The sequence below is a fragment of the Nuphar pumila genome, chromosome 14 (assembly GCF_984573655.1).
Source record: "Nuphar pumila chromosome 14, dmNupPumi1.hap1.1, whole genome shotgun sequence".
NCBI classification, from domain to species: Eukaryota; Viridiplantae; Streptophyta; class Magnoliopsida; order Nymphaeales; family Nymphaeaceae; genus Nuphar; species Nuphar pumila.
The window spans coordinates 76,921,945-77,051,073 of record NC_143262.1 but is presented as its reverse complement, the minus strand read 5'-3'; the positions used below and the strand labels follow the sequence as shown (position 1 = coordinate 77,051,073).

General features: G+C 37.9%; 1 protein-coding gene across 2 annotated transcripts; it reads right to left on the bottom strand.

Annotated features, from left to right (window-relative positions):
* Positions 1-60,191: 60,191 nt before the first annotated feature.
* On the bottom strand, positions 60,192-98,666 carry LOC149817019 (PH, RCC1 and FYVE domains-containing protein 1-like). Of its 2 annotated transcripts, XM_089988166.1 has the most exons (9): positions 98,029-98,666; positions 95,070-95,156; positions 93,628-93,717; positions 90,199-90,285; positions 89,980-90,099; positions 66,544-68,610; positions 66,315-66,461; positions 60,810-61,327; positions 60,192-60,632 (listed from the first exon to the last, which is right to left on the bottom strand). In XM_089988166.1, exons 1-9 carry the CDS (start codon positions 98,074-98,076, stop codon positions 60,503-60,505), a joined length of 3,294 nt encoding a protein of 1,097 aa, XP_089844292.1. In that variant the 5' UTR covers positions 98,077-98,666; the 3' UTR covers positions 60,192-60,502. The 2 variants fall into 2 exon arrangements, with proteins under 2 accessions (XP_089844292.1, XP_089844293.1); XM_089988167.1 differs by lacking the exon at positions 93,628-93,717 and having other exon boundaries at positions 98,029-98,208.
* Positions 98,667-129,129: the final 30,463 nt, after the last annotated feature.

Below are 129,129 nucleotides of genomic sequence, written 5' to 3'. Positions count from 1 at the left end.
GGTCGATCCCTAGCCTTGGTCGTGTGGCCACTATCGCACAGACAAACAAAAACAAAAAAAAAGAATTTTTTTTTATTATTGTATGGCGGCCTCTGCCGTGGTGTATGTTGTTTGCTGATGATATTGTTTTGATTGATGAGTCTAGAGCTGGGGTTAATGCTAAGTTAGAATTATGGCGACAGACATTGGAAGCAAGAGGTTTTAAGTTGAGTAAGAGTAAGACAAAATATATGGAATGTCAGTTTAGTAAGCAACAAAGTAGTGATGGGAGTGTAGTGAAGCTTGGTGAGCAAGAAATACTGGTGGATGATTGTTTCAAATATTTGGGATCTATCATTCAAAAGTATGGAGAAATTGATGAAGATGTAAATCATAGGATAAAAGTTGGGTAGATGAAATAGAAAAGTGCAACTAGAGTGTTGTGCGATCGTAGAATGCCATTGCGGTTGAAGGGAAAGTTTTATAGGACGACTATTAGGCCTGCTTTACTATATGGTACAGAATGTTGGGCTACCAAGAGACATCATATTAAAAAAATGAATGTAGCTGAGATGCGTATGCTTAGATGGATGTGTGGAAATACAATAAAAGATAAGATTCAGAACGAGGAGATACGTAAGAAGGTAGGCATTGCACCCATTGAAAATAAGATGAGATAGAATCGTTTACGGTGGTTTGGACATATTCGGCGAAGGCCTAATGATGCTCCAGTTAGAAGGATGGAAAATGGAAAAATATATTAGTTAAAAGAGGTCAAGGTAGAAAAGGATATGAATGCTTTGAACCTCACCGAGGACATGGCATTGGATAAAAATGATTGGAGGAGAAGGATTCATGTGGAAGACCTAGAATGATTTTCTCTTTTGGTTCATATCGCCGACCCCAATTGTTTTGGGATGAAGGCGTTGTTGTTGTTGTTATTGTTGTTGTTGTTGTTGTTGTTGTTGTTGTTGTTGTTGTTGTATTAGGGGTGGCAATTTCTGACACAACCCGCCTCTTAGGCGGGTTCAGGTTGGCTTAAGAGGCGGGTTCGGGTTGGGCTTAAGCCAACCCGTTTAATAAACGGGTCGACCCGCGTAACCCGTTTATTAAACAGGTCGGGTTCGGGTTGGGGGTATGCCAACCCGCCAACCCGGCTGACCCGTTTAATAAACGGGTTAGGCGGGTGGGTCAACCCGCCAACCCGTCTGCGCGACCCGTCAACCCGCCAACCCGACCCGCCAACTCGTCTGCCTGACCTGTCAACCCGACCCGTCAACCCGTCAACCCGACCCGCCAACCTGCCTACCTGCCAACCCGATCCGTCAACCCGACCCGCAAACCTGACCCGCGAACCTGAAAACCCGTTTACCCGACCCAACCCATTTATTAAATGGGTTGGCGGGTCGTGTCGGGTTACCCGTTTATTAAACGGGTCGGGTTCGTGTTTGCCACAGCCGACCCGTTTAATAAACGGGTCGGGTTCGGGTTGAGGTATGCTGACACGCCAACCCGCCAACCCGACCCGATTGCCACCCCTAGCGGTCCCGCCGCGTGCGTTCACCATGAACGCACATGGTCCCAACCACATGCATACGAGGGACACATCCGCAAACAAAACAACATAAAAAAATTTGTTGCTTTGATACCAATGAAGGATAAAATAAATAAATACCTCTTTATAGCAGAAGCGAAAAAACGATCGTCGATGTTTGTCTTGCTCAATGGATGCGTGCCCTCACTCAGAGAAAACGGCGAATCCATGAATCCAAGTGCCTCACGATGCACTGTCACCACGAAGATGACCACATCGTCTTCTTCTTCTTCTTCAAAATGTGCACTCAATGTGCACAAGATCTCTCTCTTTTTCTCTCTCTCTGTATGTTTCAGAGTGCAGAGATTCAGACTTTCTGTTCTCCCTCTACCTCACGCAAATGAGGAATCAAAAAAATTAGGAGATGGGCGGTTTCCAAACCGCCCCCTCATCAAAAGGTGGTCCGGGTCCAGATCTCGCCCATCATGGGCGGACCCGGTACCCAACCCAACACAATCCAAGATAAAGAAACGTCAAAGTATAAATACTAATATATTGGAGGACAAAATGAACCCACAGACATTTTAACAAAAAAAAAAATAAAAGATATAGACAAAGTTACAAAGGAAAAACCATGACACCACTGTCTTAGGATAAGGACCAGAATACATATCCATAGATTCTTTCTTGCGCTCTGGATCGAGGCTGAACCCAGGAACAATTTATTAAGGACCAAAACTAAGTCATCCATCTAAAGCATTCAGAAAGAAGCTGACCTGTACGTCACACCAAGTAGAGCACAATGTATTGCACCAACAGTTGCGGTAGCATGAATCATTGCAGCAGCAGGAGCAGACTTGGCAGCACTGGTCAGAGCTGATCCAGCACTCGCACCACGCTGGTATGACTTCAAGGGATTTCCAACTAATGCAGAAGCAGTCTTCCCAAAGCCATGAGCAAGGGTTTTGTATGCCTGCCAACAATTTGTAGAAGAATGAAAACTATCACTTAGCTCAAGCTGAACTCAAGTCAGAATGACAAGTTATTGGACGGACCACATTGGCTTAAAGCAACGAGGGATATACAAATAACGTACATAAATTTCTTGCAGAAAAAGAGACTTTCAATTAATCATGGCTGACTGAAAACAAAAAAGAGAATGATTACTTGCTGTACTCCCTCTTGTGCATTATTTGGCTGATTCACTGGCACAGCAGCATCTCCTCTATCTCTAGACGCCAAATGTAATCAAGGTGGAGTATTTTGAATACACTCTGTTTGAAGAAGCACGTCATGGGCTCCTCCTGCCAAGTGTACACCTAGAGCAACAGCTTCAAGTGATATACTCCTAAGAAATGCAATTGCACCTAGAGATTTGGAAAAAAAATAGCCTATCAGCAACCTAAACAAACACCTAGACGCTTTAAAATCAAAACAAGGCAGTGGAGCCAGCATGGGAAGAAAAACATAATCGCTGTATCAGTCATGGATCTCACTGAAGGCAAAAGGGAAATTTCTAATTCAGCAGGGGTTACAAACCATACTCACCAGTATCATTCTCAACGATTTCTCGGCTAGGGTTTTTCTCAAGTATTTTTACCAAAAAAGTAGTTTCCTCAGCAAAGTTAAAAAATAATAATAATAAAAATACAAAAAATAAAGAATCTCTCTCCCTCTCTTTCTCTTTTATTTGCTAAATGCCCTCATACCTTTTTTGAAAAAGACCAAACTTTAAACAATTCTGAAAATGTGCAGTATGCCCCTATTAAAAAAATAGCCTCTATCAAGAACCGCGTTACTCGATTGGGGGCTTTTTCTAAATCCACCCTAAATAGACATCATTGTCCTAGATTTTTGGACAATGATCAATTTACAATAAATAATAAGTTATTTTAGTACACTTTTTTAATCCTTTATTTTGATTATTTGTTAAAATAAAAAAAATCAACCCAACAAAAATCATAATTCCCACAGCTTTCATCAATTTGATTTGGTTTTTGAACCAAACTAAGTGAAATTGTGTGGGGGTGGGTCATTTTCTTTTTTAGAAAAATTATGGATATCTTCTTGAATTTTTATCTCTTCGAAAAATGTTTTCTTGGAAGTGCACAATGAACAAAATGGTGGTAGCATTTTGTCTATAAATATTGTTAATATCATGATTAAAAAGTTATACTTACTCTGTATTTATTTTCTCGCAATTTTTTAAAAATATTTTTAACATTTTAATTGGCTGGCAGGAAAAAACAATTAAAATTTTTAAAATATCACTAAGATTGGTGACTATGGTACAAACATAACAGTGACGATGCTGATTTACTGTAATAAAATGAAGCACCTTACAAAGAAGAAACCAAGAATGCCCTCTATGGAAGATCCTAACAAGTGCACCATAGTCATCACAACAATGGATTTCCACAAGTAGCAAGTGAAGATGAAACTTATTACACTAGGGTAAGGGATCATTTGAATGAAAATTGACGGCGTACGTACACTAGAAAAGTTAGGCCACAGGTTGCAGATCAGTACGATCAAAAGTTGGAACTGTTTGGTTTATGAATCATGCATTGATGACCAAAGTGCAGAACCCAATAATCATGAAAATGTAACTTGAAATTGCATCAAGGAAATGATAAATCAGGTTCAATAAGATACAACACCTTGATCTCACAAGGTAATTGAAAAAACGGCCCAGGGGATAACTCACACATCCAAACAGCATAGAAAAACCAAGAAAAGACACCAACCGAAAGGTTTGACTCAAACAAGCTTGTGATGCCAATGACCCAGATAGGTCGAGGTTCAAGTTGAACATGAACTAAGGGCATGCACCAGGCTCACCTGGGTACGGGTCTGGGTACAGAGGGTACAACACGAAAATTGCAAAAAATGTGGGTATGGGGACACGGCTATATATATATATATATATATATATATATATATATATATATATATATATATATATATATATATATATATATATACACGAAAATGTGTAGGTGCATGATCACTTTCGAACATGACAAGAACGAACTTTCGCGGAGCGTCTATCGCGCATCCATCATGCAAGGTTCTGCCAAACAACACCTTTAGCAGTGATTTTTGCCGCCGCTAAAGATCACCATTGAGACTTTTAGCAGCGAATTTTGTCGCCGCTAAAAGTCTTAGCGCGGAAGTTCGTTTTGGTCATGTTCGAAAGTGATCATGCACCTACCCACTACTATATACATATCACATAAATACAAAATAAATTCAAAACAAACTGAATATAATGGAAATATATATGCTATATCTAAAATATATATTATATACTGAAATTATAAAGTCATAAACTGAAAATGGATAGGACATAAAATGGCATGTTTGGTACCCGCCGCCGTGTTGACATGGGTAAGCAGACCGAAATGGCATGTCCCGGTACCATAGGCACCAGGTGAAAGAGGTGTAATCTAGGGAAACTTCAAACACACATTTACAGGCTAGAAGGAACTTTCCTTGCTTTATTTTAAACAGCACCTTTTCAAAATCAAACGGAAACTTCACAGAAAGAAACTACATGTGGATGACATGAAGCATTTTACATATGTTGAAACCTAAAAATATAGTCAGAGTCGGAGGAACTTCAAATTGCACAGACCGATCTCATGTGATAAGCCTTTAAGGCGCTGTTGTTTAATCCGTCATCAACTTGATATTATTTTCTGTCATGGTAACTATGAGTTTCCAACACTCAAAAGGTCAATCAAGAATTATGAAGAAATGCACATCTTTCAATCAGTATTTGGAACCCAATAGACTAAAGGCAAAAGATGGAAGATAAATATCCTTATCTGGAGCAGGCAAGCTTTCTGACTATCAGATTGCCACAATATATATCAATAGAATATGCCTGTTGAGTTTCACCTCTTTGTAGACCCTTAAGGAGCCTATGGTTCTTCTTGTAGTTCTCAACTGGCAAGGAAATCAGCTTAGCAGCCCCAGAGCTGACAGAACACAAGGACCGAAGTGGAACCAGCCCTTTAAGTAACTCACGGACCTGTGCAGCAAAGTATTTGTCCGCATAAGAGGAAGCAATAACGACAACAAACATACAAAAGAACAAAAATTCCATCTTTCATATTTTCTGGAATCATTGAAGCTAACAAACCTGGTTATGGGAAATATCTTCCAACCATTCCTCAATTATTGTTTCAAAAACACCGTTCTACCCATAAACCCCAGCAACATGGACATGTTTGAGCTGTAACTCAATTCCCTGGACAAAAACTTCAGTACCAAAAGTCAAACACCAAGGTTAGATAGCAACTGAAAATATTCTGACAAATATCTTGGTCGTGGAATAGGCATCCTCAAGCTTCAGATAAAGCAAACACAAAACATTTTACAAATGTCCTTGTTTTTATGGTCAAACAACTTATACACTGATACCAACCTTTCTTAAGTAGGGTAAATGGAGAGGAAAAGGTGGGAAAGTGAGGGTGAACGGTGGAAATCCCAAATACTAGAGTGATTAGCTAGTGTATGAACCAATCTCTAGCTACTTGCCTAACTAAAGCCAATTCTATCTCCAAAGATTAGAGAGAGGCCAAAGAGAGTCCAAGAGTCTTATTAGATTGAACAAATAGATGATACAAATGAGTGTTCATGGGCCTATTTATAGGCTCCATCAATGTTGTAAGTATTGTGTACAATACATATCGTTATTATGGAAAATAACGATATGATACACACTCGTATCATGATACGAGTGTGCATTGTATATACCGTACGATACAACCATGTATCGTACTGTATCATATGATATAGAGTGTATCATATGATACACCTTCTGTCACGGGCCTATTTCCTTCAATGGGCTAGCGCGGCGCGACGGTCCTTCCTTACCGCCGCAAGCCTACTCGTCAGCTCGCTTGCCGGTCGCGGAAGCTTATGATCAGAGTGCAAGAGAGCAAGAGAGAATAGAGGGAGAGAAGTTGCAATCACAAGAAGCAATCACAACGAGGGTGAACAAAAGAAAGCTCAACGCATTTAATTCATTCACAATTTTGCCCGCAGGCTATTACAGTTCAAGTATACGGGCTGCCCCTTCGGGGTATTGATTCACCTGAACCGGGCAGCTTACATCAGACTCAACAAAAGCAAAACAGACTCTAAGCGCAATTGTACACTGTAAGTCGCAAGGGAACATGCTCCCCCCTTCAAATCATGCGTCGTCCTCGGCGCCATCTGTTTCGTGGTAAGCCCTGACTTCAGCCGGGTAGCGGCTATTCATTCGAAATGCAGTCTCCCACGTTGGTTCCGCTGTTTCCTCCCACTGCACCAAGTATTTCTTCGCTTGCCCCAAGTAGTTGACCTTGTGGCGAAGGATCTGGCTGAGGTGCTTCTCGGCCCGTTGTGCTGCCGGGGCCCTCTGCATGATGGGAGCGCGTTGCGGCACATTGCGTTCCGGGTCTCCATCGTCTGGATGGAACTGCTTGAGGTTGCACACGTGGAACACCGGGTGCACTTGTATGCCAGCTTGCCCACCTTCTTTGTGATGGTGAAGGGTCCCTCATACTTTCTGAGTAGTCTGCGGTGCCGCCCGCGGAAGATGCATGTGCGACCAGGATATAGCTTCACCAACATTTGGTCCCCAACTTGGAACCCTGCGGGCCGACGGTGTTTGTCCGCCCACTTCTTCATTCTCTTCGCCGCTTTGTGTAAGAATGCCTTCGCCAACTCATTCTGCTCGTGTCAATCGCGAACAAACTGATAGGCGAAGGATGGCCTTCCCTTTTCTTGTGCGGCAAGAGTGTGCGGGGTCAGTGGCTGCTGCCCCGTGGCTATCTCAAACGGGCTGTGGCCTGAAGATTCGCTCTTCTGCAGATTATAACAAAACTGTGCCACATCAAGGAGCTTCACCCAATTTTTCTGATTGGCACTAACAAAGTGCCTAAGGTACTGCTCTAGTATCCCGTTGATGCGCTCTGTCTGCCCATCTGTCTGCGGATGGAAGCTTGTTGAAAACAGCAAATCAGAGCCAAGTAGCCGAAATACTTCACGTCAGAACTTGCTCGTGAAGCGAGCATCGCGATCGCTCACAATGCTCTTTGGTATGCCCCAGTGCTTCACCACATGCTTTACGAACAACTCTGCAGTCTTCTCTGCAGGGCACTCCTTTGAAGCTGAGATGAAGGTGGCATACTTTGAGAAACGATCCACCACGACCAAAATAGAACTGAGGCCCTCTACCTTTGGCAGACTAACAATAAAGTCCATAGAGATGCTTTTCCAAGGACGTTCTGGAATTGGTAGAGGCTCAAGGAGACCGGCAGCCTTCTGGTTTGTCCCCTTATCTTGCTGACAGATGAGGCATGTCCGCACATACCCCTCAACATCATCTCTCATCTGCGGCCAATAGTAGCCGCGCTCAAGGAGTGCTAAGGTCCGCTCCTGGCCAGGATGGCCGGCCCATAGTGTATCATGGCACTCCTTGAGTAGCTCTCGGCGAAGGCTTCCCCACCGTGGTACAAAGATGCGTCCCCCTTTTGTTACGAGGAGGCCGTCCTGTAGCCAAAATCGCCGAGTCTTCCCTGCCTGCGCCAGAGAAACAAGGTGTTGTGCGGTTGGATCCTGCTGTGTACCCTCGCGGATGCGGCTCAGCAATGCACCCTCCAAATGCACTTCAGAAGGCTCTGCGCGCGCAGCAGCTAATTCAGCCCTACGGCTCAGAGCATCCGCCACAACATTGGTTTTTCCAACCTTGTACTCTAAGGCAAAGTCGAACTCAGCCAAAAACATCTGCCATTGAGCTTGCTTGGGCGTCAACTTCTTTTGCGTCTGAAAATAGCTCGTGGCCACATTGTCCGTCTTGACGACGAACTCGACACCCAAAAGGTAGTGCCGCCAGGTCCTGAGGCAATACACAATGGCGGTCATCTCACGTTCGTGCACTGTGTAACGCCTCTCTGCATCCTTCAGCTTGCGACTCTCATATGCGATCGGATGACAATCTTGCATAATAACTCCGCCAATGGCAAAGTCTGAGGCATTCGTGTGGACTTCGAAGGGTCTCGAATGATCAGGCAGTCGCAGCACTGGCTCTCTCACTAAGGCTTTCTTCAAGCCCTCGAAGGCATCTTGGCACGCTCCTGTCCAGAGCCATACCCGATTCTTCTTCAACAAATCTGTGAGGGGCGCAACAATGAGGGAATAACCTTTGATGAAACGCCGATAATAATTTGCCAAGCCGAGGAATGACCGCAATTCTGGCACTTTGCTTGGCGGAACCCATTCCTGGATGGCCCTTATCTTCTGCCCATCCATACGCAGCACACCACGCCCCACAACGTGGCCAAGGAAGCTGATCTCATCTTGCCCGAAGAGACACTTCTCTCGTTTAACACAGAGGTCATTCTCCTTCAGCACCTGAAATACTGTTCGCAAGTGCCCGACATGTTCCTCCATGTTACTGCTGTAGATCACGATATCATCCAGATAGACTACCACAAACTTATCTAAGTAAGGGTAGAAGATCTGGTTCATTAAAGTCGTGAACGTGGCTGGAGCATTTGTCAACCCGAATGGCATTACTAGAAATTCGTAAGCACCATAGCGGGTGACACAAGTTGTTTTCGGCTCATCCCCTTCGGCAATCCTCACCTGCCAGTAACCCGATCGCAGATCTAGCTTGGAAAAGATACGGGCACTGCCTAGCTGATCGAACAAGTCTGCTATCAATGGCAATGGGTACTTGTTCTTCACCGTGACCTTGTTCAAGGCCCGGTAATCCACACATAACCGTTTAGAGCCATCATGTTTCATCTGAAAAAGGACCGGGGCACCAAATGGAGCTTTTGATGGACGAACAATGCCTGCGTGCAACATCTCGTCTAGCTGCCTGTGCAGCTCCTTCAACTCTGCTGGCCCCATACGGTATGGAACCATTGCGGGAGGCTTTGCTCCCGGGGTCAACTCAATCTTGTGGTCGACCTCGCGTCTTGGCGGAAGACGCTTTGGCAATTCCGGAGGCATCACCCCCTGAAACTCCTCCAATAGAGGGGCTAGGGTCGGCGGCACTACTGCTTCTACCTTCCCTTCATCTGCACGCACTGCAACTAAGAATGTCTGCTCCCCATGCTTGACACCCTTCTTCAGTTGCATTGTTGATAACACTGAAGACTTGCTTTTCTGCGTAAGGCACTGCACTGTGTGGGACAAGTCTGATCCCATGATCGTCAACGTGTTAAACTTTGGCAGCATCATCACATTCTGGCTTTGCAGAAACTCCATACCCAGAATCACCTTGAAATCGTCCAGGGGCACCACAGAGAAGTTGGCTTTGCCGACCCAACTCCCCACTTGAGTAACCACATCTCTTGCTTCACCAAGAATGGGCTTGGCCTCAGAGTTTACTGTTTTGATAGTCCTCTGCTTTGGCCCAGTTTTCAAGCCCAACCGCTCTGCCTCTTCCCGCGAGACAAAGTTGTGTGTGGCCCCAGAGTCTACCATTGCCGAAGTAGACTTTTCATTCATAATGACTTCTACGTACATAAGTTCCTTACTAACCTGCATGTTCTTAGCTGCGCAACTTCTAGCTGCGTTAATCGATCGCATGGCGCCCATCCTCGGTTGCATGGTCTCAGTGTCACTGCCTTCAGTATCGCTGCATTCTTCCTGTGCAGCATTGGCTTGCCCGTCGTCCTTTACAAGGCGCTTTGGGCATTGCCGGGCGATATGTCTATCACCACAGAACCAACATGTCACAACTGCACCCTTGTTGCTGTTGTTATGCTTTGTGTAGTTCTGTTTCTTTTCGGATTGATGGCGTGTCGACGCCTCACCTTTATCGTTGCGCTGCTCATCCTTCTTGCCTCCGTGGTCAGGCTTCTTCCCAACTTTGGTTGATGGGGTGAAAGGCTTGCGCTGAGTGTCAACTAAGCGCTCAGCCGCCACATATGCATCTTCCAAAATACGTGGGTTACTCCTTTCCACTTCAGATTGTGCCCATGGTTGAAGTCCCACAATGAACCAGTTGAGCATGTCGTCTTCTGGCATGTTAGGTATCTCCAGCATAAGCTTCTGGAACGTTCTGACATAGTCTTGCAACGAACCAGTATGTTTGAGCTCACGAACCATCCGGTAAGCCTGTCTCTGCGCATTTCTTGGCATGAAGTAGTTGCGCAACTCTACTTTGAAGTCATCAAAGGTGTCTATCACACATTGACCCCTCTCCATGTCATTGCGTTTCCGCCTCCACCAAGCGATAGCATCACCATCAAGTAAGGCCGCTGCAGCCTTGATCCTCAGATCTTCGAGGGTCACATTCTGGATATCCAAGTAGTCTTCTACTTGGAACAAGAAGTTCTCAATGGCCTTGCTGTCGCGAGAACCATTGAATTTTGCGGGTCTAGGTACATCAATCCTTGATGGTCTCTCACCATTTCCGCCATTCAGGGTCACCGTCCGCTGCAACGTATGGTTCCTCAACTCAAGATCGGTCATTGTAGTCGTCAACGAAGTGACCTGCCCCATTAGTAAGTTCACCTGCTCTTGCAGGCTCGTCACCACATCATTCAATCCATTGAATGATTCACATGCGCGTGAAATCGCTTCATCATGCGAAGTCACATCTTCCACCAGCTTGTTAACAGTTGCAGCCAACTCTTCTTGGCCCCGAGGTGAACCCATCTCCTCAGCTCCGGCAACTGCCTTGCCCTTGGTGTTGCGCAAGTGTTGATAAGGCGCCACGATGTCTTGCTCACAAATCGCAGCCTGTCGGCGTGTCTGTCGACACCGACTCCGGAGTCCCTTCCCCAGCACGAGAACGGGCTCTGGTACCACTTGTCACGGGCCTATTTCCTTCAATGGGCCAGCGCGGCGCGACGGTCCTTCCTTACCGCCGCAAGCCTACTCGTCAGCTCGCTTGCCGGTCACGGAAGCTTATGATCAGAGTGCAAGAGAGCAAGAGAGAATAGAGGGAGAGAAGTTGCAATCACAAGAAGCAATCACAACGAGGGTGAACAAAAGAAAGCTCAACGCATTTAATTCATTCACAATTTTGCCCGCAGGCTATTACAGTTCAAGTATACGGGCTGCCCCTTTGGGGTATTGATTCACCTGAACCGGACAGCTTACATCAGACTCAACAAAAGCAAAACAGACTCTAAGCGCAACTGTACACTGTAAGTCGCAAGGGAACACCTTCAATGCACTTTAAAAAAGGCTGAATCATAAACTTTTTTATTTTAAATATTTCTTGAGGGCTGACTCTGTCATTTGTGTAGAAGTCATTAGAGGGGTATTCACACACCCTAGGAGTCGTGAGTGTGAGTTGGGAGCCAATCCTTATACAAGGGAGAGGACTTTTACAGTTTGCTCAAATAATAGTGCATTTTCACCCAATTTTCACTCAAGAAAGTGAGATAAGGTAAAAAACTCTTCGTTCTTTGTTTCTTTTATGTATGATTGAAGTTGAAGGAGGGTAAGCTCCTTTTTTTATGTTTTTAGAGGATATTACTTTGCTTTTAGTTTTTTTTACCCTTAATTTCATTTTTTGTGCCTTTAGAACTCAAAAGTTGTCCCTAAGTATATTATTGAGCATTGTTTTACATATTTGTAGTGATTAGATTTATATTTATGTTCTAAGAGGTTGATGGAAGATGGAGGTCTTGGAGCAAAGGATCATGCATTGAAATATTGTACACCAGTTGACTTGGATATGTATTTGAATGGAATAGTTAAGTATAATTTTCGTGGTTTTGTAATGCATATGGAGGATTGTATAGATTCAAATGTCATTTTGTAGAGCATATCAACTTCACCATGAAATTATGTGCACATCAGATTCCTACTAATATTCGTGTTGAGCTTCTTACTAGTCTTATAGAAGATAATAAAAGAAAGGCATGAGTAGGTGCAACATTTGATGGAGAAAAAATGTCAGAGGTTGTCTCTGATTTAGAAGATGAAGATAATCCATCATCATCTCAAGTCACTAAACGATGCAAGAAACAAAGGAAATCATTAAGCTAAAGTTTGATACTAAAGATGATTTTTATTATATATTTTCTAACTCTAACTTGCATACCTTTCTCCTTAGCGTGACATTCTATAACTAAAAAATGTAATTTTAACTTTTGTTGAAAACTTTTTGGCTTTTGAATGTATCATTATTTTGTCTTAACTGATTGTACTTGTGGTGATTAGATGTGTGACTGCACAACCAAATGCACAATTGTTTAATGTTTAAAAACATTATGTTTAGTTAATTTACATAAAAAATTTGTGTTCTTTCATTATATGTTTTTTTTTTGTTTTTTAGATTTTTAAAGAATTTTTAGTGAAATTTACATTTTTTTATGATATGATATGATACGATATAATACATATCTTTGGGCCCGATCAATACGGGTTATTAAACAATACAATACAATACAAAACAATCTTGGGCTCCATAGCTCACATAACATAAAGAACTCAAATCTTGTCTTTAAGAGACTTGATTTTTTTTTCAGATTCTACATTAGATCTCCAAATACACAATTTATAAATCATGTTACACAATTGTGAATCCAACTCACATATTGTAGATTTGATTGATGAGAATTTCCAACTCACCATTTTGCCAGATAAATTGTAAGGAAGAATACTTAGAAGAAGTTTTTGCCAAGAAATTCGACCGTGATTTCTTTATGATTCTGGAATTAATTTTTCCCAAACTCTACTAGTGTCAACCACCTCAGTCACCTCCAATGAGATGTCAAGTAAATCTCGACAAAAATTCAAGCCAATTTGAACAATCCACAGAGTCAAAATTAACTATGAACATAATGCAGTTTGTAACAGTTACTGAAAATAGACTTCTGAAAAATGATTAGATCTCTCAATCCAGAATTCCAATGACAGTGTTTGAAAATAAACATGTAGATATACTTGGCAGCCAAATTTCACACACAAACTCCACATCAACTGGTCAGAAAGTTACACAAAGTTGCACTCAAAACAGAGACTGATATACAATTTTTTGTTGTTGTAATGGGATAAGCAATTTGAAGCTTTTCTGAAGTGAAACTTTAAATTTTCATTTTGGTGATTTTTTCAAGGTCTTGGCTAGGTTCTAGGATTTTTGTACAGATTTTTACTGAGGTTTAAGTAGGAGAAAATAGCTATACTACAGATTATTATTTATGAACTATGTACAAAATTCTCAGTTACCTAAAATAGGGTCTAACAATTTAGTTATATCTCATGATTGGGAAATCAATGGGGATGGGGTTTATGAGGTTGGAAACTAGACACATAAGGCTAAATTTATGTAAATTTTTAAGGTTTTCCATGGCACGAATTAGGAGTTCACAAGGTTGAAAGCTCAGGTTTTTTAGGATTGAGTTTAGCTGATCAGAGCATCTTTCACAGGACAGGTATCAGAAAAAATAATGTTTCTACAGCTTCACAATTTTAATTCATTTCAAATAAAATTCTATCACCTTCTATACAAATGCAGCAATCAACAGAGAATTTTACTGCATTGATTTCTCCTTCAAATTGATTTTTAAAACCAAAATTGTTTGTCAAGCAGAGTACCAGAAATTTTGAATTTGAACTTAGCCCAACTTGAAGGAGCTTTTGGCACTCATCTGATGTTTGATTTGAGCAAAAAAAAAATAAATCTAAATTCAATCACATAATCTGTAGAATCTATCTTCCAAATCTCAGCTCAAAGGAGATAACCAATTCCCAGTAAGACAATCTTTCAGACGTGTTTTTCTGTAATTTTCTGCTGTAAACAGAACTAATAACTCGCTTTCCAGTCACTTTCCTACCAGATTCCAGTGATGGATGGACAGAATTTTGGTGTCACAAACTACCAGAGATGAGATCTAATAGATCTACAATACAAAAGCTCGATCCAACGTTATAGAGGCAAGAAATCACTTCGATTTACTCAGATCAATCAATGGAATCAAGAATCTCACCAAAAAATTCTAGATATGGTCTAAATTCACTTCTACAACTTCAATTCTCCACCCAATTTGTTTCAAATCACCAGATCTAAAATTCACTTCAGTTCAGTCAAATTTCAACTTCTACATACTTCTCATTGGTTAAATAAATTATCAAACACCAAATTCAACGTGAATTTCATAAAAAATAAAGGATTTTTATCCGATCTTTACTTCTAACCAATGAATCTCTTCGAATTTTGTCTAATATGATCCTTATAGCTTTGATTTCTTTGAATTTTGATGGATCTGAACCAGATCTTGAATGCAACTGTTGAATTGAAGATTAAGCTAGCCGATCAAGAGGTTGATCTTGCTGAAATCAATGTCGGAGGGAAGAAACTCCTTGAGTGCCATCTAGATCTTCTTGTTCACCAATTTTTTGGAAAAAATTTATTGACGATGAATCTGATTTGCTCTAATATCAAACCTTCCTTAGGTAGGGAAAATGGAGAGGAAGAGGTGGGAAAGTGAGGGTGAAGGGTGGAAATCCAAAACACTAGGACGACTAGCTAGGATATGAGTTGATCTTTAACTATTTGTCTAACTAGAGCCAATCTTATCTCTAAAGACTAGAGAGAGGCCATAGAGACTCAAGAGTCTTCTTAAATTCAACAAATGGATGATACAAATGAGTATTCATGGGTCTATTTATAGTCTCCATAGCTCACATACAATGACAATTATGGCCTTCCCTACTTAGGCTAATATCTCCCATGTACATATGACCCAGTCCCATTACAAGTAGTTGACCCAATCCCAATACAAAGCCTAATCAACCCCCATTGAGCATAGGTGAGTCAAACTAGCACAGTACAATCCTCCTTCACATTAGCCATCCTCCACGGGCCTGGTAATATACACATGTGACCAACCCAAGTCCTACATCTTGCAAGCTGAATCGCATGATCGTAGATAAAACCAAAGTTGCCAGTCAGGGAAGTGGGAGCAGAAAGTGATGCGGGAAGCGAAAGCGAGGCACTTCCAAAATTTTAGGAAGCAAGAAGCACAGGACGACTTAGAAGTGAACCAAAAATTGTCTCGAAAGTGACCTAGGAAGCAAACCGGAAGCGAGGAAGAAGCAAGAAAAGAGAAAAAAGTAAGAAAAATAAAAAAAAATAAAAAAATAAGGGGAAGTGAGCTTTCCTTAAATGGGAAGCGTGCTTCCCCAAAATTGGGAAGTGTGCTTCCCTGCATGTTTTGGAAACACCACATTTCACGCTTCCAAAATGCGCTTCCCCATATTGTATGGCACTTTCGGTAACTCTGGATAAAACCAACTCACAAGTTGAATGTAATATTAGAGGTGAAGTTTTATTTTGTACTTGTATTTTTGTGCAACTTTTCTTGATTCTCTTCCTATTTTCAACACCAAATCACCATCATATTGCTCAACCTATACAACCAATACGTGCACCAAAGCTACTATGCTAGACATGATCCAACAAAGACTACCGAACAAGCACAAAAGGAAACTTAATTGTATATTAGTGGGATGCTTATCAAGGTTAATCTTTCTTATCTATCATAGATTCAAAAAAAATGTAACAAATAACTACCATTTTAATTTGTTGTCATTTCATTCTCTTTTTCCTAGTAAAAGGTGAAAATGTATTAAGAATTGGCTACTAAAGAAGAATACATCATGTAATATCGTGTGTTTTTACACTTAGTTAAATTTGAGATCTTTGAAAATTTGGCTAAGTATAGAAGAAAAATTGGTAGATTCTCGATTTTAGGCCAATGCTTTGGAATCTGGGTTTGGCCCAGGTCTCATTGTCAAGGCCTAAATGAGCCACTTAAAATGTGAGAAAGAGTTTTATTTTTTACTTTTAAATTCAAGCAAAATTTGGGTTATTTTTGGATAAATTTCAAAAGTGAAATTTGAGTTATATATCATTGGATGCGTCTAAAAATTCTGAGTGTAACGATATTTTGTTTTTCTTGATTTAAACTACGGTTGGCCCAAAAATCACATTTTTAAAAAAATGAGCAGTTTGTTAGTTCAGATCCAGATTTGGATCTGATGGATTTGACCCAAATTAATATAGATCCGGACTCTATTCAAGACCCATATTAATCTAGATTTGATTCAGCCCAAGACCCATTTAGATTTTTGAGATGGATTTCGATCTTGGATACAGATCTAAATCTATGCCCAACAATTTTTCCAACTTTAAATTCATTAAAAACCTTTAAATTGGAGTTAATTAATGTTTAGAAGCCTCATAAGTTAATTTAGTAATTTTTAGAAGCTTCTAGAAATTTATTTATTATTTGATATTTAATAATTAATTAATTAATTTAATTCCAAAAATTTAATTTGATAGTCGTTTAGGACTCTTACTAGAGCCCTTAAAGACACCTAGAAGCATCTAAGAAGGTTTTAGAAAGCCTATTAAAATGAAACTTTGAAAAAGTCAACTTGGACAATTTTAAAATTTTCGAAACTCTAAAGTGGGAAGAGAGCCCATAGGGGGCTGCACTCTTTTCTCCAGTCCATCTAGAAGGGGCTGGAGAAGAGGGGGGGGGGGGGGGGGGTCACCTCCCTATAGCTCTATATATAGATCAAAAAAGGAAAGAAAGAGAAGGAAAAAGAGAGAAAAGGAAAGGAAAAGAGAGGAAGAGGAAGAAGAAGGGAGCGTCTTCTCCAATCATCCATCGTTTTCACCATTATTTTCTTGTTTCTTTTCTATCTTTGTGTAAGGTACAGGTCTTTCTCTTCAATCGAATGAGAAAAAGAGCATGGATTTATATTCTATGCAATATTTTAGCAAAAATCTTTAGAAAAAGACTAAATTTGAATATTTATTCTATTATGGGTTTGATGTTTCTTATTTTTGAACTTTATATTGGGATATATATATATATTGTGGATCCCTAAATTGGGACAGATTTGCCATGTTTATAACATGCGCAAATCTGATCCAGGTTTAGTGCATGTATAATTTTGGTAACAGGGGTATAATAATAAGTATTTACATATATTCTTGTAATTTGATTTGTTGAAAGATGCATGCCTAATATGAAAAAACTATAAAATCGTGTGTGCTTGTTGTGAATCATGCATAACTGAATAGATATATGCATAATCATGCATACTTGATATATGAATTTGTACAAGCAAGCAAAATTGAGTGAAATCATGTATTTATATGCGTACTTGAGCAATGAAATTCTGTATATAGGCCAGCTTAAGTTTAAACATATATATGCATGCATCATTGAATCTAAATATATGTGTTTTTGCATGTTATATACATATATATTTTGTTTATTTTCCTTTAAAAAAAAAGAAACAAATTTTTTGTGGTTTGGGGTTGGCTAGCAGCCAGCCGAGTGGCACTCGGCTGACTGCCAGGTGGTACACAAGCCCAATCTGGGCTGTGTGGTACCCTGCCAGGTCCAATTGAGCTAAGCCTCAGCCGACTGGGTCGGCTGGGTGCTGGACTATTTTTATACAAAAAGAAAAAAATATAATGTATACATATAATTTTTGAGGGTCTGCCGTCTGGCCCAGACCTGGCCAAACCCGGCCGCATGCTGGCAGCCATGACATGCCTAGCTGAACCGATTTCAACTGGTCTGTCGAGCCTGTCGGACATATCCGAGTGGGTTCGGCTGGTAGGTTTTGTTTTACAAAAAAAAGATATTGTTTTTTTTTTCAGTTGGGTTGACTGTCAGCCTAGCTGAAATACATTTTTGGTTGGCCTGACAGGCCCGGTTGGCTTGTGGGGGGGGGGGGGGGGCACCAGACCAGCCTATTATGTTGGCTGGGTTGGAGTCGAGCCCCAGTCGGTTGGGTGCGGCTGGCTATTTCTTAATATATATAAATATATATATTGTGCAAGTTTAAAGGCCCAGATTTGTCCATGTGCATTGCTTGATAAGTTTATGCATATGTGAAGATTAATTTAGCATGTGGAACTTTAAGTCATGCTTGCAAATTTGTAGATTTGCTATTGGTATTAGATGTGTCTTTATGCATGCAAAAGAATGATATTTCTTACATGCTTAAGCTTGTTATGTCATGTATGTTTATGGTGTTAATGCATAGTTGTTTCCTATGCATGTGTATATATGAAATTGATACATTTTTGCATATAACAGTGGCATGAGTGTTTACATGTTTAATTGAATTGGTTTATGAATAGAAGTATGCATTTAGCATGATTATGTGAACGCATGCACTGGAATATTGAATACATACTTATGGGTATTGTTGTTTCATGTGTTGTAAACACCCCAAATTTTCACTCACCTCCCTGACATCTCCACCAATCATCACATTTTGGTTCTCCGAGATCACCGAAGGGCAAAATGGTCATTTCTGAGATTGGACCTTGCAGAAAGTCCAAAATTTCATTCCCGAGTCTCAAAATTTCTCTATTTAAGCTCAGAAATATCTTCAAACTTCAAATTTTCAAAAACCTATTCTTGACAAGAAGTTAGAATTTCCAATTCTTGATTCAGAGTGGCATTTCATGAGACATGTCTTTGCATATCATCGCATGAGCATTTCATATCATTTCACTGCACAGCATGCCATTGCGAGATCCAGAATTCCTGATTTTCAAAATTATCAATCCAGATTCGAGTTTTAAATATTTTAAAATTGATTTCAAATCCCTGGGTTTTTCAAAATAGTCAGTTTCCCTCGTCTTAACCCACAGGACTCCGAATTACAAAAGTTTTCTCAGAAAACGATCTGGATAGCTTTGATATTGATTTTCAAATGTCGTCAGTTGAAAAGAAGGGGGCACAACTTTAAATGTAGAAGATTTTATTTCAAACTTTTGCAAAAAGACTTTAAATTTCTTTACAAAATCTCTGTATTTTTTTAAACATTTCGCCCTGAAGGACCATCTTCTATCTAAGTTTTTGAAATCAAGCCAAATCTTACTTCGTATTTTCTAATTAGCCTATTATAAAAATCCCAAAAAGAATTTATTTATTTTGATTTTGCTTTTTATTTTAAATGATGAGATGACGTGGGACCCACCCTGAAGTGGTGTCACACTCAAATTCCCAGGTATGTCTCTTGTTTCAATTTTGATTTTGAGCGAGGCCCACCCTGAGGTGGCATAAATTTATAAACCCTTCTCTCTAATTTTCAGTCTTTATTTATTTTTACAAAATAACCAGTGGTCCCACGCATAGGTGGCGCCCCACTAGAGCTTTCTGTAAAGAAAATAAAATTTATTTTTATTTCAAAAAGTTTTCAAATCCGGTTGAGGTGGCACCACCTTAAAAATATATATATATATATATATTTTATCTGTTATACTTTCATTTTATCTTTTTTTAACACATAGCTCCCAAATGGCGCCACCATAAAACCCTAAAAGATCACTTTACCTAAGCTTTAGGTAAATAAACCCAAAATTTCTGCAGGCAAAGAAGTCGTTCCCCTCTGAAAACGGCAAGCTTTTACAAGTTTACAGATTTCAGTTTTTTAGATTTCAAACGATTTCAAAAATTTGTTACAAAACTTCAAAATCTCTGATTTTTCTGAAAGGCCTCCTCTGAAGTCTTTAAAAAGCCCCTCTTTAGTCGCAGAAGGGTGGCTATTTTCCCCAGCTCTGAAACCCCCTTTCCCTCTCAATCTCTCTTCCCCTTTTATTTTCCCTCTTTCCCCTTCCTAGAGCAGGATTCTCCCTTTTCCCCTCGCAGTCTCCTATATCCCATCCTCCTTAAACCAAAGAATCAGGCGACATCTCCTATCTCTCGAATTCCCTTGTTTCCTCCAGGGTTTTGGAGACGTTCTTTGCAAAAAAAAAAAACCCTCTCAGACAATCTGAGGATCCGCTACCTTCATTCCCTTTGCAAACTCCTGCCTTTAACAAATATCAATGGAGCAATTCAAGAAGGGTGATCCGATCAGCGAAGAGTACCAAGGAGACGTTATCCTCTTTGCAATCCAGTCCAGAAATTGAGCTTTCCCACTTTCCAGTCACTCACTTCCAAGGATCAACATTCAGGAGGCGTTCAGTTCGAGGGATCAGTGAGAAATCGTCTTACATTTGCATCATGCTCACATCATATATACTGCAGATCCATTGCATTTGATGATGTGGTTTGCATACCTGTTTATCCAAGTGCATCGAGAGTCGATAATGCCTCGCAATGGCATTATCGATTCGTTTGAACATCATATTTTGACCAAATCATCATTTCCCCTAAGATTCTACCGGATTTACTCCAGCATCATAAAATTTCTGGAGTAACATTTCCACTTCAACTCACTGTTTTTCATGTTCATGTCCAGGTTATCTCACATTGTGTATCATTGATTGCATCTTTGTTTAAGAAAATCATTTTACAAATGCAGTAAACCAAACTTCATGTATGGTAGCCTATTCATTTTCGTGTGTCTGTCCTCATTTCCTTATGCGTTCTACCTAATATTAATTCCAATTTTTTTGTGTATCATGGGTCTCCATACATTCATATGGTTTTGACGATAGTGTCTGCATATCATATCATGGGTTAAATGAGGTCTAGTAGGACTCATCGTACAGTAAAGGGTGTCATTAACAAAGACACTACATTTAAATTCATTACCCTTTCTCACTCTGTTGCATCGTTTTTTTTTTTTTTATGCTTCATCACCTCATGATTTCGTATATTTTCTGTGCTTTCAAGTTCTATGTTACATATTAACATAGTTCATACTTCATGTTTCATGAGTAGTCAAGTGTAAGAGATCTTAGTGATCTGTTTTGGGCCTCAGTGATTATTCCTATCTTTAATACCAATTTGAAATATTAAGTGTTATTCTGAAACTCCAGATGACAATGAGTCATTGTAAAGGTCTGGGAGGACACCATTACTCCCATTTGATTCCAGCAATATCATATCTTACCTTTCTGCATTCTGTAAACTTTATACCATGAAAGCTATTTTATGTGATGAGCTTGATAACCTGTCTCAGTTCATGTAGTAGTTATATCCATATAGAGCATATTGATAACCTCTCTGTAATCCTCCATTTTGTTTTATAATGAAGTACCATGCTAGACATTCAATGTCCTGTTGTTATAGCCAGACTTTTGCTTTCAGCTATTTTTTTTAGTGAGTATACAATGATCATTAGAGGGAAAATCAGTATCCCCTCATTAGTTGTGAATCTATCAGGTAGGTTTTTGGTATCATTATGATATTGTTGGTATAAGCATAATGATATGTTTGTTGATGATGAGACCATTGAAACCATTTGAGGGCAGTGGCAGAGTTATGCTTTTAATCTATTAAGTTGTTGTAAATTATAAGACTGCTATATACATTGGCTGGCTGCCATTAAAAAAAATAGTTTATGGATTTATTGTGGCGATTTAAGGTGCGTTTAAAGTTGTATGACGATTTGGGTTTTTAGAATTCACTGGTGTTAAGGGTGGTTGGTCTTGCGTTATTAGGTGATGGCACATCTGATTCCCTTGATATTGTTTTCTTAGAGTTTATTAGTGCTGAAAGTAGTTGATCTTGAACTGGTTGGTGATGGTACATCTGATAATCCTGTAAAATCTATGCCTAGTCATGAAATTCCTCATTTATTTTGTAACGCATATTCCATCGTAAGCTAACCTCCTGTGTGTTTTCTGAATAACTCATTCCAGTTGCTGAATCAGGGATGTCCATCTAGTGCTTGACTGGATACAGGGTGTTTTATTACAGTGATTTCACTAAGTTACAACAAAAAGAAAAAAAAAAGAATGTGTATTGCTGTCAAATTCACAATACTTAAATGTCTGTACCTGTAGTTTACGCTTTTCGGAGGCATTTCTTAATGAGCTTGCTGTATCTTTTCTGCTTCAATATCTTTTGATCTGCAAATTTACATATCATAATCTCCTTGGTAAGTTTTGTTATTTAGGATGATATTATATTTGCATCTGATGAAACCATACGGCTGATGGTGATAATCATTGTCTGTGTGAAAAGTTTTGTTTGGCGAGTGAATGGTAAAATGATATAGTCATATTGTTGCCACATATGAGCAGTAATATCGACTTTTGGTATTCAGATTTCATGGTTGCTGAATTCTAATGTGTATCAGCTGTTAGCTGGTTTGTATGTAAATCCTTTTCAGCATAAGTTTGTTATATTTTATCACAGGTATCGATTTTATTCATTATAAGTAATCCCCATATATCATTGTGACCCCGTAACAGCCACATCTTTGTTTCTGCACCTTTGTACATTGGTAGTCTACCTTAAGGTTTCCCACCATCCCTTTGTATTCATAATAGTGATGGTTAACCACAGCCTCTCCTTTCCTTTGTACATCTTGCCTGTAACTTACCTACCCAAGGCTGTCAGTATTTGAATGTCTGCCATTTAGAATCCAATTGAAATAGTGTTAGATGTGAGGTTCTAACTTACTGACATAGAGGTCATTTTCTATTTGTTTGATTTATTATGACTGGTAACTGTAAATTAGTTAAGTAGTCAAGTAATTCATATCTGAGCATCATTCATTATCGTCCATATGATTCCTCAGATTCATCTAGGTTATCTCTGTATATAAACCGGGTTGTAATCATGTATATACTAACTGTAGCAATATATATGTTCAAGCTATGTATGCTCCCCTTCAATTGGATATACATATACTTAGATGAACTCATGTATAACCTATTAGGGATTCTCTCATAAAGGTTAAGCTTTTATATTTAGTTAATTTCATACCCATTTTCCTTTTTTTTTAGTTTTGCATATGCATATCTACATGCATTTTCTCATTAAAAATAGATAGGGCATTTTTTTATGGAACATCTATGTTGCCTTCGATAAATGTATATACATTTAAATAGTCATATTCTCATGCATTTAGAAATAATGCAAATTTTCGTTTAATTCAAGTATCGCATCTAGTCATTTCTATAAGCATCCCAGTAGTACCTATGACATCATATTTTCATTAAATGGTACATTTATATTGTAGTTCAGGTATAGTCATTCACACATTGTCATCAACATGAGAATCCCTTCTCTGTATATTGTAGTTCTTGTCTCAAATCTCACTTGCAGGAAAATTTGGAAGATGTGACTTCTTTGGACTTTAGACATTTTTTTTTTTTTGCTTTATGTCAGAGATGTAATAATCAAATTTGGAATAATATTTACTTTTACTGCTTAGATTAGGATGCATATCATATAGTTTGAATTTCTGCAATATCATGATTATGTGAGTCATGTATTTTATTTTGGAAATCACTTTGGATGTACACAAATGGCACGTGCACCAACTCTTAGGGAGTTGATGAACTCGGTGGAGTACATATTTACGGCCCTAGTTGGAATATGGACGAGACCCAGATTCAACATCTTTCTACTAGTCACACTGAGCCTACACCCTTAGGCTATCTTCTGAAATTTCACTGCACATCTTCAATTTTACAAAATATTTTAGAATTAGCTAAGTAAATTACTAGCACATTTACAGCCATAGTCAGAATATATGATAATTCTACCTCAGTTTAATTCTATATTGCATATTTTTCCTAAAAAGAGGTTTTCATAAAAGGACATTCATTCATTCAGGATAGTTTGCATGATGAAATCATCGGCATTTCTCAAACTTTTTCTCAAGAAAAGTTCATTCCATGGAAATCGATTCCTCAAGAAACTCTAAAAATTTTCAAAGTTGGATTTCCCAAATTAAGTTTTCCACGATTTTCCCTGGAAAATATTCTTTTCTTAAGATTCATTTTCAAAAGGAGTCTTTCATCATTCTCAAGAATCAAAATTGATTTTCAAATATTTCAAGGCTAAGATTCTCAGGATTTCAATTTCCTGAGTTTTGATTTTCCTTCTCCAAAGAGTTTTCCAATAAATTTAAATCATTTTCCAAAGATAATTTTCAAAGTCAGAGTTTTCCTGACAAATATTTTCCCTTTCAAACGTTTATCTTTTCTCAAGAATTCTTTCTATTTTCCTAGGATTTTCATCCATTCATGATTTTCCCAAATATTTATAAACTTTTTTTACATTTAAAATCCTTTTATCGAAGTTTTCCTGAAAAATTGATTTCCATCTTTTGCCTTAGAAATATTTCCAACTCCAAAGCATTTTCTAAGCATGCTTCACATTTTCCAACTTGCATTTTACAAAATTTCATAGCACATGTCTGAATTCTCTATGCATTTAGGATAGAACACGATTTTGATAATTTAGCTAAGTCAAGCGCACATTTGATCTTTGGTTTGATTACCCCTATTAAAGGCGGCAGAAACGGTCGAACCTCGTACCGACAGGTCGAGCCCCATCCCATGGATTTTCCTGCTAAAAAAACGGAGGCAAGTATTTCAAAACAATTTTCAAACTCTGGTCAAGTTTGACTCGCAAGAAGGTTTCCCCTCTCTCCCGCAGGGAAGGGAAAAATTTTGCGATGATAACATGTGCATCTTTAAAAACTTGCCTATATGAAAGTGCATTGAGAAGCATTCGAAAGTAATGCATAGTGGCATGTTATTCATGATTTTTGCTTATCAATGCATCAATGATCAAAATGGATTATCATGGGCTGGATGAGTATTGAACATATGTTACCCTTTTTAATTGTTCTATGCATTGCAAAAGTCAAATGTGATATTATTGTTTTAATTGCACTATTCTATTTTTCCACGGGCTGTGGTCTGGTGAAGAGCTTTGCATGTGAATATGCGAGCTTGTGTTATTAATTTTGCATGTGAATTACAACTTAAAGAGATAAATTAATAACAAGATAAAAAAATTAAAAGAACAGTGCAATCTATGTTTCCTTGATGTCCCTTCTATAGTATAGAAATCTTGGACATTGAGGTTTTGGAGAACTGTGAGGATACTAAAACTCTGTGTGCATTATTGTTACCCCTGAACCCGATATTGAGGTTCTTTTCTTGGCCACGATTTTAAGAAAAATTCGCCGCTCTACCTAGAGGTGGTCTGTATACACAACTATTATTTTGGTATACCAAGAAAGTGGCACTTGTGGATTTAGATGTCCCTGGTGTCCTAACATTAAATTTTGATGTCTAATGTTTCAAAGAATATTTCGGCTGAGGATTATGTTTAAAACTCAGTAATAAAATATAACTTGTGTGCTAAGTTACCTTGAGAACCTTACTTGACCTTAGAAATTTTTACCCGTTTGAAGTATCTGCGGGCAACAATAATTAGAAAGAGAAACTTAAATTGTGTGCATCTAATAGGGACATGCATATGAAAAAAAAATGGTAAAAGATAATAATGTATTCATGCATATGCATAGAAATCATGCATATTCCTGCTATTAATTAGATCATGCATATTTATTTGTTTCCTTAATTATGATATATTGGTGAATGCATGATGTTTGTTCTCTAATGCATGTTAAATGTCTTTATTACTTAAATTATGGTCTTTGTTGTTTATTAAATTGTCTTTCTTAATAATTGTGCTCTAATGCATAAATAGTTAATTGAGTTATGAATTTGTTATAATTGCATCCTTATAAAATATTGCATGAATCTTATATATGTTCATTTTACTTATTTGTTTCATTAGAAGGATTCGTACACAAAATTTTTTGGATTCTAACACCCCTACTTTTGTATTTTTTGCAGCCTTAGAGACCCAGTGAGGCAACTTGCTTTTGAGAGGAGCTACGAGGGGACCACACGATTGCTTGGCAGATACCTTTGGACAATGAGGCCCTTCTTTTTGCTTTATTTACATTTCATTTGCTTATGTTTCAGACTCTATGCATTTTAATAAATAAAGTTTGTGCTTGGTTTGGATGATGGGTATAAGATCCCTTGTGGTAGTTGTTGTGTTTGAATTATAAAGGCCTCAGGTTTGTGGGATTGTTTCTGCACTTGTTTAAAAAAAATGCCACTTTTTCACGGGTATGAGTTGGGGTCGTTATAGGTTTGGTATTAGAGCCCACTATAAAATCTTATATTTTACCATCTTGTTGTACCAAAAATTTTATCTTTTGGTAATTGAGCCTTGTCTATGAATGTGAGCAAGTTGTGCCTCGTGCTCCATAGCAGTCTCCTTCACTAGTAAGGCTATGAGGTACTTTTGCGAAAGTATGTAAATTTCTTATATATTCATGGTTTAATTCTTAATTTTTGCAATATGAATTAAGAAGTTTTGATGTGCTTGTATAGTAGTACTTATTGTAAATATTCGAGATCAATCCTAAGAGGGTAGGATTGATCAGGGTATAACCTTGTAAAATTTTCATGTTTTAGATATATCGATACAAGAACGCTTCGACTTTCACTGGTGCTCCTGTGGATTGGTAGGAGCAGAGGGCTTTCATGATGATGCCCTCCACACACTGACAGAGACCATGACGGTGCAGGTGATGCAAGCGACGCAAGCAGCTACTTGTGTCCTTTCGGTCGAGGTTGCTCTGAACCCTGACACAGTTACTTACGAGAGGTTTCTAAAGTTGGATCCGCAAACTTTTGTAGGAAAGGTTGACCCAAAGGCAGCTGAGAGCTGAGTCAAGGAGACTGAGTGGGCATTCGATGTCCTACCTATCCTCGAGGATAGGAAGACCGCTTTTGGTATGTACTATCTAAAGGATGATGCCAAAAAGTGGTGGGACACCCTGCAAAGGGTGAAGTACGATGGAGTGGACATGGTATCCTGAGAGGTTTTTAGGGAAGAGTTTTAGGACACATACTTTTTCTCCTACACACGAGAAATGATGCAACATAGGTTTCTTGAGCTGACTCAGGGAGGTATGAGTTTGGTGGACTATACCACCAAATTCAGGAGCCTAGAGCGGTATTGCCCGAACCTTTTTAAGGATGACAAGGCGAGGGCGAGCAAATACGTTCATGGGTTGAACGAAGAGTGGGAGCGGTTTAGGGATGGGTCACAACAGAAAGGCGGCAATGGAGGTAGTTTTGTGGGCAGAATGAGGAAGAACCCACCTGCGGACCCCAGTAGAAAGCCCAGCAAGATCAACCACAGCAGAGGTAGCAACAACAGGGGAAGACCCTACTTGTGTGCGGACGGTGCAACAAGAGCCATCCTCTTGGTTTTTGTTTGATGTTCAAGGGAGTCTGCTACATGTGCCAGCAGTCTTGGCACGTTGCGACTTACTATCCGAACAAGCCGACGACTCAGGGAGGACAACAGCAGTAGGCACCGCAGCAGCAACAACATACGCCTCAACAGCAGTAGGGTCAGCATAAGACCAATGGGCGAGTTTACGTTGCTACAACAGCCATGTAGGGTGATCAGACTAACCTGATTGAAGGTATCTTTTTAGTCGTTGATCATTTTGCACATGTGATGTTTGATTCGGGTGCGACCCACAGTTTTATTTTTGCTTTGTTTGAGAATTTACTTGATTTGGTTCCTTCTAGCCATGAGAAAGCTCTCGATATGATATCACCTATGGGTGCATCCTCATCTTGCGGGAAGTATTTTCCTGCCCTTTGGGTGGTAAGTGAAAGGCATGAGTTTTTTGTCGACCTGGTCATACTAGATATGACTTTGTACGATGTCATTCTGAGTATGGGCTGATTGTCTAGACATAATGCTACTCTCCAGTGTCGGGGCAAGAAGGTCCTTTTGGAGCATTCTGATTTGTTTGTATTGTTATTTCATCTGATTAGACCAACGAGTGAGGTGAAGATAGTCTCAGCCTTGAAAATCACCAAGTACCACAAGTAGGGTTGTATGATGTTCTTGGTCAGTGTGTCCGCGCAGGACAGTCAGACTACACCCTTGGAGCAACTAGACGTTGTTCACAAATTTTCAAATGTCTTTCCCAGGGACTTGTCGTGATTGTCGCTGCATAGAGAGATCGAGTTCTTAATCGAGTTAGTGTCATGTACGACACTTGTTTCTCTAGCACGATATCGCATGGCACCTGCAGAGTTAGTGGAGCTGAAGAAGCAGTTGTACGGGCTGTGGTCCCGTGAAGAGCTTCACATGTTGACTTGCGAACCTGTGTTATTAATTCTGCATCTTGAATTGTAAATTAAAGAAGATGAATTAATAACAAGATAAAAGAAAAGAAAAGAGCAGTATAATCTATGTTTCCTCGATGTCCCTTCTATAGTATAGAAATTCTGGACATTGCGGTTTTGGTGAACCGTGAGGATACTAAGACTCTGTGTGTGTTGTTGTGCCCCTGAAACTGATATGGAGGTTCCTCTCCCGGCCATGATTTTAGGGAGATTCTGTCACTTTGCTTTGAGGTGGTGTGTAGACACAACTGTTGTTTTGGTATACCAAGAAAAGTGGCATTAGTGGATGTTGATTTTCATAATGTCCCGACATTAGATGTTGATTTCTAATATTCTGATGGCTATTGCTAATTCCTAATATCGATCAAGGGTTGTGTGAAACCCAATAATAAAATACAAATTATGTGTTACGTTACAACTAGAGACCCACTTGACCTCGAGAAAATTTACCCATTTTGAGTATCCACGGGCAACAGTAATAAAAAAAGGAACTAAAGTTTGTGTGCATTTAATAGAGACATGCATATAAAAGAAAACTCTGATAAAAGATAATTATTTATTCATGCATGTGCACTGAAATCATACATATTCTTGTTATGCATTAGATCATGCATATTTACTTGTTCCTTTATTTTTTATGTATTGGGGCTTAGCGCCCACTACAGTTGTAAGTTTAAATGTTTATTTACTTATAATTATTTCTTACTGGGTTGTAGACTCACCCCCTTATTTAATTACAATTGTAGGTTTCAGGCCCACTAGCACAGACAGGACTTGATTGACTACTTCTTCGACAGAGCACTTGGTAGTTTTTACTTTATTATCATTGAACATTTATTAATTGTTATCTTCTTTTGTTATGAATGATGAACAATGTAAAGAAAGTGAGTTATTGGAAGATAATGAAAAAAAATTTAGTCATGTTTTCTCTGTGTGAACTTTGTACACTTTCCCTCTGAAAAGTAATATCAACTGAACTCGGATTCCCGAGGTCCTAGATCGGGCGTTATAGAAAGTTTTTTTATAGTATAAAGTTTGCAGAAAAATGAGTTTAGATGAAGGAAATATGCCCTTGAAAAGATTACTTTTTTTGAAATTTTCTAGAATGGAAAACACCACTAACGATTAATGGTAGATTTAAAAAGGATGCAATGGATTTTTTTTAGAAAAAATGACAACATGCCAAAAACACTAGAATAAAATACCTTCCTAATAAATCAAATTTTGCTGGAATATGATTTCAGATCAAGAAGATATGCCTCCTGGAACCAAAACTATCCAGATGACACCTGAGAATTTGTCACCAAACCTCTTTTATTTGGCTACTATTTTTAGGAAAGCAGGGACTTTTTTGGAAGCTTTCCAAATGACATATATACGACACGTTAGAAATGGACATAGGATGAGGGAGAAAATGCAGAAAGTGCAGGACACAATCTGGTAAATTTGGGAACCTGAGTTCCCAGATTTTAAAGTTTAACTGGGGATTCTGACCCATTGGAGGGGTTTTTTGATCCTCCAAAAAAAGAAGCAAAAAAGAGAAAAGCCCTAAGGTTCCAACACAACAAAAATCACTAGATTTTGTTGTCAGATTGCTTAGATATGAACAAAATAAGAAAGGCAGTATAAAATAGAGTTACTTAATACTCATAGATCCAACTTTTCAAAGTTTAATTAAACATGTCGAGTCTAACTGGGCATGCCAAAAAATTTGTAGGTAGTATTTAAAAATATAAACAAGATTTTAAAAATAAGAGACTTAAAAAATATGTAGGTATTCGACTGCAAGTTGACTGCATTTTAATTCCAAATGGCAAGGGATCAACTCCAACAAGATCTCTGTTGTGTTACTTCTTTGCATATCCAGGGGCTTCACACCTCTTTTTAGACTCTTGAAATAGAAAATCACGAAAACATTCTCAGAGACTCGGGGCCTTTATAGTTATAATACATCCACAACCACAAGGGATCTTATACCCATCTTCCAAAACAAACCAACTTTATTAACTTAATTCAAATAGTCTAAAAGCATGTGCAAGACAATATAAATAAGGCAAAACATAAAGCCACGTTGTCCCAAAAAAAGTCGGTCAAGTAGTCGTACAACCCTCGTAGCTCCTCACAAAAGCAAGTCCCTTCACTGGACCTCAGAGACTGTAAAAACACAAAAGTAGGGGTGTCAGAATCCAAAGATCCTGCGTACAGGTCCCTCTAATGAAATAAATAAGCAAAAAGAACATAAATAAGAATGATGCAACAACATGTTTATGTTCAAACATGCACCCATTTAGAATCCTAGTTTTACATTTTACACCAACTAATGGAATATAAAATGTTTAGTGGATAGATGTTCAAATAGATTTTTACAATGATTAATGAATAAATCAACCTATCTTTGGATAATTTCTGGTAGAACACTACAACTTCACATCTTGGTTGACGACATTTTGGTCCTTTTGAATTGTTGTTAGCGTCCCCATGAACTATCATTAGAAACCTCGATGTTGGTGACTATGTGTCATCAACGGCCGAAAGTTTTCAGTGATAGTCCAATTGTAACGACCCCAACTGACCCTTGAAAAAATTGTAGATTTAAAAAAAAAATTTATGAAAAACCTCCCAAAGACTCAGGGTATATCACAAATTTAATATATTCATCCATAAATCATTCCATGCATAAAACCAATTGAAGATAACAAATTTAACTTCATATAATTAAATAAAAATATCAGAAGTCCAAAATTAAAATCGACTCAATCACATCTCGCACACAAGTTATAACCCAAGCGACCAAGTCACAATCCTCGAGTCCTCCAGCCAGTTAGTCCTATGCATCATTGAGCCCCTGTGCCTAAAAAACGATTTTAGAAAATGGGTAAGAACCAAAGTCTTCATACAAATTCCTCTAAAAAACCAGCTGTAAAGGAAATAACATAAATGAACTCATGCATAAATTTAAGAGAAAATCATAAGCAATAATATACCAAAAAGTAACTTACCATTCAAGCATTCAACAATATCACGTCAAATCAAATATTCAGAAATGTATTCAACTAATATTGAATAGTAAAAGATGCATGATTCAATGCACATGCATGAATAACTTATTATGTTATTTATCAAAATTGCTTTTGCATGCATGTCCCTATTAAATGCACACAAATTTAACTTTCACTTTTTCTTAAACCTGAGAATACTCAAAATGGGGAAAATTCTTGAGGTTCAAGGTAGTTTCTAGTTATAGCTTAGCATACCATTTGTATTTTAATTACTAAGTTTTATACTTGTTCCTTGACCGATATTAGGAATCCGCACCTTCTATCGAAATATTAAGAATCCTCGCCTAATGTCGGGACATCAATGAAAATTTTCAACCATTGATGTCACTTTCTTGGTATACCAATAATTATAGTTGAGTCAACAACACCACCCTTAAGCAAAGTGGTAGAAAGCTTCATAAAATAGTGGTAAAAAATATGAACCTTACGTCGGGTTCTAAGGACACAATTGCACACAAAGTTTTAGTATTCTCACAGTCCCCCATGACCATTATCCAAGATTCTCACACTGTAGAAGGGACATCAAGGAAGAGCATAATTCGGCTATTTTGGCCTTTTTTACCATTTAAATCAATTTTAAGTTCTTTACATAAGAACTGTTTTGCAAATCCATATGCAATAACAATTTTGGACCCTAGCCCTCACAATTTAATAGTGTAATTAATTTTGAAAATAAATAACTTCCAAAAATTATTTTGTAATGCATAAACAATTTCAATAGCACTAGATCAACACATGCTTCTGGCTTACATAGGCTCGTAGTGGTTCACACATAACCACTAACATAATCTCAAAAAGTTATTCATGCCATTGCAAAATTTCAGTGAACATTGAAAACACACAGTTTCACAATTTATGTTCACAATGCACATTCACACAAAAAATGAATATGCATTTAACCAAGCACATACACATACATATAGAAAGCTTGCAGACCACTCTATTCACTATCAAATTTATGCATATAATCAGCAAACATGTAAACGATCTACACAAGATCAGATTTATGCATATGATCAACATTCATGCAAACATCTATTTATAATCAGATTCATGTGTATGATAAGAAATTACAAATTGATCTATTTAAGATCATATTTATGCTAACCATCGATTTATGAATGATATCTAACGATTTATGATCTGATCTGATTGACAGACTATGAACATGTTTATGAATGTTTATGATCAGACCTAATCAACTGAATGGATTATATATATATATATATATATATATTCTTGCCAGATTTATATACATGATCAACTGACTGCAAACATGTATATGATCAACTCACTACAATCAGATTTGTGTACATGATCAACTTACTGCAGGAAATACATATATGCAATCAGGTTTATGTACATAATCAACTGATTGTAAAAACACATATCTGCAATCAGATTCAAGTACATGATTAGTCGATTGCATAAACACATATTTGCAATCAGGTTCATGTACATAATCAACTGACTGCAGAAACACATATCTGCAATCTGTTTTGTGTACATGATCAGCTTGCTACAGAAATACATGTCTACAATCAGGTTCATGTACATGATCAACTGATTGCAGAAACACATATCTGAAATCAGATTCATATGCATGATCAACATAGTGCGATCAAAATATATGCTAAATATCAACTTCATTTACATGATCAACTGCTAAAAAAAATACATATGTTATGCTTAATGCACATGATCAATGAACTAAAAAAATACATATGCATGATTAGATACATTTACATGAATCGGTAAACTGATATATATATATATATATATTAAATTCACAACATGAATCGACTGACATACATATCAGATTCATAATATAAATCAACTGACATATATATCACATTCATAATATGAATCAACTGATATATATATAATGCCTCAGATTTCCAAAACAAATCTAAGTTGAAAATTTCATGAATTTCTTTTTTTTTTCTTTGTAGCAGAACTTAAAAAAGGTTTTAGCAGTGGAATTGGACGATAATGAGTCTTCAGTTTTAGAAAACTCTGGGCAAGTCACAGGTATGTAGCCAAGCACTCATTGACCACCGAGGTGTTTCATTTATCAAAAGCACTTGTTTATTACAAACATCACTGCTTGAAAAAGCAATATTTAGTTTTATAAAGGAAGCAATACAATAATGTCTAGAAAAACCCTGGAACTTGATGTCGCCTTGTTTCGCATATCCGCATATCGCATCGCAGGTTCAACACCTGTAATACCCTTTAAACGGGGTTAGAACCATTGTTGGTCTGGTAAGCAAGCATTCATCTACACATTCAATCAAGCATATGGAATGCACATACCACTCAAGGTCACAATTCGCAACAACGATACTCAAGCAATGCAGAGCATCCTGAGGGTTCATGCATTAAAGACAAGTTGGATCCATATCCAACTCATTAGATCCGATCCGAGATGTGATCTATGGCAGATCTAATCATACAGAACCATCTCGGTCCAATTGGATCTTCGTGTATCTGAATCTGCTTTGAATATCATATTCCAATTTCTGGGATATTTTCTTTTTTCTCAGAAATTGTATTTCTATGGTTGATTCCATTTTGTATGTTTGGAATCATTTATACTTTTTATGTATTTTATTTATGTAATTTTTTTATATTTTTTTTAGGTGTCGGATTCTTCAGATCTGGATAGTTCTAATGCCCTGTAGGATTGTTTTATGGCACTAAAGGGTGTACGAAGTTGATAGGGTAGTTTTCTTTTTTTCCTTTTTCACATATTTTTTTAGTAGGATCCACTTTGTAACGAGTTTGGATCTCACCCAGGATCTAAACCCGTTAAAATACAAGTGGCACCCCCTAGTGGATGTTTGTAGCCTTATTTTCAAATATCCTTTTTGACTCAAGAGTCAAGTGAGCTGTTGAAGACTCATTATGAAGCCTTTTGAAGGATTCTTGCTCATTGGTCAAGTGAGTGGCAGCTTTGGAGAAGCAACTTCCCCTGCGCGTGAGTGGTAGAAGGGGGCATCACAATCATGGAATCTCCTCCTTGAGGGATTAAGAACCCTAATGGAGGTCGACCATGGGGTCTTTTGGCTGTTAAAAAAAAAAGAAACAAAAGAATTTGCTGCTGCAAGTTTTGTGAAGAAGGAAAATCCGATTGGGTGTTTGGAGAATCTCGTTTGGTGAAGTTCATGGTGGCTGATGTATTGTTGCATGTGTTCTTGTCTTTGGTTGCTGAATGCCTGGGAAATCTGCATCTTCCTACCATTTGTGAGCTGGTGTTGGTGCCTGCTACTTCACATATGCACCTTCCTCATTGTCATCAAAGCAGAAACGTGTTTGGATACTTGATCACTCTATTGCCTTGTGTTGCTACATTGTTGTTTTTGGTCTTTATATCCTGTAAGTAGTTTGTTGATGTGTATTGAATGAAAGTCCTAAATTTTTTATGTCATTGCGAGCTTCTGAAATTTGTTTTAGCGTCCTGCATCTTGTGGTTTGCTTTAGTTTGATTTTTGCCAGGAAACGGGTCTTTCGGTTCCTAAGTTGATTGAGACGACTCCAAAGAATCGACCATATCTACCTGGATACTGGTCGAATTCTACTGTTCTTGGCTTTCTGAAAATCCAAGACACAGGCCTCCAACTTTGTTGTTGAGGTCTTGGTCTGATTTGGCCTGCAAGGTCCTTGAAAATCCCTAACAAACTGTTGGACAGATAGGGTTTGTCAGTCCTTGCCTAGTCCAGAATGCTTCGGACAACGTCTTGAATTTCGAGATATCTCGCAATCCTCTTCATGAAAATTTAATATGTTTGATTTTGTGGAAAGTTGAGACGAAGTCTGTAACTTTCATGTTTACCGTTTCTGTCGATTCATATTATAAGTGACTCAAAAGAATCAATCTTTCTGTATCTACAGTAGAACTGAGCATGAGATTTCTTGATATAGAATCCTGCACAGGGTTTCATAATTTTCAAATATCTAGATATTTTTGGTGTGAAATAAAAAATTGAAGGTTAGACTAGTTAGCTAACAACTCGATGAATCTTCATGAAGTTTAAAGTTTCATCTGAATCCCTCATCTGAGTGCCCAAATCCGTGGTGGTTTGAGTGCACAAATAGAACCTTTTGTCGCAGGTTATGATAGTTGAAACCTAATATACCAAAAAATTCAAAAATTTGTAGACATCCGTAGGATTTCCCAAAATTTTAGAATTTTAGCTTTCTGGAAAGGTCTCTATCTGACCGTTAATTTGTTCGTTGGGAGTTTTCAGAAACTCTATCATTTGAGGGGTCGAAAACCCCCTCGAACAGACTGCCTGACAAGTTCAAGAAGTCTATCGAAGACCAGTCTGACTAGTCAAGTCTCATGTCCATGGATCAAACAACTCAAATCTGAATCTGATGGTTTTAGATTCGCTGGATAGGAGTGCGAGTCACGCACATTTCTTTTTAGACTGCCTTTGTCAAAACAGAGTGCACGGGTCCCAAAACTCTATTTCCCAGAGTCTTGTTCAGACTCCTCTAAGTGTAACAGCTTCTGCGTGTATTTAGATCTATTCGGATCTTGGATCGTGGATTGGCACATATCAAGTCTACATCATCAAGTCTTCACAATTTAGCATATATCATGAAAGCCTCCTTAGGGCCATGAGTTGAATATTTCGCTCAAGTCTACAAGACTTGGTGTGAACCTCTTTAGGGATATGGTTGAATATCTCGCTCAAGTCTCCACAACTTAGCGTAGACCTCTTAAGAGCCTTATTTGGGATGTCAAACTCAAGTCTCTAAGACTTGGCACATCCGTATTCCATGAATCCAAGCATGAGCACCTCGAGCTTAGCGTAGTCATGCAGATACAACATGAGTCTTTGCTCTATCGGTCCAATAGTATACCGATCATGACACTTGTCTCAAGGTTATGCATGACTTGACAGAATAACGTCTATTCATTCATACATTCATCCATCACTGAACCTAGAACTAATACATTGTTTTGATATTAACTCGTTCATCACCTGATACATGAAAGAAGATAGAACTCAGGCATCAACATGATGTTCTGGGGGTTTATTATTCCATGTATTTTTTATACCTCAAAGGCATATTGACTCTGTCCATGATAGGGCAGTAGAACGCATACCGGGATAACCCTAACAGGCCGGTTCAGATACATCATCTACTGTAGTAGTTGGGTTCAATCCTTAGATATTTAAGGATAACCACGACCTCCAAGCCTCCAGAGTGACGGGAGGGCCCTTGAACTCTTTAATTCATAATCAAATACATGTCACTCGCAGTTGTACCATCACCGTCTGCCACGGTGAGCAATAGTCCTGAAGGGGTCTGTCGGTCTAATCATTACTTATCGGATATTCGAATTACATTCGAGCAAGCCAATGCATCACGCACTGAGGAAATATGTACCTGACCCCATTCAGTATTTCTCAGCATGATCAAAACCGTGGGGTCCTGTGACCTTAAGTTTTACTCATATGCATGTTTAACTCTGCTCTCAGCATCTACGGCCATCACGAACACCTCACCTCTTTCAGGTGGACATAGAACTCTAGCTCTCTGACCCTTACGAGTCTAGTTGTGCAACAGTATTTTCTATGAGCATGCATATGGTACGATCTCAACAGATTGATTGCTCGGCGTATATCACCACAACAAGCACTTGTCTTATTCAAGGTGCAACAACTAATTTGACTCTTCAGCTCTTACGAGTAAAGTTCTCTTACAAGCGAACATGGAAACGAGCCATTCTGGCAGCGTTCTGACAACATAGCATCCCCGTGCCATTCAACCAGTTCAGGCAATTCTTTTGCCAACCATTTCGACATCACTTCCCTTGCTTGACAGCATAAGTGTGATGACCCTTTCTACGTTGTAGAAAGTATTTGACAGAATTTTGGCAACACCTCCTTTGTATGATGAACTAACATGCTACGTTTTTTCTAAGTTTTGTTGAGCTTCTTCAAAATTTTTGGCATTCCTTCCTCTCTTTGATGGAGAAATCATGTATTTCTTTTAAGCTCGGTGAGCATCTTTTCAGAAATTTTAGCAGCATTTCTCCTTTTTGATGGATGTGCATCGTTGTATGTGCTTTACATTCATCGAGGTTCGTTAGAACTTTGGGCCTTAGTCAGACCATGCGCAAGTGACAGGTTTTTATGAAAAAACAATTTTATGCAAAAGCAAAGCCTTTCCAATAGGGGATTCATTCGTCAAACATAATCTTGATCAAGGAGCGGTAATAGAATCATATTGGCGATTTGGAGTTGATCTTCATTTGAATGTTCATTTATGCGCATTATATGTAATATAAGGAGCCTGTACTTTATAATGTGATGGCATAAATGAGTACATATTTAATGTTCAGTGATAGAAACCAAACTAAATAACTTGCAAAAAGTAAATACATATATAAGCAAAAAGCAGGAGCCTTGGCATCGTTTGATGCGACGACAATCTTAAATAAATAATTTAAATTACAGAAAGCAGAAGCCTTAGCATCATCCGACGCGACGACAATCTTAAAAGCATAAGGAGATACATATATATGTAATATGCAAAAAGCAAGAGCCTTGACATCATTCGACGCGACGAAAATTTTAAATACATATATACTGCAATATGCAGGAGCTTTTATCATAAATATCTAATGATAGTCGCAAGAAGATACATGTAAACACTGAAGTGTTTCAGAGGACATAAACCAAGGACTAGAGTCAGATACTACTTCAGAATATATACAATATATATCACAACTCAAATCATCACATACTTGAGGGAGAGCGATCAACAAATCAAACTTACCCTCCGATCGGTGAAGAATGGCTTCAATACACTCTATCTGCTCTGAATTAGGTTCAAACCTTCCATTGAGAGGTCAAACTAGGTCAGATGAGTTTGTCCTAGCAGGTCAAGCTGCTAAACCCAAGTGGTTTGAACAAAATTGGGTTCGATCCAAGTCAATTGGGTCAGACAGGTTCAGACTTAGCCCAAGTAGGCTAGGTCTAGGTCAAGTGAATCAAACCTGCATTTAGGACTAAAAGGGACCTTGACTTTTGACTAGACCCAGTTGGGCTCAATCCAGGTCAGGCAGGCTCAGAATGACTAAGCTAGGTAGGGGAGGTTTTAGAGAGAGAAGAAAAGATGAGAGAGAGAGGAGTTCAAATTTTTAAGGGGGGGTCTCTTATTTATAGCCCAAGGAAGCCTAAGCTCCATTGTCTTTCTAAAGGATAATCCTTATCCTTTTAAAGGATAAGGCTTACCTCATTTACCAAATTGCCCCTTGTTTTAAAATAAAGACAAGAGGTTCCTTTGGTGTGGGGACCACATAAAAAATTCATGAGATATTTTGTGGGTCCCACAAGATATTTTTTGAAAAACATTTTTGTGGGTCCAACCAACATTTTTGTGGGTTCCGCAAAAAATTTTGGTTTTCGATGATTTTTTTTAAAAATTGAGTACGCCATTCTCTTCGTATCGACGTAACTAAGAAAGTTGGCTCGTACAAATCTCCTAACTTTACTCAAAGAGGAAGTTATGGCTCCCTGACTGTTTGAGCATATATTCACAAAGATACAAATATCCTAAGAATAACTGGTTCATAAAAATTGATTTGATTCGTATTTCGAGTTCATATGTTATTTTCACTTAAAAATGCCTCATGAATTTTTTCAGAAATTTTGATAAAAAATTATGGGTTTTACAATATTAGATTCATAACATGAATCGACTGACATATATATTAGATTCATAACATGAATCGACTGACATAAATATCAGATTCATAACATAAATTGGTAAAGTGAAAATTAAATGCATATATATGATGCATGCTCATGAAATCGACAAAATTTAATACATAGGTTTGATTCATGCTCATGACATCAACAACTAGAAAGATACATGTATCAGATTCATGAACATGAAATCAATAAACTGAAAAATACATTGATATCTGATCAGATTCATGAAATTGGCAATTCTGAATATATATATATATATATATATATATATATATATATATATATATATATATATATTATCAAATTTTTCATTTTCCTCTAAACTCATGTTTGAATCAACCTATACTACTCCCTTTCTACATAGACTTAGAGAAAAACTTGTACCTTGATTCAAAGATTATAAAAAACACTGAATAAAGGAGAAAATACATTGAAGAAGATCTTCTTTTGCTCTTTTCCCTATTTTCCTCTCTTTCCATAAGTCACTATTTTCTCTTCCTCTCTCTCTCTCTCTCTCTCACTCACTCTCTCTCTCTCTCTCTAGAAAATGAGTTCTAGAGAGATGTTCTAGCCCCATTTTTATAATTTTAATTAAGCCTCTAGAGAGGGGGGTGCCGCCCCCTTCTAGACTCATGGGGTAGAGTTCTACCTCAACAAACCTTATCATCTAAAGATTTTTAATATATTTTATATTCTTGTTTATTTTTATTATATATGCTAAGGAATATTTTAGGGTGGATGCCCCCTTCTAGATATCCCAATGGAGTAGAGTTCTATTCCAGGTAAAACTCTACCTCATCCTTACTCTTTAAATTAAATGTTTGTTTTTTAAAACTTTAAATTCATTTTAGTTTTAAAATAACATGGATGGATTATGGATCCAGGTTAGATCCATGATCCAAATCTATATCCACTCTAATTGGATCTCAACCTGAACTAGATCTTGGACTGGGTCCAGATCCATATTAACATGGGTTCTACGGAGCGGGTAAAGTCTAATTATAAACACCTCAAATTTTCCTCATCCATGCTTAGACAACCCTCCTCGTTCAATGTCAACCCTGTTAGGTCAGTGTAGGAGTCAAACCCCGAGTCAGTTTTCAAAAATCACCATTTTACCCATTTTCACTAAGAAAATTACCATTTTACCCTTGGGTCATCCCGGACCCCAGTCAGTCGGAGTCAACCGAGCTTATTGGTCAATTCAGAGCAATTAGAATATCAGTCATTTCAAGCTCATATGAACTCACAATGAACAGACCATTTCCATTTCTGACCATTCTTGCCAAAATGGGATCATTTCTTCAGAAATGAGCTCATTTTTCACTCAAATCCAAGCCAATTGTCTCCAAATCAGTCATTCACAGTCAGTCATATTCCCCAGAGTCTAACTTGAGCTCACCCAGAGTTCAAGTGCTCCTGTTTCAGTTCAAAACCATTTCCAGGTGTCCAGGAGCCCATTTTAGCCTGTTTCAGCTCTTTCAGTTGAAATTGAGCTGAGTCTAGTCGATTGAGCTAGTGTTCGAGCTTCGATTTTAGTTCATGTCAGTATTACTGATCTTTTGTTTTAGCTTAAACCCAACTCAGATTTGTAATTCACTTCACTTTAGTGACCATTTCGTACCATTTCTCTAAAAATGACAGCTTTTCTTGAAAATTTAACCGAAAAGGTTAGTTGAGTCAGTGTCTTGTCAGTTCAGTTGAGTTCTGAAACTCTAAAACCCAGCTCAATCCAGTTTATTTCAGTTCAATCCAGCTCAAACCCCAATTTTCAGTGTCACTCTGGCCTGGTAGAGCTCGAAAACCATTTTTTGAACCATTTTGCAAATTTTATTAATTTTAACACTTTTTGAACTGGTACAAGTGCCAATCGAGGTCAAATATCCAAATTTCTTCATTCAAAGTTAGCATTTTGCATAGCATTCCATGTCATTTCTCATCATTTCATATCATTTCTCAGCATTTCACAACATTTCATTTCATTTTCGAAGTCTAGAACTCCAGTTTTATAAATTCGAATCCATATTGAGTTTTAAAAGTTTTTATAAATCAATTTCAAACCCTGGGTTTCCAAAATTGACATTTTTATCCCCAGGAGTCTAAATTTGGAAATATTTTCTGAGAAAAACAATCTCATTTATTTCAAACTCAAATTTTCAAATTCTACACTGGATTTGCTTTGCAACGGGGTATTGAACTTTAAAATCCGAGCTCATTTCAAAAGCTGCCAAAAATAGCTTGTTTCGTCTGAGAATTTCTAAAAAGACTATTCTACCCCTATGATTCTCAAAACGGATTTCAAATTTGAAAAATGGGCCCACTCTGAGATGGCTTATTCATTTGCATTTCTTTTTTATTAAAAAAAATGTTTCTTTTATTCCCTTTCAATTTTCTTTTTATTTGATTGTTTTTATTTTTTATTTTTTTTATTTTGTAAGGTGGGACCCACAAGGGGGTCGACCAGCCCCCTCTCCCTTCCTCTTCTTTTCTTTCTTTTTTCTCTCTCTTTCCTTTTTCTTTTTCTTCTTCTCCCTTTTCTTCTTCTTCTTTCTTCTTTTCTTTCGTTTTCTTCCTTTTTTTTCTTTCTTTCTTTCCTTCTTTTCCTTCCTCTTTCTTTCTTCTTTCCCTTCTCCAGCCCACTCACGTACAGCTCCCCCTCTCCCTTCTCTTCTTCCTCCTTTCTCTCTTCCTTATTTCTTTCCTTTTCTTTCTTCTTTCCTTCTTTCTTCCCCTTTCTTTCCTTCTTTCTTTCCCTCTTTTCTTTCTTTCCCTTCCCTATTGTCCAACCATCACACGCCCAGCCCATTCACGTAAGTCTCTCTCCCCTTGTTATTAAAAGACTTCCCATTAAAACTTAGGGGGATTTTTCATTTTCCTAAGTCCAGCACCAAAAAGAGGATACACGGCTGGGCTATTTCTCCCCTTCACGCCTCTCTCTAACTCTCTCTCACAAGCTATACCCCTTGGTAGCTGCAGCCTTCCACTTCTCTTGCCTTCAGCCTCCCATCTTGGAGCACCCTCTTCCAGCCTCTCCACAGCAGGCAACAACTTCTTCCACAGCCGCCATATCCTTTCACCCCATTGCAACCACAATATCAACATTTGTGTAGCCTCCTTCAGCCACCCACCTTGGAAGCAAACTCCAGCCTTCATTACCTTCAGCCTTCCTCCATCCTTGGCTCCAGCCACAGCTGGTGCAACCCGGCTTCAACTTCCAAATGTGGCAACAGGCCACCCTCAACCTCTAGCAAGTTGTAGCAACCTCCAACCACCTCAATTGTTACAGCCACCATAGCCATCCTCCTCTTGCTGGTACAAGTGAGCCCAAGGTAACATTTTTCACGCATTTTCTCTTCCTTTTCCCAAGAATCTACTTTGTGAACTCAGTCCAAGACTGGGTTCACATGGCTAGAAGGCTATGTTTTCATGAAAGCTACCATAGAATAGCCATGATCCGAGCTGGATAAGAGAGATCTGTCTGATACATGGACTGGATCCTCCCTTTTCGCAGCAATATAAAAAAAAAAGAGTTCATATCTCCCTAGTATTTTCCTATTTTAAGCTTTATTTTCATATCATTCATTTGTTTTAGGCAATATAGTTAATCTGTTTTATTGAATAAAATTTAGTTTTAATTCATTTCATTGCTATTTACCTAATGGTTAGTAGGTTTGATTCACATGTGATAATCCAGTTATAATTTTATGCTCAATATTTAATTTAAAAATCCTGGAAATTTTATGGTAGTTATATTGATTTGTCTGCGTTATTCTCCCAAAAACCCAGATTGGTTCGAGTTTCAAAACTCTATCTAGCAAATCAGAACCTAAATTAGGTTTTGAACCCTTCAGAAATTCCAATTTCTGTTTTAGCAAGCAAAAACCTCTGAGATCTCCTTGATGAACGATCTGATTTTCCCTCAAAAAAATTACAGTGAATCTCTGTAGAAACCTATTATTTTCAGTAAATTTTTAGCTTTTTCCAAGTAGCTTTGGTCCCTACTAAAAATCAATTTTCTCATACCTCTGGGAAAATCCCACTTTCTCTTTCTTAGGGTATAGACAGGCCCAAATATGCTGTGTCCGTTCAATCCATAAGTTTTCTGTCAAAACTTTCAACATGAAAGTTGTTTCTAACTCTTTCCCTTGTCCGTTTCCAAAATTTGGGAATTTTTTGGATTGTCTAAGTATTTTTTCCAAAATTATCTTTTTTGTCTGATAGATTCTCATGCCTGAGAATTCCAGAGATTCGGGTCTCTGATAACAGTGTGCTTATTTCCAAACCGTAATCCAAATTCTAAAACTGTAAAAAAAGGAAATATTCTTATAATTGTCAGAGACATTTTACCATCATTTCAGTCATTTTCTCATCTGTCTTTTATTTTTCCCATATTTTTTCCCGAAACATATCTGTTTACCCTAAATCCTAGAGTCACCAGATTCCGATCCAACTTGCCGGAGCTGTCCAGCTCCGACCATAGGTCAAAACCAGAATGTGTAAAAGCAAACAATATTTGCCTAACTATCCTCTGTCAGCCCATAAAATTTGGAAAAATTTTATGGAAGTCTAGTACCCTAAATCCCATTTAGAATTAATATTTTAGGCAAAAATCACAAAATTTAGGGGTTTTATTTAAATTTTCATATTTAAAAATACCAAAAAAAATATATTTTCAGATTCTATTATGTTCCTAGGGTTAGTATAGGTGTCCATGCCAAATTTGGATCAATTCCAAGTTTATTTGCTTTGTATGTTAGTTTACTTTTAAATTCAGAGGCGAAAATCAGGTGAAAATCGAGTTAAATTTGATATTTTATGATATTTTTGCCATTTTAGGTTTATTTACATAAATAAGCATGGCATGTCATATTTGAGTTAATTTTAATCTCATTTGTATTTCAATTTCTCATTTTTGCAAAAATTTATTTCAGAAAACCCTGGTTTCAAGGCCATAGTCTTGTTATGAGAGGCATTTTGGTCATTTTGACCTCAATTTCGAAATTCCAAACTTTAATTTTCTAATTTTTCATGAATATCATCATATTTTATCATATTATGTTTGATTTATTTCATTTGATTTTCAAATTTCCAAATTTTACAAAAAATTCTTTCAGAAAACCCTAATTTCAAGGTTATCAGGGGTATTTTGGTCATTTTGACCCCAATTTCGAATTTTCAAGTTTATTTTCAAAATTTATTCATTATTTATCATGTTTATATCAAAGGGGGTATGAATTTGGGTTTATATCTGAATAATATCTGATAATTTCCAATATTTTGGGATAAATTCAGAAAAACCTACATTTTTGTGCTAACATTGTTTTCTAGTTTTGCAGAAACCTTCAAGAAGAAGATTTAGTTATTTTATTTCTTTTCTTTATTCAATTCAATATAAAAAGCAATGTAATATTTGAAATAAGAGTTACTTTTCTGCTTAGAATAGGATTGCATTGCATATAGTTTAATTTGAGCAATTTTCAATATCTGATGTATCATTCATGCATACTTTTCTCAAAATCACTATGGTTGACACGAATGGCACGTGCACAAGCTCTTAGGGAGTTCACGAATTTGGTGGGATTTGTAATTATGGCCATAATCAGAATACGAAGAAAACCAAGATTTGTGATCTTCGTATTAGCCACATTCAGCCTACACTTTTAGGCCAACTTCAAAAATACACTGCATTTCTCAAAATCTGAAAAGAATTTTCAATTCCTCAATGAAATATCTTTCAAATTCATTCATTCATTCAATTTACATCATTTTCAAACTCTTTTCCCAATTCTATTTCAGAAATTATCAATTTTCCCAAAGTTTTTCAAGTCTTTCTCAGGATTTGATTTTCTCAGGATCCTGAATTTTCAAATGAGATTTCGAAGTATTTCCCAAGTTAAAAATCAAGATTTTCCAAGATTTACACATTCCTAATTCCAAGTTTCCAATTTCAAAATCAATTTTCTCATATTTTCCATTTTTCTGAGAATCCATTTTTCATTTCAAAATTCATTTTTCTAATGAGCTTTCTGATTTTCTAAAAAATTCTCAAATACATTTCCTCAGAAAAGCAATCCAAATCTCAAAATTGATTTTCCCAAAGTTCAAGTTTCCTCAAGAATTCATTTTCCAATGCAAATTTCTGATTTCCAAAGAAATTCAATGATTTTCTCAGGAATTTCATTTTCAAGCACTTTTCCAATCATTTTTCAAAGTACATTTCAATTTTTCAAAGCAAACATCAAATTTTCTCAAACTTGCATTTTTTCAAAATTTCATAGCACAAGCCTGATTCTATGTGCATTCTAGTAAAATAGAGCATGATTTAGATAATTTAACTTAGTCAAAGCACACATTTAATCCTTGGTTCAATTACCCTTGGTAAAGGCGCCAAGAACGGTTAAACCTCGTACCGACAGGCGGATCCCATTCCACGGAATTTTCCCACAAATTTTCAAAATGGAGGCGAGTAATTTTTAAAACCATTTTCAAAACTTTGGTCGAGTTTGACTCGCAGAATCGTTTCTCACTCTCGCAGAGGGAGGGTAAAAAATTTTGCGATGATAACACTAATCCAAACCGAAAAAGTACCAAAAAGTAGACATCGGTCATTTTAGAAAAATGTATTTTTTTAACCAACCATAATCCGATTTTGAGAAAACAGATCTCCTACGAGATCTACATTCTGAAACGGATCTAACGATGGTCTTACCTCAATTTCTCTCCCGAATTTTGCCTAAATTTAACCCAAATTTTGTTCATATTTAAAGGTTAAAAATAATTAATTTCATAAATTCTTCTCAACCTGTTTGGATCTTGTCAGTAAGCCTAGACCCAAGTTGACATCATCCCATAATTAAATATTTTTCATAATTTTTGGGCTTAAAATCATGGAAAATTTATGAGATATTACATTTCTACCCACTTAAAAGAATTTCGTCCATAAAATTATAATATACCAAATAAATGTGCGTAGTGTTCACGCATATTGGCCTCATGCTCCCAAGTGCACTCATCCAGTCTGTGATGTTGCCAACGCACTTTCATGAACAAAATCATCCTACTTTGAAGTATCTTTTTCTGGTGATCCACAATCTCCACCGATCTCTCCTCTATCATCATATCTGGCTATACTTCAACCATATCATACTGAATAACATGTGAGGGGTTTGGTACATACTGCCTTAACATCAAGAAATGAAAAACATTGTGGATCTGGGAAAACTAAGGAGAAAGTGCCACTAACTTGCCAATTTGCTCAAAGATCTCAAAAGGTCCAACGTACCTAAAAACACTCTTTGTAGGCGATATTCGAATAAACACGTGATTGCCTACTATAAAGCTAAGCTCCCTATGTCGTTGGTCGATGTAACTCTTCTGTCAGCTCTATGCTACAACTAAACACTGACAAATCATCCACACCTGGTCTGAATAGTATTGTATTGTCTCTGGAGACTCCACTGCTCTCACTCCAACCTCATCCTAGCACGCCGAAGATCTACATGGTCTACCATAGAAAGCTTCATACGAAGCCAAACCAATATTGGCATGGTAACTATAATTTTATGAAAACTCTGCAAGTTTCATATGCCTGTCCCAATCTAGCACACATGTCCTCAAGGATCTGAATCGTATGCTATGTCTGCCCAACAATCTAAAGGTGAAAACCGTACTATACTTCAACATGCTATCCAAGGCCTTCTACAATTGATGCCAAAAACAAGACGTGAAAAGAGGATCTTGGTCTGATACAATAGAATGTAGTACCCCTTGAAGTCAGACAATCTCGTCAATATACAAGTTTGCTAGGCTCTCCAAACTCTGACTCACCCTGATCGACAGAAAATGGACAATCTTCATCAAACTATCAACTACAACTCAGATGGCATCATGTTGTTGATGGGTCCTTGGCAAACCCACAATGAAGTCCATCGATATGTCATCTTACTTCTACTTAAGGATATTCAAAAGTTGTAGTAGTCCACCAGGTCTCTGGTGATCGGTCTTAACTTGCTGGCAAGTAAGATATCGAGACACAAACTCTGCAATGTCCTGTTTCATCTCATTCTACCAATATATCCTCTGAAGGTCCTTGAACATCTCGGTAGAATCAAGATAAATGAAATACTTTAACCTGTGGGCCTCACTCATCAGCTCCTCCCGAAGTGCCTTCAGAATCCACCATCTGTCTCCAAACATGATAGTCTCATCCTCCTCACGATAGAACTGTGGATTCGGCTTCTTGTCCCTCTTAAGAAATTTCTCAAAGTCTGAATCAACTGATTGAAGCTCCTCAATGCGATCATTGATCTTAGGTCACACCCTCATCCATGTACAAAGGATGCATCCAACTTCGTCTGCAAATGGCTGTCACTTGTCAAACTCCTCAAGCAAGTCTCAACTCCAACCAATCAAGTTGGTTGTCATAACCAATGTCTTTTTGCTCAGTGCATCAGCTACTACATTCACTTTACCAGGGTGGTACGCAATGGTGAACTCATAGTCCTTAAGGAACTCTAACCACCTATGCATGAAAATATACTTCAAACTTTTATGGTTACACAGAACCTCAAATTGCTCCCTATATAGGTAGTGGCACCAAATCTTCAACTTGAAGACAACGACCATTAACTATAAGTCGTGTATAGGATAGTTCTTCTCGAACATCTTCAGCTACCGAGAAGCGTAAGCAATGATCTTATCATGTTGTATCAAGATACAACCCAGGCCAGTTCTCGAAGCATCGTTGTATACTATGAATCCTCCCATCTCAGAAAGCAAAGACAAAACTAGGGTTGAGGTCAACCTCCTCTTCAGCTCCCGAAAGCTCTCCTCGCATCGAGGTGACCAAACAAACTTCACCCTCTTCTGTAGTAGCTTCATCATCGAGGCAGCTATATGAGAGAAATCCTGAATAAATCAGTGGTAGTACCCTGCCAACCCCAAGAAACTCCTGATCTCTGACATTGTCTTTGGCTGCTCCCAAGACAATACTACCTCTACCTTAGCTGGATCTACCTTAACGCCCATCTTTGATATGACGAGTCTAAGAAACATCACCTTGTCGATCCATAACTCACACTTAGAGAACTTTGCATAAAACTTATGTTCCCTAAGTGTCTGCAACACGATCCTCAAATGCTCTCTGTGCTCTTCCATGCTCTCAGAATATATCAAAGTGTCATTAATGAACACGATGACAAACTGATCCAGCCACAACTGGAAGACTCGGTTTATAAAATCCATAAATGTTGCAGGAGAACTTATGAGTTCAAAAGAAATCACCAAGAACTCATAATGCTCGTATCTAGATCTGAACGCCATCTTCAGAATATCCTCTGCCTTGATCCGCAATTGATGGTACCCTGAACGAAGATCAATCTTAGAGAACATCTTTGGTGTGCCCAACTGGTCAAATAGATTGTCAATCTTAGGCAAAGAATATTAATTTGTCATAGTGACCTGATTCAGCATGCGATAATTGATGCAGAGTCTCATTGATCCATCCTTCTTCTTAACAAACAATATTGGCGCACCCCAAGGTGACACACTTGGCCTAATGAAACCCTTATCAAGAAATTCTTGTAGCTATTTCTTCAACTCAACAATCTTTGTAGGTGCTATACGATAAGGAGCTTGAGACACTAGTGTCATACCACACACTAGCTATGAGGTGGTAGACCCGATAAGTCCTCTAGAAAGACATCGAGAAACTCGTAGACCATGTCCAGCTGCTCCAAAGGTGTCTCTTGATTGTCCGTAGTGGACACACTAGCCAAGAACACTGCACAACCCTACTTGCAGTACTTCGATATCTTTATCATAGATATGATCTTCACCTCACTCATTGGCCTAGTCACTTGAAACACCAATGCTGACAATTTGAGGTTTTCTAAGCAAACCTTCTTACCTCGACATTGAAGAGTCTCATTATGTCGAGACAACCAGTCTATACCCAGAATGACATCATAAAATGTCATTTCGAGTATGATAAGGTCAGCAGACAATGCATGTCCCTCGATGACTACTCGAACTGCAGGAAGGTACTTCCCACGTCGAGTGAACATGCCCATTGAAGACATAACATCAAGGGTCTTCTCTAAGATAGATGGTACAAGGTTGAGCAATCTAGAAAAAGAGGAGGATATAAAGGAATGGATTGCCCCCGAATCAAACATAACACGAGCAAGAAGGTCAGCGACAACAATAATACCTTTGATCAGGTTGGCCTGATCATTCTGCTCTGTGGTTGTGGTAGCATACACTCGCCCATTGCTCTTTCTCTATGCCTGCTACTGCTAAGGTCTTTGCTGCTACTGATTGCCCTGGGCTATTGGCTTATTCGGGCAGTAGTACGCAATGTGGCCGAACTACTTGCACTAGTAGCAAACTCCCTTTAAGAGAGGACAATGACCTAGGGGGTGGCTTTTGTTGTACTGCCTATATGTCGACTGAGTTTTCTCCTGCCATTGTCTCTGCTGAAGACGACTCTGCTGGTTCCCCTATTGGGTCTTCTGCATCTTGTTCTTCTCCCTCTGCGTCTTGTCGCTCACAGGTGGGTTCTTCCATGTTCTCCCATTACCGTTGCCACCCTTCTTTAGATGTCCACCCTTGAATTGCTCCCACTCCTCATTCAGGATGGAAGTCGACTCAATGTATGACTGAACATGGTAGGACAATTGGTCATCACCAGAACCCGAAGCCCATCCTTAAGCCCTCACAAATATTTGGTTGTCCTAGCAATATTGCTCTAAACTCTTGAATTTAATGGTATAGTCTACTGAATTCATGTTCCTTTGCGTCAGCTCAAGGAACTACTATTGAATCCTTTTCCTGGTGAATGAGGAAAAATATGACTCCAAGAACTCCTCTTTGAAGGTCTCCTAGAGGATGGTCTCAATGCCTATGTACTTCACCCTACGCAGGGTGTTCCACCACTTCTTGGCATCGCCTTTCAGATGGTACATGTCAAACTTGGTTTGTTCGTCCTTAGGCACCGATAAGACATGAAATGCTCTCTCAATCTCCTTGACCCAGCTTTCAATGGCTTCAGGGTCGACCTTCCCAAAAAAGTTGGTAGATCCAACTTTAGGAACTTCTCGTATGTAACTGCACCAGCATTTGCGGTCATAACTGATACAGGATGTGCATAGTTACTGTCTCAGCAAGACTGTTGAGGTCATTCATCAAGAAGTTTCTCTGCTCCTACCAGTTTGTAGAAGCGCTAGAACTAGAATAATCACCAGTATATATCTATAAAATAAATTTAACCGAGATTTATTAGTAAACTATATACCCTTAAATCAAGCCTACACCCTTAGATTGATCCCAATACAACAATCACAATCATATCAAGTGTACAATTTAAATCACAACTTATTGATTTAAATATAATTATTCATATAGTAAAAAATATAAACTTTAAAATTTTAAGACAATAAGAAAATAAATTTCACGAGATAGCTCTTACCAGTGATCTAGAGACTACTTCTTGAGTGCGAGTTTGTGACCTGTATGGTAGTGGTTTTGACTAGCTTTGACAAATCTTATTCTGCACTCTGATTCCAACTAAGTCTTTTTCAAAAACATATTGGTATCCTGAAGTAATCTTATAATTGCACTCTGATACCAACTCTGTAACGACCCCAACTATCCCTTAAAAAATAGTAGATTTTTTTTTAAACAATTGCGAAAAATCTCCCAAGGACCCGAAATACATCACAAATTTAATATATTCATCTACAAACCATTTCATGCATAGAGCCAATTGAAGATAATAAATTCTACTTCATATAATTAAATCAATAAGTCAGAAGTCCAAAATAAAAATTGACTCAATCATATCTTGCACACAAGTTAGAACCCAAGCTACCAAGTCACAAGCCTCGAGTCCTTCAGTCAGCCAGTCCTACGCATCACTGAGCCTCTGTGCCTAAAAAACAGATTTAGAAAATGGGTAAGAGCCAAAGTCCTTGTAAGAATTCCTCTAAAAATCCAACATTAAAGAAAATAACATAAATTAACTTATGCAAAAATTTAAGAGAAAATCACAAGCAATAATTTATCAAAAAGTAATGTATCATTCAAGCATTTAACAATATCAAGCCAAATCAAATATTTGGAAATACATGCAACTAATGTTCAACAGTAAAAGATGCATGATTCAATGCACATTCATGAATAACTTCTCAAGTAATTTATCAGAGTTATTTTTGCATGCATATCCCTATTAAATGCACATAAATATAATTTTTACTTTTTCTTGAACCCGCGGATACTTAAAACGGGCAAAATTCTTGAGGTTCAAAGTAGTTTTCAGTTATAGCTTAACACACAATTTGTATTTTAATTACTGGGTTTCACACTTGTTCATCGAGCAATATCAAGAATCCTCACTTTCCATCAGAACATTAAGAAATCTCACATAATGTCACGACATCAATGATATCTCTCAATCATTAACACTACTTTCTTGGTATACCATTAACTACAGCTGAGTCAACATTACCCCCAGGCAAAGTGGTTGAAAGCTCTCTAAAATCATGGCAAAAAATATGAACTCACATCGGGTTCTAGGAACACAATTGCATACGGAGTTCTAGTATCCTTATAGTTCCCCATGATTGTCATCCAAGATTCCCACACTGTAGAAGAGACATCAAGAAAAAATATAATTACATTATTTTGGTCTCTTTTATTATTTAAATAAATTTTAAATTTTTTATACTAGAACTATTTTGCAAATTCTCATACAATAACAATTTTGGGTCCTAGCTCTCACAATTTAATAGTGTAATTAATTTTGTAAAATAAATAATTTTTAGAAATCATTTTGCAATGCATAAATAGTTTCAATAGCACTAGAGCAACACATGCTTCTGACCTACATAGGCCCACAGTGGTTCACACATAACCACTAACATAAACTCAACAAGTGATTCATGCCATTGCAAAATTTCAGTGAACATAAAACACACAATTTCATAATTTATATTCACAATGTATATTCACACAAAAAAAGAATGCGTATTTAACTAAGCACATACACATGCATATAGAAAGCTTGCAGACGACTCTATTCATGATCAAATTTATGCATATGATCAGCAAACATGCAAATGAGCTACACAATATCAGATTTATGCATATGATCAACAGTCATGCAAACATCTATTTATAATCAGATTCATACGTATGATAAGAAATTGCAAACTGATATGTTTAGGATCAGATTTATGCTAACCATCGATTTATGATCAGATCAAACATGATATCTAATGATTTATGATCAGATTTGATCCGCAAACTATGAACATGCTTATGATCAGACCTGATCAGCTGATAAGAACATATATATTCTGATCAGATTCATATACATGATTAGTTGTCTACAAACATGTATATGATCAACTCACTTCAATCGAAATTGTGCACATAATCAACTTACTGCTGGAAATACATATATGCAATCATATTCATGTACAAGATCAACTTACTACAAAAACACATATCTGCAATTAGGTTCATGTACATGATTAGCTAACTGCAGAAACACATATCTGCAATCAGATTTGTGTACATGATCAACTGACCGCAGAAATACATATCTGCAATCATGTTCGTATACATGATCAACTCACTGTAGAAACACAAATCTGCAACAGATTTGTGTACATGATCAACTGACTGTGATCAAAACATATGCTAAATATCAGCTTCATGTATATGATCAACTGCTGAAAAAAATACATATGTTATGCTCAGGTTCATGCATATGATTAATAAACTAAAAAAAATACATATGCATGATCATATTCATATGCGTGAATCGGTAAACTGATATATATATATATATATAAGATTCACAACATGAATTGACTGACATATATATCATATTCATAACATAAATCGACAAACATAAAAATCAGATTCATAACATGAATTGGGAGATTGGAAATTAAATGCATATATATGATGCATGCTCATGAAATCGACAGACTGAAATACATAGGTCTGACTTATGCTCATGAAATCGACAACTAGAAAGATACATGTATCACATTCATGAGCATGATATTGGCAAACTGAAAAGTATATGGGTATCTTATCAGATTCACAAAATTGACAAACTGAAAAGTACATGGGAATCTGATCAGATTCATGAAATCGGCAATTCTGAAGATTATATATATATATATATATATATATATATATATATATATATATCAAATTCATGAATCGACAAACAGTAAAAAATATATACATATATATTTATGATCAGATTTCTTTATTTCTTTCTAAACTCATGCTTGAATCAACTTACACTACTTTTACATACAAATTTAGAAAAAAAAACTATACCTTGATTCAAAGATTAGAAAAAAACTGGAGGAAGGAGGAAATAGGTTGAAGCATCTCTTCTTCTTCTCTCTCTCTCTCTCTCTCTCTCTCTCTCTCTCTCTCTCTCTCTCTCTCTCTCTCTCTCTCTCTCTCGATCGATCGATCGATCGATCGATCGAAAATGAGTTCTACGTAGAGAGAGGTTCTAGCCTCCTTTTATAATTTTAATTAAGCCTCTAGAGTGGGAATTGATGCCCCCTTCTAGACTCATGGGGTAGAGTTCTACCCATGGAAGAACTCTACCTTAACAAACCTTATCATCTAGAGAATTTTAATATATTTTATATTTTTGTTTATTTTTATCCTATATGCTAGGGAATATTCTAGGGGGGGGAGCCCCCTTCTAGATGTCCTAATGGGGTAGAGTTTTACCCTAGGTAGAACTCTACCCCATCCTTACTCTTTAAATTAAATGTTTTTTTTTACTTTAAATTCATTTTAGTTTTAAAATAACATGGATGTAGTATGGATCTGGGTTGTATCCATGATCCAAATCTATATTCACTCAAATTGGATCTCAACATGGACTGGATCTTAGTCAATATGAATCTTGGATTAGGCCCAAATCCATATTAACATGGGTCCAATAAAGCGGGTCTAGTTCGATCCAAATCAGAAAAGACCCAAAAAATAGAGGTTGATCATTTTTAAAAAATGTATCTTTTGAACCAACCGTAATTCGATTTTGAGAAAATAGATCCCCTACGAGATCTACATTCTGAAATGGATATAACGATGGTCTTAGCTCAATTTTGCTCCCGAATTTTGCTTGAATTTAACCCAAATTTTGTTCAAATTTAAAGGTTAAAAACAATAAATTTCATAAATTCTTTTTGGCATATTTGGATCTTGTCAGTGGGCTATGGACCAAGCCCAAACCGTAGCTGACGTCATCCCATAATTAAATATTTTCCATGATTTTATCAAATTGAATATAAATATTTAATTTTAAATTATATTTTTGGGCTTAAAAATCATGAAAATTTATGAGATATTACACCAACCCCTTTTCCATAAAATTTTTTCTACCAAACTCCATGTTTTGGGTTTCAAAAAGTACCTAAATTGTTTAAACCAATTTTCTATCGATTTGAGCCCTACACACTAAATTTTAGCACTGATTTTGCCCAAAATCGATTTGGTACATTTTTCGAGAACTCAAGGGTTACCCTTTTATTTTTGCAATTTTTGTTCATTTCACAAGGGGAAAATGGTTCTTGTGGGATCATTTTAGGTTTTAAAACCTTCTTGATCTACCCGATCTATCAGTTTTCCTGCTTAAAATTTGAAAATCAGGGATTGAAAGAAAAAAGTTTTTTTTTTAATATGTACCTTGCTTCCAAATGATTTTCAGTCGATGTTGCTGCTCGCACCATTGAATCAGAGGTTCATCCGCTTGAGGATGCCATTGTTCACCCAAATATCTTGAAAAACTTGCAAAAGTTTGAGAAAATTTTAAAAAATTGTGGAAAACCGAGTTGCATGCAGATTTTTACTCGCCCCAACACTGACAATAATTTCAGCTGGCTCGAATGTTGTTAGGGTGTTTAGAGTGTCGCTAGCCTGTTGCATCAAGTGCTGTCAGGAGTTCGGGTCATATAACCCAGTTTCTACCTTGGTTCATTGACAAACTTGGTTTGTCGGCATCACTTAAAGGATTGTCGTTAACAGTTTTTCGTTTGCCATTATCATTTTATTGCTTTTGCGACCTCCAGACCTTCTCTGAGGCCTCCAGAAGATGAGTCTTCATATATTTGCATGTATTTTTTTTTTTATTCATGCATTTATTCATTTATTCATAAATTTGTGTTTATTTATGTTAAAGGAAAACACCTTTTTTATTCATATAAAAAAAAATTTGTTCACGCATTCATGGGAACCAATTAAAGAGCTCTCTCGGGGGAGTAAAAAAATAAAAAAAACTGGGTGAATATTCTCCCACCAGTTATAGTAGTCTGGAATGATGTTTGAACCCTCACAAGCGAGGAAAGGGGAAGCATGATCCTAGGAAGAGTACACCTTTAGATAGGTATTTCACTCAATGAAATCATTGTCAATTTCCTGCAGTTTGTCCTCAGCAACTTATTATTCATAGTCCTTTGGATTTATAAAAAGTGGCGCAAGCACCTATCCGGGCGATATAGGACTTTGTAAAAGGGCCAGCTAACCTGAGGACCCTTCAAGGATATGGTTTCGTAAACTTGAGCTTCCCATAAATTTCAACAGGCATGATATCCCAAAGTGATCATACCATTCTCCAAATCTCGTAGCAACATTAGACAAGTCTTCAAAGAGATGTTTCTGAGCCCCAATGCAACCATTGTACCTTTGTTGCAAGTGTATCATTAAATGCTCGCATCTACAAACAAGAAAGAAAGTTTGGAATAAAATAATACAAATACACAAGGGACTTTGAAACTCACCTTTCGACCCAACCTAATAATGAAAATACCGAAACTTCGTCGAAATACAGCAAAAAAAACATGAGAATCGTCATAATTTCACAGGAATTGCTCCAAGGGGAGAGGGAAAATGTTGAAGGTTCTAGAGAAAAAAGAGTTTGGGTTCTTCTAGAAACAAATGAGAAAAAGAAACAACATGAAAAAAATGACTTTATATATAATTCCCATATCATCCCCTTATTTGTAGATCTCCTTGAGTTGTTTAATTGAAACCCGCACATTTGCATGTGAACTTTGAACTATATATGTGAAAATAGTGAAACATTTGCAAACTTAATCAGATATTTGTGAAGTTTTGAGGTTTTGGATCGACATCAGTGGGAGATTTCAAGCACTATATCCTTGTGTTTAATAGGAAGTTCAGAAATATGATTATGCGAACTTCATGATGTTCAAAAAAAAAATGTGCAAACCTCCTTTTAAGTGAGAGTTTTGAAGTTTGCACAATCATATTTGAGGATATTACGAAGTTCACATATATAATACAACATTCACATAAAAATGTATGTACTTCCTGTTAAACTAAACCTCATGGTTGAAACTTCGCAAACTAACTTTGCATACATAGTGCAAAATTCACACAAGCAAATCAGTGAACTTCTTGAAACTGAAACCTTTCAAAACTTGTGGAATCCACATGAAATTAACTTGCTCATACAACTTCATTTCATTCATTCAAACTAAACGCAGTCATATATATTTATACATATATATTCATTTCAGTCATTTAAAAATAAACATGCTCATACACATCTATTTTATTTATTAAAAAATGAACATATTACAAACATTTACGGTACATAGCTCAACATTAGAGGGTTCGATATTTGGCTTCTTAATGTCAGTTGGGTTACTATTTTTGTCCATAGACCCTCTCTTCTCTCAAGCAAATGATTGAGGCAAAACCGCCTCCTCTACAATCTGACTCTTGGTCCTGCGAATCCTACAATTTGACCTAGAGCATGCACTTGTTCCTCAAAGGACTCATATCCAATCATACATAACTCCACATCGTAGGTTCGATCTTTGACTTCTTAATGTCAGTCAGATTATTGTTTTTGTCCATAAATCCTCTCTTCTATCGAGCAAATGATTGAGGCAAAATCGCCTCCTCTGCATACTCTCCACAATCGAAAGCTCCTTTTGCTGAAGACCATTAACATCATTCACCACCTCAGCATCTTCACTTCCTATCTTCTCTAAAATCTTTTCTATCTCAGCTATAGCATCCTCTCCTTGTAGTTCAAAAATCTTCTCCATCGTCGCTTTTTAAAGGCAAAAACAAACCCCAAAATATGAACCATCATTTTTTTACTATCGAAGCATCGTTTTAAATATCGAAGTATCACAATTAATGCTAGTAGGAACATTTGCAAAAATAAGAAAGTTCATATTTAAAATATGAGAAGTTTTGTCATATTTCAATTACAATAAGTTCACAGATAAAGTTGTGTGAACATCAACAGTTACAAAAACAATTCGCATGTTTGAAAGAAAATTCACATATTTGTGAGAAAATTCGCATATTTGGGAGAAACTTGGGTTATTTATATGTGAATTTAGTTAGGTATTTGCAAAGTTTTGAGGTTTGGGAATTATTATGTGAACTTAGTAATTTTCGTAAAAAAAAAGGTAAGGACCTCCTTTTAAGTGAGTTTGTGATGCTCAGCGAGCAAAGTGATATATCACGCAAACTTCATATTTCGCACATGCGAAGGTTAAAATGGTTTTTTTACATTTGGTTATTTGAGATATTAGACATTGGGCAAATTTCAAAAAATTATGAGATATTTTGAAAAATGCATCGTTTCTTTGTACAGTACTACCATTTTCAGGTTTTTATAAGGCTTCAAAAATCAACGACTCAAAATTTTCATAAATTTAAAGATATAAATTCATTTTTTTTTCTTTGAAAAAACATGATCTAACAATTGGTTCCTAGTAAATAGAATAAATTGAACACATCTATAAGGTCAGACTTACCAGCACTATCCACACTTTATGAACATGGTAGGCTGATAGTAGGCAGCTACCACTTTTCATATATATATATATATATATATATATATATATATATATATATATATATGAGAACGGGATTGTGCTGCCCCCTTTTTTCAATAAGTCACATTAGGACCCTCCAAAAAGTCATATTTTTAGGTAGTTTATGCTATAGATCTGAACTGTGAGATATGTCTATCATTGTTTATTCAATAGAAAACATGGTTTTGCTTAAGTGTCGTTATGCAAAGATATGTATTTTAAAAGGCTAAAAAATCAATGGTTGATATTATGCTACAATTTGATGATAAAATATTCACATTTTTACATCAAATCAATTCAAAATAAAAATTATTTCTTAATCAACAAGTAATGATAAACACATCTAAAGCTTCAGATCTATCATGTAACAGCTAAAACTATAATTTTGAAAGGGTCCTATTTTGACCTAATAGAAAGAGTTGAGATCGAAGGAGCGGCTAAGTGCCATAGCCAATCACGTGACAGCTTTGTATGGGGTCCACAGCTACAGAGTGCAGGCCCCACGTGAAATGCTGTCATGGCACTTAGCTGCTCTCTTGATCACTGCTCAACTGAAAAAGGGGTAACACAATCACCATTTTCTTTTATCTATATATATATATATATATAGTTTTCTCTCATGTCTTTATAGTGTTTCCAAGTCCTCTTTTGCAAATCATACCCCCAGAAGTGTCCAACATCATCCATTTGCTAGGAATTGATTGTTGCACTATATTTTTTATGAAAAATGTAATTATACAAGCGATGAAATTTATGAAAACTCCGGGTTGTTGATTTTTGAAGCTTTACATAAACCTGCTCAAATGCCATAATTGGATGATCCAAAAGCCGATTCTTACTGAACAACCAAATAAAACACATTTGTAAGATCAGACTCCTAAAGCAGAATAAAAGAAATAGAAAATTTTAACCATCCATACCCTTCTAACACCCCCTTCCGACACCCTTCTACCATTCCCTTCTGGAGGCAGCACAGATGCGAGGGAGGAAGCCATACCAAGCATGGTACAATTCCATGTATTTTGAGGGAAAAAAAACGAATTTTCAAAATAGTTGGAGATTTCCCTGGTTGAGATTTTCCTCATAAAATATTTGCCAAGTTATTTTAGAGTGAAAAATATTTTATTTTGAAATTATGAAAATGCCCCTGGCTCTAGTGTAATAATATCAAACTACCCAGCCCAAGAGAGAATTCACATGGATAGTGAGTGGACACATTGCAAAACGTTTGGCTGTCTCATGGGGCCAGGTCCGAGTTATTTAGATGAGTGATCACAAATCCTCACATTTTCATAGATTTGAGATCCTTTTAATGCAAAAGCAGCAAAATGCACTCTTTTGCCCAAAGGGTCTGTTTCTTATCCCAATCCTCCTCAGATTAGAAATACCAAGGATTCAAACATCCAGTAAGTAGGATGAAGACCTCGACCAAAGCTTTGCAGGAGTGAACCCTACTATTCAAGTTGGTGACAACAGGTGATTGACTAAACCTTCAACTGTTAACAATAAAAATCATGAAACAAAATTCCTATTCTTTTGAGAGTAGCACTAACCCATGAAATTCTATAACTAGTTAATAACTGAGCCAAAATGCAGAATACAAACTAACCACAAAGAATAAATGACATCAAAATACATTAAAAAATTACTAACCAGAAGACCAAACTCGCTTAGGAGAGAGTTATGCCTAAGTCCCTAAGCATCAGAAATGTCGATGCTCTACAAGCAGAAAAGTAAAAGCAAGAAAAAATGTAAAGACAATAACAGAATCAAATGATAAACTCACACTAAGGTGGTATAGAGAGAGAGAGAGAGCAATGGCGATGCTTCCGTGCTTCTCATTGTTCGGTTGACCAGAACTCCACAAGAAGTAAATTAGAGGTAAAAATGCAAGGCAATATGTTACATATTCATTGAACACCTGACACTTTCCCGTTGCCTACCATCAGCCAAGCAGTTACTTGATATAATGCTTCTTAACTCAACTGGTGATGTGTAATTTCGCAAGGGTGGCACATCTGTAAATTTCTCTTTTCTCACTTTTTCTGCAAATTCTTAATTGCCAGGGAATACCCATATAATTTACTATTAACATTCTGACAAACATGATGGATGGCACCATCGGATAACTTTCTGCCCATACATTACAAGGAAAAGATATATACACAATACAACGGCAAAGGGCAGAGTCAGAATTGAGAAGGAAAACAAAAAAGAATTGAGATTAGAGAAGAAAAAAATTTCCAGCTATCCATTTAAAGATGGATTTCCAAACTTTTTGCAGCATCAAAACTCCAGAGCAGTCGTTTGCCTTTGCATGCTTTTCTTAATGATGATAGCCAAATTCTACATTAGTGTCCAGTCTGCACTGACGTCCCCACCGAGGCCTTCTCATCCCCCCGTACGTTGTATTTGTCAAACACTTTTTCTTGATTTTCTGACCACCAAGTTTCAGCTTGGTGCTCGGAAAACCTTTTCCGACTGACATAAATCATGGCCATTCCAACAGTAAATATAGATGAACGAGTGACGAGTAAAAGTTAACCGAAAATCACCTGTTCTATGCTGAAGATAGTCAAACCAGGAAATCCTGGCTGACTATCTTGAAGTTGATATCCAAAGAGTGGAGATTTAAAAGAAAATATACTTGATTTGTACCTGAATCTCACTCGCTTGATATCCTTAGTGCCATTGCGGAGTGCCAATAGGGTTATATATACACCAGGTTCATACTGTTCAATCCATTCTGCTTCCACCTGATTACCACCAGCCAAAGTGGGACTGGAGCCCTTTGGTCCATTCTGAACAGGCTCGGCTTCTGTCCCTGAAAATGCTGACAAACTGTTGGCCGGTGGCAATTTTTCACTGCCATTTTGCATTATTTTCTCCGGCTCTCTCTGCCTTCCACTTGTGTGATACGGTTTCTGATCTTGAAAGTGGGAATTCACATTGGTGTTTCCTAGTCGGTCATCTCCTGCGAAATGTGTCTGTCCAGGAAAGCTAATCGACATTGGAGATTCTACAGGTTGATAGTGATTCACATTGTTTCCATGATGGTTCTCTTCATTGACATCAGAGTGGGGAATGGGGTTTGGCTCAACACCATTCGGCAGGTAAATTGGTCTCACACTGCTGTTGTAAACCCCAGGTGGGAGCCTCTCAGCCATATCCTTCAGCTAAATTTAATAAAAAAAGAATAGTGATATACATAAGGAGTTTAGCAAAATCAACAATGCAATTATCAATAGAAAATAAAACAAACAGATAAATCAGGGAGTGGCAATATAAAATTGATTTCTTAAATGTACAAAAATGCCTGTGAATAGCAGACGAGCTACATCTAGAAAGCATAAATCATGTCTAAAGTGACTTGATCAAGAAACTGACAGTGACTGGACGAGGTGTGAAGATACTTAGGATCCATGGTTGCAGTTTACATTTTTTAAGGGCACAAAAGAGAGCATTCATGCACAATCTCCCATGAAACGCACAATCCCTATAAACCATGTAGAAAGTAGATTTTTGTCTCTATAACAAGGTAGGTCCTCCTACAGTCCCAAGGGTTATTGTCTTAAAATTGCAAGCAATTTTGTGTGCATTTGGATTGATGTAATGTAACAATGGCAAACAACAAACCTTGGGAAGTTCATAGTTTAAACCAGGGTTACCGGAAGCGCCTAGCTAAAAGGGGAAGCGCGCTTCCCCGAAGCGAGCTTCGGAAGCGCGAAACGTCGCGCTTCCGAAGTGTGGGGGGAAGCGCCCCCTTTTTTGGGAAGCGCGCTTCCCTTTAATGGGGGACGTGTTTCCCTTTAATGGGGGACGCGTTTCCCTTTAATGGGAAGCGCGCTTCCCATCACGCTTCCCCCTCGCTTCCCCTGTTTTTCAATTTTTTTGTATTTTTTATTTTTTATTTTTTCCGCTTCCCCCTCGCTTCCGAGACGCTTCCTAGGTCGCTTCTGAGACGCTTCCCGAATCGGTCCTAAGTGGTCCCACGCTTCCCCGCTTCCTAAATTTTTGAAAGTGCCTCGCTTCCCGCTCCTGCTTCCTCAACTGGCAACCATGGTTTAAATCATAGTCACCTACCTGTATTTTAAAGGTAATTTCTCGGCAAGAGTATTTCTCGGAGAGATTTTCAAAAGTTGATAAATCTCAGGAATAACTTGGGAGTTTAAAAAATTGAAAACATATAAATAATAACAAAAAAGTGAAGAAAATAATAAGTTTTGCATTATTTTTCTTCCAAAAATATAAAGAAACATGTTTTAAAGGTTTTAAAATATAAAAGAAACAAAAAAATAGGAAGCACAAACTTAAAATAAAATAAAAAAGTTTTTTCCAAAAATATCATGATAATATCGCGATATTTGGTCTTCTGGCGATATTTTGAAAATATCGTGAAATATTACCTTTAATATCGGCTACCTTAAAATATCGGTATTTCGCGTGATATTTTCAAAATATCACCGATCTCAGTGACAATGGTTTAAACTCTAGAGTCTTCCAGCAAAAACTGTGGAAGGTGTACACAAGTCTACAAGCACATAAAAGAACACCAAATGATCTCTGATCCATGAAAACTGAAAGTTTAACACAGCTTGCCAATCAGAGAAGTGCAATCTATACAAAGCAGAAGTGAAACAAGCTTTTTTATATCCATGTGAAATACGAAGCTAGAAGCTTGGGAAACACTTTTTTTTTTATAATCCAAGGGGAACCCCCCCCCCCCACCCACCCACCCACCCATCACCACACATTGGCTGGCCTCTGGTTGGTAAAACCCTTGCAAGGGATGCCACCTGTGGGTTTCGAACATGTGACGTCCCATCAACTTGGTGACTTTCACAAGTCGCCCATAACAGATGAGCAGAGCCCTTGTGGGCAAGAATGGGAAATACTTTGGAAATGAAATATGGAAGTCTTCTGTATTTCAGAAATAAAAAGATAAAAGCTGTCCACGCACAATATTAGCATTATAATCCAACTAATTATATGCGATTTTTTTATCTAAAAAGAACATAATATCTACATTATTATAATACTGTAAAAACCCTTAAAGCCTTTTCCTATAAGATGCAGGTGATCATTGTTCATGAATACCACAAAAACTAGTAAGCAGCAAGTGGTAAACAAAACTGTCAAAGTTTTTGCCTTGTCTTTTTTAAAAGAATTGCCCAAAAGGAGTATGAATTTCACAAAAAACAGATATTTTTTTAGTATAAAAATGAACCATTGTTGGTGCAATTAGGGATGCACATGAGCCGAGCCTGGGCTGTTCGAACTCGGCTCGGTGTAAAATATTTCTGTCCAAGCTCGGATCGAGCTCGGAGCTGAACTATAATGACTTTGTCCGGGCTCGGCTCAGTTCCAAGCTCAATCCGAGCCGAGCTTCAAGGCATTCCAAAAAGAATTATTTTTTAAAAATATTGTTGATGGTGGGTTTCGAACCCTAACCTCTCTCAAGTTTCCCAAGTGACCCACCACTAAGCCAAAGAATATATTTTAGTCATTGGCACCGAAAATAATATATACATACTAAAAGTACTCTATATTAACAGCAGGAAAAGTGAAAAATGGGATTCGAACTACGAGCCTTTTCATAAAAACCTTATCCATTACACTAACAATAACTTGTTGAATAGAATTGCAAATATATTATATATATACATGTATCTGAGCCTTATCGAACCTACCAAGCTTTATCGAGCTCGGTAGGCTGACCAAGCTTGGCTCGTTTACTCGTCCGAGCCTTAGAACCATGTTCAAGCTCGGCTCATTTAAAGCACGGACAGGTTTGATCCGAGATTAACCGAGCAGCCGGCTCGGTTTGTTGTGCATCCCTAGGTGCAATGACAGTCCTCCAGCTGTCAGAGTGGAGTCCAGGTTCCAGTCCTACGAGTGGCCACTTCACGCAAAAGGTAGAAGGCTAGGACCATCTGCAGTCTAGACAAGGTATGGCCCTTAGCAGTGTTGTGAAAAGCGTTGAGGTGTAGCGAGGCGCTCCACCAAAATCTGAGGTGACGCGTAAGCCTCGAGGCGTAAAGCGTAAGCCTCAAAAAAAATTAACTTAAAAAAACTATAAAAAATATCTAAAGTTATAAATAAATAAAAAATGGTCTGAAACAGAGTAATAGAAAGTGGAACTAGGAAATGAAGCCAAGAATCAATCATAAAAGCACAAACATGTTCCAACGATAGACAAGGAAAATGTGGTATAGAAGGGAAATAAAGACGAGAAAAAAATGAATTTTCAAACTCTGCAAGCAAAGCAATACCTACCTTCTGCGTGACATGATACCAGAAAGATACCATAAAGAAAGGAAAAAGAAGGGTGAATGGATCAGAAGATACTCTTATTCAAGTATTCTTGACTGGAAGCACAACCATGACCAAAACAGAAGGTTGATTTAACCTCTTGCAGTATGAGGAACCATACACATGTCAGCATAAATTACTGAAAGGAATGGTCATGATCAGTTCATATTGTGGTAAAGTAGACATCCACTATTCAGATTTTGACTTCATGAGAATGCCATACCTCTCAGCTGCTTTAGCTATTTAATGAAATGGTATTCTTTCTTTACATGACAAAGATTAGAGAGGAGTGAGCAAAGGTGTTGTTGAATTTAAGGAATAAAAGAGGCCATGACAATGTTTGAATTATCAACATTATAACTGATTTTCAAAAGCTTCAGATTAAGAATATAAAAATTGGAAAAATACCAGAACATTGACACCAATACTTGTGCCCACAGCAAATAAAAGAGCCTTTGGATGCTCTTGTGGAAGTGGTGGCGACGGTGGCGAAGGAGGAGTGTGAAGAGAGGGAGAGCGAGTGGGAGAGGAGAGGGAGAGCGTGAAGGAGGAACTAGGTTAAAATTGCTTTTTAACCTAGCCGAAACCCTATTTTGTGGTCAAATGAGGGCTTTGACCCTCATTTGACCACAAAAACTTAAGGCATGTATGCCTCAGCGTGAGGCGCACCTCACCTCGAGGCGTGTGCCTCAAGGCATATGAGGCGCACGCCTCGGGGCTTTTGCGCTTTGTACGTGTGCCGCAAGGCTTAAAGCCCCTCGCGCGCCTTGAGGCGCGTTTTTAATAACACTGGCCCTTAGTAAATAATAGAAAATAGTTGAACTTTATCCTTAAAGCCAATCAGAAACAGGTAACTGAGTTCCTGTAGGAATCACAACTGTTTAATTTTGCAAGTCTCTTTCATACTTAATGGAAATGAGATTTCCCTGCGAATTTATCATACCCTTGGAATCATACTTTCATCCGGGATGCAACTACAGTTGCAAGAAGCACTAACTTTAGGGAAGTGAGCATCGGCCTAGGATTTGGGATACCGAATCATCCATTAGTCAAGATCTCATCTAAAAAGCAGTTCACAGTTATCCCACGAATGTGATAATGCAACATCATTTACCCCTGTGAGTGGACTGAGCATTTATTCCCTGTTCGGATATCCAGGACAATGCCCCTCTAACCTGATAACACTCCAGGGACACCAACAAAACAATTAAAATAGCTCAGGGTGTTTTCGTTCTCAAGATTATCAAAGCTTAACCAAGAACAATGTCAATCACGAACCTATCAGTGAAGAATTTTTACTAGACCACCAATTAACCACTGGTAAGCTTGTTATTTTTCAAAATGTCATCCAGAAATTATGCATGCATTATCTATTGTGAGCAGCATGCTGCAGTATCTCAATTGGACCAACTTTCATTATGCTCATGGTAGTCTCAGTTGAACAGCCTTCTTATTTCCTTACACATTTGTTGCCTGATTTTATGCTTCTTTCACAAGAAATCATTCTAAGTGATGCAAAAATGTGAGAAATATAGCATAGACAGATTAGATGGCCATGAAGAAACTGGACCAGTGACCTATACACTCTTGTATTAGAAATAAGAATGTGTCATTGTGATGAAGAGAGCCGTCTGGAACTCAAGAAAAAGATATTTGACAAGAATAGATTATAAGAAAAAAATGGTTTATTTTTCCAAATATTACAATGGTTCCACAACTTACTCCTATATAGGTTCTCTAGAGGAGGAACTTATCGCTGTCAATTGCAGACAAGCGCATCAGATAACAGATGCCTATAGCAAATTATTGAGAAGATTTCTGCATGAAATATAACTTCTGATTCTTACATACCTGTGCAGTTAAGGATTTAATGACTTCCTTAGCTGCTTTGCATTTTGCAGATTCTTCCGCAGCCAGTGACAGAGCTTCCTGAGCCTTCTTTGCTGATTTCTGCAGTTCATATTCTTGGAACTCACATCTTTGTCTTAGACTCTCAACCTAGAACATGAGAGTGCAAATTTATAAAATGATGATTTCTCTCTCAACCTAGAACATGAGTGCAAATTTATAATTTATTTACCTGGGGTCGTAACTTCTGCACTTCCTGGATTAAAAGTTCATTTGTTTTCTTAAGTCCATCAGCAATGCTTTTTGAAAAAGAAAGCCCTCCTGTTGTCGGAACAGGTGTCACAGAACGAGGAGGACTGGACTTCCTTGAAAAAGGAGAAACCACCCGAGAATTCATTCCAGATTGCATAGCTGGTGTGCTCACGGGCTTGGGAACAACACGAGCAGCTGCGCTTGGTAAAGCAATGTCTTTCAACTGTAACAGAGTAGCCATCTGGGAAGGTAGAGCTAGGGTCAAGGAATCAGGCTTCTTGCCGTATTTGGCTGTTTTGCCATCCAAATACTCAACAAGGTCTGACTTTGAAGATTTAGTCTTGAACCTATCTTTGTTTTCACCTGATAGACGAGGTACACTATTCTTCTTGTTATTTGAAGGACCACCAGCCTCTGATATTTTGCTAAGCTTGAAATAACAAGAATCACAAACTCGATACACCTTGCCAGGATTAGGAGATAAAGCCGCTCTTAATGCTTTTTTGGAGCTGCAGGAATGACAATGCACAAGTCCACAATTGTAGCAATGATGTTTCTTTCTTGTAAAACCAAATGCCTGCCTGCATGCTGAGCACTGTGACTGGTCTGTGCCAGATACCCATCTGTGGAGACATATAGCTGCAGTAAAATTTGAGCCACAAGAAATATGTTTAACATGCCTATCTTTTAGAGCCTCAACAAGTGTGGGTGTTTTACGATCTTCAATATCTCCATGGCCTAATCTTCCATTGGCTCCTTTTCCCCAAGTGTAAACTTCATTTCTTGATGTGCGTGCAGCAATATGGTAGGAGCCACAACAGATCTCTTCAATGGATTCACTTACAAGTTTATCTTCTACCAAGCAAGGTATCTTTCCATCAGACGGAGGATTGCCAAGTTGGCCATAAACAGTGCTTCCCATGGTAAAGACATGCCCTGATGTAGTCAATCCAATTGTAAGGCTGTGTCCACATCCCACCTTGTGAAAATTATACTCAATAAGGGAAGGCACACATGTAGGAACTGTCCGTGTCTCTTTATCCCCATGACCAAGACGGTTCTTGTCTCCATCACCCCAGGTGAACAACTTCCCTGATGAAATACTAGCACTAGACTGTGTCACAATCACCTCTACCACAGCAGCCGTGTGCCACACTCCACATGCAACTGCAATCGTCTTCAGCCCCTTCAAAGAGTCAACTTCTTTTGGGAACAGAACACTTGCTCGGTCACCATGCCCCAAGACACCAAATGTTCCATCACCAAATGTAAATAATTGCCCCTTTGAAGTAATCAAGGCGGTATGCCATGCACCACAAGAAACTGCTGCAATCTGAATTCCTTCCAGAGGTCCACAAACTCTCTTGGGTATCCAGTGGCTAACATCACTGCCATGGCCAAGAAGTCCAGCATTATGTGTGCCATCCCCCCATGTAAAAAGTTCACCAGCCATAGTAACTGCACATGTATGGAACTCACCACAGGCAACAAAATCAGCACCGCATGCTGAAAACGACTCAACAAGTCGAGGTTGACTAGCATTCATTCCAACACCATGCCCAAGCCGGCCTCCAGATTCCTCACCCCAGGTAAAAACTTCGCCTTGTCTGGTAACCAGTGCAGCATGTCTTCCACCACAAGAAACACCATGAACATCTAAAACTATGTTCGATTCAAGAGGCCTAGGAAGCAGTAGGTCAATTCTAGGAGTTCTAACATTTCCATTAGTCAGAGAAGCATCAGACAAAATCTGTCCCCAGACATAAACATCTCCTAAAGCATCACAATCATCCTGAGCAGAACCCTGACTAGAAGAACTAGGGGCACTTGAAATACTAACTCGAATAGCATCTGAACTTGCTCCTCTAACTTGCATATTTGTATTATCTATCCCTGCATCTGATCTAACTGAATTTGTGGCACTTTCAAAGGAGTGAGCTCTCAAATTTTTTGTATTCAGGCTGGTGGAACTCTTCTGAGAGCTAATCTCTACTGTGTTACCAAGGGAACTTTCACTTGGACTGCTGGATGTGAGATCACCACTATCCTGAAAATTTTCCACGAAAACAGGTGATAGATATGTAAAGGCAATGACAAGACTAAATAAATCTCAAAGCAACAGGCCATAAATTTTTTTTCACCAACATAGTGTTTTTCACCAAAACGTGCCATGCAGATGCTTGTCTGATATAGGCTAATTTGAGAAATAGAAGCAGGAGGTAATGTCCAAGGATGGCAATCCATCATAAGAGAACTTATTCTTGATGATGCAATTGAGAAAGAGTATGTAGAAGCCACAAAGACATCCAGTTTCTAGTTCCATATAGTCAATTTCAAAGTGGTTAAACTAAAAAAATTGGTAGGAAACGAAAGAGCATAACTTAGAAAATTTGATATAAAAATTTGACCACAAGGAAAAAGATACATATGAAAGACAGTATACCTGATGCAGAGCAAGACCGACCCGGATCCATACCGCATGACCCAGGCACGGCCAGGGAAACCGGCTCCAATGGGATGGACGATCAGACCCAGGTGATGGATCCGATCGCGAGTCCGGCACCACGATGCAGGGACGTGCCCCTGCGCACTTACGCCAGGCGAACGAAGAATGGAAACGGTGCAGCCCACGTCAACAGCCCCAACAAGAGCTGAAAGCATCGGGTCTCGGTCCCGGGTTCCGGATCCGAGATCCAGACCCTGTGCGCAGCCTATTAAGTGCCCAGCCCTAGGGTTGCGTGCAGTTAGAGAAGTTTTGAAGATTTGCTCTCTTATTTTATTGTTTCTGTTTCCTGATTTGCTGCCAGCATTTGTTCTTCTGCAGCCATTACTTTTATTCCCTATTTTCTTCATTATTCTTCATTGTAATTCGTTCCTTTCAATAAATAAGTTAAATAGCATCAAATCCTCGCTGCATCAAAGTGGTATCAGAGCCCAACCCCTCCTCCTTGGCCGACGACATAGCGCAGAAAGCGAGGGACGATCCTACGAATGGGAAGGAGCGTGAGGAATCGGGTACCGTCAACGAAGACCCCATGATGCGGATGATCGATACGATGACGAAGATCCAAGAAAATCTGCTACGTGTAAGCAAGGACGTAGCCGGCATGTCAAAACGCCTGGATGGGATCAAAGGTTGGATCGTCGTCCTTGAGTCACCGGTGGAGTCGTGTGTGATGTCAATGCCAAAAACAGAAGCGGCAATGGGAGACGGTCCAGCGGAGGTCGCAGCAATCAACCCAGGCCCTCCGACCGTCCATCTGTCGGTTGTGCACGAAGAGGGCGTCGGGATGGGTCTGCGCATGGAAACAGGTCCCACAAATGCCCTGCAACTGGTACCGTTTCTGAATCTCGCCCCGATGACGACTGCAACTAAGGCGGTCGGTGCCCTCCAACCGAACCCGGGGGTCATTGTATGTCCCTCCAGACATCGACCTGGGTGCGCAGGCCTGGCATCGACCCACGACACAGGGGTTGCCGGCCAGACCTGGACTGCAGGGCCCGAGCGTGACGCTGGGCCAGGCGGCAGGCGTGACTGCGTCAGCCCGGGCCGGGACAGACCTAACAACCCTCCCACCGCGCGTGCATGGTGGGTCGGTCGCAGCTCACCAGCGAGCAGGGGGTGTGGACCCTTGTGGGTCGGACCGAATCCGACAGGGTCCGACCAGGAGCTGGTTCTATCGGGCCCCAGACCCGAATCCCGGGGACCATCCTTTGGGTCTCAGGGAGCGGGAGCGGGTCCGGGCCTCAGACCCCATTACCCGACCTACCCAGTTGGGTCCGGTTCGCAGGTCGCCCCAAACCAGATCCAACCTATTACTTTTGAACCCCAATTCAGATCCACTGCCGACCCAAACCTATATCGGACCCGGACGGAGCTTCAGTTTGAATTTGAGTCGGGTCAAAACCAGACCCATCCAATTATGGATCAAGGATAGAGTTATAACCAGACCATCTCACACCACAACTCGATCCATGATCCTACCCACCCCATTCTGGGTCCGACGAATAGCTTAAGTTTTGACCCAATCCAGATCCAATCGGGTGAGTCATCCCAGTACTACACAAACCAGACCCAATACCCATACCAAACCCCAAACATGACCCAACCCATTAAACCGTCCTCGATCCAGGACCCTATCCCATATCCAACCCACTACTTTCACCATAACCCAACTTTCAACCCAAATCCATATTACCCCATTCCCACCAACTCAGACACAGTTCACTGACCAGTCCTACCACCTATCATATCGACGCCTCAACGCCGGCAGCAGATGGCTCCCACCCAAGGACGGGCCAGACCGAGGCAGTTCCAGACAGCTGCTATGCAGATTCAGCAGGGACCGATGCAACCTGAGCGTCGACCACATGTCACTGGCGTGCGTCAGCATCAACCCCCAGGCGAGCAGTATCGTGATGAAGATGACGATGCCCTGATGGATGATGACGCCTTCTGGAACGAGTACCCTGCAGGAATAGTGGACCCTCACCAGCAGAGAATGCCAGAGCACCCCTCTACCTACAAGGTGAAGTTGGACCTTCCAGAGTTCGCGAGACGATTTGATGCAGAGCAGTTCTTCGACTGGTCCTATGTTGTGCAGCTTTTCTTCGACTACAACATTGTAGCTGAGCACCGTCGTGTCTGTCTAGCGTCCACTCGGTTGAGGGGCATAGCGCAGACGTGGTGGGTTGAGCTGCAAAGGTCGAGGGAACGGTAAGGACAGGAGCGCGTGCAGACATGGGAGGAGATGCAGAGATTGATGCAGTCCAAGTTCCTTCAGACCATGCCGAGAGAGCCTACAAAGAGTACCTGACCCTACATCAAAGCACCCGTACCATGGCAGAATACACTGCTGAGTTCCATCGTCTATCTCTGCGAGTGCAGATCGAGGAGACCGTCTGCCAGCAGGTCACGAGGTATATTTCTGGTCTATGTCCTGTTATTTCTTATGACTTCAGTTGTGTCACAGTCGAGTCATTGGATCAGGTCAGCAGTTATGCCATGAATGTGGAGAAAAAGTTGAAAAGGAGGCAGGAATATCGGGCCACCCGGACTGATCAGCCCAGTCGACCCAAGTCGAGTTTTCCAACCAGGAGAGTGAGCTTCCCTAGTAAGGAAGACTCAAAGTCTACCCCAAGAGTCGACCCTAGCAAGTCTGACCAGTCCGGACCAGCATACCATACCAGATCCAAGGCCAAGCCTAGTGAGCCTACCATCCATTGTTTTAGGTGTTAGGAGTTAGGACACATAGCATCCAAGTGCCCCACCGTGAACAAAAATGCTCATTTCAACGAGGGTATTGTTGAGTAAGCATCCGATAGTGAGGCTGAGAGTGAGTCGTCGATTGAGAGAGAGAATGAGAGGGAAGCCGTAGAGTTCGATGGTAACGTCAAGAATTTGTTGTCCATCCATCATGTTTTGACCGCACCCCGCGAGTCGGCCCCTGCAAAATGGTTGTGGAACAACATTTTTAGAACCCGATGCAACTGTGAGGGGCATGCGTGCGATGTTATCATTGACATTGGGGCTTGTGAGAACATGGTTTCCGAGAGTGTCGTGTCCACCCTGAATCTGAAAACGGAAAAGTTGTCCCAACCATACAAGATGGCGTAGTTCAAAAGAGGGAATGAGGTCCCCATTATCTAGCGTTGTCGAATTCGGTTCTCTATGGGGGAGCATTACCACGATGAGGTGTAGTGTGATGTAGCACCTATGAGTGTGTGTCATATTCTGGTGGGACGTCCTTGGCAGTTTGATCGCAAGACCATTCACGATGGCCGTAGGAACACGTACTCATTTATTTTTAAAGGTCATAAAATAATCCTTCTCCCTATCAAGGAGACCGGTTTTCCCACTGTGGATAAGCCCGAGCGAGTTCCCCGGCTCGCGGGCCTATCATACTGAACTTTCTTGAGCCATTGTAGGGAGAATGGTTATTGTTATGCCTTGGTGGCCAAACCGTTTATGAGTACGTCGTTGCCCGTTCCCGCGGACATCGCGCCCCTTGTCAAGGAGTTTCGTGGTATTATGCCAGACGACCTTCCTGATGGCCTACCTTCGATGAGAGTGGTGCAACATGCCATCGATTTGGTCCCGAAGTCGAGTCTACCTAACCTCCCCGCGTATCGCATGAATCCATCTGAGCATGCCGAGCTGTTGAGACAGGTTCAAGAGTTACTGCAAAAGGGTTTCATTCGTGAGAGTGTGAGCCCTTGAGCAGTGCCCGCCCTTCTCACTCCTAAGAAAGATGGATCCATACGCATATATGTCGACAGTAGAGCGATCAATCGCATCACTGTCAAGTACCGTTTCCCCATTCCCCGGTTGGATGAGATGTTTGATATATTGGCTGGGGGCTCCATTTTCTTCAAAATCGATTTAAAAAGTGGGTACCACCAAATCCGTATCCGAGAGGAGGATGAGTGAAAAACGGCATTCAAGACCCGTGATGGGTTGTATGAGTGGTTAGTCATGCCTTTTGGGTTATCGAATGGCCCGAGTACTTTCATGAACATGATGACCCAAGTGTTGTGTCCGTATATAGGAAAGTTTGTCGTAGTATATTTTGATGATATCTTGGTCTATAATTCTTCATTGTCTGTTGTGTCAAGTCCTCGAGATCTTAAGGAAGGAGAAGTTGTATGTGAATGCCAAGAAGTGTGAGTTTATGATGTCAAGTGTTGTATTTTTGGGTTTTATTATGTCGTCTAATGGAGTGAAAGCGGATCCCGCCAAAGTCTGTGCGATTATAGAATGGCCTACCCCAAGGACTATAGGAGAGATCTGTAGTTTCCACGGGCTAGCCACTTTCTATCGTCGTTTCGTGAGAAACTTTAGCACCCTCATGGCCCCTATCACAAAATGCCTAAAGGGTACTAGTTTCCATTGGACTCCGACCGCGGGCAAAGCTTTCACGCTCATCAAAGAGAAAATGACTAGTGCCCCCATACTAGCCCTTCCTGATTTTAGCGCAGTCTTTGAGGTTGAGTGTGACGCCTCTAAAGTGGAAATTGGTGTCGTCTTGAGTCAGAACCGCAAGCCCATTGCTTTCTTTAGTGAAAAGCTGACTCAGGCGAGGTGTCAGTACTCCACTTATGATGTCGAGTTCTATGTCGTTGTGCAAGCCCTTCGTTACTGGAGGCATTATCTCATTTATAAAGAGTTTGTCTTGTACACGGATCATGAAGCGTTGAAGTATTTGAATAGCCAAAAGAAGTTGAGTGCTAGACATGCCTAGTGGGTCAATTTCTTGAAAGAGTACAGTTTTACGGTTTGCCATCAATCAGGTACTCTAAACAAGGTAGCTGACGCACTTAGCAGGAAAAAATAGTCTTTTAATGACTATGTCCGTGCATGTCATTGGGTTTGAGCAATGCAAGGAGTTGTACCCAACGGACACTGATTTTCAGCAGGTCTAGGAAGGGTGCCTGTCCTCTCCCAACACAGCAGACCCACGGTTCGTTATACATAACGGTTACCTCTTTCAAGGTAATAAGTTATGTGTGTCATCATTCTCTCTTAGGCTATAATTGATTTCTGAGCTACATGAAAGGGGACTAGCTGGGCATTTTGGACATGATAAGACGTTCGCTCTGTTAGATGAACGCTACTTTTGGCCCAAAATGCACAAAGATGTTGTCAAGTTTGTCCAGAGTTGTCGAGTATGTCAAGTGTCCAAGGATCGACGTCAGAATAGTAGTTTGTACACTCCTTTGCTCATCCCTGAGAGGCCTTGGAAACACGTTTTCATGGATTTTATTGTGGGTCTTCCCAGAACCTCGCGTCGTTTTGATTCCATCTTAGTTGTGGTTGACCGATTTTCCAAGATGGCTATCTTTGTCCCGTGTAAGCGAACCACTGACGCCTCGTTAGTAGCCTCGTACTACTTCAAGGACTGTTAGTTTTGCAACCTGCAGTTCGTTCCACGCTGGAGAGCTGCAAAACAGAGAGAGATAGAGAAAGGGAGAGAGAGGTTTGGGAAAAACCGATACCCAGCTGTGTATGGGTCGGCTGCTGTGTATTCCTTTATGCTAACATGTGATTACAAACAAAATTAGGGTACTAGAATACCCTTTTTACAATAATCAATATTACATAATGTCATTAATGAAGAAGTGGGTGTCACGGGTTTGGATCTTCAGATCCATGACCCGTAACCAGAGAAAACACTTCTTTTCACCCTCCCTGAAGTTGTGCATGATCTTGAATCATGAACTTGCCTTTTAACGTCCAAAATCTGTCTTTAGTCAATCCTTTTGTAAATATATCCGCCACTTGATCTGTAGTTCGAACAAATTCAAGCTCAATCTATTTCTCTTCTACCTTCTGTCTCACAAAATGCTGGTCTATTTCAATATGTTTGGCACGACTGTGATAGATTGGATTAAAAGGCATACTAATGGCACTCTGGTTGTCACACAAAAGAAGTGATCGAGATATCGATTCTCCTACTTCTGTCAGTAGATGTCTAACCCAAGTAGCCTCAGCAGTGGCGGCTGCCATTGACCTGTATTCAGCCTCTGTACTAAATCTGGCAACAGCCTTTTGTTTCTTACTACTCCAAGAAACCAAATTCATCCCAACAAATACACAATAGCCGGATACTGATCTGCGTTCATCTGGATCTCCCGCCCAGTCTGCATCAGAATAAATAGTGATCTCATGTGCACTTTGCCCATTTGTCTTTCGTTTATATATGAGACCATCCCCAACCGTTCCCTTCAGATATTGTAGTATCCGTTTAACTGCTTCCATATGCCCTTCACATGGGGCATGCATAAACTGAGAAACTTGATTCACCGAGTAGACTATATCAGGGCGAGTAAAAGTGAGGTATTGTAACATACCCACTATGCTACGGTACTATGTGGGATTATCAAATGGATCTCCATCTTGAGAGCTAAGCCTTTGATGAAGAACGCTAGGAGTGCTTAAGGGCTTGCAGTCTTTCATACCCGCTTTATTGAGAACATCAATAGTATACTTATGTTGAGTGAGAGTCATTTCTTCAGAGGAACTGTCGACTTCAACTCCAAGAAAGTACCATAGTTTGCCAAGGTCCTTCATTTTGAACCTTTGATTCAAGAGATGTTTGACTTCTTCAATGTGCTCATTGGAACTGTCAGTGATGATGATATCATCCACATATATCAACAACAGAGTAATTGTGTCTTGGTTCTTAAATATAAATAAGGAGTGGTCAAGAAGAGATTTCTTAAAACCATATTTTTGTATTTCAAGAGAAAAGCTGTCAAACCAAGATTGAGATGCCTACTTCAATCCATATATCGCCCTTTTCAGTCTGCATACATATTTTGTAGGATTGCCTTCTGCGTAACCAATGGGTTGTTCCATGTAAACTTCTTCTCTCAAATCTCCATGAAGAAAGGCATTCTTCACATCAAGTTGGCTAATGGTCCATTGGTGTTCAATAGCTAAAGAAAGTATGACTCGGATTGTCCCCATCCTCACCACTGGACTAAAGGTTTCATCATAATCCTGTCCTTGCTCCTGTGTAAAACCTTTGGCTACAAGTCTCGCCTTGTATCGCTCTATAGTCCCATCTGGTTTATACTTTATTTTGTACACCTATTTCGAACCAACAACATTTCTGTCAGGTGGTCTTGATACGACATCCCACGTACCACATTCATGTAGAGCTTTCATCTCCTCATTCATTGCTTCAATCCATCTTTTGGAATTTGATGCTTGAGAGAACGTTGTGGGTTCATCTTCTTTATTCAAGGCTGTTAGAAAGAGTTGAAAATCTAATGAGAAATTTTCATAACTGACCCACCTTTCAATTGGATGGCGAGGACGTGTGGATCTTCTAGTATCAACAATGTTGGATGTTGAGGATGTGTCCATGTCTGAATCGACTATGGTGGGTGACTCTCTTTCTCGTCGAGTGTAGACAAAGCCTCTATATCTTCTTGGATTCAAAGTTGAGTCTGTATTTTCATGATCAATCATCCCATCAGTAGACACAGGTATCTTATCCTTTTGAGTGCAATTTGAGCAAGCATCACTAGCTCCTGCGAGAAGTTCATAATTCAACCAAGGATAGTAAGCCTGAACTTCATGTTTTGATTCTGAAGAACTAGTACATTGACAATCAAAATTCAATTCATCGAAGATGACATTTCTTGATATTTTGATGCGCTTGCTCACCGGATCATAGCACCTATACCCTTTATAGTCATCGGCATAACCCACAAACCTGCACTTCAAAGCCTTGTCCTGAAACTTATGTCTCCTTGAACTGTCAACATGAACATAGCATAAACAGCCAAACACATGCAAATCATAGTAGTTGAGGTGAATACCAAAAAGAGACAAGTAAGGAGACTTTTTTTCCAAAATAGTCATGGGCAATCGATTTATCACATGAACTGCAGAATGAAAAGCCTTTGTCCATAAAGTGATCGGAAGATTACTATCATGCATCATGCTCATCGCACTCTCAACAATATGGCGATGCTTTCTTTCAGCAATCCCATTTTGCTGAGGTGTGTGCGGGCAAAACACCTTTTTCCTTATCCCATTACTTTGAAGAAAGTTAGTAAAGTCAATGAAAGAGAATTCACCTCCTCCGTCACATTGGAAACTTAGGATGTTTTCAGAAAATTGGTTTCTGACAAAGGAATGGAAGTTACGGAACAACTTCAAAGTCTCAGATTTATGTTTCATGAAAAATATTCAGGAATAGTGAGAATAACTGTCAACAAATAAAAGATAATATCTAGTTCCAGACATAGAAGCAACTGGAGCAGGCCCCCAAACATCAGAACAAATAGTCTCAAAAGGTCTTGAAGTTCTTTTATTGATAGAATGAAATGGTAAAACATGACTCTTACATAAGAGACAACTAGAACATTTGTTGTCATTTACATTTATTCCTAAACTTGACTTGGGAATGAGGTTACTTGAAACAAGCTTTTCAATGAAATTATTACTGCAGTGACCTAGACAACCATGCCAAAGGTTTGGCTTATTGATTTCAGAAACACTAAAAACGCAAGTAGGATTTTCAGAAGACAACAATGATTGGAGCTTCAAGTTTGGGTCTGCAGAGCGAATATGTGCTAAAGGATCTTCTTGAAAAACATACATATTGCCTTGTCGTTTTCCTCTAGCGAACGTCTCCTTCGTGCAGAGATCCTTAACAAGAACAGAAGAGGGAGTAAATTCAACTGAGGCTTTGATATCATCAACAAGTTTAGAAACTGAAACAATGTTTTTCTTGATATTAGGGGCATAAAGAACATTTGAAAGATTGATGGAAGATTCGGGCAAGGGTATGATGGAGTTTCCAATATGCGAGACAGAGTGGTGTGATCCATCTCCAGTAACTATACTACTTCTACCAATGTAAGGAACAAGTTTTAGGATCTTACCTGTATCACCAGTAACATGAGTCGCTGCGCCAGAGTCCACATACCAAGTGCCTTGCTCATTTTGTTTCAGATTCAATTCTGCTAAGGCTGACAACAACAACTCTTTTACTTCTCCGTTGGTCCTTGTATTGTCTGTGCCTCTTTTTGCTTCAGTTTGTGTTGATTTTCCTTTATGGATTGAACCAGCAGTTTGTGTGGCCCAATTTCATAGATTGCCTCACATGATCACCTCAGATCGTGACACTCGCTTCATGAGTCATTTTTAGAAATCATTATAGGCATTATTGAAAACCAAGCCCCAGTTCAGCAGTGCATACCACCCGCAGACCGATGGCCAAACCGAAGTCATGAACCACACCTTAGGGAACCTACTCAGGAGTTGAGTCTAGTTGGGGAGAATGTCAAAACTTAGAACCTAGTCTTACCGCAAGCCGAGTTCGCCTACAATAGTTTCATCAACAGGTCCACGGGCAAGTCTCCTTTTCAAGTAGTTTATGGTCGTTCACCAACGCATGTAGTAGATCTAGCACATGTGTTTAGTCCTCAAGACCCAGCCCCAAACACATTTGATGCCATTGAGTACATGCGTGATATTCACAGACAAGTCAGAGCCAAGCTTGTTGAAAGTTACGAAGCTTACAAAGCCTTTGTGGACCAGGGTCGTCGAGATGTCCAGTTTCAAGTAGGACAGTTAGTGTGGGTTTACCTGCATCCTCAGTGTTTCCCAATAGGTACTTATAGTAAGTTGAGTCCTAAGAAGCATGGCCCCTTCAAGATCCTTCGACGATTGGGTCTGAATGCCTACCTCCTTGAACTGCCTGAAGATTGGCACATTTCGCCTATCTTCAAAGTTATTGAGCAGTCATATGTAACCTCAAAATGTCAACTAGCAGATTTCTTCACAAAGGCTCTCCCTACACCACGTTTTATGTCACTTCTTAGCCACCATTCGGTAATCTCACTGTAAGTTTGAGGGGGTGTTAAATATATTATATATACACCTAACATGTATATATAATATATATAGGTATGTATATTTCTCTATGTAAATCAAAATATCCTTCAAAGGTATTTTGGTCATTTCACTATCTTGTATAGATAGTGCCCACTAGAGGCACATTTGTCTTTGTTATTTTTTATTTTCTTCTTTTTTTATTCAATGTAAATCATTCATCATTGGAGGGCACAATGGGAAATTACCCATAGAGCCATTGGGACCTCCCCAACGGCTCTATTTCTAGTTGTTGGGGAGGCTCAACAGCTATATGGGCCTCCTCCTTTCTCTGTAAAAAGGGCTTTAATCCCATCTTGTAATCTATGCTTCTCTAAAAGGTGTTCCTCAATAAAGATATATGTTTTGAAAGTGTTTTTTCCCTTTGTGGCTCGTGTTGGCACATTAAGTGCATTTTGTGTGTTTTTTATGTCACTTTGTGGACTCAAAGTTTGGGATTGTTCTATTGCTCTTGCAATTCAACATTTGCAATATCTCTCTTTTTCCACCGGTTCGTGATACTATCATGGAGGCTTCCATGTGTCCACAGGTTTTGCCTCTCCTGCTCTTGGGAAGACATGGCATTTTGACAACGGATCACACAAAATATTCAGTATAAAAGTACCTGATTATGAGTTTATATATTTATTATTACATTCACCAGGAACAAGTAAAGGTTGATCTCATCTGTATGATTCCATAAAGCTTGCCAAAGAACAGTTCTGAGATAGGCTTTACAGCAACAAGGACTAACAGTAGCAGGCTTGCAGCCAATGCACAAGTTCTTGATAAATAAATTTGTAACTACCACTAAGGATTGGTTTACCACCTCTAGGACTATAGAATGCAGTTGGACCTCACGGAAAATTCTGTTGCCAGTGAGAGTAGAGGTCAGCAAATTAGAATTTAGAACCAACAAAATGATGGAATTATCAAGATTCTGGTGGCCAGGAGACTGGAGGTATAGACTTGAAGACAATGAATCAATTTTGTAGCATTATGTATGTATGAGAAGCTCAGTGATCGGACTGATGGAATTCTTATGTTCTTTATATGCAACATAATCAAGTTTGCAATGTTATATAACTCCACAAACTATGTTAGATAGACAACGATGTGGGTACAGGACACGATGCAGATGTGCTTGGTATGAGACAAGTTACGTAAAATTAAGACTCTGGGATACACACACACACACACACACACACACACACACACACACACATATATATATATATATATAAAGTGATGTGTATCTTCCGGACCATTTATCTCCCAGATTGTCCCAGACCTCTTTAAAAAACATATATGTGCAAGTTTTTTGCTTAATTCAAACTTGTAGATATGTTTATCATTGCTTATTTACTAAAAACCATGCTTTGGATCGAATCAATTTAACAAAAAATCTTGATTTTTAGTTAATCAAGTTTTTGGTGAAATATATATTGTTCACTTTTACATTGAGCTGAAAACACATCTAAACATCAAAATGCTTAAGCTAGTACATGTTTTCTACTAAATAAAGTGTAGAGATCACATCTATGAGTTTAGATTAAACAAAAAATGCATGCAAGTATGCTTTCTAAAGAGGTATGGAAGATACACATCTCTCTCTCTCTCTCTCTCTCTCTCTCTCTCTCTCTCTCTCTCTCTCTCTCTATATATATATATATATATATATATATATATATATATATATAATTTATTTATATGTATATTAGATAAAACTGGACTTGGTTAGGGTTAACTGAGTCTAGTTTTGGACAGAAATGGACCTCAGTGTAGTTGACTGCACCTGAAAATGTGGAAGACAATATATATGAACCTGCTAAATGAAAAGCATACAAAACCTCCTAAATCAACCTGGACCGTCTGATCCTAACATGAACGGATGGCCCAGGTTCATCCCATTTAAACCCCACCTTTTTCCTCATTCCCAACCCTAAACACGTTCTCTCTCTCTCCCCTTCCTCTTCCTTTTCCTCTCTCACTGGACGTGGCTGCCGGTGACCTTAAACCAGTCCAGCGACACCTCCGGCCATACCCCAGTCACCTCCCATCTCATCTCTCCACTCCTCTCCCTCTACACTCACCTTCTCCCCTCTTGCTCATAGTGGTTGTCGGCAACCTCCTAGCGATAAACAAGGCCTCAGGTGATGCCCCACCTGGTTGCTCCTACTCTCCCCTTTTGTCTCTCCCCTTCGGCGTCATTCTAGCCGCTGCTCCCTTTCGTGGCTGTCGGTGACCTCCCAGCGATGACCAAGGCCTCCGATGATGCCCCATCTAGTTGCTCCCACCCTCACCTCTTGCCTCTCCCCTCCGGCAACACCCTAGCCGCTGCTCCCTTTCATCTCTCCACTTCGGCGACACCCCAGCCATTGCGCCTTTGACGACATCCCAGGTCGTCTCTCTCCTCTGGCAACACCCCAACCGTTGGCCGATCAGCCTAACAGGCATTGCCGTAGATGGTGTTGCTGGAGCCAGTGGATCATCGCCAAAGTCGAGCTCATCACCAGAAGGGAGAGGAAGAGAGGGCAGTGGTTTAAGGCTGAAACAAGAGGGAAAAGGAAAATATTTAAGAGGGCAACCACAGTCGGACTTCATTTAGCATATATGTCATAGTCACTTATTCCTCAGAGATATTTTCAAAAAGTGAAAAATCTCAGGAAAATCTTAGAAGCTTAAAAATTTGAAAAAATGTAAATAATAGTAAAAAAAGAATAGGTTTTCTATTATTTTTCTTACAAAAATATAAAGAACCAAGTTTTTAAAGTTTTTAAAATACAAAAGAAACAAAAAATAGAAAAACTGAACTTAAAATATATAAAAATAATATTTTTAAAATAAATTTGCAAAAAAATTGTGATAATATCATGATATTTTCATTTTAGCGATATTTTGAAAATATCATGAAATTTTTCCAATATTATTGGCTACCTTAATTTCTCAAAATTTCTAGCGAGATTTTCAAAATATCACTGACTATGATATATATACTACTTATAAAGGAGGAATGAGGGGCATTAGAGAGCCAAAAGTTAGTTGTATTGTAACATTTTAAAAATGAAAAAACGAGAATGGTTTGGGTTGAATGTAATTTACTATTCTTTTGTTTTATAGGAGTACCCACGCCACACAAGATTTTGTTAAATGGCAAGAATGCGTTATAATTAATTATTATCACTTACTAAATTAGTTGTGGTAATAAATGCATTTTAATAAATAGAAATTAGGAAAGCTTAGAGAAAGAGAGATTAGGAAAGCTATTTACATGTGATATTATGGGAGAGAAAAAATAGGAAAGCTACTTAAATAGGGATTGTATGAAGACGAGAGAGAGAGATTAGGAAAGCTATTTACATGGGATATTATGAGAAAAAAATAGGAAAGCTACTATGACGACATTAGAGAGAGTGTTTAGGAAAGCTATTTACACGGGGATCTTTTGGGGAAAAGAGAGAGAGAGATGCCAACTGATCAAATTTTATCGATATCCAACCAAATCAGACTCCGCTTAGTTGAGGATTTGGTATGTCAAAACCATAGCCGATTGTAATCTGATGCAGGCATGGTTTTGATTTTTTGCTACTGAATCGGACAAACATCTGGATTTGATAGAAATCTGAATCTGTTAACATGTAAAAAACTGATTTGGTATGAGCTTCTCACCATCCAAATTTGAATTCAAATTAGAATCCATTTAGTCAACATTTGATTAATCGGATATAGTATGGCTACATCTGATCCGACTTCAAACCATTTACATTCCTATTACTAGATTAAGCTTTACTCATGTTTGATCTGTGTGTGTGCGGGGGTGCATGCAGTTTTACTCATCATGTTTGATTTGTGTGTGGGTGTGGGTTTGTACATGACCCATCTGTAAGGACATGCCATTTTCTAGTATATATAACATGCATTTAAAATTCTTAATCTAAAACAATAAAGCACGAATAGCATCTTAAATGCAAATTCTTGAACAATAATTCTAAATCATGATTAAAGACATTAAAAAATAAATTTAAGTAAAACTTAAAAAACAATGTAATCAAATGACATTAAAGAAAAATATAAGTAAATAAAAATAAACAATCAAGATCGCAAAAAGAAACAGATAAAGTTAAGGACACGGTGTTGACTATGCCCAACACAAGTTTGATCATGTCCATGAAGTGTTGTGGTGTATCCAGGTGTCATGTCATGTCATGTCAACACGGGATGCCCATGGTAAGTGGTGTCTGCATAAATAGTTCCTAAATCAAAAAAATTTATTGTTACTAAAGGTTAGCACGGTACAGACTCTAAATACAGAGATTCTGATGTACCAAAGTGCAATCATATGACCCTGAACATGTCCTGTTGAAAGTTTGAAACATATCATCTAAATCATATTCTAGCAATCTGATTCTTCTATAACAATAAGATTGGTGGAGTTGGCCTTTGTCATCAACGTATCTTGCATTCTTTCCATACCAGAAGACAAGAAGATAGCCAAATCCACCTTCTATAGATCTTGGTTAATTTCCCCAGTCTCCTCACCTGAGTGACCAATTAGCATAGCGGTTCATGCATAAGAGTGATGGACCAGCTAAAGAAAATATCTAGCTACTCAAAAGGATAACCTTTTGCATATATATATGAGAACTAGAGTGTGAACGGAAATTTTCATGGGGCTTTTTGTTTTTTCTTAAATCTGATCTTACAGATGTGATCTACATACGTGGTTTTAAGGGAACTGGCTCTTGAATCATCCGATTACGATGACTAGGTAGGATTTTTTAAGGCTTGAAAATCGATGGATCAAAATTTTCATAAATATTCAAGCATCCAAAAATTATATTTTTTTGTCGAAAAAGCATGATCCAACAGTCAATTCCTAGGAAATGGATCATGCTGAATACATCTGCAGGGTCAGATTTGCAAAAATTCATCGGAAATGCCTAGTTCATACTCTAGTTCTCATATTTCCAATTCTCATATTCTACTACATAATATATATATTGAAAGAGAGAGAAGGTGGTAGCCGCCTACCACCTTCTTAGTGAGACAGCGGCGTGACTGTTAGAATGCACGTGATCTGACGGTCGCAAGCTAAAAGTCACAAAAAATGACTTTTAGCAACTGTCACAACTGCCACTAAAGCCCTTTTGGGTGAAAAAAAAAAATAACGCGAGGGATGCGCATCACACGGGCACGCATCCACTCGCGTCTCGCTGAGAAGTTGGTAGGCAGCTACCACTTTCTATCTATCGATATATATAGGAAAAGTGGTAGCTGCCTACCGCTTTTTTGGCGTACTCCCATCCTACCACATGTGAACAGGTGTTTTCAGGTAGTTTTTCGCAAATCTGTCCATGCAGATGTGTTGGGCATGGTTGATTTGCTAGGAAACAACACTTGAACCATTTTTTTTATTAAAAATATGATTTTTTAAACCTTGGATATTTATGATAATTTTAAACCTTTGATTTTTAAGTCTTAAAAACCTACCTATGTGTCTAAATCGGACAATCCAAGAGTCGATCCCTATAAAATCAAGCATGTAGGACACATCCGTATGGTCAGATTTAAGGGGGGGAAACCTTAAAAAACCTGGTAGATTGGCGATAGGCCAGGAAAAGTTGTAGGCAGCTGTCACCTACTATATATATAGTCAAAATCATAGTTGTCAAAACAGCAATTGAAAATGGGAAGCAGGACGGAAATCAAAATTGGGAAGCAAGAAGTGAATAGGAAGCAGTAGGGGGAATCGATTATGAAGCAATATAAGAAATTATGAGAAATAAAGATAAAATGATGGATGTAAGAAATCTTTTAAGTAATGAAGTTTTTTGAAGAAAAAAGGTGTCCATGAATAATTACGAAATAATGTCTACAATTGACAACTATGTCAGCTTATTAGAAAACTATCTAAGATCATTGAATAGAATAACTAAATAACACACTTGCATACAATCAATAAAAATGAAAACTTTCAAAAACTACAAGTTCGTAATTTTATTTTGGAGTTTGATTTGAATACAAAACATTGAAGTAATAAAAAAATGTGTAGCAATTAATGTGTAAATTCATCACATATATTACAATTTTAAGAAACTTCAACTAAGTCTAACAATATAAATAAACTATTATATGATACTTTTATACAATAAGAAATGTGCAAATTGCCTTTTAAAAAGTGAGGGACATAATAATGAGGGAGAAGGACTCTCTTCTCATTTGCAAAAAAGAAAGGTACCCATAAGAAAAGGGTAATCTTTTATGCCCTTAACATTTTTTAATTTAGCACATGCAAGATTGTCTATTTAAGTTTAGCAAAGGACACAAATACTTTGAAATGTTTTGTTAAGTTGTATGTATATATATACATATATATATATATGTATTTATAATGATGTAATAGGTAAATACCCATTAGGGGTATTTTGGTCATTTCGGTCCTTGTAATAGGCTGTGTCCATTAGGGACACAGTAGTACTTTTGCTTTATTTTGTTCTTTTGTCATTTTCTGTTTTTATAGGGACTATTTGGTCAAAGACCAAATAGAGTTGGATTTTTTTTGACTAATCAACGTAGAATTGACTAATCAATAGAACAGCCCAACAGCTCTATTTGAGACTACCGCTTGTGTATAAATAGGGATGAACCCCCTCTTATTCTTTAATGCTTCTCTTAAGCATTCATGCTCAATAAAATATATATTTTTAATGTTCTTGTGTTCCTCTTTTAAATTCTTTGTTGTCTTGAATGCACTTAGTGCTTGTGTAGTGTCTTTGTGCTCTTGTATTGTCCCTTAGTTGGACTTGTGTATGTTCATGTGCACTTTGTGTTTATAATCTTGTAAGCCCTTAGAGGCCCTTGTTTTGTATTTTTGCATATTTCATTACATGGTATCAACGTCAAACTATGTCACATGGACTCTTCTAACAGGGTACCACACCCGCGTCGCACCCGCACCTAAGCAGGTGCGACACTTGGACACAACTTCCTTTGTGTTAGGTGAAGTCCACCACACTGAGGTCCATTTCTATCCAAAAGTAGATTCAGTTAATCCTAATCAAGTCCATTTTTATCTATATTATATATATATATATATATACATAAATGCACACACATACATGTAGTGTTAACTTAAAATTGTTAAAAATTATATATATATATACCCTCCCCGCACCCCTGCACCCAAGCTTTTTTAAAGTGCCGCATCCGCACCCGTACCCGCACCTATGTGACATAGGTGCCAAAAAAATCTTTTTTGGCATTTTTCTTTTTGGGTCTTTGGATTATTTGGTTCAAGTTCGTGCTTCGTGAAGGTTCGTAATCGTGGTGTGGCTTGGATTCAAGAGAAATATTGACCCGATATGTATCTTAAATCTTTAGTGTTACTTGAGTTATCTATCTCATGCATTATGCACGAGAAAACACTCATTTTTCTTATCTTTGAAAAGTTATTGGTTATTTTAGTTAAAAATTAAAATCTTTAAACATTTTTCAAAATTATTGTTGGATTTATTCTTATTAAATGTTTTATAAGGTTTATAAAATTTGTTTGATCTTGTGAAATGATATATATGTATGTTTTTATGAGATCTTTTTTGAATCTTAGTTTTTTAAACTTGTTTTATATGTATGTATATGATCTAGTATTCTTAAGTATGTGTTGTTGGCATTTAGATGCTCTAGTCGAACACTTCATGGTTATAAATGTAAAAGCATGTTCATATTTATTGTTATATTGAAATTTTTTGTTTTTCCAAAATTGTCAAATACTTTAAAATAATTTAAAATGTTTATTTTTAAATAGTTGTGTGTGTCATTTACAAGTATGTTTTACAAGATTTTGTTTTGATGTATTATTATGTGAAACATAAAATATTTTATGAAATATTAAAAAAAAATTATGTGGTTAGGATCTTAGTAATCATGGATACTTTATTGTTTTGAAATTTGAATAAATGTTTTTTTTATATGGATATATGATCCTTATGCATAAGGTATTGAGCATGAATTCTTTTTATAGGAGTTATTCACTTTTATGAATGTTTTTTAAATTATTAAAAATAATTATGTTATTGTTGGCCCTTATTTTGTGGACCCTGTGATCATCCCTTGTGGATAATTATGCCACGTATCATATGTTATTTTTCTTGTATTAGACTAATCTATTACTTGCATATATGCGTAAAAATGTTTTTATACATATCTTATGTGATTCTTCATAGTTTTTTATATGATATGTGGCTTTAAGTTATTAAGATTATTGCATATACATGAATTTTGATCGCTTTATGAGTATCCATGATTAGTTGTATTTGTATATGCTCTTGGTTTTCTATATAGTTCTTTGAGAATCTCTATATATGTTTTGGCCTTCTTTAATGTTGTATGTCTTTGTTGTCTCATAGTAGACTTGTTTGTATTGGCCATTGCACTATATTCATTCTAAGGTTTCATCTACCTTTATTGGATTTGATTTGATTTGAAAATTTGTTTTTCAAATTGGTTCCCATACATGAATTCACTTGATTTCCATGAGTATGTATTGCCTTCTTATGACATTTATTTTGTCCATCACAGATTTCATTTCTTTTTGGCCTTGTTATTAGATCAAGGTTAGTTGTTGAGATGAGTTATGTATGCACCTCATGTCAAAGTTGTTTGATCTCTAATTCTATGAGTGTGTTGTATCACTCATTTGTTTATTTGGCCATTATTATTATGTTGGTTGCTTATAATTATGTTTATTTATGATGGCTATCTATTTTTGAAAAATCATGGTGTTTCGAAAGATTGTTAAAATTGGTATCATTATTCTTCTTGGTGTCATTAGTTTGTTTTCATTACAAGCTCTCTTACCTCACGAGTTTTCTCCTATTATGTTTTATTTTATGTAGACAAGAGATATTTTTCAATGTGGAGAATTATGTGCACCCATTGGTTATTCACATTTTTTTTATTTAGCAAATCAGTGGCATTGTGATTGTGCTCTTGTTCTAATAGCTGATACACTTGAATTTTGATAGTCATTTTATGTAGACAATAGATGTTTTCAATGTGGCGAGTTATGTACACCCAATGGTTATTCACACTTTTTGTGTGTTTGTTAAGCCCATAAGTGGCATTCGATTGTTCTCTTGTTCTAGTAGCTGATACACTTAAATTTTGAAGTTTGGAGGTCTAGTGAAGTGATTGCTTGTGGTGGTCGAAATATTGTTAAAATTTGCAAAATATCATTTCTTGATATTTGTGGGATTTTTAAAATCTCTCCATGATATTTCTAAACTTTTACTACTTATTTTTTCCTTGTATGAAAAAATGTTTACTGATAAAATTGCACGAATTTCATTGATATATATATATATATGTTTTAAAGATTGTGATTTGGTTTCTTGTAGTTAAACTCATTCTAGGTTGTGTGAGTGAATTCTAATGGGTTGTGATTTATGAAATTGCTCTTATTCATTATTATGTGCATTAAAAATATTGCATATATATATATATGTGTGTGTGTGTGTTTCGAATTGATTATCTTGTTCACATTGTTGAATGCATAAATTTAATTAACTCCTCTTTTCTTAAGGGTTTGTTTTTTGAAGTGTTATACTTAATATGCATGTTTTTAGTATAAATTCATAATTTGTTTTATTTGAAGTGTTTTTATAAAAAATTGGGATATTATTAATACATGATTGTTTATCACTTCTTGATTATTTATATGTTCTTCAGCGAATAAATTCCCTTATGATCAATATTTATATTTTTTTGAAAAATATGTTGATTTGGGTTTATGATTGTCCAAAATTGATTTCATAAAAAAAAATTCTTTGAGGTATGCTCCTCTTATCTTTCTTAATGATTGTCTAAAAATTATTGCTAATTTGTTTGAAAATTTTTACTTGAGTGTTAGTCTTGTTCAAACTTCAAAATATACATATTTGTTTTAAAACTTCATAACTATTTGGTTAGAATACCTTCTTTTGCCTTTGTGCTCTTGTATTGTCCCTTAGTTGTATGTGTTTATGTGTATGTGCACTTTGTGTTTATGATCTTGTAAGCCTCTAGAGGCCCTTGTTTTGTATTTTCATTTTTTATTTCCGCATATTTCATTACATGTTTTACACACAAAAAAAGGTATGAATAGAAAAAGGCTACCCTCTTAAAAGTTATACATTGGAGCTTTTAATTTTGCACATGCTAAATTGCTTACTAAAGTTTTAAGAACTAGAATCCCTGAGGAATTGAAATTCCTCAACTTGGAAATTGGAATTTTAATTAAAATAGAAACTCAACCATGGGAATCAAGATTCTCATGTGTAGGAACCAGGATTCCCATGTATGGGAGCGCAATTCTAGACAGCTTTAGGTTCTCGCTTCCTAGGAATCGTGATTCCCACTTGATAGTAGTGCTTCTGGTAACTATGGTCAAGACTTTGTAGATAAGATTGTCATAATTTATTTAGTAAGAAACCACTGCAAGGGCCGCCGGCGTGACCAATGGGGTGATTGTAAAGGCATTGAGTTGAAGATGGAGGATCGAACCCTGCTGGTGCACGGGGTGTGTTTGTAGCTTTTAGAGGTGGGCCACGTAAGGCAGAGTGGTCGTGGGGCCCCTCCTGGGGTTTTCCCTTGGTTTGGCGAGGGTTCCTCATCATAAAAACAAATTGCTTTGGATTCAACGTGTTGATTAAAGAATTGATCTTCTTCTGAAACTTTGGTGTAGTTTGAGCTATTGATTTTTACATTCCTTTAGAAACCTATCTGTAGTTCAAAAAATTTTAACATAATGTATTTCTCTGCTAAAGCAACTGTGGAAATCAGATTTTTACATCAGATCCATGAAACATTCAACGCAAACATTATCAACAATATATATATACATATATATATATATAATCAGCACCCTCGAGGATATAAAAATATCATATCAACAGCATATATATTATCAGCACGATGTGATATGATATTGAAAAAAGAATTTAATCTAACAGGAAACCTATGGGACTCAATTTAGAGGAAAAAATTTACATCAAAATATAAGTTTCCAGCACTCCGGCCATCTATTTTTGACCGTCCCCGTTGGCCAGAAGAAATCAATGCCTTCAGTCCAGCAAACCAAACCTCAGCCTCAATCTTATCCTTGCAAACCTACAGTAGCCAAATTGAAGCTATTTTCATCATCATAAAAGAAAACAAACTGAAACACGTGATCACATGCACACACACACACATGGACGGTGAATTTACCAGATCAAGAGATTGTTCACCATTGTCATAGATCAGTGAAAAGGACAAATAATCCTTCTCAGGGCACAACTGTCGCTTGAAAATTGGCTGAAATACAACATAGATAAAATTTGATTAATAGAGACAGATCCTGCCCAACAATAGCAAACATAGTTTCATTTTTTTTCCTTTGAAGGTCAAAGATAATTTTAACTACAATTCAAGAAACAGAAGCTAATGAAGTTCACCAGTAAATGCTCATATATTTAAATAGTAAAGATCCAACGGCTGTTATGCATGCAGAAATATAGCTGGGTTGCACTTTAAATATGCATGCAGCTACGCAGCTACCTTAAATGGTAGCTGCATGCTTTCCAAATTCTCATTAAAAGGGAAACCCTGCTTTTAAGATAGAGTTTACTTTATTAAATGACTCTCCCACACACATGGATGCATACGTGGATCTCTCAGCTAGTCTTATTGACAAGTAGCACTTTGCACAAACATGTTAAGCAATTAGCATTTTTTTAGCATCAGAATTGTTTGGATTTTTCAACCTTTTAGTTTAGGTAAATTCTCATATACTTTTGGTTTTACGGTCACCTTCTACAAATGTATCATGCTTTGCTCCTTTTAAGGCTCATTTCAATGGATGAAAGCATGAAAAACACAAACACATGCACTTTACGAATGTGCATGTGTGACACAATCTACTCTATAGTCTAGTATGACCATGATAATAAAGGGAGGAAAACCTGAGTGATCCAGCAGGTCATAACATGGCCTTCTTTGCTCCATGACTGAGCTCTAGGAGCATAGAAAATTAGGATCCCAAACAGCAAACCAATCACCCACTTAACCATACATAACAGAATTCCAACTTTCTTCATCTTTACCGACATTCTCCTTTCACCATAAGCACCCAAAACCCACAAGACAGACTCTTATATACAAAACGCCAGAACCCTTTAGATCAACATTTTGTACAAGTTTTACATTTTGGCAAATGTAACCACATGCATTGAGGAAGCCTCATCTTATAAACATATCTTGACCAATGACCATGCTGTCACTTATCAAATGATAAGAATGACCTCCCAACCAAAACCATTTTTTTTCTAAATAAGAAACCAGGTCATGGCATGAAACACGGTTTCATACAGCGTCAGGGAACCCAATGGAATCGGTCATGCCAACTCAGGCAAGTTTTATTTGACCATTGCACAACATGACCCAAGTCGTGACTCACTCGGTTTGCTGAAACTGAGTTGGGTTGTGAGTCTTGTGACAATGATGCACAGAAAAAACGACCAAGCCAGATGTTAACCCGAGTGTCATCAAATTGTAACAACCGACCAAGCTATGGTAGAATTAATGGGTAAGACCTATGTCACATGGGTACGGGTGCGGGTGCGGGGGTGCGGTACTTTCAAAAAACTTGGGTGCGGGGGTGCGGCAAAAAAAACAATATATATATATATATAGGAGGGTCCGGGTGTTCCCCCGGCGCGGGTCCCAACTTCGCTGTGTATTTTTTACTAAAATAAAATACAAGCAGACACGACACGGGAGGTTAATTTTTTTTTTACCCGACTTTGGTTTGGACACACAGTAGCGTACGGACCGTCCGGCGGGTAGGAGCCAAGTGGCGCCGAGCGGGAAGGAAGGACAGCAGGCGGTCATGTGACTCAGCGGTCACATCAACAGCCACAGTCCCTTTAATTTCCGAATGCGCCAAAATCCCCCCCCCCTCGCAACCCTGCATCTTTGTTTCTCAATACTCAATAGTTACTATTCTTGTTTAAAGTTAGGAACGTTATTTCACTGACTTCCTCTGACATCCATCACCATTTAAAAGTTAAGTCATGACTGCTCTAAAGCAAAAATCGAATGGCTAGATTTATTTCGAAAAGGACTTTTATACCAAATTCAATAAAGGTGGCGGTTTACGGATTAAAGTCTTGACTTTTATGTTCAATCGTTGTTTACCGCATCACTCACTCGATGCCATAAAAAAAAACCTCGGTCACGGCGCCTACCTTACCCCATATAATCAAGAGAGTGTGGCCTCCTAAATTTCCCTCCAAGCCCTCTCTCTCTCTCTCTCTCTCTCTCTCTCTCTCTCTCTCTCTCTCTCTCTCTCGGGGGTTAGGGGGATGGCAGATTTTGCTCCTAATGTGGAGGACGGAGAGCTTTGGCTGTCGGCCGATGTGTTCCCGGACGAAATCTATTGTCTGAACCATCACCCTCCCTCCAAATTCGAGTTGGAGTTATGCGAGCTCACGTCCTCCATGGAGAAGCTCGCCCACCAACTTGCGTTTGCCATTCTGGACGATTCCCACCACCATTCTCCCCACCCTCTTCCCCACCTCAACCCCTTATCTCAAGTAAAATCCCAACGTCCCCTCTCTCTCTCACACACACTACTGTTTTTATTGTTTGAAGGTACTAATCTCTCTCTCCCTCGGGTTCAGGTGGAGCCCCAAAGGAGCAATGAAGGGTACGCGTTTCGGCTACTCCAGTTTTCAGGTAACCGATTTTGCCAACAAACTGGTTCAGCAGAGCGTCTCGAGGCCGGTTCTCGATTCTACTCAGCTTCTGATCAAACCGGGCCATAACTAGGTAAAATAAAATGGACCAAAATGAGCCTGGGTGCGTTGACCGCACCCAGGGTCGGTTTGACTGCACCGGGTGCCGCATCCGCGTCGCATGGCGTCGACGTGGGTGCGGCACCTGTCTGGCCGAATCCCTGTGACATAGGGTAAGACTTTGGACCTAATTTGTAGGTCTATTCTATCTATATATGCTAAATTCTATTGTTTGCCTGTTTTTCTTTTTCAGCGCACTCCACCTAAATCAAAGGAATGCAGAAAACAGTTATAGAAAAAGACAAAAAAATTTGTTAGTGTTCTACTCCTAGCTGGTAGAAAGATGTCCCTGATTTAACGAAAAATGGCATTGACAAAACAACAAAACTAAGTTGGGTAATAATATGACTAAATGCTATGTAGAAGAACAGATCATGCACACAAAAACAAGAGAGAGAGAGACCATTAGTAGCCAAGAGGATGAGTGGAGCTCTCGTCCAGCAGTACAGAGAGAGATCATTGGAAACTAAGAGTTTTTTTTAAAAACCAAAAGAGGTCGTTGGACATGGATGCATGTACTTACATGCCATCATCCATGTCATGTGTGAGAGAGAAAGGACGAGAGAGAGAGAGACACGTATGCATCCATGTGTGTGAGAGAGAGCCATTTAAGGTAGCTGCATGGGAATTTGGAAAGCATGCAGCTACCATTTAAGTGGTAGCTGCATGAATATTTAAAGTGCAACCCAGCCATATTTTTGCATGTCTGACAGCCGTTGATCCAACAGCTAATAAAAGGGAGTAGGTTCTCCAGGAGCACCATATCATTACTAATATTTAAATGATAAAACATGTAACTAACCGTTCTTTGTCCAGGAATAAATCTGGAGATGGAACCAAGTTTCAGTTTTCTTTCTTCACCATTCGAAAACCAGATCAAAGTTGATTCATCCTGAGAAGCCATATAAACGTATACTATCAGCAAACTAGGAATATACAGGGTACTAGGAAAGAGATCATCGATTTCCACGTTACAGAATCTTAAAAAAGTATTTCAGAATCAGAACATATAGATAGATGCATGCTTAAGATATTATTGTGATATTTTAGTGAGATTCTAAAAAAATCTTATTTTTTTTAGATTTTAAAATATATTTCATGACATTTTTGTCAGATTTTAAAAATTTCTTACTTTTATATATTATAAGCCTATGTTCTATTTTTTGTTTCTTTTGTATTCTAAAAACTTTTCTACTAGTCTCTTCATATTTTCACAAAAAAACTAGAAAACCTATTAATTTTTATGTCTTATTATTCTTTATATTTTTCAATTTTTAACCTTCCAAGATTTTTCCAAGAAAAAACACTTTTCAAAAAAAATCGAAGAAAAACCTTGCTGAGAACAGCTGTGGACATGAGAAAGCAATTTTTGTGAAGTTTCCAATATGAGTATGAGGATATACACCTCTCTCTCTCTCTCTCTCTCTCTCTCTCTCTCTCTCTCTCTCTCTCTCTCTCTCTCTCTCTCTCTCTCTCTCTCTCTCTGCATTAAATGCATGAAGCATGTAGAGTGGCTAACCAACCATGAAAATGCAGATAATAAGGCAGATCATATCACATTCGAGACAATCAAAGTCCACAAATCCAATCAAATTGGCTAACAAACACCCAATGAGAATATCCAGATTACTAAGGCATGAATGTTTTCTCATGCAGAAGAGTATGTCATAAGATGTTCTAAGAGATGCTCCCTTTCTGAGATAGTCAAGCTGAGCGATAGCCCCCGCAAGGACTTGAATAAGACCCCCTGGTTAGGATGGTGTGACTCTAACCAGTTTGAGCTATCTTATTCAACTTTATGTTATGTTCCCTTGATCACATCAGAATCCAAATCACTCACATCAGAGAACTTAGGGAATGAACTCTTCATGCGTTGATGCATTTGCAGTGTCCCCCTTTTTCTTATCTCTATCGTTTGCCTCATTTCTTATTTTAATTCTTCTTTTCCTCGCACATAATAGCAGCATGTCAGTGGCCTATAAAATTGGGGAAAATTATGCATAGGGATAGCATTTCTCCTTATGCAAACTATATGCATGAAACAAACTATCAATTATAGCGAGCTGCATCAATCAACACTGAGTTTTGCAAAGTAACAACAGATCAATTGACTATTCCATGCATTTAATTTGAAGTCAATTCCCTTTGTTTATTTCAATAGCAATAAGTGGCATAAGAAAACACACAACAGAATTTACTTGAAAAGTACCCAGAAAAGATAATCAATAAGATATGCAAACTTACATGAGAAACTCTAAATGGGCAAAACTTTGGCTTCCCTTTGCGGCCATACTTCAGCAATTGAGTGCCTTTCTTCAAAGCAACAAGAACCTTAAAAGAAAACAAATGTCAGTTAAACAAAAGCACAAAATTGTAGCATGAAGAATGCAAAATGATAGATGGATGTGAATGCAATTTTAATTGCATGAGATAGCCATCTCAAAATCTACTAGTTTAAAGTTCCACAACAATCAGAATCAGCTTGCAAAGCACAAGAAATTTTAGTAAATGACACAATTGATAAACTAAAACAAGTTCATAACTCAAATGGGACTAGATAAGCTGCATAATCAGTTTAGATCATGGTTGTAAAAGTTGCAATATATTGGAGGCTAAAATGCAAAAAACAATAATTCTAATGTGATACTCTGCTCGAACTCTCAGCCTTGCAGGGATGTGATGTAACCATATAGGCATATTGCATGTACAATATGTACAAACCTATATCATGAGTTACACACAATAGAGGATCTAGCACGAGATACATTCCCTCATGCAATTTTCCTTCTTTCTGTTTCTTTTTCTAGATTGCATCTACTTTAGGCTAGGTCTTTTCTTGTATTTATGATCTTCTTGATCATGTTAAAGCACCTATTTGACTATTGGGCAATGCTGTCTAGGGTTTTGAGCACTGGCTTGTTAAGGTGGAAGCTGCCAGCTCAATTCCCATCAGTCCCATGCTGACAAAGGATCAGATGGATCAATTGATTCATCCCTCCACCTCCTGCAAAGAGTTCCACATTTCCCCAAATTTTCACGATTTTATGATAGGTATGATATATTATGAGACAACAGTCATTCTATTTTTAAATTTTAGGATACTATTTATGTTACACACTTCATAACCTTCATTCTGATGGCCTCAGTAATGGAGAGTGGCAACCTAAGCATGATGTCAACAAAAAGGATTTAGTTACCTAATAAAATAACAATAAGTGTCCCCACACAAATAAAAGCAAACATGTATGCATGAATGCACATACTAAATGGGTAAAGAAACAAATAATAACTTGTCTAAAGGAACTGAAATCATGCCACATATATCAAGAATTCTACAAGCTAAAAGAAACCGTATGAAATAAAACCAGTTTTGACATAATTTGTCTGCACACAAGAACTTACTCAGTACTCCCTTTTAAAAAAGAGAAACAATTAATCAAAATATGTAGAGCAATGAAGACAAACCAATAATATAAAAAATGACAAATACTTAGTTCACACATGAGGGGGCTATCACATATTTATAACATTCATATAATCATGATATAGAATCATAATAGCAATGTTGAATGCCACTGAGCATATGAATAACCCATTTCATCACCAAGCAGAAATATCCATTGAAGTTTATAACCACCTTATGACTCAGATACCGGCCTTTAATTTCCCTGATGCCAAAAGGTGATCATGAACTTGTATTCAAATCACTTGGGTCCAAAGCAAGATGAAGCACGAGCTTCAACCAAGTTGACAAATGTTTTGAAAGGCAACATTGGCCATGAATTTATCTTGAAAAACTTACTTCATTTCCTCATGTTTTGATAAGGAAAACCTCAACAGAAAATTTTTAAAATGTAAAATAAGAAAAATCAAAGTTTAAAATGCATGAAAATAAAATACATTTTTCCAAGACTTTTAGTCACCAAAAATGCAAAATAAAATGATAAAGTTGCAAATTTAAGCTTAAACTCCATAAATATCATAACTACAAGCAACTCATCATAAAGTTATTTTATCTAATGCTATAAGAAAATAAGTTCAAAGATACTGCATTCTTCTAGTATAGCATATATATATATATTATATACATATACATATATATAGATAGAGAGAGAGAGTTGGAGAAGACAACCCTTTCAACTCTACATGATCCAATCTGTGAGAATCTGGGCAATGGGATGCCAAGAATGAACAGATAAAGCATGTTCAATTCCATCATGTACTAGGTAATCACCAATGACAAATGAAGTAACAGTATAGAACTTCTTTTCCATATTTCTGGAATATTTTCTTACAACTCTAAAATCTAGAAGAAAAGCAGTCTTCCCTAATCATTCAAGCCCAAGAAGCTTCCAAAGAATGATCAATGATCAAATATTTTTAACAGGAATCGATTACATCACAAATGTAGCAAGTAACAATCTGAACGATAGCATCACCTACCTTGTAAGTTGTCAACAGCGAGATGCCTATGATACAAAATCAACCAAGCAAATAAACTAGCTACGAGAGATTACCATTCAGTACATTTCCAAAGGGTTCGATTGACCTCTAGAGGTGTAACCGTGACCATATAGGTGATGCAAGAGCTCTTAATACTCTTTAAACCTGTCTTCTTTCAATCAACACCATAACCATGTCAATGCGTGATTATCAAATATAACTCTTAGCCGTCAGTGAGTGATCCAACCTCCCTCTCCATTGCCTTCTCCCATAGCAAAACGTTGAGCGAATTTTGATAAATTGGACTCGAACATAACCTATTCTAAAAGAGTAGCGCAAAAAGCATAGCACGATCGTGAACTGTAACTATGTTCCTAGCAAATGAAAAGCCTAACTATTGTTCTCGAGAAAATTTCTCTCTCCATGCATTCTCACTATAAGGAGTAGTTCGGCAATAGGCTACACAAAATCAACAAGATGATCGCTTTGTCTCCGTAAAACTATGTTCTCGGTCTCAATTTTGAGGGTTTTTCTGTCTTAGTTTCTCTTCCAAGTCAAATAACTCAAAGAGGAGAGGAGAAATCCGCAATGTAAATGAAATAAAATACTCAAAAATAACTAAAAAAAACATCAAAAGAACACATCGGCTCTCACGGATCAAATTCACAAACTACTACCAAATCAAAACCAATGAGCAAACGAACACACGAAATAATGCAAAAGATAAAGGAAGGTGAAGAAAAAGTAAGAATCAAGCCACCTGCTCGACGTCTCGCTCAGCACTCCCATAGCTAGCAAGATCTGCCATTCCATGTGAAACGCCTCGCCGCCCACCGCCGCCGCAGTCCACCGAGAAGAACGCGTCTGAGCACCCCGCATCAAGTTCCGCCGCTCCGGAACGCGGTTCTTCATAGATTACACAGCCTCGACCTGCGGATTGACATCAATCTCCAATCTCGGAAGCCCTAACACCAGAAACCCTAGTCTTTCTCAACACGCCTCACCAGAACTTCCCTTCCTCCCTTCCAGAACACAAACCGCTGGTTTCCGGGCCCGGAAAAACCAGTACGGTGGGTTGAGAGATGCAGAGCTTCACGCGATTTCCAATAAAGGAAAGCAAGAGTGACGACGAGGGATTCTCTGCATCGAGGGCTTCAGGGCGGAAAGTGGCCACGTGGAGTCTTCCTGTGAACGGGAAGGGGAAGCCGGTAGCCGGAGGAGTGAGAAGGGAAGGGGAAGCCGGGAGCTCGCCGGTGAATCGGATTCCGGTCCGAAGGAAGAAGAAAAATAAACAAATAATATAAATAAAATAAGAGGGAAGAGAGAGAGAGAGAGTCTCCCTTTCCGTTCGGCCGTTTACTGCACCAGTCTCTCTCTCTCTCTCTTCCCGAAACGATCGCGCCCGGGGTCCTTGTGCCCGCAGTAAATCTAGTCGTCTTGAAAGTAATTTACGTAAATACCCCTTGTTAGTTGCCTATTTTACTTTTGTGTATCGCTTGTTCCATTCCATTGATTCGTCTTTTTCTTCCTTTTTCATTTTTAGTTATTATAATAAGCCCGCAGAACTTATCAGATTTTCCGTATGCTGCGCCCAACTTTTGCGTTATTACAATTAACTGCTTACTCTTTTCACCGTTGCCACGAAAGCTGGTTTAGTCCCAAAATCACTCCGTTGATTATTGTTTAGCCAGAGGAAATGACTAAAATCTCTTCAAAGTTTGTTTATTTTTACCTAAGGAGAATTATAAAGAATTAAAGACGAGATATTTCATCAACCAATAAGAAGATTATGATTTTCTACCATATTGACAATTCTCGTGCGAGAAATTTTGTTTTTTCTCGTCAAGAAAAAAAGCTGATTACAAATTATTTTTTTGTTTTTCTAAAGAAACATTAGGGAAAATCTTGACATGTTTACAATTTAGAATATAAAAAATGAATAGTGTAGCAAAATGTAAAACTTTATAAAATGGTATCATGCGAGTCCAAAAAATCTTGCGACAATTTTCAAAAATCCCAACCTATTTGTGGCGTTGTCGCATACCTTATATGACTCTTTGAAATCATTAATAAAAATTAGAGTTTGATAAATAGAAAAAATGAGTCACGGTTTTTCTAAATATGTGATAAGTTGGACAGTTTTTTGCAATTTACTCTTCTTTTTTTTTGTCGGTAGACTGAATTAGAATCCGATTAGGTTTTCTGATATCGGATATATCCGCTCCATTGACATCCCTACCATGAGGATATTACCTCTAGTTGGGTTTCGAAAGTGCCTCTCGGATCCGACCAATGAAATTTGGGATTTTTTTTTTTATACTCAAGTTTGATAACTTAAAAGCCTTTGATATGGTAAGGTGGGATTTCCTGCAACAATGTATTCATGACATGGGCCTTCCTGCTATATTAATTTCTTGGATAATGGAATTGGTATCTTAGGCCCAAATTGCGGTCTCTTTTAATGGGGAGCTGGCTCCTACTTTGAGATAAAATGTGGTCTTCATCAAGTCTACCCCCTCTCTTCCACTATTGCAATATGCGGACAATATCTTGCTTTTTAGCCTGGCATGCCCTTCACAAATGTCTCGCATTTGGATGTTGTTAAGGAGATTTGAAGCAGTCTCTATCTTAAAGATTAGTGAGAACAAGTGCAAACTCTCCGTCCTGTAAACACACCAAATTTGTACCTTCATCCAGTGTTTGTCCATTTCATAAGTCATCACAGATCATTGCATGTCATTGCACGTATTCTGCATAGCATTGTATGACATTGCATCTCATCTTCGAGATCCAACACTCCTGTTTTCAAAACATTCAATCCAGATTTGAATTTTAAAGCTTTATTTCAAAATCAATTTCAAAACCTGGGTTTTTATTCAATACTCTGTCATTTTTCAACCCCAGGACTTTATATTTCGAAATATTTTCTCAAAGAAACAATCTGGATTCATTTCAAATTCAAATTTTAATCGATTTCAATTCACAGATGAGACTCATTGAGGTGGTGTCGCTTCTGAATTCCTCTATTCATCAAATTTCTCAAATTTTTGAAAGTTTCAGTCCGATCAGGACTCTGTCTCAGAGTCCTAATCCAGTCAGGAGTCTGTTTTTAAGTCTGTTTTACTTCCATTTTCAGTCTTTTTCGATTATTTTCAAAATTTAGGTCCTTTTACAGAGTCGAGTTAGTTCAGGACTCTATTTTAGAGTTCGGTCGATTTTGGAGTATAACCCTGACTGTGTTTTCTGACTTATTTCATCATTTCTTGATAAAATCTTTTGAAAAATCTTTCATTTGGCTTTTAAAATCTAAAATCTAAGAGTCCTAAGAGTTCAGGACTCTAACCCGGAGTTTCAATTCGCTTGAGACCCTATTTTCAAAGATCTTGAATTTCAAATACTGATTTTAACCCCTTTTCAAAGCCATTTTCAGTGTTTATTTCAAAAATGTTCAAAATTCGATGTGGACTCACTCAGTTGGCACCATATCCAGAGGAATTCTAACTCAGTTAGGACCTTATGCCATTTCAAAAATCCTAATTTTAAGTTTACTTTTGAAAATCTTTTGAAAACTCCTTCAATTTCAAGTTTTAAAATCGCTTTTTGAAAAAACTCAAGTAGGGCCCACTCGGGGTGGCACCATATTCGAGTAAGTCAGGGCTAGACTAGGGTTAGTTGATGTCTTGGTTAGTGTTAGAGGTTTAGAAGAGTCAAAACCATTTTGAAAAACTCATTTTTGAAAGTTAGTTTTTAAAACTAGTGTTTTTAAAGGTTTTTAAAAGTGTTTTAAAAAACCAATGTGAGAGAATGCCAAGTGGCACCACATTTGGGGGATTCTTAGGTTTGGCTAGGGGTTAATTAGGAACTATTTAGGATAATTTAGACTAGGGGTAGTTAGGTAACTCCACCCCAAAATCTCCCCCCCCTTTAGAGTCCAAAATTTTCAAAATTGTCAATTTTTAAACCTAATTTTTTATTATAAATAGAGGCATAAGGGGGGTCGATTTTCCCAATCTCTCTCCTATTGGATTCTTGGAGTTTCTCTCTCCTCTCCAGCCCTTCCTCCATTGCTGCAACTCCAAGGTATGAACTTCTTCACTTTTCTTATTTTATTTAATGCTTTAAACCTAGATTTAGGCTTGGGCACCCCTCCTTATGGAAGATCAACAATGGTTTCACCTCAAGAACTATCAAGAACCAGCAAGAACAATCCAAGAAGGTGATCTAACCCTGTTTTGGATGATTTACAGAGATTTTAATCCATTAGAATTGATTTTAACATGATTCTTTGCATTATTAACCAATAAAATATATGATTTACCCTTTTTAATGGGTTAAATCTATGTTTTAAAGGTGATATCAAATTCCAGCCATTGATTCCCTGTTTTTAATTTATTTTCAAGGTTTATTCATGTTTGTTTTACGTTTTACAGCATAAAAATAATTTTTATTTACTGTTTTATGGTTTATTTTATTTATTTACGTTAGTTAATGCATGGTTTTTCAAGTTTCTTAAATTTCTGTGTGTTTTAGGTTTAGAACAGTAAAGATGATGTTAGTTCGGATTGAAACACTCATTGTTTATTTCTGATTTTTTTATATGTGATGCATGCATGAATTATTGAGTTACTGTAGAAAAATCAGAGGTTTTGGATCTCGGGAACCCTGTCAAAAAAATCAGACATCAAATCAGATTTTTAAAGCTTTAAAATCGTGGTTAAAATCAAGAAGGTAACTTGCTGTTATGATATTTCTCTCATCTTATATCCGATTTTAGATCTGTAAAATGCTATGGATTCACATTGAGTTGATCTGTCTGCTGTGAAATTTTCGGATTTTTTGACTACTGTTTATTATTTTTCCCCTTTCAGAGAATCTGTTTTTAAATTTAAAACTCGTTAGGGTTTACCAAAACCCTAATCAGACTTGTGTTAGTCATAAATCCCAAACCACAGATCCGATTTTAGATTTGTAAAAAGTGAGTATTGTTATTTCTCTGTCTACTATTCACCACTAAAATTTCAGAGATTTTTGTTTAGAATTGCTATTTATGTCTGTATTTTCAATCTGGAATAGCTGTTTTAATCCCTGTTAAGAGTGATATATTTTAGCTCAGATTGCCGGAAGGGTTTCTCCCTAACCAGAGATGATTTTTCCAATCTGTAAATTGGAAAATCTCTGTTTTTTTTTCTAGTTAATCTCTGTAAAATTTCATAAATTTCCATGGAGATTTGACCCCTGATTCAGGTCTTGGATTGAAACTGGTTGGTGAATTAGGTCAAAAATAACATATTTTTAGGGTTTAATGCAATTTTCGGATTAATTTAATGTCAAAAAAATTATTTTTATAATTCCAATTCGACATTAGAGTTATAACAAGTGCAGGTACCAATTTTTATGGATTTTGGAATCCATTTGATGGCTGAATTAAGCAAATTGCAAAACCGGGTTCCTAAAAGATCCAAAAACACTGCAAAAATCACAGTTTTTGTGATATTATTGGATTTTCGTGCATAAGCATATATTTTTAGGGTTTAATCATGTTCATAATCATGTTAGGATGCTTTAGGTTTAATTTTGTGCTCATTTGATTTCATTTAGTGCATAAAACCTAAGATTTTACCAAAATCTCTTTTTAAAAAACCCTGATTTTAAGGCCATAGTCTTGCTATCGGGGGTAATTTGGTCATTTGACCTAAATTTCAAAATCCCTAACCCTAATTTTTACATATTTAAGCATGTCATATCATATTTAGCTTAGTTTATTATATTCAAATTTCAAAACTTGCATTTTATCAAAATATCTTTCTAAAAACCCTAATTTCAAGGCCATAGTCTTGTTATTAGGGGTATTTTGGTCATTTGGACCCCAATTTCGAAATTTCAAATTCCATTTCCATATTTATTCAATTTTATTTCATATTTTATCAATTTTGATTTAAGGGAATCATGGAAAAGGCTTATATCTAGCAAAATCCAGTAATTTCTAGATATTACTGGATAAACCTAGAAAAGCCAACATATCATTACTAATAAAGTTTTCTAGTTTTGCAGGTACATTGAAGACTTTATTTTTCATGTATTTAAATTTCAATAGTGATGTAATTTGTAATTAAACTTTGGAATAAGAATTTGCATTTCCTGCATAGATTAGGTTGCATTGCATATAGTTTATTTTTATCATGTTAATGTGTGATGGATGATGATTCATGCATATTTTTACAAATTCACCACGGTCTACACGAATGACACATGCACTAGCTTTTATGAAGTTTATAAACTTGGTGGAATTTGTATTTATGGCCATAGTCAGAATACGAATGATACTTAGATTTATGATCTTCACATTAGCCACATTCAGCCTACACTCTTAGGCTAACTTCAAAATGCACTGCATTTCTCAAAAATACAAAAAGTATTTCTCAATTCCTCAAATTCATATTCATTCATTTCATGCATTTGCCAATTCCAATTCAAATTTCAATTCAGAGAAATCATTTTCTCAAGATTCTCTAAATCTTATTCAAAAATCGATTTTCTCAAAATATGGATTTGCCAATGATATTTCAAGTATTTCTCAAGTTCCAAATTCAAATTTTCTAAGTTAGAATTTCAATTTCCAAGTTTGAATTCAGAGAAACCTAGTCTCTCAGAATCGATTTTCACCAAATGTCAAGGATTTCTCAAAATTGATTTTTACTTTTCTCAGAAATATTTTCCAAGTCCTAATTCATGATTTTCCATGTGATACCATTTCCAAGATTTACATTTTCTAAATATTTCAATCATTCAAAGCAAACATCATGTTTTCAAATGTGCATTTTCTGAAAGTTCATAGCACATGCCTGATTCTATGTGCATTTAGAAATTAGAATATGATTTAGACAAGTTGAATAGAGTAGAGCATAAGATTGATCCTTGGTTCAATTACCCCTGTTAAAGGTGGCAGGAACGGTTGAACCTCGTACCGACAGGCGAGTCCCATTCTACGGAATTTTCCCGCATTTTAAAAACGGAGGCGAGTTATTTTCAAAAACTTTTTCAAAGGTCAGTTTGATTTGCAAAAGTAAAATTTTGCGATGATAACAGGTTTGGCGACCGTGATGGGACCTGTCTTTGCCTGATCAATTTAATGCTCTACTTAGTTCAAATTGTCAAAATCGATTTCCATGGAATGTCAGCTTTGCTTTATGATATCATGTGAACCTAGGAGCCTAGACTTGAACCCAGCTGACATGGAATGCATATAGACTAGGTATGGTTTAGTAGGACCATATTGAGGAGAATTATTCATGCTCACATAGACTTAGGTCTAATACAACACTCCTCAATTTAGGAATTGTATGAAAACAATGTTTGCTTCTTCAAATATTTCAAAATTCTATCTCTTTAGGACTTAGAGCCTTCTGTTTGATTGCATGTGCTCACATTTTTCAAAAATCACCCCACCTATATTGTCCCGGTCTTCACGTTGCTGGGCTCTCTTCCAGAACCATAGTTCGGGACAGAGCCTCACAACTGGGCCACCTATTTGGGTGAAAACCCCCTACCACGTACCAAGGGCCATAGTCCAACGTATATCGGCAGGTGCTCAAGGATGTTGGAAAACTTGAACCTAGAACCAGAGAAATTGATTTTATGCCACGTACATCGAGCCTTGGCTTGAGTATATAGGCATAACTGGATTGGATACAATTGATCTGAACCTTAGAGTTAGGATTAAGGTCCTACAGCTATTTCAAAATTTGTGCATCTAGAGTCAGCTTTTAGGGAATGTTGTATGTGCATACTTGTTTGTGCAGAATGTGATTGAATATGTTATAGTCATTTCCTTTTATTTTCCATATTTTCCTCAATTTTCTAAAATACTGGACGATTTTCTCAAAATTCCCCAATCTATGTCCATGTACTGTCCATGTTTTAAATCTTGGACGATTTTCTAAAATACATCATTTTCCATTTATTTCTTCATATTTCATCAAACCCTGGACGATTTTCCAAATTTCCCTTCATTTCCTTCAAAACTCCAGGTGATTTCCCATCTTTCCTGTCTTCTGGATCTCGAATTTCCTGCTTTATTCCTGCCTGCATTTTCCTCAAAATTCCTGTATTTTCCAAGTCTTATTCCAAATTTCCATGTTTTCCAGTCTATTCTGATGGCATCCAGTCAGCTTGATTCAGTCTTCCCTGAGGGTCACATCTCCTACGAGGTGCGACAACGTCTTCCCGAACATCGAGTCCTCAGCACCGGATCCTTCTTTCCCCGGTGGTATTATTCATGGTTCAAAAACTTCTCTCGTATGTTTCCGGACCATCTGGACGAGTGTGGATTGGAACTGGCGTCCACAGTGGGAAAGCAGACAGTCAATGGCAACTTGATCCATGCACTAGCAGAGTGGTGGAATCCGAGCACTTCTACCTTCTGGTTCCCGTGGGGCGAGATGACAATACTGATGGATGAATTTTCAGAGATTATGGGATTGCCCGAGCCAGCCGGTCCGCCTGGAGATCCATTGGAGAAACAGTTTCTGATTAATATTAAGGGTCTGGACCCTAAGGATGCCTTAGCTCGCATGACAGGGCGCAAGTCTTGGCCTCTGATTGAAGAAGATGGAAATGAATATGTGGATCTGCTCGAAATCTACAGACAGCATGGGACATTTGTGGAAGTCAGTTCGTTGTCCAGGACAGCTCAAGAGATAATTCAGCACGCGATGGTTCTGTGCACGGTGGGATTACCTTTCTTTCCCGATGGACGGAATTACATGGATATCAGAATAGTTCAGCTTCTAAGGAGATGGGGAAGTCGACAGACCAGCCGCCTCTCGATAGCCATGGCCGCACTCGCCTTTCTATACCGAGGGTTGACTCGTTTCGCACTCGGAGAGTCGATCCTAGTCGAAGGGTGCACCTATGCCTTGCAGTCTTGGTTCCTCCGGCATGTGCCCACCCGAGCCAGTTCATTCAGATACAATGGAGAGAAGCTTCTTCCAGTTGCACGATACCGGTTCTTGATCGACAACCTCCAGGAGGAAGAGGTCGTATGGGACTACTTTGATCGCCAGGAATCACCTCCCAGATATACTTATGCATACGGCAAGCGATTCAGGCTACTTGGCCCATTTTTCTGCGCATACTATCATCCAGAGCGGTGTGTCAGGCAGTTCTCTTAGAGGCAGAAGCGCGTAGAGATTCATCCACTAGCCAGGGTTCTGCCAGAATTCGATCTCACATCAGATCAGTGGTCTGGAGCATACCATTCTGCCAGACATGGCTGGGATTCTTTTGTTAGTCTTACTATTTTTTCTGGTCCTCGTGTATCTTTTGATTATCTGGAGTGGTGGAAAATTGTCTGTCCCCCTCCCCTCTGTCAAGTGTATTATTGATAAAATCATGTTTTTCCTCTCAATAAAAATTCATTTATTTTACATTGGTTTGATGACCTCGCCTAGGTAACAAGGCATATTTTCAGTTGTTTATCTTGCAAAGAATAGCAACGCAATTGTCGTAATCCCAGCGATGACTCAATCCCTAGTAATGGGATATTATTTCAATTGTCTACCAAAATTCTCAACAAATATTTTCCTCCAAACCAAATTTCCTTCAAAAGCCTAACCATCAGTTCTGCCCTGCAGAGAGCATCAGTAATATTCAAGAGAACATTTGTGATACCCGATGGTTGATACAAGATCCAGAAAGAAAGCCACATCAGTTGAAGGCGTCGCGTACTCAGTAGCTTCAGAAGAAGAGATGGACTCACCTCGATCAATCCAGAGTCAGGGTCAGCAGGCAGATGATGGCATCGATCCCCAAATGTACGTCATGTTCAAAAAGATGATGACCAAGATGCTGGCAGAACAAGCTGAGGCCAGTACTGAGCAAATTCAGACTAAGCAGAAGGATAGGGATCACACAACCAAGAATGTGAAAATCATTAAAAAGCAGAATCGCCATGAGGAGATGTCTGATGAGTCAGAATCAGCAGATGATACTGACAAAGAGTATGAAAACAAGCAAGAATTCAAAAGGTCGACTCAGGGGCAGGGGTCGGCCTACAAATCCAAGAATCAGTCTGTTGACGACCCTACGCAGTCACAACTCAAAGATGTGATGAAAATAGTTAAGGATCTTCAAACTCGTGACAAGGGCAAAAGAGTCTTTACAAGTGAAGACTTCTATGATGGACTGGATGGGGATGATGATCTTGATAATCTCTCCAAGAAATTTATCAAGTTTGATGGTTCGGGTGACCCAAAAGCACATCTCGCCCTATTCTTCGCAGAATGTTCCAGGTTCAAGAGGAACAATCGTGCCTTATTTCTCTGCTTCCCTCGCAGTTTGGAAGGTGTCACAGCAAAGTGGTACTCAGAGCACATTAATCCGATAGAACTGAAAGAATTCGACAAAGTGGTCAATTTATTTATTGAGCGCTTTCTATTCAACGCTGAAGCACTCCCGACTCTCAGTCATCTCTGCAGTCTGAGGCAGAAGGAAAACGAGAAGGCCAGGGATTTTATTCATAGATGGAGATCCGCTTGCAATAAGATGTGCGAGCCAATAGCAAAAAGACACGCACTATCTTTGATCCTGAGCAACTTCTCGCAACCCCTGAGGGGACTAATTTCTACATCTCCATCGAAGAGCTTCATAGAATTAACAGAACAAGCCGAATGGCTCGAGTTGAGTATGGAGAACGGGTCTTATGAAGGTTTTATGTTTACAAAGAATAACAGTCAACAAGAATCAAAGAAGAAAGCCCATTTTACCTACTCTGCCAATAACAGTAAGAATCAGAACAAAGGAAATGGAAAAAATCATAGTTATGCTTCAGGAGGGTCAAATCCCAACAAAAGTGATCAGAAAGGCAAGTCGATTATTCAATTTGATAAGCAGCCACAACAAACCCTCGAACAAAGATCAAGACCACAAGAAAAGCCGAAGCGGGAAGGATGGAGTTATAACCGCAAGTTTACTCCTCTAGACCAGTCCCTCGAGACAGTATTAGAATATATGCTCGACAGTGATATGATTAAGCTTCCAAGGGTAGCTGACCCGCCAGTGGTTATGGGAAAAATGAAGGACAGATTCTGCAAGTTCCACCGAACTGTGGGACATGATACCGAGATATGTTTCATTCTCAAAAACATCATACAAGATTATATTGACAAAAATCTGTTAGTAGAAGGGGCTGAAGATGAGAAAATGGAGATTCTAAAACAGCCTTTCTTGCAGCACTCAACAGCAATGATATCTGATCATCCCTTTCAGCCACAAGATCATATCCGACCATGCCCTAGCAGTGATATCATGGTGCAGCATCAGGTATTAGTATTGCATAAGGCCCAGTCCAGTTCTCAAAAGATGGACCTCGTTTCAGCATTCAGTAAGCTGAAAGTTTCGAGAGAACCCGCTAGAATATCTCCAGAGGTAGCCAAAAGAATGCCATGGTTACCCAAGAACCTTGTCAAATCTACTTCGGAAAAAGGGAGAAAACCAGAAGAAAAGGTCGACACGGTGCAAAGACCAATCACTGCCCTCTCTAATATCCCTATCCTTGAGTTGGCACGTGCCTCTCCTAAGCATCAGCAAGTACTGGACGATTTACTGCGAAAGATCAAGGTCAAGCCAGACACCACACCTGAAGACATGGCTCAGATCGTTAATCAGGCCATGACCAATGCTCCCATAACCTTCTCAGATGAGGATCTGCCAAAACCTCACGCATTTCATAACAATGCCTTGTACATTGTGGTGCGAACCCGGGGAATGACTGTACCCCACGTGCTTGTAGATGGAGGCAGTAGCCTCAACATTTGTCCTGAAATGACTGCCAAGGCTCTGGGTATAAAAGAAGAAGAGTATACACCGGATCCGATCACCATTTATGGGTTTGATAATCATGGACAGACAGCAAAGGGAAATATCTTCTTGGAAATATTTATCAACTACTCTGTTCATACAGTGCTTTTCCATGTCGTTAACATGCCACCAACGTATAATCTTCTACTGGGAAGAACATGGATTCATAATGCCAACGCCGTGCCATCCACTCTGCATCAGTGCATCAAGTGGTCTAAAGGTGGCATGATAACTACTGTTTTGGGGGAAGATCCTGAAGAGAGGTTACCTCAACCTATGATCCCTAGGCCAACTTATACTGCTGATATCCCTAGCATTAGGGAAAGTGAAGAAATTGTTCTCAGTGAAAGCCTTGAAATGCTAAAGTTAGGAGCAACATCAGAGACAAATCACACAGCAGCGATGGTCCAATGGCAAGGACCACATTTCTTTAAGATTGGGGGTCGTCTCGATTACAGTACTTTCAAGGACCATCCTCTTTTCCCGCAGTTTGTTAGGACCAAGAAAGGATTTGACCTGTTACTGAAGCATGGTTATCAGCCTTTCAAAGGATTGGGCAAGAACGGAGATGGCCGGCTAGAGCCAGTGATCCCTGATCATCATCCGCGCAGGGCAGGACTAGGATTCACGGGCAAAAGATCCCACAAAAATACTGTCTTCATTAAAGGGATCCATTAAAAATTTTCTACCATCTGTCTTTTCTATTTCATTCATTTGATTTTTGCAGTTTGTAGGGACAATGTCCCATTTCAGTTCATTTTAAATGTCCTTATTTCATTTCAAGTCTTCAATAAAGTTATCAAGTTTCTCGTCTATCTGGATGTCATCTTTCTCTTATTCCCCTGTAATTTGTCTTCAAAATTCATTTGTTCTTATTTTTATTCCCATGCAATTTATGTCATAGTAAAGGAGCTTTCTCTAAAAGCTATTCCTTTTCAAAATTTCAGAATGTCTTCTCAACCGATAAAAAGGTTAGTCATTAATCCTTCAATCCTATCAAAACCGGCAAAGATATATCGGGTCCGAGCAAGAGCAGGGGACAGTAAGGTCACAAAGCAGTCAGAAGAAATGGCAGAATTCGATTCGTCGCTTCCAGAGTTGCCAGAATTTGCAGCGATTCAGAAACAAGATGAACCATCGACCCTAGTCCAGGATCCGACTGAGGATATCAATATTGGTTCAGAAGATAGTCCGAAAATTCTCAAGATCGACACCAGCCTAAGTACAGATGAGAAGGAAAGGCTCATTGACTTTCTCAAGCAGCACCAAGAAGTATTTGCATGGACTTATGAAGATATGTCTGGTTTAGATCCTAAATTGGTGGAACATCGACTCGTTCTGAAGCCTGATGCGAAACCTGTTAAACAGAAGTTAAGGAAAATGGATCCTCGAATCGAGCAACAGGTCAAGGAAGGACTTGAGGACTTGCTTAAAGCAGGATTCATTCGAGCAATAGATTATCCGGACTGGTTGGCGAATATCATTGCAGTTCCCAAGAAAAATGGCAAAGTGCGAATTTGTATCGACTTTCGCGATCTCAATAAAGCTACTCCGAAGGATGACTATCCCCTACCAAATATTGACCTCCTAGTTGATAGCACGACTGGGCATGCCATGTTTTCCTTCATGGATGGATACTCCGGATATAATCAGATCAAGTTAGCCGCTCGTGACCAATCCAAAACATCCTTCACTACGCCATGGGGCACTTTCTGTTATACAGTCATGCCGTTTGGGCTCAAAAATGCTGGGGCAACCTATCAGCGTGCAATGGCTACCATTTTCCATGATCAGATGCACAAGACCATGGATGCATACGTTGATGACATCTTGGTCAAATCCAAGGAGGAAGCAGACCATATCGATGCCTTAAGTCAAGTCTTCAAGCGACTTATTCTTTATAAGCTAAGACTCAACCCTCAGAAGTGTGTCTTCGGAGTTGAATCAGGTAAATTGCTAGGCTTCTTGGTCAGCAAAAAGGGGATAGAAATGGATCCCGCTAAAGCAAAGGCCATCATTGACATGCCACCTCCAACTACTCTTAAGGAATTGCGTAGTCTTCAGGGACGTATGCAATCAATTCGGAGATTCATATCCAACCTCGCCATGAGATGTGAACCTTTCAATCATCTACTCAGAAAAGGAGTGAAATTTGAATGGGGACCAGAGTGTCAGCAATCGTTTGAGCGTATCAAGAAATATCTTCTTAATCTGCCCGTTTTAAAGCCACCAGAATTGGGAAAGCCTCTCTTGCTATACGTTTCAGTTAACCAAGCCGCTTGTGGCGGATTCTTGGCACAATATGAAGAAGGCAGTTTGGTTGAACATGCCATTTACTATGTAAGCAAGACTTTCATTGACTACGAGAAGAAATATTCTCAAATAGAGAAGACATGCCTAGCACTGGTATGGATGTGTCAGAAGCTGAGACATTACTTGTTAGCATCAGAAGTCAAGATTCTCTCAAAACTTAATCCTCTCAAGTATATTCTCGAACAACCATTTCTTAGTGGACGGATTGCTAAGTGGCAAGTCCTGTTAATGCAGTATGATCTGGGGTATGTTTCTCAGCAATCTATCAAAGGTCAAGCAATTGCAGACCAATTGGCAGATTTTCCTTTAGCAGAAGATGTTAGAATCAAGGATAGCTTTCCCGATGAGCGGATCTATAATGTTCAACAATCCCCAGTTTGGAATATGTTTTTCGACGGATCCAAGAACATGGCCGGCATAGGAGTCGGAATCTTGCTGATCACACCAGAGAAAGAGATGATCCCCTTTTCTCTGAAACTGGATTTTCAGTGTACCCATAATATGGCCGAGTATGAAGCTTTAATACAAGGTATGAGAATTTTGCAAGACTTCAATGTTCAGAGGGTACATGCCTTTGGCGATTCATTGCTCGTCGTCAGCCAAGTCAAAGCTGAATGGCAGGTAAAAGATCAGAAGCTGCTCCCTTACCAAAAGATCGTTTTATCCCTTATCAACAATTTCGATGAATTTCAGCTTTTCCATATCAAAAGAGAGTTTAATCAAATAGCTGATGGTTTGGCCAGCCTGGGCTCCATTATGTCTTTCAGAAATGGAGAATCCTGTCGCTCCTTTGAAATCGGTAGACTTGACCAACCTGCCTTCGTTCCGGTAATGCAAGTCAACCAGGCGGAGCAGAAAAAGAAGCCTTGGTATCAAGATATCAAAAACTTTATTGAAACTGGTGAGCTTCCACCAGAACTATCAAAGAAGGAGCAAAAAGCAATTCGGCATATGTCCGCCCGCTATTTTATCCTTGCCAATGTTCTTTATCGTCGTGGGTTCAGTTCTGAGTATTCCAGGTGCTTAGACGAAGAAGAAGCTAAAGAAATCATACGAGAAGCGCATGAAGGTATTTGCGGTGGTCATGTCGGCTACCAAACCCTTGTTAAACAAATCATTCGGGCAGGATACTATTGGAGAACCATGCAGCAAGACTGCTATCGTTTTGTGAAGAAGTGCGTTCAGTGTCAGATACACGCACCTTCCATTCATGCGCCAGCCACGTACTTGCAATCAGTCGTGTCTCCATGGCCATTTTCTATGTGGGCCTTCGACGTCGTAGGACCCATCTCTCCTTCAGCTTCTAATGGTCATAAATATTTCCTTGCCGCAACAGAGTATTTCACCAAATGGGTTGAAGTCGTCACTCTGCGTGCAATGGAAGGTCGACATGTAGTCTCGTTCATTCATAAGAACATTCTTTGTCGTTTCGGTATACCACATGACATCGTGTCAGATAATGGTACTCATTTCAAGAATGAGAGAATGAAGATCTTTTGTTCAAAATTCAGAATTCATCATCATTTTTCAGCTCCTTATTATCCACAAGGAAATGGTCAGGCAGAAGCAACCAACAAAAGTTTGATTCGCATCTTGGAAAGAACCGTTGAGACGGGTCGTGATTGGCACGAGAAAATTCATGATGCACTTTGAGCATATCGAACTACCATTCGAACCCCAACCAATGCGACTCCTTCAGAACTTGTTTATGGGACTGAGGTGGTGTTACCTCTTCATGTTCAGAAACTCGCCCTTAAGTTCGCATCTCTTTTAGAGCTACCACTCGATCAGTATCAGCAACAGAGATTGGTACAGTTAGATTTACTCGATGAAAAAAGACTCAAAGCAGCAGAACACGCTCAGTCTTATCGTCAGAGGATAGCAAGGCAATATGCCAAGTCAGTCATCGAAAGGAGATTCCAAGTTAATGACTTGGTCCTTAGATCAACGACTTATCTCAAGCATCGTCCACGTGGCAAATGGTCACCAAACTGGGAAGGTCCCTACGTGGTGAAAGAAGCGTTGCCCCGTAATTCATATCGTCTGATTAATGCAGACGGGGTAGAACTATCCGACCCCATTAATGCTCGACATCTGAAGAAATTCTATACCTAGAAAATCTCTATTCTATCTTTTGTATTCTTCAAAAATTCTCCTCAATAAATGATCAATTATTCTTTGGTCAAAATACCCCTCTTCCCCAGAATATACTGGGGCATTCTTGGTAAAGTTGCCTTTTATCCAAAACAATTTGCGTGCAGGCAGGATCAAACAAATCTCTCATTTTGCACGCATGTGCACCCATTTACATTCATTTGCATTTGCATGCATTCATTCGCATTCATCTGCATCAATTTGCATTTGCATCGATTTCCCATTCAGGATAAGGGATAAATCCTGAGACCCCGGCAAGTCGTCCAAGTCATCACCAATTGATGACCCTTCAAAACCCAGTGCTTGTACTGGTAATCTTTTAAAAACCAGTGCTCGTACTGGTAATGTTTTGAAAACCCAGTGCTCGTACTGGTAATCTTTTAAAAACCAGTGCTCGTACTGGTAATCTTTTGAAAACCCAGTGCTCGTATTGGTATCCTTTAAAAATCCAGTGCTCGTACTGGTAATCTTTTAAAATCCAGTGCTCGTACTGGTAGCCTTTTAAAGTCCAGTGCTCGTACTGGTATCCTTTAAAAATCCAGTGCTCGTACTGGTAATCTTTTAAAATCCAGTGCTCGTACTGGTAGCCTTTTAAAGTCCAGTGCTCGTACTGGTATCCTTTAAAAATCCAGTGCTCGTACTGGTAATCTTTTAAAATACAGTGCTCGTATTGGTACTTTGTCAAAGTTCGGTCTTCATACTGGTCGCAACATAACTCTCACACTGAGGTTCAGGCTCAATCTTTAGACCTGCGAACCAAACAATCTGTATCAGACTCTTGGGTCGTTCCATTCTGTTAATCTGACATTCGGGTTGCCGATTTTGTCAAGACCTCTAGTCATTCGTGTTATCAAGCAGTTCTTTGAGTTATCAAAAGCTATCAAAATCAATCGCTAAGTATCTCTCTTGCGAGGGACCCTTTTTCCAGGGAGAGTTCGAGGGAGCTCATTTCTTTTCGCATGTCTTTATTGTCCGTTCGTTGAACCCCTTTTTCTAGGGAGAGTTTGAAGGGACTCGTGATTCATGAACAGTTTGCAAAATAATCTTTATTGTCACACAAGGAACCCTTTTTCTAGGGAGAGTTTCGACGGAAGCTCGTCCTCCTTGTAACCCTAAATGTCTTTTGTTAGGCCACCCCCGTCGTCGAGGACCCTTTTTCCAGGGAGAGTGTGATGGAATCGTTCCTCTATGATATCCTTTCAATCTCTGTTAGCGGCCCCCTTTCCATAAGAGAAGCCTAGAAATAGGGAGTTTTGACGAAAACTCTATTTCTCTTCGAAAGTTCGTTTTGCAAACACCTCCTCTTCAGGGAAGAGAGGAGTATCTTTTGTTACCCGTTCAGGTAAGGGTCAAGCCTGAGTCTCTCCTTTGGGGAAAGGAGAGGAGAATCTAGCCACGGATGTGTCATATAGATCTCAAATGATTTCCTTCACCAAGGATTCCAAGAATATTTTGCCAATTTGCAAAAAAAAAAAAATAATAGTTGTTGATTCCAAAATCTTTATCGCATAAAATTGTACCTCAAAATACCTTCAGTATTACTTCCGAAGTGACAAAGCTTTTGCGAAAAAGGATTCAAAGTTCAAAATCTTTCTATTGGCCAACCAAAAGGATGAAGAATAAATCCGTGATATGGCCAGCAAAGAAAATTCAATGTTGTTGCAAAGCCAGAAGTGATTGATATTGATCACAGTCAATGGCATATTTTTAAAGATCATTCTTGGAAAATAAGCAGTCGAAATATCCTGGGTGATACAGAAAAATCCACTCAATCTCCATGTCCCATCAATCACCTAAGCTGCAATTAAATATCTGCAAAAGGGATCTCTCAACTGTCGTCAAGATGAAGGCGAATTAGACGAGTCGACCCCCGGGGCCAAAGAAGATTTGGATCATCTCCAAGATGACGGAGTTTGTGACGGATCCTTCCAGGGAAAGTCCAGATCACCGTCGAGATGAAGGCGAGTGTGATGGATCTCCCGACAATCCCTAAAAGGTATTTAATTTCTGCTATCATCAAGAGATTCTCAACCAATGAGCCAATAACCGTCAATATAATCCCTGAGAGAGAAGAATGATCGGAACATCTCTAAGATGAAGGAGTTTGTGACGTACCCTTCCAAAAAAATAAAGAGAGAAAAAGCTAGGACATCTCCAAAATGAAGGATGATGTAATTCCCGAAAAATCCAAGAGAGCTCCAATTCTGTCAAAAAGAGAGTGCAGAAAGATCATCATGAGAAGAGAATCCCAGGATATCAGACTGCCGAATCTATCAAGAATCTTCTTTAATTTTGTGAAATTCTTTTATCAATATCCTTTCGCTAATAGCTCTCGCAATATCAAGAATACATTCTTTTCCGTCCATATCAATGAAATTGATAGCCTCCTTGAAGGAAAGTCAATTGCAAGTAATTTGAATTCGAATCTTGATTCTACGGAGTTAAGCCCAGTCAGAGGTAATGCTTCAGGTAGAAAAGAGGGAATATTTTTTTCATATATATATGTGCTTATCATTCTTGAATTAACTACAATTTTTTATCTTATTGGCAATCTTTTTAAGTTATCCTGACATGAAGTGAGAACTTGATGTTTATTTTGATGTATCCAGGCGTTGTTGTTATCCCTTTTAGGATCGGATGATGGGAGTTGTCCAAGATCCTTCCCTTCTTGTTTTGATCTGAGTGCCTGGGCTCTCAGATTCGCACACTTCCCTGTGCTCCCCACTGTCCCACCATAGACAGTTCCCATTCAGGTTAAGGGTTAAACCTGAATTTTCCGCAAAAGGTCATCTGTCTTAAAAGCCATTCAGTCTTAGCAATGAGACGTCCAAGATCAATCCCTTTTCAAGCTTAAAGGAACCCCCTTTCTTCCTTTTGCAAACCCCTCTCGGATTTATTGTGCAGAATTCGAAGGTCCCATCATGGTTTCTTCATTTGAGGATTCCGTATATCGTCCCCTTTCAGGTTAAGGGTTAAGCCTGAGCCTCGTTTTTCCACGAGGTATCGTCCCCTTTCAGGTTAAGGGTTAAGCCTGAGCCTCATTTTTCCACGAGGTGTCGTCCCCTTTCAGGTCAAGGGGTTAAACCTGAGCCTCATTCTGATGAGGTATTTCATTTATCATCCCCTTTCAGGTTAAGGGTTAAGCCTGAGCCTCGTTTTTCCACGAGGTATCGTCCCCTTTCAGGTTAAGGGTTAAGCCTGAGCTTCGTTCCATACGAGGTATTTCCTGTCCCATCCAGGTTAAGGGCAAAACCTGAATCTCACTTCTTTTCGAAATAAAATTTTCTCCTTATACTTCATTTCATATCTATTATCATCATTTGAACTAATTCTTTCATACCCAGTCAGATTCATCTAACTGGGGCATTTTTATAGTCCAAATTTGGTATGTTTTCTTTGCCACTAAGCTCGGCTTTCAACCGGCTTAGCAACAAAGAGGGGCATCTGTAAACACACCAAATTTGTACCTTCATCCAGTGTTTGTCCATTTCATAAGTCATCACAGATCATTGCATGTCATTGCACGTATTCTGCATAGCATTGTATGACATTGCATCTCATCTTCGAGATCCAACACTCCTGTTTTCAAAACATTCAATCCAGATTTGAATTTTAAAGCTTTACTTCAAAATCAATTTCAAAACCTGGGTTTTTATTCAATACTCTGTCATTTTTCAACCCCAGGACTTTATATTTCGAAATATTTTCTCAAGGAAACAATCTGGATTCATTTCAAATTCAAATTTTAATCGATTTCAATTCACAGATGAGACCCATTGAGGTGATGTCGCTTCTGAATTCCTCTATTCATCAAATTTCTCAAATTTTTGAAAGTTTCAGTCTGATCAGGACTCTGTCTCAGAGTCCTAATCCAGTCAGGAGTCTGTTTTTAAGTCTGTTTTACTTCCATTTTCAGTCTTTTTCGATTATTTTCAAAATTTAGGTCATTTTACAGAGTCGAGTTAGTTCAGGACTCTATTTTAGAGTTTGGTCGAGTTGGGAGTCTAACCCTGACTGTGTTTTCTGACTTATTTCATCATTTCTTGATAAAATCTTTTGAAAATTCTTTCATTTGGCTTTTAAAATCTAAAATCTAAGAGTCCTAAGAGTTCAGGACTCTAACCCGGAGTTCCAGTTCGCTTGAGACCCTATTTTCAAAGATCTTGAATTTCAAATACTGATTTTAACCCCTTTTCAAAGCCATTTTCAGTGTTTATTTCAAAAATGTTCAAAATTCGATGTGGGCCCACTCAGTTGGCACCATATCCAGAGGAATTCTAACTCAGTTAGGACCTTATGCCATTTCAAAAATCCTAATTTTAAGTTTACTTTTGAAAATCTTTTGAAAACTCCTTCAATTTCAAGTTTTAAAATCGCTTTTTGAAAAAACTCAAGTAGGGCCCACTCGGGGTGGCGCCATATTCGAGTAAGTCAGGGCTAGACTAGGGTTAGTTGATGTCTTGGTTAGTGTTAGAGGTTTAGAAGAGTCAAAACCATTTTGAAAAACTCATTTTTGAAAGTTAGTTTTTAAAACTAGTGTTTTTAAAGGTTTTTAAAAGTGTTTTAAAAAACCAATGTGAGAGAATGCCAAGTGGCACCACATTTGGGGGATTCTTAGGTTTGGCTAGGGGTTAATTAGGAACTATTTAGGATAATTTAGACTAGGGGTAGTTAGGTAACTCCACCCCAAAATCCCCCCCCCCTTTAGAGTCCAAAATTTTCAAAATTGTCAATTTTTAAACCTAATTTTTTATTATAAATAGAGGCATAAGGGGGGTCGATTTTCCCAATCTCTCTTCTATTGGATTCTTGAAGTTTCTCTCTCCTCTCCAGCCCTTCCTCCATTGCTGCAACTCCAAGGTATGAACTTCTTCACTTTTCTTATTTTATTTAATGCTTTAAACCTAGATTTAGGCTTGGGCACCCCTCCTTATGGAAGATCAACCATGGTTTCACCTCAAGAACTATCAAGAACCAGCAAGAACAATCCAAGAAGGTGATCTAATCCTGTTTTGGATGATTTACAGAGATTTTAATCCATTAGAATTGATTTTAACATGATTCTTTGCATTATTAACCAATAAAATATATGATTTACCCTTTTTAATGGGTTAAATCTATGTTTTAAAGGTGATATCAAATTCCAGTCATTGATTCCCTGTTTTTAATTTATTTTCATGGTTTATTCATGTTTGTTTTACGTTTTACAGCATAAAATAAATTTTTATTTACTGTTTTATGGTTTATTTTATTTATTTACGTTAGTTAATGCATGGTTTTTCAAGTTTCTTAAATTTCTGTGTGTTTTAGGTTTAGAACAGTAAAGATGATGTTAGTTCGGATTGAAGCACTCATTGTTTATTTCTGATTTTTTTATATGTGATGCATGCATGAGTTATTGAGTTACTGTAGAAAAATCAGAGGTTTTGGATCTCGGGAACCCTGTCAAAAAAATCAGACATCAAATCGGATTTTTAAAGCTTTAAAATCGTGGTTAAAATCAAGAAGGTAACTTGCTGTTATGATATTTCTCTCATCTTATATCCGATTTTAGATCTGTAAAGTGCTATAGATTCACATTGAGTAGATATGTCTGCTGTGAAATTTTCGTATTTTTTGAACACTGTTTATTATTTTTCCATTTTCAGAGAATCTGTTTTTAAATTTAAAACTCGTTAGGGTTTACCAAAACCCTAATCAGACTTGTGTTAGTCATAAATCCCAAACCACAGATCCGATTTTAGATCTGTAAAAAGTGAGTATTGTTATTTCTCTGTCTACTGTTCACCACTAAAATTTCAGAGATTTTTGTTTAGAATTTCTATTTATGTCTGTATTTTCAATCTGGAATAGCTGTTTTAATCCCTGTTAAAAGTGATATATTTTAGCTCAGATTGCCGGAAGGGTTTCTCCCTAACCGGAGATGATTTTTCCGATCTGTAAATTGGGAAATCTCTGTTTTTCTTTCTAGTTAGTCTCTGTAAAATTTCATAAATTTCCATGGAGATTTGACCCCTGATTCAGGTCTTGGATTGAAACTGGTTGGTGAATTAGGTCAAAAATAGCATATTTTTAGGGTTTAATGCAATTTTCGGATTAATTTAATGTCAAAAAAATTATTTTTATAATTCCAATTCGACATTAGAGTTATAACAAGTGCAGGTACCAATTTTTATGGATTTTGGAATCCATTTAATGTCTGAATTAAGCAAATTGCAAAACCGGGTTCCTAAAAGATCCAAAAACACTGCAAAAATCACAGTTTTTGTGATATAATTGGATTTTCGTGCATAAGCATATATTTTTAGGGTTTAATCATGTTCATAATCATGTTAGGATGCTTTAGGTTTAATTTTGTGCTCATTTGATTTCATTTAGTGCATAAAACCTAAGATTTTACCAAAATCTCTTTTTAAAAAACCCTGATTTCAAGGCCATAGTCTTGCTATCGGGGGTAATTTGGTCATTTGACCTAAATTTCGAAATCCCTAACCCTAATTTTTACATATTTAAGCATGTCATATCATATTTAGCTTAGTTTATTACATTCAAATTTCAAAACTTGCATTTTATCAAAATATCTTTCTAAAAACCCTAATTTCAAGGCCATAGTCTTGTTATTATGGGTATTTTGGTCATTTGGACCCCAATTTCGAAATTTCAAATTCCATTTCCATATTTATTCAATTTTATTTCATATTTTATCAATTTTGATTTAAGGGAATCATGGAAAATGCTTATATCTAGCAAAATCCAGTAATTTCTAGATATTACTGGATAAACCTAGAAAAACCAACATATCATTACTAATAAAGTTTTCTAGTTTTGCAGGTACATTGAAGACTTTATTTTTCATGTATTTAAATTTCAATAGTGATGTAATTTGTAATTAAACTTTGGAATAAGAATTTACATTTCCTGCATAGATTAGGTTGCATTGCATATAGTTTATTTTTATCATGTTAATGTGTGATGGATGATGATTCATGCATATTTTTACAAATTCACCATGGTCTACACGAATGACACATGCACTAGCTTTTATGAAGTTTATAAACTTGGTGGAATTTGTATTTATGGCCATAGTCAGAATACGAATGATACTTAGATTTATGATCTTCACATTAGCCACATTCAGCCTACACTCTTAGGCTAACTTCAAAATGCACTGCATTTCTCAAAAATACAAAAAGTATTTCTCAATTCCTCAAATTCATATTCATTCATTTCATGCATTTGCCAATTCCAATTCAAATTTCAATTCAGAGAAATCATTTTCTCAAGATTCTCTAAATCTTATTTAAAAATCGATTTTCTCAAAATATGGATTTGCCAATGATATTTCAAGTATTTATCAAGTTCCAAATTCAAATTTTCTAAGTTAGAATTTCAATTTCCAAGTTTGAATTCAGAGAAACCAAGTCTCTCAGAATCGATTTTCACCAAATGTCAAGGATTTCTCAAAATTGATTTTTACTTTTCTCAGAAATATTTTCCAAGTCCTAATTCACGATTTTCCATGTGATACCATTTCCAAGATTTACATTTTCTAAATATTTCAATCATTCAAAGCAAACATCATGTTTTCAAATGTGCATTTTTCTGAAAGTTCATAGCACATGCCTGATTCTATGTGCATTTAGAAATTAGAATATGATTTAGACAAGTTGAATAGAGTAGAGCATAAGATTGATCCTTGGTTCAATTACCCCTGTTAAAGGTGGCAGGAACGGTTGAACCTCGTACCGACAGGCGAGTCCCATTCTACGGAATTTTCCCGCATTTTAAAAACGGAGGCGAGTTATTTTCAAAAACTTTTTCAAAGGTTAGTTTGATTTGCAAAAGTAAAATTTTGCGATGATAACACGTCCTTAATAAAATCCCCAGCAATGTTCATCTTGCTGAAATATTGTTTGGTTGTAGTTACTCACCGGTCTCAATGGATTTTTTGGGGCTCAAATCCTGAAGAAGAGCCCTCCACTTAATGTATGGTTAACTCTTGAGGAGAGGATTGGATCTAGAATCGAATCTTAGGATGATATCTATCTCTCAAAATCGTCCAAAGCCACCCATATTCGCCATGTTTTGAATGGTTTGATGCCGCATCATATTGTCATTTTCCTCATGCCAAAAAAATTGAAAAAAAAGGATTAATAAGATTTTCTCCATCTTCCATTGAAATGGTTCGGGTCCAGCTAAAGTCCTTGTCAATTGGCAAAGGGTTACTTCCTCTCAATAGAGCTCTTTTATGTCGGTGGCCGTGGCGTTTGGCTTTGGGGGTAATCCTTTTCTCACATTTCTTGAAGCACAAATATAAGTTGGGTGACTCCCCGCTCGATTGGTTTGAGCATGACTCTTGGAAAAGAGGTTCGCCCGTATGGAAGACAATTTCTAAAGTTTTCAAGTTTTTTCTTCTTTCCTAGCTTCTTCCATTAATGGATCAGAACTCATTTGGTCCCTTCTAGCGGTGAGTTCTCAATTGCCTCTTGTTATGTTGCAAGCGTTTGAGTCTGGCATGGATTGGTTTCTTAAGGGTTTGGTTTCGGGGGTGGGTCCCTCGCCTTGGGCACAATTTTTTACATGGACTTTGTTAGATGACCATGTCAACACTCTTGATCGGATCCAAAAGTGGGTGGTGCAGTTTCCCAATCGGTGTTCTTTGTGTGAACAAGACGTTGAAATCACTTATTTTTCTCTTCATTTTTTCAACTGATTTTTAAATCAGCTTGGAAGGATTCAAGCTTGTTGGAGTCTCTATGTACAAGTTTCAGAAGTTTGGTTTTGGGGCCTCCTTTAAATAAGTTCTCTAAGTGGCAATGGGCTTAGAAGTGCTGGATTTCCTCAGTTTGGTGGCAGATTTGGAAAGCGAGAAACTGCAGGTTGTTCAACAGAAAGAAGCATGACGTTACTTGTATTATTCTGACCACTCAATCTGACATGTTTTATTTGGCCCTTGAGGCTTAGCCGGGCCAAGATTTTTCATAGTTGGGTGCTAGTCTTCTAGGTCCTTGTGGTGGCTGATGTTCCTCTAGAATCTCTATCTCTTGTAAATTCTTCCTCTTTTATCATTCTTTCTAATTATTTATGATGAATTCTCTTCGTCTTAGCTGTTGGTTTTTTTTAGTAATATCTTCATCTTTCCTCTAAAAAAAAAAACAAAACAAGATGACACATTTGTTAATATAATCGAGTCAAAGTTAAATAACACCATTTTGTGAAAGTCAGAGCCTGTTGCTTGTCCTGCCTCACTAATCCACACAAGGCTCATGTATTTGACAAGCAATTTTCATGGGAAAGGTGTCATGCTGGGACTCCCTACCCACCATATGAAATGAATGCCCTAGCAATTTGCACGAGAAAAGTCCATGCTGGAGCAAGTGGGCCCTATGGATTCCCACCTTCAACATTTCACATGAAAATCCCTTCGCACCTCTCCAGCATGTGAAGGGATTTTCATTGGAAAGCCAACTTGGTTGTAGGGATGGCAGTGGACATAGAGGGAACGGGCCCCACATCGTCTCTCCCCGTTTGGGCCATGGATGGAGGACGTGAAATGGGGAATGACTAGGGATGGAGGTTAAAATCAAAACCCGTAAGGGATGGATATATTCTTTCCCCCGCCCCATCCCCGATCTCCATTAAAAAAAATATTGTTATACCCTTATACATATTATAAAATCATATATATATAACATAAAACCCTTTCTTGAGTCTATAATATCTCTTTCCTCTAACGAGCTACATGAGCTCCCATTTATCTCCTCTCCTTCCTCTAACAGTGGAAGGAGACAACAGCGAAATGATCAGAGAAACGGGACCCTGCTCTGCCTTGCCCCGTTTGAACCGAGGATGGAGGACATGAAACGGTAAATGGATAGGGTATGATATTCGGCATTTTTCAACATTTTTTTTATTTTTGAATTTTCTGGATAATGAAAAATTTGATGCATTCTTTATAATTTTTTAACATGTGGTTGTATTCATATCAAAATTTTGAGAAGATCAATCTTAGTTTTGACAAAAACGGAGTTATATCGAGTTCGTAGTGAGCTCGACAAGTTTTGAGGGTATTTTGAGAGAGTTTTTGGTGTATTTTAGACCCGAAGGATATAGTTGTCCAATTCTGAGTTGATTAGTCCAATCAATTATGTAGGGGCTATATTTAGCACTTGTTAGTAGACCAAATGGCATTGTTGTTATTGTTCGGCTTGACTAAAGGTTGAAATGGGCTTAAGGGACCCATGTGGGGATAGGTTTGGTTATGGGGGCATTTTAGTCTTTGCAGGGACTGGGCTGCCTCCAAGCCCAGCAGACTGACTTAGCTGGATTCAACAAAGTGGTTCAGCCCAGTGACTAAAGGTCTTGTCCTAGTTTGGGCAACTAGTTTGAGACCTAATTAGCCTAATAGAAGGCTAATTAGGGCCCACTATGGATTGGGATTAGGTTGGATACAATCTAGAGTCCAACCCAACCCATTTTTTCCTCTATTTATATTTATGTGACTTCTCTCTCTCACTCTTTCAAGAGTTGTCACCCTTCTCTCTCACGTACGAACTCCCTTCCCCCTCATTTGTTCCTTCTTGCTCTTATTGGAATCATGCAAAGTGCATCTTCTTCTTCCACCCATTTTCTCCTTTGTAGTGTTGGTAAGTTGCACCATTGTCTTCCTCCTGCAGTTTGTGTTGTTGTGAAGGACATTGTAGTTGGTGGAAGTTGTTGCTGGAAGGAGTCTCGGAGAACGACCAACCAAGGTAAATCTGCACTCCCATTTCTCTTCAAGCTAATTTCCCCTTTGTCTTCCTCATTTTTCTTTTCTCATTTGTCATTGTTATCCTTGTTTGGGCATCTTCACTATGAAGGATGAGTCGCAACACCTTGTAGTTGCAAGGGAAACACTTGTGGTGATTGCGTCTGGACTTAACCTATCAAAATAACGAGCTAAGGTAGGAGACTTGATCTTTCTTCTCACGATGGTGATATGCATAGGCACGCTTGTTTGACTAGATGTATGCTTCTCTGATTGTTTTGATTATGCTTAAGAATCTATTATGTGTATTATGCTAGTTGTGTTTCTGTAAATGTATGAGCTTTTGGAAATGATTTTCGTAAGGGAGTCGATTCCTTTGAAATGTGTATGTGATGATTTCAGAAAGATGGACTGTAGTGGGTACTTTAGAAGTACTTTTGATGCTGGGAAAATGGGCATGTTTGCATTTTTTGCATGTTGGACGGATGTTGTGTGATTCTTAAGCAACCACTAATCAATCTCATAAATAATTCATGTCATTGCAAAATTTTAGTGAACATAATTCACACACAAATATATTAACTTATGTTCACAATGCACAATCATCAATGCATATTTATGGCAAATGAATTAATGCAATCTTATCAAATTCATCACATTAGACAAAACCCAAATTTTAAAATGAATCATTTTCAGCATCTATTCATCTCAGATTTAGATGAATATACAAAATCAATAAGATTCTACAATTTTCAATATAAATTATATTTTCACATGCAATAATAATACTTGCTGCTAACTTTGCTATCGCTACACATGTGTGGACAACAACATGCTGATAACATGTTTGTTGTCTACCGCACAAGTGTGGACAACATGCTGACAACTTGTTTGTTGTCATAGCACATGCATGACCAACAACATATTGACAGCATGTTGTTGTCATAGCACCATTGCGAACAATCACGCATATAATCAACTACATGTATGATCGGCAACATGTATGCACAACAATAGGCATGATCAACTACATGTATAAACAACAATATGCATGAATAACAACATATACAAACAACAATATGCATGATCAACTACATGTATAAACAACAGTATGCATATTCAACTACAATTATGACACGCAACATATAATGAACAACCACAAGTATGTGATCACCAACATGTATAATCAGCTACATGCATGAACCACATGTATGATCAACAACATGTGTATGATCAACACATGTATAATCGATTACATGCATGAATCACATGTAAGATCAACAATATATGTGTGATCAGTACATGTATAATCAACTTCATGCATGAAATGTAACATATGATCAACAACAAGCTGGCGATCACTACACAAGCATGAGCAGCAACATGCTGAGAGCATGTTTGTTGTCACCACACAAGTGTGGACAGCATTATGTCGATAACATGATTGTTGTCACAACAGAAGCATGTTCAACACCAAATGCAGGCAAGATATACATGTACATCATGCTACAAAATGAGTCTAAATCATAGGCATGATATACATGTACAACCCAAATGCAGGCTGATATGCATGGAAAAGAATGCAACAATACATGCTTTATATATACAAAAATTGCAAGCATGATTAAGGATGCACAAAATAAATTTTTAAACATCAACACATCATAAATGTAAGCAACATGCATGCTGAAAATTTGAAGACATGATTAAAGATGCATAATCAGGATTTAAGCATCAAGAACATAAAAAATACATGAAATATAAACCCAAAAAATTTCAGACACGTTCACGGATGCAAAAACATGAATTTAAGCATTAATAACATAAAAAATACATGAAATATGCATGTAGAAAATTTCAGACATGTTCATGGACGCAAAAACATAGATTTAAGCTTCAAGAACATAAAAAATACATAGAATATGCATACAGAAAATTTCCGACATGTTCATGGATGTAAAAATATGGATTTAAGCATCAAAAAATTTTCAGACATGTTCTTTGTAAAACTCATAATTTTTAAAGATTATTAATAAATGAAGAACTTATTTTTTTTATCTCCAAATTAGAAATGTGTTTCTAACTTTTGAATTTCATTTATTTATTTATTACATATTCATTTGTTCATTCAAGTCAATCAGGGTATAATTTGCATTTATAGAACTATTTTGGGCTATAAATCACTATTTATATATATATATAATATTTAAATATATTTTTGATGGAGTTTGTAAATTATTGGATTGTATTTGTGTGTTATTTGGCTCTTGGTAATGATTTATAGGGTAATTTGCTATTTTTGGCTAATCTTGATATAATTGGCATTTTTTGAGTTTTTGGCATTTGCGATCACACACGAAGGGTTCGTTGTATTGCTTGGGTAGCAGTCTTTGCGGACTTCAAAACTTATCGGTCTTTTGAGTTTCGATTCAATGTTCTTTACATTATTAAGGTAAGATATATTAACTGAACTTATAGAGAGCATGTTTAGGCACTAATTGTGTAAGCATGATGTTGCACTGAATATCTAAATGAATTGCAAATACAAGTTATGCTCACACACTTCACTTAGTTGTGGATATCTAGGACTCTTGTGATTGTAGTTCGGAGATCATGCTTGTCATGATTGTAGTTAAAGGAGTATGGAGTGTGTTTGCTATAGGTACACTTGTGTGTGAGTTTGAATGTCTGTGCACTTATGAATGTATAATATGTATGCAATGTATGTCATCATACTTTGGTTTACGCATACTATGTTGCTTTGTGTGTTTGTATGAATTTGATACATGGTGCACATATAACTACTATGGATATGTATAAGTTGTGTTTGATGCATACTGTGAATGTTATATATATTGTCTTGTCATATGATGAACTTATTTATTTTTGTATAGAAGAATGCATGCGAATGTTATAAATTATTTTGAACTTATATGTCTTGTTTGCTTAAGAAATATATACGTATGATGTACGGTAGGATGGTCAATGAGATTTTGACCAACCCTTGCATAATTATATCTATGGTGATATATCGATTTATGTGGTAAAAACTGCATGACTTTTATCGTGTGTACAAATCTTGAACTACGTAAGAGTTATGTATGTTGGGGTTTAGTTGCTTCGTATTATGAAATGTGCATGTTCATGTATGCATGCATAGAACTCATATTTTGTTTACGCATGCTTCAAGGTTCAATTTACGAAGTGCAATGTTCTTTGTGGTGATGATATGATGTGTAGGATAATATGCTTATATATGATATGATTTAAATGCCACGTGAAATAAAATTATGAATGCATGTAATAAATGTTTAAGTTCAATAGTGAACTTTGATTCATGAAGCCTTATTGGTTAAATATATGATTTTATAATTTTAATGTCATATGAAGTAATGTATGATGTGATGCTTTGATTGTATACATGCTTATGCTCGTATTGATGGCTATCGACCCTGAGAGTGGTCAATTGTATTGATGCATGTATCATAATAGTTTTCACTGGATATGATACCCGTTGAGGAATTGTTCCCAAAGGATTCTCTATGAGGGTGTGTATGATCAGATCATGTAATCTAGCTAGAGCAGTAAGTCTCTGTGAGGAAGTGCATTGTCCAAGAGTAGGTAGCCCACGAAGATGGTATATTCATGTGAGAAAGTGCAATGTCTAAGACTAGTCAGACCATCCATCTAGGGCGGTAACTCCTTGTGAGGTTGTACATTTCTCAGACCAGGTGATCCAGTTTGGATTTTGTAAACCTTTATTATGAATAAATGAAATGTTATGATGAATTATGATGATCTTTTGAGTTGATTGAAATAGCGAGTTATGAATCTATAGATTTGGCATTTCTATTATAACATGATTATATATTGAACTCAGATATGATAATAAGATCTTTATTGATTTTAGATCTTGATATTAGGTTATGATTGCGATACTTATGTTAGCGTATAGGTGAATGACACATCACACCTACAAATGACTAGTTTTGACTTATTAGGTGAATGATACATCACACCTACATAGTTTCATTGTAAATGATTGCATTATGATTGTTTGAGTAAATATATCACACCTATATATCATGATTGATGTGTATCATAAATATCTAACTAAATTACTTATAAGGTATGTGCATGTGTTTCACGTTGGAATTGTCAAATGTGATTTGACTTATATTGTTTATAAGAATTATGAATGCATATGAAAATGATGCAATGATCTAAATGTCTTAGATGTATATATATATATATATATATATATATATATATATATATATATATATATATATATATATATATATATATATATATATATGCGATGACTTGTATGACTAGAATGCATATAGATTATGCTTTATTACGTGAGTTAAAGTTGAATAGAATATTAAGTGATGAAATGCTTTTAAATGCTTTATGTTCGAATGCTTGAAATGAATGACTCATAAGACGTTGTTTCTTTGTCTATCACTTGACGATGGATGAATAATATAGCTTTACCTTTAAATACTTGATATATTTTCTTTAAGTTTGAGTTTGGGTTGCTTTACCAGACTTTAGTGAGACTGACCTCATTTTATAGGGGACAGGTAATGCAGGTAAAGTATGATGAGTAGTTGGAGAGAAGGGTTGGTTGAGCTGCATCCTCGAGGGTCCACTCTTACCTTGCGATCTTGGTAGTCTTGATATTTTTGTTTTAAGTACTCGATCATGTACAGACTGAAGTATTGTTTTTATACTTTGATTTGAAATAAAATTAAAACTCTTCATATTTTAGTCTTATATTATACA

Coding starts and splice junctions, on each gene's coding strand:
- LOC149817019 (XM_089988166.1), bottom strand. CDS start 98,076: ATGGCAGATCTTGCTAGCTATGGGAGTGCTGAGCGAGACGTCGAGCAG. Junction 93,718..95,069: donor GCCCATTTAGAGTTTCTCAT/GTAAGTTTGCAT, acceptor ATGGCTTCTCAG/GATGAATCAACTTTGATCTG. Junction 68,611..89,979: donor CTGGAAACTTATATTTTGAT/GTAAATTTTTTC, acceptor GAAAATTTTCAG/GATAGTGGTGATCTCACATC.